The sequence below is a fragment of the Palaemon carinicauda genome, chromosome 30, assembly GCF_036898095.1.
Source record: "Palaemon carinicauda isolate YSFRI2023 chromosome 30, ASM3689809v2, whole genome shotgun sequence".
Taxonomy (NCBI): Eukaryota; Metazoa; Arthropoda; class Malacostraca; order Decapoda; family Palaemonidae; genus Palaemon; species Palaemon carinicauda.
Window position 1 is genome coordinate 70,264,948 of NC_090754.1, and position 143,063 is coordinate 70,408,010.

The following is a 143,063-nucleotide window of genomic DNA, read 5'->3' on the forward strand; positions in this document are numbered from 1 at the left end:
AAAAAGTGAAACTGGTTTATTTTTCGTTTTAGTCAGTGTGAAAAACATATGCTTGACCTTCCTTGGAATCTCTGAACACAGATTGAGCAATAACGACAATGCCAAGGCTGGTTTTATGTCCGACAGCTGCTTCAAAAGGACTGGGTTGAAATTCACTTTTACTCCGAGAAAGGACCACATACCTGACTTTCAAAAAACCTTCCTTGGAACCCCATGAACTTAGAAATACCAATGCCAACAAATTTATCTCAGGCTTTTCATCCGCCAGCAATCCGTGAATTGATTAAAGGTTCATATTTATTTTTATTCAGAGTTAAGAGCACAAGGGTGGAATAAAACCTTCCCTCGAGTCTTATGAACTCAGAATGACCAATGCCACCAACTCTTAAGTACATCAGAGGTTCCCTATCGTTTTTTATATTTTTTTTTTATAAACAAGGCTGAAAATTGTGATAAAAAACTTTCTCATTATCTTAGTTTATTTTATAACCATTTCATTTCACAATTGTATTTAAAATATAACACATAATAGCTAGTTATGATTTTAGAAAAATAACTATTTTTTTTTTTTTACTGGAAAAAAAAAGAAGAAAACGTCCATTTTCATTTAATTGTATGGCTAAACATTATTTGTTGGTTTTGTTGGCCGTGGTGGTGTCATAAAATACAAAAATGATGTCACTTATATCAGTGCCCATTACTAATGGCTATGATGAAGGCTTATATCGGTCATTGCTGCTTCTGCGTCCAATGTCGCCATTATCGTTCCTCTTCGTCTTGCTGTTTATCTTGAAATCTCCTTCTCTGACTGCCTGTGTCGGAAGCGTGGCTGCCTTCCCTTATTTTTTCTTTTTCTTTTTCTTTCTTGTACATGATCCAAATCTTATTTTCTCGTTCGTGACTGAAGGACACAACACTCCACCCGTTCTCCGTCAGGAGCCTCAAGAGGTTTTGGGGCTCTACTGTTAGGCTGCAGGATTCAGATCTGGAAGGGAAATTGACAGAATAAAGAGGTTAAGATGGATACATTAATTTCCTAAAACAGCTTAGAATTAAATGTTACTGCTAAGTTAGTTTATTTTGTGCTTATAGACTGCCATGCAATTGATATTACATTCACACCGAAATACCTCTTGTATAACCCCAAAGTAAACTAGTGCAAGTAAAAATCAGATAAAATATCCAAACAAAATGTTGTTCACCTTCAACTCTGCAAGAAAGAGAGAGATACATGACCTTATAATGAATTAATTTTATATAAAGTTTCACTAACCAAAACTTGTCATTGAAAGCGATGTTAACCATTTTAGACAGATTCTATAAGTGTCACAGTAAGAAAAACGTGATAATAGTTATTTTTTATCAAAGCGCTTTGATATTAGATGTAAATTATTGACCATATATTTCAGAGAAGCAGGTGGGAGTAGCTGAGTCTTTTCTTAGTATCATTATTGAAATTTTAAGCCATAGATTGCAAAGACAGTTGTTGATGGGCACCATAGTATGACACTAGATGTGTCATAGTTGGTGTTCCCTAGGCTAGTGTTCTCGGCTCCTTATTTTCCATATAAAATAAACATTATATGTGGTTTAGCTTTAAAAACATACTTGTCGCATATACAGATGCTAATATATTAATTGGAGTTGCTGAATCCATCAAAAGAGATCTGCCTAAAATCAGTACTTAGTGCAAATTATGGGGAAGAAGTATGATTGAAAGTAGATCAAGAACAGTGCCTCCTCAATATCCTGATCTTTTCAATAGCATTATCTCTTTAATTTATGCAACTCATGTAAAATTCTAGATTTTTCAATGTAAATTTACGTTTTAGAAACATATTCGGCGTGTTTCTTCGTAAATTGCACAAAAATAGCATATTGAGAAAGTCATTTTTGATTTTGGTGATCAATCAATCCGAGCAAATGTTTTAAAAGTTCATTCTACCATATTTTGAATATTATTGTTCTGTCTGGTCTTGAGCTGCTGGATCTTTATTTTAATTTGTTGGACAGAAACTTGTGGTCTATTAAATTTCGTATCCCTGACCAGAATATTAATCTCTAACAGTTAGTTCTTAGTGCATATAGCATAAAATTTAGCATAATTCTGACCATTCTTTGCATTCAGGTCTTTCCAGACTTACCAACTATTACGTAATACTAGGCATGCAGTTTACAGTCGTGCCTTCTAAATCATGAGCCTCAATACTACATGGTATTCTTGAAACTTTCAATCCAGCTGTGGCCAGATTATGGAAAGATCTTCCAAATCAGTTGATGAAATTGGTGGAACTTCAGTCCAACTTCTTGCTTTTACTTTTCTGTTGAAAAGGTTGACATGAGGTGTATTTATTTATTTATTTGTTTGTATGTATGTGTGTCTGTGATTCGCATGACTCAGAAACTATTTGACCGAATCTCGTGAAATTTGGTGGGATGATTGGCCATGATCCAAGGACAATTTGATTAGATTTTGGGAGTGATTGGGTCAAAAGCCAAAGCTAAGGTCAAGAAAAGGTAAAAACTGTCTTTTTGTCATATCGTGGCCATTTTTTATCTGGTTTGCATGAAACTAGTGCCAAAATGTTCATTATTCAATTGCCTATCTTGTGATATACAGCATTATATAGTGATGTTTTATTCATGTTTTTATGTTTGTTACCCACTGTTTGTTTGATGGTGATTCGCTTAACTCAAAATCTATTTGAACGAATCTCATGAAATTTTATGGGATGATTGGCCATGATCCAAGGACAATTTGATTAGATTTTGGAAGTGATTGGGTCAAAGGTGGAGATCACGAACAGGTCAAAAACGTCTTATTGATATATCGTGGTAATTTTAACAACAGGATATAGGCGAAGGTATGCGCTCTACCTAGTCCCCATTTTATTTTATCCATTTAACGTTGTTACTTATTTTGATATATTTTGTAGTCTTATATATTTTTCATTTATAGTATATTCGTTACTTCTACATTTCCTTTCCAGGCACTGTTGCTTTCTCTTTTGGAGGCCTTGGGCTTGTAGCATTTTACTTCTCCTTATGAGGGTTGTAGCTTGGCTAGTAATAATAATGATACCAGTGATACTGTTAAAGTTTTATTTTTTCAGTACATTACTAAACTCAAATTTAGGTTATTACTGAGTTTTATCCTTTGTCCGGTTTGGTAGTCTTACTCTGCTTGATACAATACTCTCTCTCTCTCTCTCTCTCTCTCTCTCTCTCTCTCTCTCTCTCTCTCTCTCTCTCTCTCTCTCTCTCTCTCTCTCTCTCTCTCAATGGGTGTAATATTTCTTTTATGAAAAAGACCAATGAGACTTTGTCTCCTACGTTTATCTTACGTCCGAGATAGAGTTAGTGACATTTAATGGAGAAATTTATTGTAATTATTCCTCTCGTTGTAATGTAGCCTTTGTACTATCAGTGAACTGTTGTACTTATACTAATCAGTATAATTGATGAAGGTTTTTTCTTAGTACATCTCCTACCTCAAATGAAATACCTCCTGTAAATATTTTTGTTCTGGGATGAACATTATTTTTCAGACATTGCTGTTTATTTATTTATTTATTTATTTATTTATTTATTTATTTATTTATTTATTTATTTTTCATATGAAAACCACTCTGCAGTAAAGTGAAATTTTCGCTACGAAAGCAGGTTCATCTCGTTCAATTGAAGTTTGGTATTATTATTATTATTATTATTATTATTATTATTATTATTATTATTATTATTATTATTATTATTACTTGCTAAGCTACAACCCTAGTTGGAAAAGCAGGATGCAATACGCCCAGGGGTTCCAACAGGGAAAATAGCTCAGTGAGGAAAGGGAACAAGGAAAAATAAAATATTTTAAGAAGAGCAACAATATTAAAATAGATATTCACTTTTTAAACTATAAAAACTTCAACAAAACAAGAGGAAGAGAAATAAGATATAAGATAAAACAGTGTGCCCCGAGTGTACCTTCAAGCAAGAGAACTCTAACCCAAGATAGTGGAAGACCATGGTACAGAGGCTATGGCACTACCCAAGATAAGAAAACAATGGTTAGATTTTGGAGTGTACTGAAATTTTAGTTGGCTTCTTACCCGCATTCTAAGGTTGGAGTGTGTGTCAGTTGCTCTTCACTAAAGGCAAAGTGTTCTGCAATGCATCTTCCCAGTCCGGGACTTCTCTCTTCTTCCCATCCAGCTGTCGTCAGATTGTTCTGTGGATGTGTGGTTGAGAAAAATGTTTGCACATAAAACTTAATTTTGTTAGCAGCATTCAAAATGTGATGATAATATGGAGTCTCATATATTTAAAAAAGATATTGAAGTTAATATTTGATTATTGCCTAACTCCTTTTTCCCTTTGAAATTAAGATTAATAGTCCCTTTTAGCATAAAACTCTAATGAATAACTATTATCTGTTTGTGTGGGGTTACGTACTAAGAAAATGCCACAACATTTGCATTTAGTGGTGAAAGTTGTTCAAACTGACAATCCTCGGTTTGATGACGTTGAATGATTACTGAACCATAAGTTGCAGAGGCCACATGAGAATTACAGTTTGAATGTGAGCCGTGAGGACCCTAACTTCTGTACACGTTCATCATCATGACCGAGTACTAACCATACATACCTCGTTGGTGTAGATGTTTTTTTTCCTTGAACAAGTAACAGAAAAACGATGATGTCCATTTGAGAAGGAAATTGGAACTTATTACATTAAACACAAAGTAGAAAAGAAGTCCTGGTGTAGAGGAGGCTCTTCAAAATGTCAAAAGGATTTAGGTAAAAAATTATATTGAAGAGTGAAACAAAGTGAATTGAAGAAACCATTCGCAGAATTAAGTTCGAATCTTATGATGTTTCTTCTCAGAGAAATGTCATCAAGAAAACTTGCAGTTTTTTCTCTTGTACATTGGCTGGCTTTTGACGGACAAAAGATGTGAGCGTTATAGATCTGCCGTTAACAGATTTCAATTGTTTTGATGAAATTAGGAAAGATGTTTTACGTTAATCTGGTAACCTACCTCCTTAGCTAATTGTAATTACCTGGCAATCCACATCATTAATCGATTTTTTATTATCCGGGAAACCCCATCATTAGTTAACTGGGTAAAAATTAAGGATATCCGCCTCATTTAAAGTGGTCATATACAGTCTCTTCTGTTCATTGGCACTCAGAGTTGTATGCAATGTATTGGTTGACGTTAGGGATTGTTACTTTATTTTTATTGATGGAGGTTTTTGGTATCTGCTATGAATTTGTTTTGATTTTGATTTATTGAATTAGAGCCATATGGCCCAGCGCTGGGGCTGGGTACCCCATTCTGCGCAGAGGTGATAATGGGGGAGAGGGAAACTGCTGTAGCACTTTCAAGAATAAGTCCAGAGGTTGGAGAGCTAAATGTAAGAAAGGAAGCTGTGATATCTTATAGTACCTAGGTCGTTAATGTATTTTAAAGGCATGTGTAGACTTTTATCAACAAATTTTACTCAACCATTATAAAAACAGGCATACACCTCAAAGCCATACTTCCCAGATTTATTGTCTTCGCCAAAATGCGAAAGTTATGTATTCACCGCTCTCGTTTATTTATTTGTTTGTAGGCATCTTTACCCAAAATCTACTGTAACGACTTTCACCAAACTTTGTAGACATGTTGAGTATGACCCAAGGATGAATCTGTAACATTTTGGATGAAGTACGTCAACGTACAATTATGCAGCGGTACTTTGAATATAATCGCCATGTTAAGTAAATGGTAAATATTTTGGTAGTTTATATCTTGTTTGTGAACAACACTACGCAAAAACTAAGGAACCAATTTTAACGAAACGTGATGGACAAGTGGTATATGACCAAAGGACAAATCCATTGGATTTTGAAGAAAATTAATCAAAGTACAAATACACCATGGAGTTGAGAGCAAACTAAGACTGTTTGGCTTGGCGAAGGTATGCTCTCTACAAGATTGCCCCTTTGTAATTTGTCATACTTTTACTTTAAATTTCGCTTGTATTTTGTCTCAAACCAAGGGCGGTGTCCTTATCTACGAGGTAATTGTGAGTAGGCGTCAACGGATAAGATAGCATTATTTGAATGTTTTGTTAAATGCTGTTTTTACAGCGAATGAATTTAAAGAATATTTATTAGTTTGAGCAGAATATTTATATTTTTATTCTTATTCATCGGTGGCTATGTCTGGTCGCTTACTTACTGGAGATATTTTTGCAAGGAAGAGAATAAATAATATATTGGAACATTGAAAGCTTAGATGTCAGTGATCCTCTTAGTTAAGATACAAGATTGCGTAGTCAATCAACCAGTGTACTGTTCTTTTCATGGGAAGAATTCCTTTTTCTCTCAGGCATCCTCGTTATACCCGTCAAGACACCTCTTCCCGCATTTACTTTTGTGGCATCATTCGTCTTCACATTTCCTAACCTGTATCCTTTTTAATAATGCCAAGCTTTGGAACTCATGTCCTGTTTTTTGCAGTTTTTTAACTCATGACCTCTTAGCTTTTATTAGGGTTGTGGTGGCCGATGTGGTAACGTCCCTGACTGGTGAACGCCAGACTGGGGTTCGAGTCCCCCTCAAATTCGTTAGTTTCTTTGGTCGCTGCAACCTCACCATCCTTGTGAGATAAGGAAGGGGGGTTTTGAGGAGCCTATATGCCTATCTGCCGAGTTATTAGTAGCTATTACCTGGCCCTCCTTGGTCTTACCATGGGTGGAAAGGGGCTAAGTCTCAAAGACATTGCCCTGCTCGATAGGGCAATGTCACTGTCCCTTGCCCCTGCCATTCATGAGCGGCCTTTAAACCTTTAAATTGCTTCTTCCACGGTTAAGTCCCACTTTTATTTCCTTTCCTTTCTCTTGTTTTCACCATATCCTTGGCTAGACAAGGACAGTACATTGCCTTGGATTTTGCACTTAAAAAAAAAAAAAAAAAGCTGTTAAATAACTCTAACTTGTCAGACAGTCCTATCATGAAACCATTTAGTTAAAATCAATCGTAACGAGATAGATTACCTCAGCATGATGTATGATGTTCATGTAAGGCATAACAAATCTAAACAACACACAAAAAGGCAAGAGAAACTTAATCACAGCACCAGACAGTGAGCTCTTCTACTCCAGTAACATGAATAACTGGCGTCATTTGTGACACAATCTTTGTCCCTCATGATTATCGTTGGTTTCATGCTGATAACTCTTGAGCAACAAAGCCCTTATTGCAATTGTGTATAAGGAATAAGTTTTATTATATAGATTATGATCCCTCCATTCTAATCCGTATTATTATTATTATTATTATTATTATTATTATTATTATTATTATTATTATTATTATTATTATTATTATTATTATTATTATTCAAATACTTTAAATATCCAACAATATACCTTAGTGTTTGTTTCTCTGTATTTGCTTAATTAAGGTGTAATCAATTAGTAAGGCGTCTTGGTAATTAAGATTTCTTCTTGGTAGTGAAATTTATTCGAGTTACTTTCTGTAATGACATATTAAGGTAAGCAGCTCTTACAGGAGGACACTCCAAAATCAAACCAATGTTCTTTAGTCTTTGGTAGTGCCGTAGCCTCTGTACCATGGTCTACTGTCTTGGGTTAGAGTTCTTTTTCTTGAGGGTACACTCGAGTGTGCTATTCTATCCTATTTCTTTTCTTCGTTTTTTTGTTAAAGTTTTTGTAGTTTAAATAGGAAATGTGTATTTTAATGTTGTTATTGTTCTTGAAATATTTTACTTTTCCTTGTTTCCTTTCCTCACTGGGCTCTTTTCCCTGTTGGAGCCCTAGGGCTTATATACCATCATGCTTTTCCAACTAGGGTTGTAGCTTAGCAAGTAATGAGAAGAAGAAGAAGAAGAAGAAGAAGAAGAAGAAGAAGAAGAAGAAGAAGAAGAAGAAGAAGAAGAAGAAGAAGAAGAAGAAGAAGAAGACATATTTCTACGTTCTGGTATTGAGTTATGAAACTTATTTTCTTAATCTATGTAAGAAAAGACTTCAGTACAGAAAATATTAAGTTTAAGCTCCAGTAACCTTACAGTATAGAAATAGTGTACATAATTCACTCTTGATTTATGAATATACTTATGTACCCAATATAAGTACATATAAAGTTCTCTAGCTCGTCTTAATAAAACATCGTAAACTTAGTAAATAATGAATTGCTGTACTCTGCACCTTGGTAAACTTTTAAATTTATGAAACTGGATAAGTTTTTTTAGCCAAATGAAATCATTATTTTCCCAGTGTCCTCTTATATCCTCGTATAAAGAATGTCAGAGTAGGTATCTATGTAGACTTTCCTGTTGAATTTCATGCATATCATCTGTGGCTCATTATGTGAATTTTTGGTTCTTTTTCATTATGCATATGACTAAATAATGTAACTTTTATTAGTTATGGAAATAAAATTTTATTGGCATTTTTTAAGAGAAAAGGGAATGGTGGTGTTATCATTCTATGAAAAGTTGCATATAAAACTTTCATAAGAAGAATATTTCAGATGTTGGAAACTGTTACGAATTTCCATCTGTTTCTTTAACAGTACCAGAAGAATTGTATTAAGCAATGTTTATTTCTATCTTGTGGCAGAGTGTTCTGGAATTGTTATGAATTTTATATATTGCACATCAGCTCTGCCACCTTTATCTCTTCAGGGGCATTAACTAGACACAAGTTGTGATTGTCAAATTTACTCTTTTCAAAACTATTATATATTTATTTCTCTATATTTTAATGCTTGAATTAGGTGATGTGTTAATATACAGTCTATGTGGTCTGATTGGTAACGTCTCTGTCTGGCGTTTGCCAGATGGGGGATTGAGTCCCTCTCAGACTCGTTAGTGCCTTTAGTGTCTGTAACCTTACCATCCTTGTGAGCTAAGATTGGGGGTTTTTGGGGAACCTATAGGTCTATCTGCTGAGTCATCAGCAGCCATTGCTTGGCCATCCCTGGTCCTACCTTTGGTGGAAAGGGGGCTGGGGCACTGATCATATGTGTATATGGTCAGTCTCTAAGGCATTGTTCTGCTTGATAGGTCAATGTCACTGTCCCTTGCCTCTGCCATTCATGAGCAACCTTTAAAAGGAAAATTGAGAGTTCATCTGCAATTTTTTATTATTGTCTCATAAACAATAATTAGTGTATTTCAATTTTGTATGAAATGAATTTCTTTTGTCACACTATGTACGAGTATGTAAAGCCATTGACCACTATCACTTTAGATAATATATTGTGACAAATTGGCACCTGTGAAAATTTATTTTAACGCTTTATCTTTTCTATTCTTATTTATGCTTTCCATGATTTATTTCATCTACCCATTTCTTATTTTCCAATTTATCGTTCAATGCTCGCGGTATCATGTAGGCAAGATTTCCACGATGCTGCCTTTGATGTTTGATGGTTCCTGTATCCTTAAGCATAGCATCATAGGATGAATTACGTATTCTCTAATCCTGAATGTAAATTATACATCAGAACTTATATCTATTTTATTTACATCTCTTTGCTTGATTCAAAGTCTTTTTCATTTTCACGCAACTATTGTACTGTATATCCCAGAGAGTTAGGTTTTATGTACTGGTATAATCTCTTGGAGCCTCAAGATAACTCCTTGTATTTTTTATAGACACCAGTCAAGACCTCTGCTTCTACAGATAGATTAATCCTGATTTTTCGATTCGACATGGCGCCTCAAGTTTTTCTGATTTGTATCCGCCTTCAGCTGTGTTAATTATGCTTGACAGGTAAGAAATTTGCTCGTTTAAAACAGCTCATTTGATCTACAGTGGCAGTTCCAAAGAGAGCGATCCTCACTCCCTTGCTCCCCTTTACTTTAGCATCACTTAAGTGTTATGAGGCTGATCAAGTAGCATTAACCCTTGTATCCTGTCCCGAATGACCTTCTAATTAATATCCTTGGGCATTCTTCGGACTGAAGAGCCTCTAAACCAGTGGAATGGCAGCACGAAGGGGGGCTTCTCAACTGACGCCCTCAATGAGAAATAAGATCACAAGTCACTGGAACAGAGGCCAAACTACAACATAATGCCCGGAAATCTTGTCCTCCAGATCTTGACTGACTGACTGGCTGATTGAAAGTTTTCTGGCATCCTCCAGATCTTGAGAAGACTCTAGTAATAACTTGTACTCTGGAAGACATCTGTACACGTGAGTTGACCAAGGTGCCTTATGTGACCACATTTCTCCCCTAAGCTAAATGAATGTCTAGGTTTTTTTTTTATTAAGATATACTAATGTTTTATCTGGCTATGAACATTCTGTTCTGACATGCGTGCGGAGGTTTCTTTAGCCTTAATGGCTTTATTTGTTGGTGAAAGGCTATTCCAGTCATTTATAATTTTACTGTTTTTGACTAACCTTTTTATGCTATATAGCCTGTGCCTGGGCATAAGAAGCCATTCACGTCCATGGGCATATGGGGTGAAAACTTAGCAGTTGCTGTGTAAGTAAAAGTTAGTAGAGGATGTTCACCAAGATGGAAGAAAGGAAGTAGCAACAGAGGTGAAGAAGAATGATGTGAAGCAAGTAAGAGAGGAGGCTTAAAGAGAGAATTTATGAAGAGGAGATACAAAGCAGAAGTGCCTGCACTTGAACTTGGGTAAGACTCAATGCAGAGAATGATAGTGGAACTCCAATGGGCCAAGCAAGCATCACTCACAAGCCAGTTAGACACGTTCCTTTAAAGATTTGAGAGATTTGCTGAAAGCTATTGTTGGTCTAGAGCCAAGTGAACCTTTTGTCTTTGTCCATTACTGACAAGTAATGGTTATCAAACTTTTTCTTGCAAGCCAACGTATGTGGCTTTTGAAGTATAACAACCTAAAGGGAGCAATGCATACGAGATGACTGAAAAGGGTTTTGATTTAAAATTCTGTCAGACCAAACCAGAACATTGTTAGACTCCATGCTAATTTATGCCAAGAATACAATGATAAGTATATGAATGGATATATTGTTATTTCAGAATACATCTACAGCAAAAATATCGGGTATGTAACCAAATGCTCGTGAGGGAACTATTTGAGTTAACTTATTTGACTGAGATGGCACTACACCTCAAAGAACGAGTACCAAAGGACATTGTTGAGATGGTTAACCTTGCCAAGTTATATCTCAAAGCTCAAGGGATATGCTTCATGGAATGTCAGAAACCGATGAAGAATTCTATCAGAGGTAACCAGGAACCCAGGATAACAAGATGGTGAATAGAATGCAAACTGACAAAATTGGTGGTAGAAACTTGTAATGCCACAAACAAAAAGCAGCTAGTGCCAAGGCAGGAGAAGAACCAAGGGATTGAATTGTTAGGGTATCTATATATCCAAGTTGGAAGACTAATTTGAAGCAAAAGTTGTCAGTTGGAACTGAACTACCTGTTATATTGGAAATATGCATGTTTGAAGTGGAGAAGAAAAATCATGTTAATATACCAGTTAGAAATAAAATAAGACTTTTTATTGATGGGCAAGTTTAACAATAAGTATTAAGTCGCCAAATTAGCGACGATATACCTTACTATTAAGACCCAATTTATGTTCTTACATACATACATATACTGTACCAAGGCACTTCCCCCAATTTTGGGGGATAGCCGACATCAAACAAATGAAACAGAAAAGGGGACCTCTCCTCTCTACGTTCCTCCCAGCCTGAAAAGGGACTCGACCGAGTTCGGCTAGTACTGCTAGGGTGTCACAGCCCACCCTCCCACATTATCCACCACAGATGAAGCTTCATAATGCTGAATCCTCTACCGCTGCTGCCTCCGCAGTCTTCCAAGGCACCGGAGGAAGCAGCAGAGCCTACCGGAACTGCGTCACAATCGCTCGCCATTCATTCCTATTTCTAGCACGCTCTCTTGCCTCTCTCACATCTATCCTCCTATCACCCAGAGCTTCCTTCACTCCATCTATCCACTCAAACCTTGACCTTCGTCTTGTACTTCTCCCATCAACTCTTGCATTCATCACCTTCTTTAGCAGACAGCCAATTTCCATTCTCTCAACATGGCCAAACCACCTCAACACATTCATATCCACTCTAGCTGCTAACTCATTTCTTACACCTGTTCTCACCCTCACTACTTCGTTCCTAACCCTATCTACTCGAGATACACCAGCCATACTCCTTAGACATTTCATCTCAACACATTCAATTTCTGTCTCTCCGTCACTTTCATTTCCCACAACTCCGATCCATACATCACAGTTGGTACAATCACTTTCTCATACAGAACTCTCTTTACATTCATGCCCAACCCCCTATTTTTTACTACTCCCTTAACTGCCCCCAACACTTTGCATCCTTCATTCACTCTCTGACGTACATCTGCTTCCACTGTACCATTTGCTGCAACAACAGACCCCAAGTACTTAAACTGATCCACCTCCTCAAGTAACTCTCCATTCAACATAACATTCAACCTCGCACCACCCTCCCTTCTCGTACATCTCATTAACTTTCAACTTCCTTTTCTCACACACCCTTCAAAATTCTGTCGCTAATCGGCCAAGCTTCTCTTCCGCGTCTGCAACCAGTACAATATCATCCGCAAACAACAACAGATTTACCTCCCATTCATGATCATTCTTATCTACCAGTTTCAATCCTTGTCCAAGCACTCGAGCATTCACCTCTCTCACCACTCCATCAACATAAAAGTTAAACAACCACGGCGACATCACACATCCCTGTCTCAGCCCCACTCTCACTGGAAACCAATCGCTCACTTCATTTCCTATACTAACACATGCTTTACTACCTTTGTAGAAACTTTTCACTGCTTGCAACAACCTTCCACCAACTCCATATAACCTCATCACATTCCTCATTGCTTCCCTATATCAACTCTATCATACGCTTTCTCCAGATCCATAAACGCAACATACACCTCCTTACCTTTTGCTAAATATTTCTCGCATATCTGCCTAACTGTAAAAATCTGATTCATACAACCCCTATCTCTTCTAAAACCACCCTGTACTTCTAAGATTGCATTCGCTGTTTTATCCTTAATCATATTAATCAGTACTCTACCATACACTTTTCCCACCACACTCAACAAACTAATACCCCTTGAATTACAACACTCATGCACATCTCCCTTACCCTTATATAGTGGTACAATACATGCACAAACCCAATCTACTGGTACCATTGACAACACAAAACACATATTAAACAATCTCACCAACCATTCAAGTGCAGTCACACCCCCTTCCTTCAACATCCTAGCTCTCACACCATCCATACCAGATGCTTTTCCTACTCTCGTTTCATCTAGTGCTCTCCTCACTTCCTCTCTTGTAATATCTCATTCTCATCTCCCATCACCGGCACCTCAACACCTGTTCTTATAATTAGAAATTTTATTGGAATATTCCAAGTGCAAAAGATCTAAAACAAGTGGCTAAAATTCAAGTGGAAACAATAAAAAAAGACTGTTGGTACAGAAGACAAAAAGAACAAGAAGATAACCAGGATATTTGTCTTGATTATTTTCTCGGGGTGAAGATGCTCTTATATTGTGATAGATTGGTGACAGTGACTAAACTGAAAGTGACAGTGTTTTGACATAGTGACTAGAACTGCATCATGGTTCAAGTATATTCATTATGGCAATACCTAAAAGATTAAAGCATGTTGAATTATATAGGGAAATATGCATAGAGGGGAAAAAATTAATAGATATGGTTAATGAACAGTAAGAAAGCCCGTTAAGAATGCCAGAAATCAAGAGAGACAGAAAAACTAAGAACTTACGAAGAGAAGATGCTAGCAGATGAACGTGCTAATGATCTTGAAGTATTAAATTGGTACTAGAGCACTGTGTAAACATTTAAGCATCACTCATACCCCTATAACTATTGAAAGCTGAACACTTTCATCCAAAGGTTTGAGAAGTTTGCAAAGAGCCAAGGTTGGCTTAGAGATAAGTGGGCCTTTACTGACTGGAAAAGGTCTATAAGCCTATTCTTACATACCATCAGATGAAGATTTGAAGTATAACAGCCTATAGAGACTATTTTTGAAGAGATGCAAGGTGACTGAAGAAGGTTCTAGCAAGGAATTGCATAAAACCAAGCCAGAACATTGTGAGACTTCATAACAATTTGTGGCAAGAATATTTGAAAACATGAATTTATGTTGCTGGATGCAGCAAAGAGTTTGGCGATTTAGCCAACATGCCCATAAATAAAATGTTTGTCAATACTGTACAGTACTTTTTTGAGAAAGAAGTAATACTTTTTTCTCAAATTCATGAGATTTTGGCCATGTGGCCATGCATTGGATATGAGGAGGCTATTCAGTACCAAGGTATAATGCAGGAGGGATGGTCCTCCGATTACAGTATGAATTGAAAATTAAGAGATGTACAAGAAGATCAAAGAGTGGAGATGGGAACTAAGATAATGTAGATGACTAAAATTTTGGAGCAATTAGTTACCAAAGGGGATACTGCAAAGACCTTTTACCAATGCCTATAGTGCACCACATGAGGGGCATTATTAGCACTTCCCTATTTGAAGTTCATAACAGTATATGGATAGAAATATACTCATGTCCTTCAGTCTTTTAATGACTGAGGGGCATAAATGAAAAGTTGGACTGCATATGAAATCGGGCATAGAATGCAAAACTCCATAAAGTATAGCTGTAATCATAATTTGGATGATTAGGATTAAAATTCATAAATAATTAAACAAATTATAATAGTGTCAATACATTTTACAGAAATCTTAAAAGGGAAATGAAAGCTCTATAAGAAAATAAAAATATATTTTACACACTGCATACAACTGTTGGCATAAAAATGTTAGCTTACTGAGATTAATTTTATATTTTGATTTTACAAAAACAATTGGAATAGAAAAATTATTCCAATTCAAAAACTAATAGTTGCAAGACAGGAAACCATGGTAATTTTGTTCATGTCATTTGTGATTGGCATGTTACAAAGAAACCTTTTGGATAGGTTATAAGATAATTTGCTCTACCTATAATCTATATCACATCACTCAAATCATAAAACCTTAAATTGGTAATACAATTAATTCCTTATACTATATTTAAAGCAAGGTTTGTAAATATCAAACCCGATTTTTCAATATTAAACTTACCCGATAATCATGTAGCTGTCAACTCTGTTGCCCGACAGAACTCTATGGAGGGATACGCCAGCTATCACAATACTAGAAGGGGGTGTTCTTACCAGCGCCACCTGTGGCCAGGTACTCAAGTACTTCTTGTTGACACCTCCTCAATTATTCCTCTGTCGTGCTTCTGACAAGACGTTCTGGGATACGCTTATGTTCTTGGAGTATTTCCACGACTTTGGTGAAGTATTTCTCTTTGATTTCGGCTGTCGCTTTACTGGAAACTTCTATTTTAGCTTAGTTAGCTTTTGGAATTAATTTGATTAATTTTGGTGACGAAGAGAGTATGAACTCTCGTTCACCTTTCAATGGCCGACCCTTCCCTTAGACGGAAGTGTTGGTGTCTAAGAGAGTATAGACTCTCTTTCTTAATTTTGCTTAACAAAAGTTATAGATTTATTTTATATCTCTCCACCTCTTATAGGCCTCTTCGATTAACTTCCTTTTATTATAAACTTATTAAAATTAATTTTTATATTTGTTTATATTCGACCTTCCTAATAGTAGGCGGTCTTTTCTTGGTACCGAAGTTAATTATCGTGAGCCCGTCATTTCGGTTTTACCTGTTAACATATTATGCTATTTTAAGGTCTTTGAAAGAATTTCTTTGATAGTCTCGTACTTTTTCAAAGTTGAACTAACGTTTTGTTTGTCTCGGCAGTTGTTGACGTTCAGAACGTTTCAACTTGCACTCTATCGTTACGATAGAGAAAGAATGTTCACGGTTTCACATTGCAGTAAGAGTAACCGTGTCTAGCGTTTTGTTCATTCTTTCTTAACTTAATGGTTTTGATCCTAATAAGGAACTTTTCTTTTTGGGAAATATTTCAGTTTTTTCCTTTAACAATAATATGTTTTAACGATATATATGATTGGGCTCTTCTCTCAGGTTCTAAGTCAAGAGAGAGAGAGAGAGAGAGATAGAGACGGAGGGAGAAAGAGGATAAACGTTTCCCTCAAGCCTGCCAGGCGTACGAGTAACGTCGTTATCGTTTTGCTCTTATCCCTAGTCTCTTTAGGGGAAGAAACTAAACGTTTCTAGAGTGATCTAGTGTTTAGTCTCTTTCCAGCCACTGAATTTTCTTTCATTAGATTTTTCTGTTACATTGTAATTCTGTTTTCGCAATTACTAACTTTTGAGAAGGATAGAATTGCGTGTTTCAGGTACAAACCACTTAAAGTTTCGAGTTCAGTGAAATAAGTGCAAACAGAAATCAAAGTGATAAGTGATTAGTGCAAAGTATGTCAGTGTTATGCTTGAGGGTACTTTTGTGCGCGCCAGTCGTTCTCCCAGTCCGGGACCTCTTGCAAGCTCCCAAGCCCAGGGGAGAAGCAATGTCGAAGGGCAAAAGGGTTCGGCAGGCCTTGATCGGCGCACAGAAGTATCCTCGGTGGTTGTGGGCGTGTCTTACCGAGACCGTCACTCCCACCCGCAGACGATTGAGCCCTTATTTTGCTCGTCTGCAGAAGAGATTTAGAGGAGAAAATAAAGGCAGAGTTACGCTGGTCTCAGGTCTCAAGACCTCTTAAACGTAAAGTCCAGACCTATGCCAGACGTACGAAGTAAAGTTCAACAACCCGCATGCAGTCATTGGGTTAGCTCTGACTCTCCTCAGTCATCAGTTTGTCGGGCTGAGAGTGCGCCTACACTCCCCCCCCCTATGCTCGCTCCGCCTGATCGCAGTTCCACCTGCCAGGCGTACGATGTTGTGGACTCTACTACAGTCCATGCAAGCACAGCTTTCGGACCTGATGCGTGAGTGTCGTGCTGAGAGTGTTGCACCTCCTCCTCCTCCTGCACCGGTGGTGCACCAACCGCCTGCACCCGTTCAGCCTGTGCTGCACCCGCCTGCACCGGTGGTGCACCAACCGGCTGCACCCGTTCAGCCTGTGCTGCACCCGCCTGCACTCGCTGCACCCAGTCGCAACACCATCTGCCAGGCGTACGATGTTGTGGACTCTACTACAGTCCATGCAAGCACAGCTTTCGGACCTGTTGCGTGAGTGTCGGGCTGAGAGTGTTGCACCTCCACCTGCACCCTTTCAGCCTGTGCTCAACCCGCCTGCACTCGCTGCACCCAGTCGCAGCACCATCTGCCAGGCGTACGATGTTGTGGACTCTACTACAGTCCATGCAAGCACAGCTTTCGGACCTGTTGTGTGAGTGTCGGGCTGAGAGTGTTGCACCTCCCCTGCACCCGTTCAGCCTGTGCTCAACCCGCCTGCACTCGCTGCACCCAGTCGCAGCACCATCTGCCAGGCGTACGATGTTGAACCTCTTTCTGTGTTTGCTGTTCCCAGTGTTGTTCAGCCTCAGCCTTCTTTAAGGCAACCTTCGGTTTGGGATCAGGAGGATTACCCCACTCTTCCTCCTCCTCCCCTGGCTGCTCCACCGGTGGTGCAACTCTCGGTGGAGGTACAACCTCTTCCACCTGTGAGTCAGTCTCCTCAGCTGCTGCACCGAGCTCAACCCGTGCACCCTGATCCTGCGCCTCAGACACCTCTGCTTGCGGGAACTTTACCTTGTTCTGCGCAACCTCGGTCTCTTCACGCTCCACTCATACCACAGGAACAGGAACTTTCTGCACCTTCCACTGTTGTTGTTCCAGCTCGTTCTGACTCTGCTGTTCAGCATACCTTACCTCCATTTTCAAACCATGGCAAAAATATGAATCATGAGTTATGAATGTAAGGTAAACATTATGTTGATTTTTTAAACCCCATGCAAGCATGCATAAAGCACTCTAGCACTGGTCATGGAATTTCTGAGGAATGTTAAACGCCATGCACACGCTCTGCTTTCCTTACAGCAGGCTCTGCTTACAGCAGGCTCTGCTTACAGCAGGCTCTGCTTACTACATGCTCAGCATTCAGCATGCTCTGCATTCAGCATGCTCTGCATACAACACATGCTCTACATACAGCATGCTCTGCATACAGCATACTCTGCATTCATCATGCTCTGCATACCTTACCGCATGCTTCTCAACATATCTTGGGTTGTTGCCAACTCACTAGACTGTCAAGCAGTTTCATAACGTTGCCTTCTAGTCTGCTGCTTTTGCACCAGTGAACCCTCACTCAGAGAACTTAGCTTTTCTAGGATAAGGTCCCTGTAGATGAGAAAGTTCTTTTCTCCCTCCTTCTGATATTCCCTTGAGGACTCTGTCATTTGGAGGGAGCCTTTAGCTGCATAACCTCTTATGGACTTTTATTTAAGCATAACATGCTTACAGGGAAGGTAATGGTTCCACTTCAGCCGCTAATCCCGTCTGTTACCACACCTGCTCCCATAGACCTTGAGCTGTGTTGCATGACATGCAGTCCAAGCTTAGTCCTTGTTAGAGGATTTTTGTTTACGAAGTCAATGTGTCACGGGGAAGACGTTCAACAACCAACAGAAGGGACTTGTTGTGACGCAGTGCGGCAACCTCAGCAACCCGTTAAGGAGTTGTCTGTACGACCCAGATAGTCTAGACAGATTCGGGTTGTCACTGTACTTCCTCGCTTGCCCATGATTGTCAGTTTACAGACTGTGCAGCAGTATCATGATCTTGTGTCCGGCTCCGTCAGACGACTGGCTTTTAAGAGCTCCCACAAGTCGTCGCTGTCTGGAGATTTTCAAATGGACTATGGATCTGACCAAGGAACTGGGCCTCCTGGTCAATTTTGAGGAGTCTCAGCTCGTTCCATCCCAGACCATTGTTTCCTTGGGTATGGATCTTCAGAGTCGAGCTTTTCGGACTTGTCCGTCGGCCCCAAGGATCTTCCAAGCCCTAGAATGCATCCAGAGCATGCTGAGAAGGAACCGATGCTTAGTCAGGCAGGGGATGAGTCTAACAGGGACACTTTCATCGCTGGCCCTGTTCATCGAGTTAGGGAGACTCCACCTCCGCTCCCTTCAGTATCATCTAGCTGCTCACTGGATAAAGGACATGACGCTAGAGACGGGCTCAGTTCCTGTTTCCGAAGAGATGAGGTCTACTCTAACGTGGTGGAAGAACAGCATTCTTCTCAAGGAAGGTCTACCTTTGGCTGTTCAGACCCCCGACCACCGTCTCTTCTCGGACGCATCGGACACGGGCTGGGGTGCGACACTGGACGGACAGGAATGCTCGGGAACATGGAATCAGGAGCAAAGGACACTTCACATCTATTGCAAGGAGTTGTTGGCAGTTCATCTGGCCTTGATAAACTTCAAGTCCCTCCAGCTTAACAAGGTGGTGGAGGTGAACTCCGACTACACCACAGCCTTGGCTTACATCTCCAAGCAGAGAGGGACTCATTCGAGGAAGTTGTTCAAGATCGCAAGGGACCTCCTCATTTGGTCAAAAATCGAAAGCTCACGCTGGTAACGAGGCTCATTCAGGGCGATATGAATGTCATGGCAGATCGCCTCAGCCGTAAGGGTCAGGTCTTCCCCACAGAGTGGACCCTTCACAAGAATGTTTGCAGCAGACTTTGGGCCCTGTGGGGTCTGCCAACCATAGTTCTATTCGCTACCTCGATGACCAAGAAGCTCCTCTTGTATTGTTCTCCGATTCCAGACCCAGCAGCAGTTCGCGTGGATGCCTTTCTGCTGGATTGGTCCCATCTCAACCTGTATGCATTCCCGCCGTTCAAGATTGTCAACAGGGTACTTCAGAAGTTCGCCTCTCACAAAGGGACACGGTTGAAGTTGGTTGCTCCCCTCTGACCCGCGAGAGAAGGGTTCACCGAGGTACTGCAATGGCTGGTCGACGTTCCCAGGACTCTTCCTCCTAGAGTGGACCTTCTGCGTCAACCTCACGTAAAGAAGGTACACCCAAACCTCCACGCTCTTCGTCTGACTGCCTTCAGACTATCGAAAGTCTCTCAAGAACTAGAGGCTTTTCGAAGGAGGCAGCCAGAACGATTGCCAGAGCAAGGACGACATCCACTCTCAGAGTCTATCAGTCTTAATGGGAAGTCTTCCGAAGCTGGTGCAAGGCCAATGCAGTTTTCCTCAACCAGTACCACTGTAACCCAGATTGCTGACTTCCTGTTACATCTAAGGAACGTAAAATCCCTATCAGCTCCTACGATCAAGGGTTACAGAAGTATGTTGGCAGCGGTTTTCCGCCACAGAGGCTTGGATCTTTCCTCCAACAAAGATCTACAGGACCTCCTTAGGTCTTTTGAGACCTCAAAGGAACGTCGGTTGTCCACTCCAGGCTGGAATCTAGACGTGGTCCTAAGGTTCCTAATGTCATCAGGATTTGAACCGTTCCAATCAGCCTCTTTTAAGGACCTCACATTAGAAACTCTTTTCCTCGTGTGCTTAGCAACAGGTAAAAGAGTAAGTGAGATCCACGCCTTCAGCAGGAACATAGGTTTCACATCTGAAACGGCTACATGTTCCTTGCGGCTCGGTTTTTTTGGCTAAAACGAGCTTCCTTCCCGTCCTTGCCCTAAGTCGTTCGAGATCCCAAGCCTGTCCATCATGGTGGGGAACGAACTAGAGAGAGTACTTTGCCCTGTTAGAGCTCTTAAGTACTATTTAAGAAGGTCAAAACCATTACGAGGACAATCAGAAGCCTTATGGTGTGCTATCAAGAAGCCTTCTCTACCAATGTCTAAGAACTCAGTTTCTTACTACATCAGGCTTCTGATTAGAGAAGCAAATTCTCATCTGAAGGAAGAAGACCTTGCTTTGCTGAAGGTAAGGACACATGAAGTGAGAGCTGTGGCTACTTCAGTGGCCTTCAAACAGAACCGTTCTCTGCAGAGTGTTATGGATGCAACCTATTGGAGAAGCAAGTCAGTGTTCGCATCATTCTATCTCAAAGATGTCCAGTCTCTTTACGAGTACTGCTACACCCTGGGTCCATTCGTAGCAACGAATGCAGTAGTAGGCGAGGGCTCAGCCACTACATTCCCATAATTCCATAACTTTTTAACCTTTCTCTTGAATACTTTTTATGGGTTGTTCGGTCGGCTAAGAAGCCTTCCACATCCTTGTTGATTTGGCGGGTGGTCAATTCTTTCTTGAGAAGCGCCGAGGTTAAAGGTTGTGATGAGGTCCTTTAGTATGGGTTGCAGCCCTGTATACTTTAGCACCTTTGGGTTGATTCAGCCTCCAAGAGGAACGCTGCGCTCAGTAAGGAAGACGAACTTAAAAAAGAGACAGAGTAACGGTTCAATTCGACTTCCTTACCAGGTACTTATTATTTCATTGTTATTTGAGATAACTGTTATATGAAATATGGGATACTTAGCTATCCTTTAATCTTGTACACTGGTTTTCACCCACCCCCCTGGGTGTGAATCAGCTACATGATTATCGGGTAAGTTTAATATTGAAAAATGTTATTTTCATTAGTAAAATAAATTTTTGAATATACTTACCCGATAATCATGATTTAATTGACCCTCCCTTCCTCCCCATAGAGAACCAGTGGGACCGAGGAATAATTGAGGAGGTGTCAACAAGAAGTACTTGAGTACCTGGCCACAGGTGGCGCTGGTAAGAACACCCCCTTCTAGTATTGTGATAGCTGGCGTATCCCTCCATAGAGTTCTGTCGGGCAACAGAGTTGACAGCTACATGATTATCGGGTAAGTATATTCAAAAATTTATTTTACTAATGAAAATAACATTTTATTAATAATCACATTGACAGTCACATCACTCAAATAACAAAACCTTATATCAATGATACAATTAATTCCTTTTACTGTATCCAAAACGAGATTTATAAATTTCAAACATGATTCTCTGTTAATAATCACCTTGACAGCAATCGTCTGAAAACAGTATCATTGGAGTTTTTGAAGTATACATTGTTTTTTTTTCTTTACTTGAGGAATTTAGTCCAAGCTTATTTTTTTTAAGAAATCTATTATTTGTATTATAATTAGAATTTAAAAACATATCATATTTCTCCCTGCAAATTTGATTGTCTTAATAACATACATTTCTATAATTTTTCATCATAATGATTTTAATTGAGCCTTATTTCTAGACAAATAATACAGCACTATTTAGGTCTTTAGTGCCTAAAATACTTGTAGTCATTCCTACAAACTTCAAATTACTTGGCATGCATCTCATTCCAACAGGCAGTAACTTTGTGGCATATACATATCCCTCATTGTGAAACATATTTTTGAAATTTTAACATCACTTTATTGCTGAGCTTCATTAATGAATAGATATTTCCTTTAACTGGTGATTGCGCCAACCATGACATTCAGATTGCCAAAGTATAGTTTACCTTATGTAATTATATTGTTTTATAAAATAACAAATGGATTTTGAGATGACAGTTTGCTACAACATAAGAAAAAAATCACAGCACAGTATCAATGATATTTATCCAAACTTAATGTCATCCTTACAGTAAGAATACATCTATCCTATTTAAATGCTTTTGAAAACTACTGATTGTCTTACTAAATGAGGTCCTATTATTATATGGGTACACTAATATTTTGATTTCTTACATCCAAAATTGGCAGAATTTCTTTACATTCAAAATATTTAGCAGTAAAATTTCACTTACATCTTAAAAGTTAAACTGTAAAGCTCCTGATAACAGGCTAGTAAGAACTGGTAAAATTGTAAGATAGGTGATCCTCAGTCTTCCTGAAACACAGTTTACAACTACAACAGCATCAGTTTTACTTCTTCATATCTGTAATGTTTTTTAGGAGTGAAAGTTTACAACTACAACAGCATCAGTTTTACTTCTTCATATCTGTAATGTTTTTTAGGAGTGAAAGTTTCTAAATTCAGATTGTGCACCTAATATTCTTCATAATGTATAGCATTTTACACTTTACGTACACATTCCTTACTTGCAGTGTTCAATGTAAATGAGGTACTGTAAGTTAATTAAATTTCAAAATCTAACTTCACAAATAATAGTACCTAAGATATATAGTTACTTCTACCTGTGTTTTAGTTAGAAAAAATATATTCTATGACAAAAACCACTTAAGAAGTACAACTATACAGTATCCATAATAAGACATAACAAACCAACACACACAGACACTATATATATATATATATATATATATATATATATATATATATATATATATATATATATATATATATATATATATATATATATATATATATATATATATATATATATATACTGTATATATATATATATATATATATATATATATATATATATATATATATATATATATATATATATATATATATATATATATGTATGTATATATACAGTACTGTATATATACATACATACATACATACATGAGAGAGAGAGAGAGAGAGAGAGAGAGAGAGAGAGAGAGAGAGAGAGAGAGAGAGAGAGAGAGAGAGAGAGAGAGAGTTCGTGTGTAAATCCACCATTATCACATTAAATATTGAGGCACTATAGTAAATATAATATCAAATATTCAATACCAAGTAGACAGCTATAATTACATAAAATACAAATTCAAACTAAAAATTGACAGGGAAACAACATGAGGATATAAAACAATTAAGATAGGTTCACACATTGAGATTTTGTCCTACTATTTGCTGAAATTTCGTAAGCCAATTTGGGTGAGTTGTTCTCAAGCGACTCATGTTTTCCACGGCTGCTATTTTGTCGTGTGGTTGTTTATGAGTGAATAATAGTGATGGATGTAGAGACTGATAGAAATCTAGAACTATTTGCAAGATGATAAGTTTGTTCACAAACTTGAAGATGAATACAACTACCAGATGGTTTTCTATTGCATATCAGTAGTGTATTTTGTATAAAGATCAATTTCAAAATGTTGAATTTATGAAATGAATATGAAAGTAACACACTTTTTATCAAAGTTGAACAATAGACAATCATTTGTTTCAAACTAATTTGCAGCTAAAAAATCCAACAGGATGGGTTTCTAATACGTCTACAATAAATGCTGATATATAGTATCATAAAAAATGATATTTTTGGGCTCAAGCCATGGCGTCCTGATGGAAGGTTCCTTTTTGGTAGCTTCCTTGGGTATAAAACTACTAAGATATTCCCAGAGAATTTAACCACAGGTTATCACAGAATTCTAACTTCTGGAGCGAGTATCCCAAAGGTTTCCCTTTAAGACATCGTATATCAACAGGGGACGCATGTCTGAACGCGCCACATAGCTATCTTCACCCCGAACAGAGTTAATGCTTCGGTGTGTAAGGGTTGAGAATAGCTGGGAGCCGCTCCACAGCCAATCTCACTCGTGGCTATTACTGATACTCGAGACGTAAACAAACGGGCGCCATTGCTCAAATGACGTCACGCCCGTCTTCATCCTTTGTTTAGTAGCTGCCCTACTTAGACGGATTTTCCCTGTGCTTCATTTATCGATTTGCATCTACGTTATGTCGCTACCTTCGGCCTCGCCTTCTTCTGGAAAGTTGAGTACAAGGTTCCAGTATTGTTTAGTTAAGCTCTGACCGTAAAGTAAATATTACTTTCCGAGATAATTGCTGTTTTGTGGCAGAGCTGTGCCTCTACCGGACCCGCCATTTTATGGCGTCGTTGTTGTTATGCATGCCTTATTTAGTTAGCCACAACAACGCTTCCGGCCTTATTTACTAATCGAATACATTAGTTTATTTAGTCTTCATAGCTAGGAACTTTTATATCGTGTTTCGACGCTTTTTATCGGTCATTGATTGACCTCATACCAGTCGGCTACTATAGCCCCCAGGCCAGAGAGCCTGCATATAAGTGTTCATGCATGATTTATTAGTGATCCTAGGCTAAGTTATGAAGATAGTGGCATTATTTTACAATACTTTTGACCGTGATGCAAATGTTTTTCGCCTTCAGGGACCATATAGGGGATAGGTTAGTTAGTGACTCTTTCTAACCTAACCTACTTGTAGGACCCCTATATGCTTCCTTCATCCCCTGCCTTGGCATTCCCTCTAATTAGCCTTGATTCCTTTTCTGAGTAAAGGGATCAAATGTCTAATAGAGTATATATCGCCTCTCAGTCCTCCCTAAGGGAATGAACCCCCCTTAGGGTTGCGTCCGAGAGTGAGGTTAGGCTAGCCCTACCTCTATGGCTAGGATTGTCTATGACTTTCCTGCGATAGCGATATGTCTTCTTCCTTTCCTAGTTCAGGACTTTTAGCCCTGCTCTAGGTTGGGTTAGGAAGGTTTCTCTGTTCCATGCTGAAACTGTACTCATGCACCGTTTTAGCCGATCTGCCTTATCTTAGGTTAGGGAGTGTCCTCCCTTTCCCTAGTGGCCGCTCTGGTACAGAAACCCTTCCTTGGAAGACTTCTCTCTTCTCCCTTCCCCACCTATCTCTTGTATAGCCTAGCCTATGCTTAGGTTAGTCTATACCCATCTGTCCCCTGTCCTACAACTCCTCCTTAGGGTGGAGTAGTAGGGCTACCCGAGCTTCCATGTGCAGTCCGCTCTGGTACATATACCTTCATAGTGTCCTATGGGGTTAGTTTCTAGATTTGTTCTGCATATGGGAGTCTCCCCCCTTTTGGGTGTCCCCTAGCCCTCCCTTGGGCTACCTAGCTCCCGGTCCTCAGTGACCCCTGCTCCTGGATGTTAGAGCCTGCCTCTATCATGGGTACACCCTCTCAGGGGAGGGGGGGATGTCCGGAGTCCATGACTGAACTTCCTGCATCCCTTCCCTCCCCCCTGTCTCTCTCACTATCCGGGTGCTGGTCTCTTGCCGCCTCTACTGTCGGCAATACCTGCCTCCTACCTTGGTGACTCTCCCTACCCTTGCCGCCAGCCCCCTGTGTGCCGGGGGACTGCCGACTGCCGCCGGCTCCTACCGGTGGCTCTCCTTCCTCCTAGCTTGTCGTCCGCTCGCCGGTCGGCCGCCGGAGTGCCGGCATCTACTGCCGGCAATCCGGTTCCGCTTTAACCATCCTTATCCCAGTCACCAAACCGGCATCCTCCGACTGCCGGAGCCGCCGCTCCCCTGCCGGCGTGCCGCCGTTGTACCGGCGGCCGCCACCCTGGTATATAATTGACTTTAAACATTGTCTGTCCTAATGCCAGAAACTCTGCTGGAGCGAACTCCGGCATGCCGGCGGCTTGCCGGAAACCCCCGGAGGCGTCAAGAATACTTGCACCCCCTTCTTCTAGCTATCATATGACACTGATAGCCCTATACCGCAAACAGATAGGCTGTTTCCACTATTAAGATCAATACCTTGGTACTGTTCTGTTAGTGATCATGCTGTCTCTTTGCATTCTTCTAAATTCCAGCACGCTGCGTGCATCTTAGCACGGCTGGTTGCCGGAAGCAGTTACCTTAAAAGGAGGCCTTCTAGCCCCTAGCTTGGGACCGAATGATCTCGGTCCCAATCTTACCCTTGGGTTTTTTCCACGGAATTCCATTGCCCTATGGAACTCTAAGGAACTCTATCCGGTGCCTTCGGTCGCTCGGATTATCCAAGGACAAAGCTTACGGTAACCAGCCGGGCGAGATGCATGGAGTATGTTCTCCTTTACTATTTCAATCTCTATGCATCACACCCTTCATTAAGTTAAAATTAATAATTAATATTAACTTAGTTTAAGAGCCATTCTTATGACTCCCCCATACTCATTTTCTCTTTCTTCCACAGGAGGAGCAGATGAAGTGTGACTTCGCCTTCTGCGCTGTGAAACGCCCGCAGTTTTACGGGCATACGGCTTGCAGGACTCACGCCCCTTGTGCCGACAAGAAAGGGGATCTGAAGTTTTGGAATCCACTGAACTGTACGGTCTGTCAGGCTCACCTAGTTGAAGCCTTCCATAACCCTCCCTCAGCGGAGGTCAGAGACATTTCTCGTGAAAAGCTACGCAAGTGGGTGCGTGGCTTCCAGAAAAATGCCACCGGACCTTACCTGGCCACCGAAGAATTGAGGTCACTTTTGTTCCCTAAGGCCTCCCCTGATTCAGTGATACCCAAAGACGTGATTCCCACTGTCCAAATTACAGTGGAACCTGATGTTGTCATGGCTCAGTCCATGCACGAGTGCCGCTTGGATTCCGAAGATGACGAACAGATATCGGATGTCTCGGAAGACACGGAGAAAACGCTTATGGCTCAAGGAGCCGAAGATGAAGAAGACAAGGTGGAATACGCCGAGTCGGAGCAAGAGGTCGCTCCTCCTTCCATCCCCGCTCCTACTCCTACACCGTCGGAAATGTCTATTCCGTCTACCTCCTCGACCCCGGATCCCTCTTCTTCCACTCAAGAAATGATCCGACTGATTAGAGCCGTCATGGACGACAGGTTGAAGGAGAACCAGGAGTTCATCAGGTCCATGATGGGATCCAGAGAACCGAAGAGGATTTCGGTTAAGGATCTCCCCGCTTGCTCACATGCCAACCCGTGGAGGTATGCTGAGCATATGGTTATCGCGACCGGCAGGATCTTCGTCAGTGATAAGATCGGCACGGTCCCTTTGGAAGACGTGGAGTTCTTCCCAAACTTTGAGGCCTACCCGGACTGTTACGTCCGTCTGCGTTCCGAACCTGCCTCGAAGGAAGAGACCGAACCTAAGGAAGAGATAGTGTTCGATCTCGCAAAGGCCCAGGCTATGCTAGCCACCGCATTCAAGAGTAGAGGCTTTACCTGCTCTAAGCTACCGGCCCTGAGCAAGAAGCACCCTACTTATGTCGCACCTGAAAGTGCGGTTCTTCCATTCCTGGAAAAGGCCTTAACTGCGTGCCTTAAAGCTGCGGATGAAGGGAAAGCCTGCCCTGCACTGGAGGAGTGCAGACCCTTCTCCATAGTTACTCCCCCTGACGCTCGACACTGGAAGGATGTCCAGCATACTTTCGTCGTGGGAAGGCTAGATCCTGACGTCGCCGGACGTCAGTTTAATGAAGACCTCCCTAAGCTCAACGATCACCTCCTTCGTCGGGAACAAGATACGAAGGAGAGGCTCGCAGCATCCCTATCTCATCAAGTCCAACTCGAAGTTATGGCCTGTGACACCAGAGTACCAGACCACTACATGGTACTCTCCAAATCCCACTTGATGACCGTGATGAAGGACTTGTACCACTTCATAAAGGCTCGGAGAGCCTGTCGTGAATTCGTGTTTGCAGGTGCCACCGTGAAACACGAACCCCGGAGGCTGATTTCCTCCAACATCTGGGGTAAACACCTCTTTCCTTCTGACCTTGTGAAGGAAATCACCGACAGAGCCGCCACGGAGAATAGGAACCTTCTCCACAAGTGGGGCATGTCCAGGAAAAGGAAACCCTCTCAGGACGACGGACCTCAACCTAAGAGGAAATCCCAAAAACAGAAACCCCAGCAACGTCAACAAAGACGTCAGTTTCCGGGACCCGCTACCTCCCAAGTGGTTGCCCAACCACAACAGACCTTTCAATTGGTCCCCCAACCGGTGTTGTCACAGTCACCGGTCTTCACCCCTGCTTTCGAGCAACAGTCAACTACCTTTCGTGCCAAAGGTAGAGGCTCATACAGAGGTGCAAGCAAAAACGCCTCTCGCCGTCCCTCCAGAGGCAGAGGAGGAAAGGGAGCTAGCGGCCGAGGCAGCAAGCCCTCGGGACACCAGAAGCAATGAAGTGCTTCCGGTGGGAGGAAGACTCCGCCAATTCCAGGATCGTTGGACCTTCGATCCCTGGGCACACAGCATCGTCAAGAAGGGTCTAGGCTGGAGTTGGACTCAACCACCCCCAATCTTCCAGCAATTCTTCCAACAATCAACCCCTCTTCTGGAAGAATATGTCCTAGATCTCTTGAACAAGAAGGTGATAAGGAAGGTAAAGTCCACCAGGTTCCAAGGGAGACTGTTTTGTGTCCCCAAGAAAGACTCAGACAAACTCAGAGTCATTCTGGACTTATCCCCCCTCAACAAGTTCATAGCGAACGACAAGTTCAAGATGCTGACTCTTCAACAGATAAGGACCCTTCTGCCTCGAGGTTCCTACACGGTCTCCATAGACCTGGCGGATGCCTACTGGCACGTTCCAATGAACCATCACGCTTCCTCCTACCTAGGATTTCGACTCCAAAGGAAAAGCTACGCCTTCCGGGCCATGCCCTTCGGCCTCAACGTGGCCCCTCGGATCTTCACAAAACTGGCGGATGCCATAGTACAACAACTCCGCCTACGAAACGTCCAGGTGATGGCCTACCTCGACGACTGGCTAGTCTGGGCTCCATCGCCCGAAGATTGTGCAAAATCTTGCAACGAAGTCACCCAGTACCTAGAACACCTGGGATTCAAGATCAACGAGAAAAAATCTCGCCTCTCTCCAGCTCAGAAGTTCCAGTGGTTGGGAATCCACTGGAACCTTCAGTCACACCGCCTTTCCATCCCCCAGAAGAAAAGGAAGGAAATAGCAGGGTCTGTCAAGCGACTGCTGAAATCCAAACGCATTTCAAGACGCCAGCAGGAACGAGTTCTAGGCTCTCTACAGTTCGCCTCAGTGACAAACCCAGTGCTTCGCGCACAGCTAAAGGATGCCGCGGGAGTCTGGAGACGTTCGGCATCCATCGCTCGAAGAGACCTCAAGAGACGGCTTCCAAACAGACTGCGACTTCTCCTAAAGCCGTGGTCAGAAGAAAAGGCCCTGAAAAGGTCCATTCCTCTCCAACACCCTCCTCCATCACTCAACATCCATACGGATGCTTCGCTGGAGGGTTGGGGAGGTCACTCCCACCAAAAACAGGCTCAAGGCACCTGGTCTCCCCTGTTCAAGACGTTCCACATAAACATCTTGGAGGCCATGGCGGTCCTTCTAACCCTAAAGAAGTTATCCCCGCCGCCCTCGATCCACATCCGTCTAACCCTAGACAACTCGGTGGTAGTTCGTTGTCTCAATCGCCAAGGCTCAAGATCGCCCCAGATAAATCAGGTGCTTCTCCCAATCTTCCGTCTGGCAGAGAAGAAGAAGTGGCACCTGTCTGCAGTTCACCTACAAGGATTCCGCAACGTGACAGCGGATGCTCTATCTCGGACAAACCCGATAGAGTCGGAATGGTCTCTAGACGCAAGATCGTTCTCCTTCATCTCTCACCAAGTCCCAGAACTTCAGATAGATCTCTTTGCAACGAGCGACAACAATCAACTTCCTCGGTATGTGGCCCCGTACGAGGACCCCAAAGCAGAAGCAGTGGATGCCATGTCACTGGACTGGAACAGATGGTCCAAGATCTACCTGTTCCCCCCCACCAACCTTCTGTTGAAAGTCCTCTCCAAACTGAGAACCTTCAAAGGGACAGCGGCCCTAGTGGCTCCCAAGTGGCCTCGGAGCAACTGGTACCCCCTGGTCCTGGAGCTGCAGCCCAAGCTGATCCCTCTCCCGGGCCCAGTTCTCTCTCAACAAGTACAGAAGTCGACTGTCTTCGCTTCATCATCGAAAATCAAGGACCTTCATCTCATGATTTTCTCTCCCTAGCCGCAAAGAAGAGGTTTGGGATCTCGAAGAAAAGTCTGGACTTCCTAGAGGAATACAAGACCGAATCCACAAGACGGCAATATGAATCATCCTGGAGGAAATGGGTCTCCTTTGTCAAGACAAAAAATCCTAAAGAAATCACGATTGATTTCTGCATGTCCTTCTTTATTCACCTTCATGGACAGGGATTAGCAGCCAATACGATATCAACCTGCAAATCGGCCTTGACTAGACCAATTCTATATGCTTTCCAAATTGATCTGTCCAGCGACATCTTCAACAAACTACCGAAAGCATGTGCTCGCCTACGCCCAGCACCCCCACCGAAACCGATCTCCTGGTCACTAGACAAGGTACTCCATTTCACCTCCAACTTGGACAATGATTCATGCCCTCTCAAGGATCTGACTCAGAAAGTTATATTTCTCTTTGCTCTCGCTTCAGGAGCTCGAGTCAGCGAAATAGTGGCATTATCAAGAGAAGAGGGACACATCCTGTTTACCGATACAGGAGAAGTTACCCTCTCCCCTGATCCGACGTTTCTCGCCAAAAATGAATTACCCACCAAAAGATGGGGCCCTTGGAGAATATGCCCCCTGAAGGAGGATGCCTCTCTATGTCCAGTAGAGAGCCTCAAGGTCTATCTTCGCAGAACTTCAAACTTTGGTGGAGGCCAACTCTTCAAAGGAGAAACATCGGGCAGCGACCTGTCACTGAAACAATTAAGAGCGAAAATCACCTACTTCATTCGCAGAGCGGATCCGAACAGTACACCCGCTGGTCATGATCCTAGAAAAGTGGCATCATCTCTGAATTTCTTTCAGAGCATGGACTTTGGAAGCCTTAAAAACTTCACGGGCTGGAAGTCCTCGCGAGTTTTCTTTAAACATTATGCGAAACAAGTGCACGAAGTCAAACATTTTGTGGTAGCCGCAGGTAGTGTTATGAAACCTGCACCTAACTCTGCGTAGAACAGTGAGTTACTTGGGACTCTAACTCTTCGGGTGCCTATGTTGACCCTCGAGCGATTCATAGTGATGTCGAAAACACTTAGTGCTTTTATAACTGTTCTTATCCCAGGTGAAATGTCATAGTTGTCACACAAGTGCCGCATGCCCTGAGCATGATGTGTTTTTTTAATCAAAGACTTGCGTTCCTCGAGAACGAGTGCCTACTAATAAACTTGAAATTCCTTTTCAGATTCAAGAGCAAGTCTTTATTACTATGTACATTATAATTACTGTAAATGAACTTTACTTATTACTGTAAATTATTTAATTTCTGCATTTGTGAAATAAAATTTCTATTTTATTACCTGTGCGTCTCAATCAGCTCCTACTTACTATGAAATACATGCCTGTCATAGTTTTATTATCCCCCCTTTTCCTTATGGTTATGAAGAAATTAAGATGCTAACTCTTAATTTATATTCACTCTGATTATGTAAGGTTCCAACACGAATACTTACTTTTGATACCCGGGAGATGAACCATCACTCTCAATACACAGTGCCCAACCACCACTGGTCTAATTTTCAGAATGTTCCTATACAAATACCAAACATTCGGCTTCATCTCCAAGTTCTTCAAGTTCTTCTATCAGGATGAATAGCCCTTCAATACCACTTTGACGTCGGCATAGCCCATGGGAACTTCACTGCCAAGGGGGGCAGGATGCTTCTTCCCTATGGTCCTTTATCAAAGATTACTATGCTGTTTTGTCAATGCCTTGGCACTTACTATTAGGGGAAAATCTACCACGATACATTGATTCTCTGGTATTCTTCCATCAGGACGCCATGGCTTGAGCCCAAAAAACGGATTTTGAGCGAAGCGAAAAATCTATTTTTGGGTGAGATAGCCATGGCGTCCTGATGGACCCTCCCTGCTCTTCGTCCAGTTTTAGATCCCACCCTGTTCTACTGTATCATGGTGATGGGCAAGCAACTGGCTTCAGGATGAAGACGGGCGTGACGTCATTTGAGCAATGGCGCCCGTTTGTTTATGTCTCGAGTATCAGTAGTAGCCACGAGTGAGATTGGCTGTGGAGCGGCTCCCAGCTATTCTCAACCCTTACACACCGAAGCATTAACTCTGTTCGGGGTGAAGATAGCTATGTGGCGCGTTCAGACATGCGTCCCCTGTTGATATACGATGTCTTAAAGGGAAACCTTTGGGATACTCGCTCCAGAAGTTAGAATTCTGTGATAACCTGTGGTTAAATTCTCTGGGAATATCTTAGTAGTTTTATACCCAAGGAAGCTACCAAAAAGGAACCTTCCATCAGGACGCCATGGCTATCTCACCCAAAAATAGATTTTTCGCTTCGCTCAAAATCCGTTTTTAATTATAAAATAAATTTTTGAATATACTTACCCGGTGAATATATAATAGCTGCAACTCTGTTGCTCGACAGACACATACAGTAAAAACTCGCCAGCGATCGCTATACAGGTTGCGGGTGTGCCCACCAGTGCCAACTGTCGGCCAGATACCACTCTCGATGTAAACAAAGACTCAATTTCTTCTCATCCCACTGCGTCTCTATTGGGGAGGAAGGGAGGGTCGTTTAATTTATATATTCACCGGGTAAGTATATTCAAAATTTTATTTTATAATTAAAATATCATTTTTAAATATTTAACTTAGCCGGTGAATATATAATAGCTGATTCACACCCAAGGCGGTGGGTAGAGACCAGTTAAATATGTTTACATTGTATAAGCTAAGAGTTTTTATTTCATTTTGGCAGTTATCAATATAACAAAAACAAAATAAATAGGTACCTGGTAAGGAAGTCGACTTAGACGATTACTCTGCCTTGTAAGTACTTCTTCCTTACGGAGCCCAGCGATCCTCTTAGGATGCTGACAGACCCCCAGGAGCTGAAGTATCAAGGGCTGCAACCCATACAACAGGACCTCATCAAACCCCTAATCTGGGCGCTCTCAAGAAATGACTTTGACCACCCGCCAAATCAACCAGGATGCGAAAGGCTTCTTAGCCTTCCGGACAACCCATAAAAACAACATTAAAACATTTCAAGAGACAGATTAAAAGGATATGGAATTAGGGAATTGTAGTGGTTGAGCCCTCACCCACTACTGCACTCGCTGCTACGAATGGTCCCAGTGTGTAGCAGTCCTCGTAAAGAGACTGGACATCTTTCAAGTAAAATGACGCGAACACTGACTTGCTTCTCCAATAGGTTGCGTCCATTATACTTTGCAGAGATCTATTTTGCTTAAAGGCCACGGAATTTGCTACAGCTCTAACCTCGTGCGTCTTAACCTTAAGCAAAGATCGGTCTTCCTCACTCAGGTGTGAATGAGCTTCTCGTATTAACAATCTGATAAAGTATGACAAAGCATTCTTTGACATAGGCAAGGATGGTTTCTTAACCGAACACCATAAAGCTTCAGATTGGCCTCGTAAAGGTTTAGTACGAGCTAAGTAGAACTTAAGAGCTCTAACAGGGCATAAGACTCTTTCTAGTTCATTGCCTACGATCTCCGATAAGCGGGGAATATCGAAAGATTTAGGCCAAGGACGAGAAGGTAGCTCATTTTTGGCTAGAAAACCAAGTTGCAGAGAACAAGTAGCTTTTTCTGACGAAAATCCGATGTTCTTGCTGAAGGCATGAATCTCACTGACTCTTTTAGCCGAGGCTAAGCATACCAGAAAAAGAGTCTTAAGAGTCAGATCTTTCAGGGAGGCTGACTGTAAAGGCTCAAACCTGTCTGACATGAGGAATCTTAGGACCACGTCTAAATTCCACCCAGGAGTAGCCAAACGACGCTCCTTAGTGGTCTCGAAAGACTTAAGGAGGTCTTGCAGATCTTTATTGTTGGAAAGATCTAAGCCTCTATGCCGGAAGACCGATGCCAACATGCTTCTGTAGCCCTTGATAGTGGGAGCTGAAAGGGATCGTCCTTTTCTCAGGTATAAGAGAAAATCAGCTATTTGGGCTACAGAGGTACTGGTCGAGGATACAGAAACTGACTTGCACCAGTCTCGGAAGACTTCCCACTTCGATTGGTAGACTCTAATGGTAGACGCTCTCCTTGCTCTAGCAATCGCACTGGCTGCCTCCTTCGAAAAGCCTCTAGCTCTCGAGAGTCTTTCGATAGTCTGAAGGCAGTCAGATGAAGAGCGTGGAGGCTTTGGTGTACCTTCTTTACGTGTGGCTGACGTAGAAGGTCTACTCTTAGAGGAAGACTTCTGGGAACGTCTACTAACCATCGAAGTACCTCGGTGAACCATTCTCTCGCGGGCCAGAGGGGAGCAACTAACGTCAACCTTGTCCCTTTGTGAGAGGCGAACTTCTGCAGTACCTTGTTGACAATCTTGAATGGTGGGAATGCGTAAAGATCCAGATGTGACCAATCTAGGAGGAAGGCATCTATATGTATTGCTGCTGGGTCCGGGACTGGAGAGCAATAGATTGGAAGCCTCTTGGTCAGCGAGGTTGCAAAGAGATCTATGGTGGGTTGACCCCAAGTCGCCCAAAGTCTCTTGCACACATCCTTGTGGAGGGTCCATTCGGTTGGAATTACTTGACCTTTCTGACTGAGACAATCTGCTAGGACGTTCAAGTCGCCCTGGATGAACCTCGTTACTAGGGAGATGCCTCGATCTTTTGACCAGATGAGCAGGTCCCTTGCGATCTCGTACAACGTCAGTGAGTGGGTACCTCCCTGTTTGGAAATGTACGCCAAGGCCGTGGTGTTGTCCGAGTTTACTTCCACCACTTTGCCTCGAAGGAGATACTCGAAGCTTATCAAGGCCAGATGAACCGCCAAAAGCTCCTTGCTGTTGATATGCATGCTCCTCTGACTCGAGTTCCACAGACCTGAGCATTCCCGATCGTCCAGCGTCGCGCCCCAGCCCAAGTCCGATGCGTCCGAGAAGAGAACGTGGTTGGGTATCTGAACTGCCAGGGGAAGACCCTCTCGTAGGCTGATATTGTCCTTCCACCAAGTCAGACAAGACTTTATCTTTTCGGAAATCGGGATCGAGACCGCCTCTAGCGTCTTGTCCTTTTTCCAGTGAAAAGCCAGATGGAATTGAAGAGGACGGAGGTGTAGCCTTCCTAGTGAGACAAATTGCTCCAGGGATGACAGCGTCCCTACCAGACTCATCCACAGCCTGACTGAGCAGCGTTCTTTCTTCAGCATCTTCTGGATGGAGAGCAGGGCTTGATCTATTCTGGGGGCCGACGGAAAAGCCCGAAAAGCTTGACTGTGAATCTCCATCCCTAAATACAGAATAGTTTGGGATGGGACCAGCTGCAACTTTTCCAAATTGACTAGGAGTCCCAATTCCTTGATCAGATCTAGAGTCCAATTGAGATCCTTCAGACAGCGACGACTGGAAGAGGCTCTGAGAAGCCAGTCGTCCAAATAAAGGGAGGCTCGGATGTCCGATAAGTGGAGGAATTTCGCCACATTCCTCATCAGCCTCGTAAACACGAGAGGAGCTGTGCTTAGGCCAAAGCACAGGGCCCGAAACTGGTAAACCACATCGAAGACGAATCTCAGAAAGGGTTGGGAGTCTGAGTGAATGGGGATGTGGAAGTAGGCGTCCCTTAGGTCTAGAGAGACCATCCAGTCTTCCTTTCTGACCGCTGCTAAGACTGACTTTGTGGTCTCCATGGAAAACTTCGTCTTTGTGACAAAGACATTCAGAGCACTGACGTCTAGCACTGGTCTCCAACCTCCTGTCTTCTTTGATACTAGGAAGAGACGGTTGTAAAACCCCGGTGATTGAAGGTCCGAGACTTTGACCACCGCTCCCTTCTCTAGCAAAAGAGACACTTCCAGTTTCAGGGCTTGTCTCTTTTCTTCCTCTCTGTACCTGGGAGAGAGATCGATGGGGGACGTCGCTAGAGGGGGTTTGCGTACAAAAGGGATTTTGTACCCCTCTCTGAGCAACCTCACAGATTGTTGATCTGCGCCTCTCTTCTCCTAGGCTTGCCAGAAGTTCTTGAGTCTGGCTCCTACTGCTGTCTGAAGTTGCGGGCAGTCAGACTCTGCCCTTAGAGGACTTGGATCCTTTCCTCTTCCCTCGCTTCCCTTCGGCACGAGCACCTCCCCTGCTGGAGGCTCTGCCACGAAAGGGCGGGATAAACCGAGACGCTGGAGTGTCTATCCTAGGTCTAGCAGACAATGTAGGCAAAGGGGGAGCTTTGCGAGCCGAGGACGCAACTAGATCGTGGGTGTCCTTCTGTACTAAAGACAAGGCAATTTCCTTAACCAAGACTTCAGGAAACAGGCACTTGGACAAGGGCGCAAAGAGTAGCTCAGATCTTTGGCAAGGCGTCACTCCAGCAGACAGGAAAGAACAAAGAGACTCTCGTTTCTTCAGGACTCCGGACGTGAATGAAGCGGCAAGTTCGTTGGACCCATCACGGACGGCCTTGTCCATGCAGGACATAATGAGTAAGGAAACATCCTTATCAGCAGAAGAGATTTTCCTACTCAGGGCTCCTAAACACCAGTCTAGGAAGTTAAAGACTTCGAACGCCCTAAATATACCTTTAAGAAGGTGGTCCAGGTCCGATGGTGACCAACAAATCTTCGAGCGTCTCATGGCAAGGCGGCGGGGAGAGTCTACAAGACTTGAGAAGTCGCCCTGGGCAGAGGCAGGAACTCCCAAGCCGAGAACTTCTCCCGTGGCATACCAGACGCTCGATCTAGATGAGAGTTTAGATGGGGGGAAGGCAAATGCTGTCTTCCCTAAACTCTTCTTGGTCTCTAACCAATTGCCCAACAGCCGCAAAGCTCTCTTGGATGAGCGAGAGAGAACGAGTTTAGTAAAGGCAGGCACGGTAGCAGGAACGCCTAAGACAAACTCCGACGGCGGCGAACGAGGAGCCACAGAAACAAAGTGGTCAGGGAACAACTCCTTAAACACAGCCATGACTTTTCTAAAGTCCAAGGATGGTTGAGCTGCCTTAGGCTCATCAAGTTCTGAAGGTTGATCCTCATGTGGTTCAGCAACGTCCTCATCTGACAGTTCCTCATCCGATAACTGATGAGAAAACGGCAAAGGAGTGGGCAACGTTTGACTCGCCGAGTCCGGTCGCACTGGTGCATGCGTGACGGAGCCGGACGCAGCGTCATAGAACTGCTGAACAGTCTGGGAACTGTCAACAACCATAGGTGCGCGAGGACGCACAGCGTCCACCCGAGACTGTTTAGACCGTCTGGGTTGTGCAGTCAACACCATACCGGGTTGCGGAGGTTGACGCACCGCGTCAAAACAAGTCACCTCTGATGGTTGATGAACGTCCTGAACATCAACAACCACCTCCGTGCGTTGCCTAACGTCAACGTGCGGCTGGAAACCCACACTGGGTCGCATCGGTGGAGGTACTACCCCAACTGGTTGACGTGAGAAAGCTACCTCAACGTCAACAGGACGCACAACAGACCGCTTGGATGGTTGTTGGCCAGAAGGTTCAGCGGCAACCTTCTCCGCATTGAAGTCCTCCATCAAGGACGCAAGCTTGGACTGCATGTCCTGCAGTAACACCCATTTAGGGTCTACGGAAGCAGGTGCGGTAACAGACGGGGTGAGCGAGCGACTGAGACGGCACAACTTTGCCTCTCTTAGGCGGCGAGCAGTCATCCGATAACGGCAACGGGTCCGAACTGTCCCAGTGGCTACAACCGGGACGTTGGACTTGTCCTGAAGGGACCGACTTACGTTTCAAAGGTCTGGAGACCTTGGTCCAAGGTTTCTTACGAGAAACACCTTCGGACGACGAGGTAAAAATGGGCTCTCTCGTCTTACGTTGGTAGGGGCGATCTTGGAGAGATACGCCTGATACCATAGAGGGAACGTCTGTTCGCTGATCAAGGCCTCTCGAACCCATGAGTCGTACGACATTGCTTCTCCCCTGGGCTTGGGAGCTTGCAAGAGGTCCCAGACTAGGAGGACGACAGGCACGAACAGACGAACCCTCTAGCGCAACACTGTTCACAACACTTTGAGAAACACTAGGCACTTTAACACTTTCCGCCGTGGCACTTTGGCACTTTAGTTCCTTTACGTCCGCCATGAGTTGATTTCGGTCACTTGCTAAGGCCTCAACTCTCTCCCCCAAGGCATGGATAGCACGCATCATGTCTTGCATCGACGGTTCCTGAGTGCTAGGAGGGGGGTTAGGAACAACCACTACAGGGGAAGGAATAGGTTCAGGGGCATGTGGAGAGGAAAAATCTACCGACCTAGAAGAACTTCTCCTTACCCTATCTCTCTCTAGTCTGCGTGTATATTTCTCAAATTCGATAAAATCGAATTCCGAAAGGCCCACGCATTCCTCACACCGATCTTCCAATTGACAGGTTTTACCCCGACAATTGGAACAAACAGTGTGAGGGTCGAGAGAAGCCTTTGGAAGACGCCTATGACAGTCCCTAGCATTACATTTTCTGAACTTGGGAACTTGTGAAAGGTCAGCCATTTTGAATTAGTCAAGGGGAAATTCCAAAAAACGATCTAAGTCATCAACAATTAATCCGATCCAAAAAAGAGTTCAAGGATTTATTTGAAGAAAAAACACCTGTACTGCGAAAGCTCAAACCAAATTAAAGTACTTCACCAATTATGATGGGAAAAACTCCAGGTTCAACAGCGAGTAAAGTACGTCTTGTCGACACGTCGACAGAGAAGAAATTGAGTCTTTGTTTACATCGAGAGTGGTATCTGGCCGACAGTTGGCGCTGGTGGGCACACCCGCAACCTGTATAGCGATCGCTGGCGAGTTTTTACTGTATGTGTCTGTCGAGCAACAGAGTTGCAGCTATTATATATTCACCGGCTAAGTTAAATATTTAAAATTGCCAACCACGCAGATTAATTCCTAGTGAACCTACATTAAGTGACATACATACCACTGTGCACTTATATTTCCTTTAAAACTAATTATTCAGAGACACTTCAGTGCCTTAAATGTGATAACTACAAAATTTAAAGACTTGTGTTCTCATACTTAAACACCTTAACAGTTCTTTCATTTTTATATCCTACAAAAATATTAGATTTAAATAGAAATGCGGCACCAAACAGCACTTAATTATTCTATGGTATATACTAATAATTTTGGACACTTTTTAGAATAATAAACATATTTCCAAGCTCTTAGAGTGATTAGAAATACTGTACGTAATAAAATCGTAGAATAAGTACCAATCAAGAAAGTTATTTAGTCGAGTTAGCCCAATGTACTTTTGGGCGAAGAGTTTTTCGTGTCCATGTAAATGGCTAGATAAGCAAATATCCAGGCTTATTTCACCTAGTAAGTCTTTAGAAACTGGATAAAAAGCAAAAAAATTAATCAAAACACAGCCATTTTGTTAATAAACAAAGTAAGCATTAAATTTAGGTTTATATGGATGATAAGTTTCAAGCAGTTCACTTTTATAACTTCATAAAAAAAAAGTCAGGAACTAGATGAGCTGTGTAAAATTCTCTAAGTTTATGAATCAGCATTAGAAAGTTTCACAAAAAAATCATCCCATATAATTCAAAATTTTGTTTTAAATGCATGATACAAGTCAAAACAGTAAATGGCAATCAGTAAAAAGCTTAATAAGATAATTATGTTGGTCATTGATTTTCATTAAAAATACTTGTCTAGTGCTATCATTGCTATAATCTAAATAAGAACATACGTCAATTCCTCATTGACATTTTTCTCCTTATATATGTGTATTGTCATCAAGGCATTTTAACAGTTTTTGTTTGAAAGTATTTCTTTGATAAATTTCTGTTAGAGATTTCTCATTCAATGCCAGTTGGAATTAGTGGATAAAAATAATTACTCATCTAGCAACTTGAATCTAAAGTTTAGATTTGAGCAATTGTTTAAAGCATGAAAAAAAAAACAAAGTATACAATAACCAATACCCAAGTTATCATATAAGATATCTAAGCAGTTTCCCTCGCAACAGTAAATAGCACAAACTGACGAGAATACATCTGAGAATTAGGAGACAAAGCAAAAATCAAAATCAGTCTAAAACACAAAATTGAAATTATACATACATACATACATATACCAAAGGCACTTCCCCCAATTTTGGGGGGTAGCCGACAACAACAAGAAACAAAACAAAAAGGGGACCTCTACTCTCTACGTTCCTCCAGCCTAACCAGGGACTCAGCCGAGTTCAGCTGGTACTGCTAGGGTGCCACAGCCCAACCTCCCACATTTCCACCACAGATGAAGCTTCATACTGCTGAGTCCCCTACTGCTGCTACCTCCGCGGTCATCTAAGGCACCGGAGGAAGCAGCAGGGCCTACCGGAACTGCGTCACAATCGCTCGCCATTCATTCCTATTTCTAGCACGCTCTCTTGCCTCTCTCACATCTATCCTCCTATCACCCAGAGCTTTCTTCACACCATCCATCCACCCAAACCTTGGCCTTCCTCTTGTACTTCTCCCATCAACTCTTGCATTCATCACCTTCTTTAGCAGACAGCCATTTTCCATTCTCTCAACATGGCCAAACCACCTCAACACATTCATATCCACTCTATCCGCTAACTCATTTCTTACACCCGTTCTCACCCTCACCACTTCGTTCCTAACCCTATCTACTCGAGATACACCAGCCATACTCCTCAGACACTTCATCTCAAACACATTCAATTTCTGTCTCTCCATCACTTTCATTCCCCACAACTCCGATCCATACATCACAGTTGGTACAATCACTTTCTCATATAGAACTCTCTTTACATTAATGCCCAATCCTCTATTTTTTACTACTCCCTTAACTGCCCCCAACACTTTGCAACCTTCATTCACTCTCTGACGTACATCTGCTTCCACTCCACCATTTGCTGCAACAACAGACCCCAAGTACTTAAACTGATCCACCTCCTCAAGTAACTCTCCATTCAACATGACATTCAACCTTGCACCACCTTCCCTTCTCGTACATCTCATAACCTTACTCTTACCCACATTAACTCTCAACTTCCTTCTCTCACACACCCTTCCAAATTCTGTCACTAGTCGGTCAAGCTTCTCTTCTGTGTCTGCTACCAGTACAGTATCATCCGCAAACAACAACTGATTTACCTCCCATTCATGATCATTCTCGCCTAACAGTTTTAATCCTCGTCCAAGCACTCTAGCATTCACCTCTCTCACCACTCCATCAACATACAAGTTAAACAACCAGGGCGACATCACACATCCCTGTCTCAGCCCCACTCTCACCGGAAACCAATCGCTCACCTCCTTTCCTATTCTAACACATGCTTTACTACCTGTGTAGAAACTTTTCACTGCTTGCAACAACCTTCCACCAACTCCATATAACCTCATCACATTCCACATTGCTTCCCTATCAACTCTATCATATGCTTTCTCCAGATCCATAAACGCAACATACACCTCCTTACCTTTTGCTAAATATTTCTCGCATATCTGCCTAACTGTAAAAATCTGATTCATACAACCCCTACCTCTTCTAAAACCACCCTGTACTTCCAAGATTGCATTCTCTGTTTTATCCTTAATCCTATTAATCAGTATTCTACCATACACTTTTCCAACTACACTCAACAAACTAATACCTCTTGAATTACAACACTCATGCACATCTCCCTTACCCTTATATAGTGGTACAATACATGCACAGACCCAATCTACTGGTACCATTGACAACACAAAACACACATTAAACAATCTCACCAACCATTCAAGTACAGTCACACCCCCTTCCTTCAACATCTCAGCTTTCACACCATCCATACCCGATGCTTTTCCTACTCTCGTTTCATCTAGTGCTCTCCTCACTTCCTCTATTGTAATCTCTCTCTCATTCTCATCTCCCATCACTGGCACCTCAACACCTGGAACCGCAATTATATCTGCCTCCCTATCATCCTCAACATTCAGCAAACTTTCAAAATATTCCGCCCACCTTTTCCTTGCCTCCTCTCCTTTTAACAACCTTCCATTTCCATCTTTCACTGTCTCTTCAATTCTTGCGCCGGCCTTCCTTACTCTCTTCACTTCTTTCCAAAACTTCTTATTCTCTTCATATGACTGACCCAGTCCCTGACCCCACCTCAGGTCAGCTGCCCTCTTTGCCTCACGTACCTTGCGCTTTACTTCCACCTTTTGCTCTCTATATTTTTCATACTTCTCTATACTATTACTCTGCAGCCATTCTTCAAAAGCCCTCTTTTTCTCTTCCACTTTTACCTTCACTCCTTCATTCCACCATTCACTGCCCTTCCTCATGCTGCCTCCAACAACCTTCTTGCCACATACATCACTTGCAATCCCAACAAAATTTTCTTTTGCTAACTTCCACTCCTCCTCTAAATTACCAGTTTCTCTTACTCTCACCTCGTCATATGCCATTTTCAACCTTTCCTGATATTTACTTTTTACCCCCGGTTTTATTAGCTCTTCAACCCTCACTAGCTCCCTTTTACATCCACCTACTCTATTCCCCCACTCTTTTGCTACAACTAATTTTCCTTCCACCAAAAAATGATCAGACATACCGTTAGCCATACCCCTAAACACGTGCACGTCTTTCAATCTTCCAAACATTATATACACTGAAAACCATGTGAGAAAGTGCAAACAGAATATTTATGATTGTAAAAGTTATTTAGAAGAAAAATATAATTTTCCAGAAATGGCTAATTCATCCTTATCATAAGGAACCGATCTGGACAATGAATAACCTTAACAGAATTTTTTTATTTCCACAGTTGCCTTTGAGGTAACAGGACATTTGAATATTGCATTCTAAATTTCAGTAACAAAACCCAGATTCTAGCCTTGTCAAAAAGTTCTTGACACACTTGATGAGATCTGAACTTGATTTTTAGACTGAAACTTATAAATTGGGTAACTTTTAAATTGTATAAAGCAATTAGTTTCACCTATAAAAATTAGCAAAACCAATTTTGGAAACCAGTTGAGTAACCAAAGATAAACATTACTTCATTATAATTAAGTACACTATGAATGGGTTTTTAGAAAACAGTTAAGTGAGATCATTACCTAAAAGAATTTTGCTTAAATAGGTTTGGGTCGAAAAGTTTATTCCTAACAAAAAGAATTTAATTGAATGCAATGTAGTTATCACAATTTAATATAATTATTTCATCAAAAAATATATTCTAATACAAATACATTAATCATATATAGCCCAAAACAATGTTGCAATGCCTCTAGGCAAGCCAAATCTGAAGTCCTATAGGCTATAAAAGCAGAATAGCTAAGAACAGCTGTTCATGCCTGTATGTCATGGACCACTGGTAGGTGTTAGCTATCTACCTTCCTACATCATGTAGAAAGAATGTGACCCAGCTTGAATGAGGGGAAGGAATATGGGCATTCAGTATATGATTGATAGGTTGGTATGATGAAAAAAGAAATTTTGTATAAAAACCTAATTTGTTCATGACAAAGACTAGTAATTCTTTTAAACACCCCAGTTTTTGCAAGGGTTGGATGGATTCAGTGGAGCATATTTTGGAATGAACAGATAAAAAATCAAGATTCAACAGAATTGTCTTAGGGTGTTGTAAAATGCTGAACAGCAAAGAGATTACAGCAGATCAGTTAGCGAGACGCAAATATTCATAACTCTGAAAGACTGCATATCAAGAGAATGAATGGGGTATGAGCAGGGGAAATGATAAGGAAGCATATCCAAGGAAACAAACCAATCCCCTGGCCTCGGTATCACCATTCCAAGACATGGACTCTTCTAAAAGATCTAGCAGTAACGATTTTTAATCACACCAGTTACGATGCCTGGAAACTCCCCCGGACCTCCCTTAAGGGCTAGTCCTGGCAGGATTCGAAGTAACAGGTAAAGGAAGCTGGTATGATTTTGCTCTCTGAGGAACAACATAATCATTCTAAGCTGAACAGCCCTTGGATACAAAAGAACTTGTGGAGCCTTTTATCTGGCAATTGAAATGTTGGGGTCAGCCCTCAGACAATTGGGTACTTTTGAGATACCTGCTATCCATCATGAGCATGACATTAGGAATGATTTTATAATGACAGTAGCAAGGGAAGCTCAAGTATCCTTTTAAACCACATTTCAGCTGTAGATGCATCTTCCTGTGATGGTGCAACACAATAGAATTTGTACATTAACAAGCCCCATCCACAATTTAAGCAAAGGAAATGTCTCTCTACAAGACCTTGTCTGACAGTGTAAGCTGCCAATTATACAAAGTGAGTTAACATGATTCAAAATAATGAAAGCATGTACGCAGAGTCACAGCATCAGGAGCAGTGACACCACAAAATTTAGGTACTAATGGTACAACAGCAGCAGGAGGCATCATTAGGGCATCCATCACTACAATAGGTAAAGTGGAGGAAGTTGGTGCAGCAGGCCAAAAGGCATACACTGATTATGCAATAATGACCTGAAAAAGGGGACTGGACATTTTGGCTAAAATCAAAGGGCAAATTTGATATCATCAACTCTTGCATAAAAGCAGTAAAAGCTGGTTATAGGGGAAGCAGATGCAGTACTGGAAGAGTAAGCAGCGACCAGTTACAGGAGTAACAAGGGAGTGATCCAGTCATTGAGAGAAATAGGCAAAACATGAGTTGAGTTGTAGTCAGTGGCACATTACCAGTGGATGGGCTTCTTCACGTTAATGAAAGGGCCTGGATCCAGAAGCCAACTTGGATTTCAAAGCAGACCAGACCAAATATCTTCGGTTGAAAGCTCATCATTCCTTGCCCACTTTAACCATGTAGTGGTGACTCCTCACAGTTGCACTATTTAGTAAAAGGTGAGAACGTTGGATAGCAGTATAGAGGAAAGGAAGATGGAACAGAGATGTAGTAGAAGGCTGTAAAGTGAGTACAGCTAGGGCTGTCAGGGATGCTGTAAAGACCCTCAAGCAATGATAAAGTTGTCTGCACGAGGTGCATTAATATCTACCCCATAGATCAGATTAAAGACTATTTCAAGGGGGGGGGAGTACTAGGACCAAAGAGAAAAATACTAAATGTAATAGGAAAAGTAATATTCCGGGCACTATTTGGAATCGTACAACTGTATTTTGATTAAACCTACCAGTAGCGTTTAAGTAAACAATGATACGTAAATGTTCAAACACAGTGTAAATATAGACTTTGGTTCCTATATTCATTAGCTAACATTGCATGTACATTTTAGATTAGATGTTTTATATCATTTTATTCAGTATTTTATAGTACAGCACCTTTTCATAATTGTCTAAACTTGTTCTTATCTCCGTCGCTGTTAGTGTTCCAGTAGCTGTCCTTCCCACTACTGCTATCTTTGCCTAATGCACCTAATATATTTCCTTCTATTAAATTGCAGTTAGTTGATGTTAGTATTTTCATGATATATATTAGGAGTCAATTGGATTCATTGGCATTGCTCTGGGCTTGATTTCTCCCTCTTTAGTTCCTTTATTTCTGAACAAAAAGGATTAAAAGTGACTTGTTTATTCAGTATAGATATAATGTGTAGTATACATATTTGTCTGTTTAATCATAATTATTGTTGTAAAATATAAATTTTAGTAATTCCATAATACGATATTTAGTAAAAAGAAAAATATTTGGTATGTATGTATTTTCAAAAATCAACAAACTTTTACCCGAATAATTAAGAAAACCATCATATTTTGAAGGGATACTGCAGGAAAGAAGTAAGGAATCTTTTTTTTTTTCCTTCTTTTTTTCTCCTCTTTAGTCCTAGACAGGTCAATTTGAATTGAACCATAAAATAAGGACAATTTAATTTTGTATGCATTCAAGCTACAGTACGAGAATATGTTCAGATATTAAATTATTAATAAACACTACTGTATGATGTGAAGATTTGTAACATCAGTTAAGTTAGGCAGGGGCTGTGGAATTAATATCTTGTGACCATTATCAATAGGATAAATGATAATGTATAAGTGAATAACCCTTAAAGTATATTTCCAATATTTGTTTTTTTACTGTATTTTGAATTTACACATGTGTTTTGTCAATGTACAACCATGATCTAAGTGGAGATAGCCTCTCTGCTTTCTAACATTTTTTTTTTTTTAATTATTATTATACAGGGAGGAACACTAGCATGAAACATTCTCCCCTATGACTGGACCCTCCTCCTTTCCATACCTACAGTATTATGAAAAAGATATTGAAGGAAAGGTAGGGCTATTCAAATTAAGCTTTGCATGAGATATATGATAACCTTCTTCTACCCATCGGCTTTCCTAAGCCACAGGTTTCAACCACTGTACTATGTAATTGGAGAAAGAGTGTAGTCTAGTTATGGCCTCCTTCCATCCCCTTCAATCCATTGAAGGGTTGACTTTCTACTTGATATATAGGGATGGGGGTTAACCACCTAAGCTTTTTGTTTTCAATTGATTTCATCTTAATCACGTCACTTTTTCCTATACAGACTTGAGTGCTAGTGGGGTCCTTTGGGGATGCGGGAAGGTTAGCTCCCTTTCTTAGGATACTAATAAATTAAATGTTCTTAGTTATAAATTTTATATTACAAGTGAGTTAAATCGATGAGTAATTGTAGCCAAGTGGTTACAGTAACCCTAAGCAGTGCCATGAATAGTGTCGCTATCTTATTGCCTGTTTTTCATCTTGGAACAGGCCCCTCCCTCTAAGTAGTATATTCTGAGTCAGGGGACAATCTAGACCCTGAAGAGGTGGTCTTATCCCAGGTGCCCTCAGAGGAGACTTCGGTCTTCCCTTTGAAACATCTTTTGAGCGTTTCCCCTGGGTTTGGCCAGCTTGTTAGGTAAGCTTAAACCTATTTACTCCAGAAGTCTATTTTTCTGATCTTATTAGCCTCAGGAGCAAGTCAGTGAGGTGGCAACAGTACGTAGGGAACAGGAGTTTATCACCATCACTCCTGCCCCATCTTACTCTGACTCTAGTTATCCTATTTTTGGCCAAGAATGAAAAGCCTTTTATAAGGCGTGATCCTCTTTATATCATAGCTTTACAGTCTCAGGACGGTAACCTTTGTTCAGTGTCTCCCTGCAAATATATCTGAAGGGATGCACATATTAAGAAGGTAGTCTTTTTCTATGTACCCAGACTAAGATGTTCCTTTCTACTGGGGCTATCTGTATTCTAGTAACATCCCTTATCAAAAAAGGTGATTCTCTCCATCCCTAAAAACTCTGATGAGAGAAAAATTGCTTCCTCATTGGTATTTTTGGTTAATATGTAATTTCATACCATCAAGAGCTTTGAGAAAAATTGCTTCCTCTTTGGCATTCTTTACTAATATGCAATTTCATAACATACAGATCTTTACGGGTTGGTCAAGACATAGAGTATTTATAAGACACTACCAGAAACAAATTCAAGTAGTGCAAGATGCATGTGTGGTACTCGGCTCATTTGTGGCACTTACAAGGGGAAATCTAGTTGAAGGAGGGTCCATCAACCAGGTCCCTTAGCTGATGCACCATGACAGGCATTTAGCTCCTTCGCCGGGTTTTCTCTTAGCAGGTGAGCATCTGATATGAAAGTCTTTCTTCTCACTTACACATACGTAATTGGATGTTTGCTTGGTTGTAGATAAAGTGCCCTTTATGGTACATGAATCTAATTTAGTGTTGCTCTGATATTACTCCTTGGGGAACACAGCACCCTAACTCTTCAAGCAAGAGTTTTTGATTTAGGGAAAACCTTTTTTTGGAGTGGTGTGGTCATCCCCAAGACCCCCTTCCTCCCTAGACTTGTGTAGGGAAGGGTGATATACTAGTTTTGCTCTAAATAAAATGGTATTGTTTCCATTATTAGTATTGGTTCCAAGTGTCAAATGAATTACAGCATTGAAGGTGTTGTGATTGGTTCAGTAGAGCTTAAACCTATGGGTCTCCTTAATAAACACAGAGTCCATGCTTTGCATATTGAAACACTGGCCCTAGAGCAGGAAGAAAATATTTCTTTGGCATTTTATGTCCGACTGAATTTCCTGTTCTAGCCTTTAACAGTTAAGTACTTGGGGATCATGTAGCACCTCCCAAAAAATAAGTTTTTTTTTTTCCAAATTTCAAACTCTTATTACGATAATCCTCAAATCAGAGGCTCAATATCTTATCATAAATTTGAAACTTATTTTCAGACTTATGGTTTCTTTGTTAAACATTTTGGTCTGTTTTCTTTTTATCTTACTGCAAAAATTCATCATAAACTGTGCAAAGCCCATCCTCCCAAAGTCAAAAGGGTAAGAGATGAATCATTGTATCCTGTAAATATCTTCTCTTATATCATTTACATTATTTATGCATCATACAATGTTTGTAAAAAATATAAATTTTTAAGAAATTTTAAGAGAAATCATAGCCTATGTAAATGTTAGATGTAAAAACACTGGGATCCCTGATATCAAATTCTTTGATTTGGAAATTTTTTCCAGTCCATAAATATCAAAGGAAAAACGAAGAGTCAAAACTTGTATAACTAATGTGATAGTTCAAGGTACATCTCTAAACTTTAGAAGTAACAATGAAATGGAAATGCGTCATTCCTGAAAACAAATACACACGTTTTGTGAATAAGCGTACAGTACACTGGAACCCATGAAGGATATTGATTTGGTCATTAGCATTCAGAAAACAATCAATAAGCAATTATAGGGTAATTAAAACCTTCACAAATGCAGTTAATCAAGTTAGAAACCCACATGTAGACTGTAACTCTTTGAATCCCATATGGCATAATCTATGTTTAGGGATTTTTATGCCCTTGACCCCTATATAACTTAATTTACATCCACAAATTTTCAGGAAGTTTCTGTCATTAGTCATTTATGCCTATAAAAAAAGTTCCTTAAGGAAGTTTATTCAGCTAAGGTAAAAAATATTTAAAATACATAACACTAATAGGTTTTGCGATGAGTTCAGTAATACATGCCAAAAATAAAGGGCTTAGAGCTCAGATGAACTTTTTATTACATGCAAGTTATTTTGATGCGACAGGCACTTGCTATGCTGGCAAATCTTTGTGCATGAGAGATCTTTAACTCTTCTCTTAGCAGAATCTGTATCACAAACATATACAGTAGCACATTGGGTTGAGTAACTTGGAATACAAGCATACAAATTTAAATTTTGTCACAAGTATTGCATCGTCCTGCAAGCAAAAATTTTGCACCGTATGGGCATTTTTTGGGGGACTATTAATGTATGAACGAGACTATCCCTAGATGTTCAAAATTTCTCAGGTGTAATGAAATGCAATCTACAAGTCTCAAATTATTATGCTTTCAATATTTGATATGAATCAAGATATTGTACAGTGTTTCTATGAATAATATACTTTTTACAGTATTCACTTTTGTGTGCGAGCAATCAGTATTTAAACTAAGTATATGTCTAAAGAAATTTGGGCATGCGTTCCAGGTAATTTTTTTTTATCATTATTTTCTTATTGAGGAGGGGACAGAAAAAATCCATTAGATATTTTTTTTTTAAAAGGTAAATGGTCGAAAGCTTTTGAAAAAGGAAAATTAATAGCGAGTGTTAGGTTACGGTAATTATGATTTGAGGTTCAGAAAAGATGTGCCTGTACAGGTAGGTTATACTGTATATAGTATTATACCAGCTGAAAATGTATAATGCAGCCTATCTGGTGATCACGCCGGCAAACGGGATTATTACATTCACAATGGTTGTTACATAGAGCAATAAAGCTCCACAAACAGGGTGGCCACAATCCAGGTATCCATCCCAAAGCACGTAAGTGGAATATCATGCGAGCAAGAGAAATAACCACTTCTCGTGAGACCAGGAGGGAGTGTTGCCATATACAGTACAGTAGTAAGTTTTTCATCTAATTTCCATACCAGTTGAATTTTTTTACAGTACACAGTGCTATTTCTATTTATCATTATGAATTATTAACTTTTATTCATTTCGGATGTTAGGGGGTTTATAATTTGTTGCCTAAATAACCTTACAAACTTCTAAAAGTGAGGGTACAGTATATTCATTTTCCAGGGCATGTGGAATGGATCCTGTAAATTGCCTTTATTTCTTATGGAAATTTTTTTTAATTTTTTGGTTACCAAGTTTACTCCTGGAATAGATTAAATTAAACTCGTAAACCGAGGTACCACTGGAACACTTTTTCATCTACTGTAATATCCATGCCATTTTAAAGAAAAGGCAAGGGCAGGAAAATGCAAGTTGAAGTGTCAGTTATTTCTATTTTCATTGTGAATTATTAATTTCTGGGTCGACCTGTGGCGGCCGGTGAAAAGAGTCCTTCTTATATATCTTTTCTGATAAAACCTTCCAATTATACCAGAGAAAGATAAAAGCATGGAATGCTGAGGTTACAACCCTCGCGCGAGCACCTTTTGGGTGTCGTGTATAAAGCAAAGGCGCGTGAAAACCACTATTCACAGGTTGTCTTCCATTTAGTTAATTCCTTCGTCAAAGGGATGGGCCGATACAAAGGCCCCAGCCAACCACCAGCGCCACACCACCCACGCCACGACGCGAGCGCCATCTGAACAACATCCTTCTTTTTGGACTGATAGAATAGTGTGTAATTTGTGGTGCTCTCGATCTTTTTTAACATTCATGGATTTATTTCGTCATGTCCGAAGCATTCCATGCTTTTATCTTTCTCTGGTATAATTGGAAGGTTTTATCAGAAAAGATATATAAGAAGGACTCTTTTCACTGGGTGCCACAGGTCTCTCCCCAGAAATAGGTTTTTCCTTCGTCAAAATCCCTTTTTTATACATTTTTGATGATATTGAGATACTGTATAAATTGCTCAATAATTACCATTACAAAACCTTTAAAATCGAGTGTACCGTGCATGTATATTTATGGATGTGTGGAATACACCGTGAATTTCCTTTATATGGGAAATATTGTTTTATGAAACAAGCATTTTAGGATATGAGATAGCTCACAGAATGAATTAAACTCGTAACCCAAGGTACTACCGTAGAGCACATGACAAATCAAGTGAATAATGCACCACAGCTGCATAAAACTTGCCACTAATAGAGCACTGAGCTGGTATTCTAGTGGTATAAAGTTGAATTCATGCTTGTAGCTTACTCTATTGCCCTGGTGTAGATTGGTACCAATGTTTTTCTTTTTTTTTTTTTTACCTATTAACCATTTTCAAATATTGAAATAAAAGGGTAGCCTTAGCTTTCAATACCCAAGTGTTTACAATAGTAAACAAGGAAGGGTTTAAGTTTGCAGCTTCTGCATGCATTGCGTTTAAGCTATGCCACAGCTGCCTTATTTTTTAAGCTTCATGACCATAATATATAGGAGATATGGCAGTCTATGGTAAAAATAAATGCTTGCTTCATTCAAATTGAAGATTTAAAGCATGTATGGATAATTTTCAGTTATATATTTCATCCACTTACAAAATATTTTTGTTGATTTTTCTTTTGGTCTTCAAAACAAGCTTGTAAGATTTTTTAAACCTTTAAATAATCATCCAGATATCAGTTTTCTATTTCAGGAATTGCTGTATTTTATATTATACTGTATGTAGACTTAAAGCATGTTGCTTTTTATGCAAAGTACCATCTTTGTATTTACAATTGATGTCTCAAACCCCAGTTCATTCACTAATCTGTATAATTATTACTTGAAAGTGTGTTTGAAACTGATTGCATCATATTTGGGAGATGGAATTTTCTTCCCTTTAAATGTACAATTTGTGCACAGCAATTTCACTTGCGTGCCCTTAGCAATATCCTTTCTAATAAAATAAAACTCGTGAATTTTCCTCGTCACACTTACTAAGTGGGATGCTGTTTGTTATTGATACAGTGTAATATACAGTATTAAGTTCCACTCAAGTCATCTACTGGAATTAAATTGCTTTCACACTTGCATTTAGAATTCAGTCAAGTATCAAAATTAGTACAAATTTAAATTCACTTAAAATGGCTAGAGTGACCATAAACACGTAATTGAATTGTAATTACACAGTATTTCTATAGATACTAATGAAGACGAGTATTTTTATAAAGCATGAAAATGAGTATTTTCCCAGATGTAATCTCTAAAAATATCAAGCTACTCAATATATAAATATATCTGAAAGGTAAAATATTCAATATTTTTACCTAAATTTGACTAAACTACTTCAAAGAAACACGAGCCCTCTTTAATCTCTCACCAAATCAATTCGTTAATAAATATACCCAATTAATTCTCATGTACTCCATTTTATCTTTGATGCACCTTTTAAAGTAATTTGGTGACTAATTGCACATTCTACATTTGGCAAACTTTGTCAATTTAAAAACAATAAAAAAAATCATAATTATGCATTAGCTTTTTTGTTGCTAGCTGAGAAGCCAATGGTAACTCTATAACTTTGAAGTTACCAGCTGAAATTGATGCCTTTAAGCATAATGCACAAGCTAAATTCAGACATTCCAATAACTGTATAAGAGTACAGTATTTTCATATAAATTATTGAAGAAAAAAAAAAAGAAACATTTTATCAGTTTTTGTTTGTAATCAACTCTACCAGTCCCTATTCGCCACCACTGTACGGTACACAACACTGACCTGAATCAATAAAAAAGCTATTACTATAACATCATCTATGAGGCCCAGAAGCCCCAAAAAGGCCTCGGGAATTAAATCAACAGGCATAATAGCATACAAGATCCCTGTAACAAGACAAACTATAACACGGAACCTTGACATTATTTCTACGCCCCTCCAGGTGAATAACTCCGCCCAGATATGACGTAAAATTGTTGGAAGATCTTGAAGTTGGCCATAAAGCTGTAAATAAAGAATTTGAGAATCAATATATCAAGTTTAAAAATTTTTAAAATATTAACAATTTTCATTACATGAAATTCATTTAAAAAAAATAAAATGTGTACAATGTATTTCCAGTTGCATCAGCCTGTTCTAATGAATAAAAATAATATATTACAAATGATTTAGCTGATACAGTATAATCCTTCTTAAACCTTCGGTACTTGAAATGTGGCAACAAACGCTTCTAATAATCATGAATCAAAGAATTCAAGAGTAATACCATACCAATAAAACTTGGAGAAGTTATTATAGCCGGTTGAATTGTCTGTTCGGAGAATCGAAGTGTGTGCTAATTAAATTTAAGCATCAAATCAGATAACAGCATGCACGTTGTGAGCTTTATTTGATTAAAATTAAGCAACAACTTCTTCAAAGAAATTTAAATAAAGTTTGAAATGGAATAAACAATACTATAAGGGGCAGGATTTGAGCTTCCGAAAAACCACAGAACACCAGGCTGTATAGAAACAGGCATTCCAGACTGAAGCCTTGGTGGGTGGTGGTAATAACCAAAAGAGCTCTTCAGGTATTCCTTGATATGGATGTACGGCTTGGAAATTTATGATTAACAGCTTCATATGTGCAATCATACAAATGAATGATGCTCAGCGACAAATATTTATAATAGAAAATTAAGTGATGTGACCTGTGTTCTTAGTCAGTTATCTAGTTTATCTGTATACTGTACTGACTTCCCCATAGAAGGCTTCTGCTTAAAGTATGCCTTGCGCATCATACTTTAAAACATGTTAAAAGATCCTGCAGCCATAGCTACACTACTATCTGCCTTTACTTTATGGTACTCCCAGTTGGTTTCTTTGCACAAAGTTGTATAATTTACTGTATTTTACCTTTCTCAGATACTCCGATTTCATATAACCCTGATAGGTTTAAAGTTGTTCAATTACACTGGATCCTCTACAGCATAAACTAATTTAACTTAGGGGTCATTCATTTAATTTTCAATGAGTTCTGTACACAAATTATTTTAACAAACATGGAACGAGACTTCAGTAATAGAAAATGAGGATTTTCTTCCCAGTAGTATATCTTGTACTATAGGAATTTTAAAAATATCTTGTGGTAGAAGTAACATTAATACAAACTAACTTCTTAGATCTATGAAAATAATTTCAAAGTTAATGAAACTCACAGATCTTGGATGATCAGAGTACATGCGATTGTACTGTTTGATATCTGTTAGAAGACGTTCTCTTTCTTGAATTTCTGGTAATTCTGCTGTATTTGTTTCACTTTCTGTGAAGCATGGAAGCATTAAATTTACCTGCAAAAAAGTCAATATGTTATAAATTTTCTATTACATTATTAGATGGTTCTAGTTGTAGTACCATTGATTAATTAAAAAGAAAAAAAATCACTAAAAAATTACTCAATTTCAAAATTCTAGCTTACTTTCCTTTATTCATAGATACATGTGAAGCTGTTCTATGATAACATTAAGGCCAAAATTCAAAATTTTGTACCTTCCCAGATGCATTACACTTAAAACTACAGTAGGTACATTACCTCTTGTCGGCAAAATGGACAGGCCATAGGTGAAGTGGCGGGGTTATATCTCCAGTTCTGAATAAGACAGTTGGCTGAAAGTAAATGTAACTTTAGTTTGTCATATGTCAAATTTTGTAATGTGAAGCACGTCCCCCAATTTTAGGGGGTAGCCGACATCAAACAAATGGGACTAGAGTGTGGGGAGCAGTCACTCTCCCCCCAGCTCCACCTCTTTGCTGATGTCTCACAGGATTGTAAATACAGGAGAAGGGGTTCCCAGCCCCCTTGTCCCATCCCTTTTAGTCGCCTCTCACGACACGCAGGGATAACGTTGGCGCTATTCTAATTGTTTTTATGCCCTGCGGCCACAGGGGGCATAAAAGAATAATTAAAGTAAAAGCTACCAAGACAGTTTTTGACAATTTCAGATACCCAGAGGCAATATCTTCATTAGATATACTATTCATTATTAAATATAAGTCAAGTAAGGAAAACTGCACACATATACAGTAGTAACAGTTCTACTGTAATTCATACACAATTTAAAAAGATGTTGGCAATAATAATCAAATAATGTAAACGAGCAAAAATATTTCAAGAAAATAATTGACTGTGAAGAAAAATGAGATCTGAAGAAAGCTAGCTGATATAATGGCATAGCAATTTTTTTAAGGGAATTTTTTTGTTAAGCAACAATGAAATCAGGTTTTTTATTTTGAAATTCCTACACCTTTGTATAACATTCTTAAATATTTACACAAAGTGTTTTATCCAATTTATTCTTGGTCATAGAATGCAAGGGTAATTTCTAACCCTGATTAAAAAATCCTGAACCAGTGATGAATGTAAGATATTGCAATAAATGATGTTACAAATTTTTTTTTTTTTTTTAAATAAACCCTGTTAATGTATGGTGACTCATTTCTATCTGGAAAATTCTACAAATTAAACAATGTAGCATACCACAGCAAGTCAATTAGTGTGCTTGGATAGTTAAGAGAAGGTTTGATTATTAGAATTGCCAGCCATCAATGAAATGCTGACGAACAAGAACTTGAGTGAGAATGGAAACCGAAAGATCTTGGCTTAAGATATATCATGTCAAAAGTCTCCCAAATTATAGAAAACTTTACAAGAAAAACTACAGGTACTTTTTGTAGAATAATTGAATGAAATTAAGGCAATTACTGTTATACCAGATTAATAACATAACATATGAACATTGAGAAAAAAAATCTTTTAAAGTTCAAAATGTAATGATAAAACTCTTTTTAAGACATAAATTGTATAGCAGTAATGAGCAGAAAGAAATATGTTATTTTTATTAGTAAAATAAATTTTTGAATATACTTACCCGATAATCATGTAGCTGTCAACTCCGTTGCCCGACAGAATTCTATGGAGGGATACGCCAGCTATCACAATACTAGAAGGGGGTGTACTTACCAGCGCCACCTGTGGCCAGGTACTCAAGTACTTCTTGTTGACACCTCCTCAATTATTCCTCGGTCCACTGGTTCTCTCTGGGGAGGAAGGGAGGGTCGATTAAATCATGATTATCGGGTAAGTATATTCAAAAATTTATTTTACTAATAAAAATAACATTTTTCAATATTAAACTTACCCGATAATCATGTAGCTGATTCACACCCAGGGAGGTGGGTGAAAACCAGTGTACAAGATTAAAGGATAGCTAAGTATCCCATATTTCATATAACAGTTATCTCAAATAACAATGAAATAATAAGTACCTGGTAAGGAAGTCGAATAGAACCGTTACTCTGCCTCTTTATTTAAAGTTCGTCTTCCTTACTGAGCGCAGCGTTCCTCTTGGAGGCTGAATCAACCCAAAGGTGCCAAAGTACACGGGGTTGCAACCCCTACTAAAGGACCTCTACCAAACCTTTAACCCAGGCGCTTCTCAAGAATGAATAGACCACCCGCCAAATCCAAGGATGCGGAAGGCTTCTTAGCCTACCGTAACAACCATAAAAACAACAATAAAAGTATTCAAGAGAAAGGTTAAAAAAGGTTATGGGATTAAGGGAATGTAGTGGCTGAGCCCTCACCTACTACTGCACTCGCTGCTACGAATGGTCCCAGGGTGTAGCAGTTCTCGTAAAGAGACTGGACATCTTTCAGATAAAATGATGCAAACACTGACTTGCTCCTCCAATAGGTTGCATCCATTATGCTCTGCAGAGAACGGTTTTTATTAAAGGCCATCGAAGTAGCTACGGCTCTTACTTCGTGGGTCCTTACCTTCAGCAATGCAAGGTCTTCCTCCTTTAAGTGAGAATGTGCTTCTCTGATCAGAAGCCTTATATAATACGAAAGCCCATTCTTGGACATGGGTCTCGAAGGTTTCTTGATGGCACACCATAAGGCTTCTGACTGTCCTCGAATAGGTTTAGACCTCTTAAGATAATATTTGAGAGCTCTGACAGGGCAAAGAACTCTCTCTAGTTCGTTACCTACCATGTTGGAGAGGCTAGGTATTTCGAACGATCTAGGCCAAGGACGTGAAGGAAGCTCGTTCTTTGCTAGGAATCCAAGCTGAAAAGAACATGTTGCAGATTCGGTTGTGAAACCAATGTTCTTGCTGAAGGCATGAACCTCACTGACTCTCTTAGCTGTTGCAAGGCAAACGAGAAAAAGAGTCTTGAGGGTAAGGTCCTTGAAGGAAGCTGACTGGAGAGGTTCGAACCTAGATGACATAAGAAACCTTAAGACTACGTCTAGATTCCAGCCTGGAGTGGAAAGACGACGTTCTTTAGACGTCTCAAAAGACTTAAGAATGTCTTGAAGGTCCTTGTTGGAAGACAGGTCCTAACCTCTGTGGCGGAGAACTGAAGCCAACATACTCCTATATCCTTTAATCGTAGGTGCTGAAAGGGATCTCTCATTCCTAAGATGTAGAAGGAAGTCAGCTATTTGGGTCACAGAGGTATTGGTAGAGGATATTGAATTGGCTCTACACCAGCTTCGGAAGACCTCCCACTTAGACTGGTAGACTCTACGAGTGGAAACCCTTCTTGCTCTGGCAATCGCACTGGCTGCCTCCTTCGAAAAGCCTCTAGCTCTAGCGAATCTTTCGACAGTCTGAAGGCAGTCAGCCGAAGAGCGTGGAGGTTTGGGTGCAACCTGTCTACGTGAGGTTGACGTAGAAGGTCCACTCTTAGAGGTAGAGTCCTGGGGAAGTCGACTAGCCATTGAAGTACCTCTGTGAACCATTCTCTTGCAGGCCAAAGGGGAGCAACCAGCGTCAGCCGTGTCCCTTCGTGCGAGACGAATTTCTGCAGAACTTTGTTTATTATCTTGAACGGTGGGAATGCGTACAGGTCGAGATGGGACCAGTTCAGTAGAAAAGCATCCACATGAACTGCTGCAGGGTCTGGAACAGGGGAACAATACAGCGGAAGTCTCTTGGTTATGGAGGTGGCAAACAGATCTATGGTAGGTTGACCCCACAAGGTCCAAAGTCTGTTGCACACACTCTTGTGGAGGGTCCATTCCGTGGGAATGACCTGATTCCTTCTGCTTAGGCGATCTGCTGAGACGTTCATATCGCCCTGAATGAACCTCGTGACCAGAGTGAGGTTTAGACCTCTTGACCAAATGAGGAGGTCCCTTGCGATCTCGTATAGGCTCCTCGAATGGGTCCCTCCTTGCTTGGAGATGTAAGCCAAGGCTGTGGTATTGTCTGAGTTCACCTCCACCACTTTGCCTAGCAGGAGGGACTTGAAGTTCAACAGGGCTAGATGAACTGCTAGCAGCTCCTTGCAGTTGATGTGGAGTAATCCTTGTTCCTCGTTCCACGTTCCCGAGCATTCCCGTCCGTCCAAGGTTGCACCCCAGCCCGAGTCCGATGCATCTGAGAAGAGATGAAGATTGGGGGTCTGAATGGCCAACGATAGACCCTCCTTGAGAAGGAGGTTGTGCTTCCACCACAGGAGAGTGGTCTTCATCTCTTGGTTGATAGGGATAGAGACTGCTTCGAGAGTCGAACCCTTGTCCCAATAAGCTGCAAGATGGAATTGAAGAGGGCGGAGGTGGAGTCTCCCTAGCTCGACAAACAGGGCCAGTGATGAGAGGGTCCCTGTGAGACTCATCCACTGTCTCACTGAGCAACTGCTCCTCTTCAGCATGCTCATGATGCACTCTAGGGCCTGGCTTATCCTGGAGGCCGATGGAAAAGCCCGAAAATCCTGACTCTGAATCTCCATTCCCAGGTACACAATGGATTGGGAGGGAATGAGTTGAGACTTCTCTATATTGACTAATAGACCTAGGTCTCTGATTAAGTCTAAAGTCCAATTGAGATTCTCCAGACAACGACGACTCGTGGAGGCTCTCAACAGCCAGTCGTCTAGGTAGAGGGAGGCTCTGATGTTCGACAAGTGTAGGAATTTTGCTACATTCCTCATTAGATGAGTAAAGACCATAGGAGCTGTGCTTAGGCCAAAACACAGGGCTTGGAATTGATAGACAACCTTTCCGAAAACGAATCTCAGGAAAGGTTGGGAGTCTGGATGAATAGGAACGTGAAAGTATGCATCTTTCAAGTCCAACGAGACCATCCAGTCCTCCTGTCTGACCGCTGCTAAGACCGACTTGGTCGTCTCCATCGTGAACGTCTGCTTGGTGACATACTCGTTGAGAGCGCTGACGTCCAGCACCGGTCTCCAACCTCCTGTCTTCTTGGCCACAAGATAGAGACGGTTGTAGAAGCCCGGGGATTGATGGTCCCGGACTATAACCACTGCCTTCTTCTGCACAAGTAGCGACACCTCCTGGTGCAATGCTAGCCTCTTGTCCTCTTCTTTGTAGTTGGGAGAGAGGTTGATGGGCGATGTGGTCAGAGGTGGTTTGAGGCAGAATGGAATCCTGTAACCGTTCCTCAGCCAACTGACAGACTGGGCGTCTGCACCTCTCTTCTCCCAGGCTCGCCAGAAGATCTTGAGTCTGGCTCCTACTGTTGTCTGGAGATGCGGAGAGTCAGTTTTTTCCTTTAGATGTCCTGGATCCTTTCCTAGACTTGCTCCTGTGAGAGTCTGGACGGGAGCTTCCTCGGCTGGGGGCTCTACCACGAAAGGGCGGTATGAACCTCGTAGCAGGGGTATCAGCCACTGGGGAGCGATAAGTCTTGGGGACTGAAGTAGCAACCTTAGACTTACGAGCCGATGAGGCTACAAGATCGTGTGTATCCTTTTGTATCAGGGCAGCAGACAAGTCCTTAACCAGCTCTTCGGGAAAGAGGAACTTCGAGAGCGGAGCAAAAAGGAGTTGTGACCGTTGGCAAGGTGTAATGCTGGCGGAAAGGAAGGTACACAGTTGTTCCCTTTTCTTCAACACCCCTGATACAAACATCGACGCTAGCTCACCCGATCCATCTCTAATGGCCTTATCCATGCAGGACATTAATAGCATGGCAGAATCTTTGTCCGCAGGAGAGGTTTTCTTGCTGAGGGCCCCCAGGCACCAGTCGAGAAAGTTGAACATTTCAAATGCTCTAAACATCCCTTTCAGTAAGTGATCTAGGTCTGAGAAGGTCCAACAAACCTTAGAGCGCCTCATAGCAGTTCTCCGAGGCGAGTCTACCAGACTTGAGAAGTCAGCCTGGGCAGAGGCAGGTACTCCCAAGCCTGGTGCTTCCCCTGTGGCATACCAAACGCTCGCTTTCGAAGTGAGCTTCGTTGGAGGGAACATGAAGGAAGTCTTGCCAAGGTGTTGCTTAGACTGCAGCCATTCCCCTAAGATCCTTAAAGCCCTCTTAGAGGATCTAGCTAGGACTAGCTTAGTATAGGTGGACTTAGCTTGTTGTACGCCCAGCGAAAACTCAGATGGTGGAGAGCGGGGAATAGCAGAGACAAAGTGGTCTGGGTAAACCTCCCTAAGTAGAGCCAAGACCTTACGAAAATCAATAGACTGTGGAGAAAGCTTGGATTCATCCACATCTGATGAGGGATCCAGGTGTGCCTCCTCATCATCCGACACCTCATCACCAGAGTGTAGCGAAGAGATCGGACAAGAATGCTGAACCGCAGAGTCAGAACGAGTAGGAACAATAACAGTGGTTTCCTCTTCAAGTAACTGTTGAGGGAAAACCTGAGGCTCAGACTGCAAAGGCTGAACAACAGACGAAGCAGAAGGAAGGCGCATGGGTGGAGGAGGCTGACTCCTAGCATGAGAGGTTGAACCCAAGGATTGCGCTTGCTGAGCGGTGGACGGAGGCGGAGTAGCAAGTTCCTGTTCCTGTGGTATGAGCGGAGCATGATGAGGTTGAGGCTGCGCATAACAAGGTAAAGTTCTCGCAAGCTGAGGCTCCTGAGGCGCAAGTCCAGGGTGTAGAGGAGCTTGCCTTGAGGAGGGTTGAGCTCGCTGCAGCGAGAGCTGAGGAGACTGACTCATGGACGGGAGAGGTTGTTGTACCTCAACCGAGAGTTGCACCACTGGTGGAGCAGCAAGGGGAGGCGGAGGAAGAGTGGAATAATCCTCCTGATCCCAAAGTAAAGGTTGCCTTAAAGAAGGCTGAGGCTGAACACCACTGGGAACAGCGAACTCAGAATGTGGCTCAACATCGTACGCCTGGCAGATGGTGCTGCGACCAGGCGGAGCGAGCGCAGGCGGGGCGAGCGCAGGCGGAGCGAGAGCAGGCGGAGGGAGTGTAGGCGGAGGCGGAGGTGCAACACTCTCAGCCCGACACTCGCGCATCAAGTCCGAAAGCTGTGCTTGCATGGACTGAAGAAGAGTCCACTTGGGATGGGCAGAAACGACAGTAGACTGAGGTAAAGCCTTAACAGTCGAGCTCTGTTGTGGCAGAACCTTACTCCTCTTGGGCGGAGTACAGTCGACAGATGACTGAGGCGAGTCAGAGCTGAGCCAATGACTGCAACCTGGCTGAGCACTCGCGGACTGGACTCTACGTTTAAGCGGTCTCGAGACCTGAGACCAACGTTTCTTCCCTGACAGTTGATCAGCGGACGAGATAAAGACGGGCTCAATCGTCTGCAGGTGGGAGTGACGGTCTTTGGAAGACACGCCCGCAACCACCGAGGATAATTCTGTGCGCCTAACAAGGCCTGCCGAACCCTTATGCCCTTCGACATTGCTTCTCCCCTGGGCTTGGGAGCTTGCAAGAGGTCCCGGACTGGGAGGACGACTGGCTCGCACAGAAAAATCCTCACGCACCACACTGGCACTAACACTAGCACTTGGCACTGCACTGACACTAGCACTCGTCACAGCACTGGCACTAACTCCACCCACTGCACTCTTGACCTTAAGTTCTTTAACTTCGGCCATCAGAGACTTATGGTCACTTACCACTGACTCTACTTTATCGCCTAAAGCCTGAATAGCACGCAAAACAACAGACATATCAGGCGGAGGGCAAACAGTAGGTTCGGGGGTAGCCACTACAGGGGTAGGAAAAGGTAGGGATCATGAGGTGAGGAAAACAGTGAAGAGTGAGAAGAACTCCTCCTAACTCTACCTCTCTCTAACTTAGTTGAATATTTCAAAAGACGGACAAATTCCAATTCCGAAAGTCCGGCGCATTCCTCACATCGATTTTCTAACTGACAGGGCCTGTCCCTACAGTCAGAACAAGCGGTGTGAGGATCTACCGAGGCCTTCGGAATACGCCTATTGCAAGACCTACATCGTCTATGGGAGGGGGCTTGCGAAATGTCAGACATCTTGAATCCAAAGAGTTAGCCAAAGGGGGTTCCAAAAACAAGCAAAAAATCGTTAACCGTTAATCAGGACTATATAAAAGCTATCTAGCTAATATAAGAAGGTTTCCAGTAAAGCGACAGCCGTTAATCTGAGAGAATACTTCACCAATTAGCCGTGAATAAACTCGAAGACCATAAGCGTATCCCAGAACGTCTTGCCGGAAGCACGACAGAGGAATAATTGAGGAGGTGTCAACAAGAAGTACTTGAGTACCTGGCCACAGGTGGCGCTGGTAAGTACACCCCCTTCTAGTATTGTGATAGCTGGCGTATCCCTCCATAGAATTCTGTCGGGCAACGGAGTTGACAGCTACATGATTATCGGGTAAGTTTAATATTGAAAAAATAAAGCTTCATGGCAAAATACATCAACCTAATCTTCATCATCCCCAGTATGACCAGGAAGAGAAAAGGACAAAACAATGTTCAGGGAAAAGACATCTGATCCATTAAGAAGAAGCATGTGACCTCATCCTGTTCTTTTGAATACTGAGCGTTCGCTGTCAGATCTGAACAGAAGTTCATATTCTATTGTCATATGAAGTGCCTTACAATCTTATGAACCCTTTGGTATTACTGAAATACAAATATTAAGATGTCTTAAATTTTTATCTAATTAGCAAAGGTTATTCATTCATAAAGGGTAAAGTTAAACCCCCGGATTAATGAGCAAAATCAGTGTGAGATATTTGTTGTATTATTACAGTGAGAAAAAACTAGTCCCTAACTCCAAGATGGGTGACTATAAACCATGTGGCACCACACCTACTTTATTGGGAATGTTACATTATTTTGGTCTCCCCTGCTAAGTCATGTTAGTACATTATACTGGTTAGTCACTCAACAGGGTGCTTGGCAGCCCTGATACTGATGTCCACTGGCAGATACTCATGCTTTTTGATGGTCATCTCCTATTGTGGTCTTAAGAGCTAGTACACTTACCTGTTTACCATAATTTATCATGGTAAACAGGCCTCTTCATCTTTGCAACTGTCATTTTAGAGAAGGCTTTCAAACTAATATCAACCTGTCCCACTGATTGGGAATTGACTCTAGTGGCAATAGCTGGGAATGCTTTAAAGGGAATATCAATGCTCACCACTAAAAAGCCAAGTGACTCGCATTTTGTATATGGAATAGGTCAATGAGGTTTTTGGACCCGATATAAAAAAAGTACTTTATGGGGAACCTCCCACTGCAGGCTTTGTTACTCATGAACAATGCTCCTGTCCTTCCTGCTGCCCAACACCACTCCAATGTTCTATCGCATGGATCAGCAGGTGATCTCTAATATCAAGAAGCTTTATACAAAAAAAGTTTCAGCAATGCTTCAAGGACACCAAAGAGACCAACCTCATTTTTCGAGAGTTTTGGAAAGGACATTTCCACATCGTCAACTGCCTCAAAATAATTGAAAAAGCCTGGGAATGGATCACCAACAGAACCCTCAATTCTGCTTGAAGGTAACTGTAGCCTGAATGCATTGCTGAATGCAATTAGGAGAGATTCAAACTCATACGGGAGGCAGTTGACAATGAAATTGTGTTCTTAGGAAAAATAACGTGTTTGGTGGACTAGGAAGACATTAACGATCTTCTTGAAAAAGATACCAAGCTGCTGTTGGAATTATATATGGGGCAACAGCAAGAGGTTGTTGGGATATTTTAACGAAGGAGGAAGAGAAACAAGCCTCTTGCTTCAAGTTAAATTAGGGAGATGTTAAAAATGAGAAATCTGGCAAAATTTTGTAGAAATACATCACACACACAAGGCTTCGGGAGGGCAAGCAGCAAATCTATTTACCGATAATACAATGTCACATTTTCATGTAATTATAAAAAAAAGGCAAAGGCAGTCATCTCTAGATAGGTGCCTTGTTAAAAGTGAATGCAAGAGTGTAAAAATAAATGACTGCGTCAAAAAGTGAAAATTAAGTAATTCAAGAAAGAGAACTCCCAACATTTAACCAGAATTAACCATTAAGGGAGATACTCATTCCAAACAGTAATCACCACCACCACCACTTCCTCCTCCTCCTCCTCCTCCTCCTCATCCTGCCAGCACTCTCCTCAAAGGTGAAGTGCGAGTTAATTTGTCAAAATTCCTATTTATATATTGTAATTATTAATTTATATTTTAATGTTAGTGGTTATAAAATTGTTCAATAATTAGCATTACAAACCTTTAAAAATGAGTGCAGGCTACATGTGTATTTATAGATGTGTGGATTACATTCGCGTGAATTTCCTTTACTTCTTATGGAAAAAACCGTTTTCGCTTAAAAAAAATGCATTTAGTTTGTGAGCTCGCTCCCAGAATGAAATAAACTCTTAACCTGAGTTACCTCTGTATGAAGCATCATCAACCAGTTAGTTGTCACTGACTGCTAGATGGTACAATGATTCCCAAAGGAGTTACTTTGCAAGGAGAAAAATGGAATGTTTTTTATTTTGCCGTAGGCGTCGACATTTAAACAGGTTCAAGACAGAAGCACTATAAACATCAGTGAAGTTTCATAGAAATGAAAAGAAATACTACTGACCACATAAAGATTGAATTTAGGAAGCAGAACAGAAGCTGGTGAAACAAATTATAAAAACCTGGATATTTGAAAGTTTGCAAAAGTAATAACTTCTTACCACAGAGATATCTGGGAAGAACATAAAGTACAAGTTTAAAGACAGTTCTTTACCTATACCTAGACCTCTAGTTTGCCCAAGTAGATTTATATATAGCAAGGGTTTGCATTAAAGCATGCACTTTCATCATAAAGGTTAATGATGAATATTTAAAGAATGGTCTCCTTTTAATTTCAAAATATATTAGAAAATTGCTTTAAAATTCTTCCTACTTGCATTCACCAAGTCCTGTATTCTGGCACTCCTCATACAACCACTTACCACAAAATATGTGTCCACAGTTTGTTTCTACTGCAAACCTCGCTGGGTCTATACATATTGGGCAGTCGTTTCGTGCAGATGGTCTTCTTACTCGAACCATGTTTTCTTCTTGAGGGAGAGAAGAAAAGTATAGATAACATCAGATTAGAATAAAAAAAATTAAATCTGCAATAACAAAATTGGCAATAAAAGTAATGTGGTTCAATAACAAAATATAAAAATTTCAATTCATCTTACAGATCAAAGGGAATAGAAGGAAATTAACATAGAGAGAGGCATAGCTGTCGACTTAAATTAGGCCTTACGCAGTGCCCAGAAAAGTAAATATATAAATGTTAAAATATGAATACTGAAAATAAAGAGCATCATGTCCGGAGGGGAGAAAAGGACACTTTGACGAAGGTTGGAGTCTTGCACCCAGCAAAATAAATCCTTCCTGTACTCAGGTCCTATCGGGATGGGTTTCCCCAGAGGATCCCTGCTTTGGGACCAGCTGTTCTTCAATTGGCACTAAGTGATTTAACGCAGAGGCGACCATTGGGGACTAAACATCCCAGGAAAGCTATGTGCCCCAATAGTAGCTGCCATTGACCTCTGCAACAGAAAAGGAAAAGCCACTTCTTGGAACCTTTCAATTCTGCTCTGAGATGATAAGATCTTTCCCATTCGAGTATTGATATGCATTCCCAGTACAGAATATTAGATCCTGTTTGGGTTGCAGAGATGACTTCTCGAGATTTATCAAGATCCCTAAATCATGGCAAAACTCGAGAAGGATGTCTCAAGGTAGGAGAAGGGTCTCCACCGAGTCCGCCAGAACCAGTCAATACTCCAGATAGTGCAGGAGATGGATGCTGTTGGAGTGGGACCAGCCTGAAACTAGAGTGAACAATTGAGGTGTTGTTGACAGGCAGAAGCGTAGCACTCTGAATTGGTATATCCTGTAGAGCAGATGGAATCTCAGGTACTTCATTAAGGAGGGATGGACTGGGATCTGGAAGTACATGTCTGTTAAGTCCACGGTCACATGAAGTTTCCATGTCTGATCACATGTCAGACTGTGGCTGCAGTCTCTATCTTGAACGGGGTTAGAAGCATAAACTCGTTCAGGGCTGAGAGGTCTATGACTGGTCTCCAGCCTCCAGATGCCTTTTATTCAAGAAAGAGTGAACTGAAGCAGCCTGGGGATCTGTCCACGACCTCCTGGAGAGCATTCTCTAACATTAAGACTTCTGCCAAAAGGGCGATGTCTTTCGCCAATCTCTTGCTGACGAATCAGGGGAGGGCGAGAACTGGTGAAAGGTACGACATACCCTTCCCAAAGGACACTTAGTCCAAGGTTCAGCTCCTTGGTTCTCCCAATGCTGCCACCCGAGGTGCTGGTATTCCCCCACTGGGAGTATCGCAGGGGGTATGCCCTTCCTAGTGGAAGCGTTGTCCTCGTTTGGTGGCTCTGCCTCCCCTTCCTTTGTGGCATTTCACTTGGGTGGGAATGACTCTTGGCCATCAGGAAACCGCTTAAGAGCTTGCCGTGGAGCTGTTTGAACCTTAGGCACAAGAGATACTGAAGAGGAGGGGCAAGATAAATTGGCCCTGAGGAAAGGCAGTCCTGGCTGGCTTTCCTCCATTTCTGTGCTACCGCCTCAACAGGGAACAAGGAAGGAGAGGAGTTGCGCTGAAGCAGGACCTCCCTTGTCGGCTCCTGTTTCATAAATCTAGAGACGATAGAGACTCGGTAATTTTAGGACCCAATTGGCCCAATGACTGGCAGCATTGTGTGCCAGAAACTTGACAGTCTTGGCTCTGGACATAATAATGTCATTGAAAACTTCTTCCTCTTGGGCCTGGATAGATCTTCATTGTCAGCCAGGTAGCCAACTGTATCTGACCAATGGTTCATTCATGAAGAGGCCTGAAGGGTTGCCATCGTAACCCTTTCCAATACAACCATGTTGCCCAAAGCAAAGGTAATTGGCTGCAAAGCCAACTTGTCCGGGGATGCACCTGTGGCTCAAGCCGATAACACTGGATCTACTGGCAGGGGAGTATGGATATCCGTCAGGATATCGTAATACTGTACTTCAACTGCCTGACAAACGGAGGAGGAAGTATTTTTGAGGTGCTGCCTGTGAAGTAACCAAAAGGTAAGGTGAGGTCCTGAACCAGTGAGAGGGGTTTTGACCCACAGAAGTCACTCGAAATTCCAGTGCTCATTAGTTTGATAAGGGGGAGGATATAGGACATGGAGAAAAATTAATTTTTGTTTTTAAAGTAAAAATATGCTTTTTATGAGATACTAGCAATGCAATCTATAAGTAATATTCATAAAAACAATGTAATTTAAGAAATATAGAAATTACCTTCCGTAGTTGGAGTTTTAGAAAGATGTCTTGCTAAAATAAATCTGCAATAACAAAAAATACTGTTTAGTCACAATGGGTACACTATTAATGAAGCAACTTCATAGATACACAATAACATTTATTTACAATTATAAAGTTAGTCACCCACATACTGTGCGTATTTTTAACACTTTAACTGTTTACATCTGAAAATTTAGGTACAATGTAGTATTTATATGAAGGAAATAAATTCAATTTTGTAAAAATTAATTCAACCAGTCAGCTATTAACAATCATAAGATTTAGGTAACTGAAATAACTGCCAATGTGAAAAATCTGCAAATATATACACTTCCATGTCAACAGCACTACTAGACTGCCTATTTCTCCATGCTGTATAATAAAAGAATAAACCCTATGTCTCTCTTTAGATACCTTATAATTAGCCCAAAACATGAAAACATGTCAAAAATTACACGATACAAACAGTAGATACGTAACAATCTTTGTATGATAATCAATAGTGAAACAATAAACTAACCATTTATTGTGCAAACTACTAACAGGAGTAAAACTAAGAGTCGCCCTCCTTTTTTAACCTGGCTATATCGAACTTCTGCCAATATCCATCTAGGACAAGGTTAGTCCACATGTTATGTTGGATATATCCAACATAAGAATAAAAAAATCATTATCAAAAACTATGAAAGTATTTTTTATTTAAAAAAATGTGTCTCCCAATTAATCTAATTTTTTTTTTTTTTAAAGATACAAAACAAGAAATCCAACAATCAACAACAGGGCTTGTTGACCCAGATTATTATTATTCATTGCCTATAATCTACAATGGACACTATCATTTGCAACCTCTAAATAAGCAATTCTATGCACAAAAAAGTGCCTTTTACATATGCATTATTCATAGGTTATACTTTACAGAATGCTTGTCTGGACAGTAATAAGCATTCTCTGCAGCATTCCTTCAATTGCTAGGTACTTTTCATAACTTTCTTCTCTTTACTTACATACAGTAGTATGTATCTTTGAAATCACAAAGTATTTAATATTTTTTCTAACTATACAAACTTGAGTCCTCTAATAGGAGTATGCTTTCAGCATAGCTGGAACTCATCTGTTAAAATTTATAAATAGATGTCAATAGTACTGGCGGGTGGCAAGGAGGGCCCTCTAGATGCTTTTGGGGGGTTTCCAGATGATATTAAAAAAGTAATTATAATAATAATAAAAAAAAAATTTCAATCCACCAACTTCTGAAGTGTTAATTAATATTTAAAAATTTTCCGACACTTCCCATTATAGTGTAAAATATACTTTTAATAGCATGAATGTGTTACCTACATTTCCTAGAAACATTGTCCAACCCCCCCAAAAAAAAAAAAAGCAGGGCCAAGTGTCTCACTAACTGGGATTATAATAAACTTAGGCCTGTTTAATTATTAATTTTTCTCTGTGGAATATGGATATTATTAACTAATCACTACTACTGTCAGTCAAATTTACAAAAAAAGATTGAGGTGTACCTAAGGACAAAACGCATGTTGCCATATTTCCAACTTTGTAGTATAGTTTCTCATACCATTAAATTCTTGTAATCTTTGGGAATTGACAATCTATTAAAAGATTATCTCCCTCAGAAGGCCAGAGCCAAATGTTTTTTTTTTTTTTTTCTTATGTCTCTTACAACAGTGATTTAATTATTTTCCTTGGCAAATCAATATGCTCTCCATTTTTTATTGTTATTAGTTTGATTTAACATTTCCTTAATATAATGACTATTTCCCCATCTTATAAATTTTATATTTCATTTTTATATCCTTCCTTTATTTTGTTTTTCTTATTTGCATCCCTTCCCAGTTGGGTTGCAGCTTGGTGTGGCGCTCAAGCACGTGGGCGAGTCTTATCAGTACCTGTCCGCAGGGGATACTTTGTGACGAAAGCCGATTAATGAACGTCCATCACTGACCTGAGAAACTATATCAGAAAAGTGACAATGTTTGTACCACTGAATAATGATACAAAACTATAACAAATGAAAACTGAGTTTTTATATAATTGACATTGAATATTTAAAGTACTGTAATTGCATTGATTATAACCATCAAATGGCATCCTTTTCTCTTTATTTTAGAAATACAAAATCGGAAATATGGCATTGTGTGTTTTTGTCCACAGGTACAACTATATCTTCGTAAATTTGACAGACTGTAGTAGAGCCCCACAGCAAGGCCAAGCCCTAAATACTGGCCATTGTCATTTAACCTCAATAAATATTATACTTAATTTTAACAGTTGCCATGTAATAAATTAATACACAAATCATACAGTTCTTCCAATACCTATTTATACATCTCTACCAAAATTGGTTTAGGGTTCACTCGCTAAATAGGTTGAGAACCACTGACTTAAGGTACCCTGGTTTGTATACAGTAGTAGGAAAAATACAAATTACTTAAAAAATTTGTTATTTGTTCTTATAAGGATACAAACCCTCATCCTTTAATAGAAGACTTATTCTTAGGAGGAAGAGGAAGTTGCTATAACCAACTGGCTGGTTTACTTTCCCAAGAAATGTTGAAGCACTTTGGTTCTGTATAAGAGCAAAAGTGGTAACCCCTGTCAATCTTATAACATCCTGAACATAAAGATGGGGCAGATTTTAGACTAGGTCATTACCATGGATTCTTATACAAGGAAGAACCTATATCCATGTGGAAGTTATTTTGTTTAAAAGTATGGTCATATGAGAACATTGGTACATACATTTCTCCATCCTTCCCCTTGTTTGGGAGGACAGGGATGATACTTCTAAACAAAATTATTGCCAGGAAAAGTTGCTCAGTCAAGTGGCTCACCTTCATCCATCGTCCGGTACAGCAAATAAGCTAGTGACGTGCATCCTAAGGAAGGGGAAGAAACAAGGGTAAAAGGTCAGTTGGTTTTACCTATCATTTTGGATTTACGTCACAACTATTATCTTGTCTCATGGGGACAAGAAGCCCTTACCACTAGTTTACAGATAAAAGTGTCCAGGAACCTTTAAGTACTGTGTGTCCTTATGTTATGAGCAGCAAAGGTCGTCTGTTGCTAACAAATTATTGTCAACGCAAAAGGCAGCTCTGATAGGTTTCTTCCTGAGAGCTTGGATAGAACTGATATTCTGGTTTCATGTCATCAAATCTAGGGTTGTACTATCATCCCCTTGTGGGAATGAGTGTCCGATTATTGCACGCAGCTAGAGTAAATTCAGAGTTTTGGAATCTTTCCTTATTCCTTCTTTACTGAAGAAAGTCATATTGTTCCCCTGCCCCAGAACAGAAAAGCAAATCATTACGGTTCCTACTAGTTGCTTTTGTAGGTAAGAGAAGGATTGAAGTCATGCCTGGCTGGACTGTAGGTTCTAGCCACAAACTCCCGAAGTCAGGCAATGGAGATCTTGTATCCTTCAAAATGAGTACACACACAGAAAAAAGATATGCTAGATATGCTACAGTATTTCCTACTCTCTTTGCCGAGGCTACCATGGACTCGAGCGGGACCATTTAAGAGACATGAGAGCTCATGAAACACACCTTGAGCTCTTTTGGAGGTCAAGACTGTCAACCTTCTTCTCTTAAAGAGTCCTGCTGATGCTTGTGGCGAGTTCAGGTCTGAATCAAAGTTGAAAACTTGGATCGGGAACCAAGCTGTATCTTTACCTCAGAAAGTGGGGAGCTTCTCCAACAAAGGAAGAGACAAACAACTGATCTGGGAACCATTCACGTGTGGGAGCAATCAGTCCCTTTGAACCCAGATGTCTTTAACCAAATATTGAAAAATTAGCAAAACGGGGAAAAAAGGGGGCATCAAAGCTTAAGGTATTAAGTTTCTCAGTGATGTTGAAAGGCACTTTCAAAATTTGCTGATCATCTGAGTCTGATAGAATCCCAAAAGTTTCCTGTACTACTCCAAAGTGAGTAGGTAAAGCAGTGGTAAGAACCAAAGCCTTTCCACTATGAAACAATGTAGGGATAACATAAAACCCCTGAGCAGCGACTCAAGTCGATTGAGCATGTTCAAACAGTGCTCTTGTCTGAAAGAATCTTGCACAGATCTGTTGAATGTTCTACTCCCCAGAGTACATTCCTCAAGATATTATCTTGACATTGTTTGTAGATGATCTCTCTATATTATTTGTTGGAGCTATAGTGTCAATGGTTGAGAGAAAATTACAACTCACAATTGACCAAATAATTCAATGGGGAGATATGAATAAATTTAAGTTTTCAACAAGCAAAACTGTTTACTTTCCCAAGAAATGTTGAAGCACTTTGGTTCTGTATAAGAGCAAAAGTGGTAACCCCTGTCAATCTTATAACATCCTGAACATAAAGATGGGGCAGATTTTAGGCTAGGTCATTACCATGGATTCTTATACAAGGAAGAACCTATATCCATGTGGAAGTTATTTTGTTTAAAAGTATGGTCATATGAGAACATTGGTACATACATTTCTCCATCCTTCCCCTTGTTTGGGAGGACGGGGATGATACTTCTAAACAAAATTATTGCCAGGAAAAGTTGCTCAGTCAAGTGGCTCACCTTCATCCATCGTCCGGTACAGCAAATAAGCTAGTGACGTGCATCCTAAGGAAGGGGAAGAAACAAGGGTAAAAGGTCAGTTGGTTTTACCTATCATTTTGGATTTACGTCACAACTAATATCTTGGACAAGATGCTTCTTGTCTCATGGGGACAAGAAGCCCTTATCACTAGTTTACAGATAAAAGTGTCCAGGAACCTTTAAGTACTGTGTGTCCTTATGTTATGAGCAGCAAAGGTCGTCTGTTGCTAACAAATTATTGTCAACGCAGAAGGCAGCTCTGATAGGTTTCTTCCTGAGAGCTTGGATAGATCTGATATTCTGGTTTCATGTCATCAAATCTAGGGTTGTACTATCATCCCCTTGTGGGAATGAATGTCCGATTATTGCACGCAGCTAGAGTAAATTCAGTGTTTTGGAATCTTTCCTTATTCCTTCTTTACTGAAGAAAGTCATATTGTTCCCCTGCCCCAGAACAGAAAAGCAAATCATTACGGTTCCTACTAGTTGCTTTTGTAGGTAAGAGAAGGATTGAAGTCATGCCTGGCTGGACTGTAGGTTCTAGCCACAAACTCCCGAAGTCAGGCAATGGAGATCTTGTATCCTTCAAAATGAGTACACACACAGAAAAAAGATATGCTAGATATGCTACAGTATTTCCTACTCTCTTTGCCGAGGCTACCATGGACTCGAGCGGGACCATTTAAGAGACATGAGAGCTCATGAAACACACCTTGAGCTCTTTTGGAGGTCAAGACTGTCAACCTTCTTCTCTTAAAGAGTCCTGCTGATGCTTGTGGCGAGTTCAGGTCTGAATCAAAGTTGAAAACTTGGATCGGGAACCAAGCTGTATCTTTACCTCAGAAAGTGGGGAGCTTCTCCAACAAAGGAAGAGACAAACAACTGATCTGGGAACCATTCACGTGTGGGAGCAATCAGTCCCTTTGAACCCAGATGTCTTCAACCAAATATTGAAAAATTAGCAAAACGGGGAAAAAAAGGGGCATCAAAGCTTAAGGTATTAAGTTTCTCAGTGATGTTGAAAGGCACTTTCAAAATTTGCTGATCATCTGAGTCTGATAAAATCCCAAAAGTTTCCTGTTCTACTCCAAAGTGAGTAGGTAAAGCAGTGGTAAGAACCAAAGCCTTTCCACTATGAAACAATGTAGGGATAACATAAAACCCCTGAGCAGCGACTCAAGTCGATTGAGCATGTTCAAACAGTGCTCTTGTCTGAAAGAATCTTGCACAGATCTGTTGAATGTTCTACTCCCCAGAGTACATTCCTCAAGATATTCTCTTGACATTGTTTGTAGATGATCTCTCCATATTATTTGTTGGAGCTATAGTGTCAATGGTTGAGAGAAAATTACAACTCACAATTGACCAAATAATTCAATGGGGAGATATGAATAAATTTAAGTTTTCAACAAGCAAAACTGTTGATGTCCATTTCTGTTCTATTCAGGGAGTGCATCTAGACCCGGATATATACATCAAAGGTTAAGGGATCTCCTGTGTAAGTGAAGTTATTTTTTTAGGATGGACATTTGATTGCAGGCGTACATGGATTCCTCACTTGAAAGCTTTAAAAGAAAAGTGTCTTGAGGTCCTGAATCTTTTAAAAGTTATACAAGATCTTAATTTATTAAAAAATTAGTTATGGGTGTGAAATCCTCAACTACCCAAAGTCGACTAAAGATTTTAGATTCTATACACCAGTATGATTGGCCACAGGTGCCTTTAGAACTTCGCCTATCCAAAGCCTACTTGTTGATGCTCGAGTTACTTTTAGACCTTTACCAAAAGTCTTCTATTGTTCGATTTTGGTTTTGGTTGCAAACACTTCCAAATTCTTTAGCCTATCAGACTGCTAGCCTTGTAAGGCACTCAACATACTTTGAGTTGCACCCAAAATCTCCTCAACCTTATGGTTTTTGGGTGAAATAATTCTTAATCAGTCTTGATATGATTAGAAGTATGGTGCTTCCCTTTAAGATATCATCAACCCCTCCATGGAAATTACCAGATATATTTTTTAAATATTTTATTGGTATTAAAAACAATATGACTGACTTAGGAGCGAGGTCTCTTTATATGGAATATGTTGCAGAACATGGGGAATTGAATTTTATAAATACTGGTGGCTCAAAATTTGGTGCTGGTATTGGATTTGGAGTATATAATGATGCTTTTAATTGTAGAGGTGCACTTCCTCTTAACAGCTTCCATATTTACTGCCAACCTATGTGGCATACAAACCACTATTGAGAAAATAGTGTTGGAGGAGGAGGGTAATTTTACAATTTTAGTGATGCAAGGAGTGTCCTTAAAGCTTTAGAAATTTTTATTGCCAGTAATCCTTTAATTTTAAAAACTTTAGAATGGCTTTTTATAATTGGACTGAGGGGTATAACAGTTCAATTTAGCTGGGTTCCAGCTCACATAGGTGTGTCTGGAAAGGAGAAAGCAGATTTACTGACAAAGAATGCTGCAGCTGAGTTGCTACCAAGAAAGTATCCTATTTTCTGTGATGATTGTTTACCCAGCATTAATTTAATTTCTAATAATTGGCAACAGCATTGGGATAGTTTAGTTGAAAATAAGATGAGAGAAATAACAAATTTTATATCCCCTTGGAGGTATAGTATGATGCCCCGGAAGTGGGAGACTAATCTTTGTCGTCTCTGCATCGGTCACACTCACATGACACATGAGTTTCTGCTAATTGGCCAACACCAACCATATTGGGACGTCTTGTTTGATATCCCTGACAGTGAGGCATTTGTTGACTGAATGCCCCACTTATAGCATGGAAAGAAATAGATATCTGTTTGAGGCTCGAGGTGAGGATGGTTGGTTCATCCTTGCCAAGATTCTTGGACATTATGTATTGTACAATGCTAGAGGCATTTTTAGATTTATTTCAGAAGCAGGTCTACTGAAAGCTATTCAACTTTTATAATGACATCTATGGTTTTAATTGAATATTCTTTTACATGTATTCTTTATTAATAATAAATGATATAGGTGCCAATGACCTTCGATGTCAGGATGCCAGAAAACCTCAAATCAATCAATTAAGGGTTTGGGAACAGGAGCTTTTTGTATCCACGAATGGAAGAGTTGTTAATCATCATCACTACCAAGTACAGCTCTTTGGGAAGCATGCAAAGCAGTAGCACCACAAGCATTCCCAGTAAGATGAAAGACAAGTCCATTCCTTCTGTAAATCACATACTCTAGAGTCTAGACAGAAAGAAATGCAGGTAGGTTTCCTGTATCCCTGATAACCAACCCATCTGAGGGAAAAGGGAATCTTCTTTCCCACAGCTATCCCTACATTAAGGGGTCGATTGTCTGATGCACCCTCTCTACCAAAGGTATCCTCATCCATCAAGCTTTTTCTCCATATCATCCTTCACCCCCTTCTAATTCTGTGCCTCCTTCTTGATTTTTTCCCTCTCACAGGTTTCTCCAAAGTCCTCCTCACTCCCTCCCCACCATTCATCCTCTTGAGGGAAAGGGGAATACTGGTTGTTAATCAGTAAAGCTTCAGGGACTACTGTATTGAAATTATTACTTTGGAGGTGGCCGAGAGGAGTTAGCCTTCTCATTAATGAAGGAAGTCTTGGAAGGCGTTGTCAATGGTGATCTGGAAGGTGTATACGGACAATATCATTAACTCACTTGCTACAATCGTTTGATGGGGAGCCCCTGTAGCTATCATGCTAAGATACAGTATTCTCAGGTATTCCATCTCTATTTAAAAGTCATAATGAACTTCCTCCAATATATTTCAATCCACTGAGTCAAAAGAAAAGAAGTTTCTCAATGCTGATCAGCGTCAATGACCTTCAATGTCAGGATGCCAGAGAACTTCAAATCAATCAGTCAATCTCAATGCTGAAGCAATTCCTCTGTAGGAGGGTTGAAAGGGGACAATTACCGAAACCAATTGGTAGAGTGCAGATTGAAAGTTCAGATAAAAGAAAGTGGACATTTGCATAAACATTTGAGGAGTGGTAGGCACTTTTCTTAAGGACACTGCAAAAATATCCTTCTGTAGGATAGAGAAAATGGATCTGAGGTTACATGTTGTTGAGGTACACATGTGGATGGAGAGGTCTTCATTCTTATGCCGGACTGTGGATGGAGAGGTCTTCATTCTCATGTCGGACTGTGGATGGAGAGGTCTTCATTCTCATGTCGGACTGTGGATGGAGAGGTCTTCATTCTCATGTCGGACTGTGGATGGAGAGGCCTTCATTCTTGTGCCAGACTGTGGATGGAGATGTCTTCAATCTTGTGCCAGACTGTGGATGGAGAGGTCTTCATTCTTATGCCAGACTGTGGATGGAGAGGCCTTCATTCTTGTGTCGGACTGTAGATGGAGAGGTCTTCATTCTTATGTCAGACTGTAGATAGAGAAGTCTTCATTCTTATGCCGGACTGTGGATGGAGAGGCCTTCATTCTTATGCCGGACTGTGGATGGAGAGGTCTTCATTCTTATGCCAGACTGTGGATGGAGAGGTTTTCATTCTTGTGCCAGACTGTTTGTTACTAGCATCTAGGGAACCAAGCAAGGAGACATACGACCAGTCTCCAGTTCCCCATTGGCTATTCCATTCATAAGAGTCTACTGTAGGAGTCTGTTAAAACTTCTATGAAACCCTTGTGATGCTTAAGTTCCTGCCATTAGGGGGGGGAGGGGGGGGGGGGTTTGGCAGATCACAGGGGATATCAGCAAGACAGATCTTGAATGTTACAGGTGTTGCTCAACATTCTGACTGACATATCCCTGCTTACGATAACTGCATAAAGTCCCTGAATTCTGCCATCCTTTACCTTACCCTACCCTACCCATCTACCTGGAAGGCCAGGTTGAAGGTGAAACTACAGAACAATATCACAGTCTTTCGAGGGGAAGGAAGAACCTGGAGTAACAGATTGCATCTGTAAGTCGTAGGAGACTTCTTCAGTGCCTGCTCAGGGCACGGTGAGGATCTCTGGATAGTTATCCTTGAAGGGTCTTGACCCTTAGTGGTAACTGATCAATGGATGCAACCTGTTCAAGTCTTCTTCCACTATGACCTCATAATGTCTACTCCCTTCGTGGGAACTGGGGTATAGCCAATCCGTTCCATAAGGGATGTACCCGCTTCTTGTTTCCTCTGTATGGTCATGTATGGTGAAACTGGAGGCAAGCGTATTCTCTCGCCTTTGGATTTTGAATGGCCCGTGAGGCAGCTGAATGGTGTCAAAATGGCTTTGTTCTTTGTGTTTAACCAAATCAAGTCCGTTGTACTTGAGGGTCGTCATGGCAGTAGCTTCCATGGCAGTGGACCTATCAGGACATCGTGTTTTTTTTGTTGAGTCTCCATCAGGGTCCCTACCATCAGCATGGACTCTGCTGGTTTGATTGATGGGGGAGGATGTCTGAAAAGCCCAGGAATCATGATCCTACTAATTGCTAAAGTTAAAGGAATTCCATTACAGTACTTGGAGGAAATCAAAATTGCCATACTAAACTGCTCTAAAGGTAGTCATCTCTGGAGCCTTTTTCCTGAAGAAAATTCCCAAAAGAACTTGGTTGGAGAGGACCCTTGCCGACAATCGCACGCTCTCGTGATGTGGCACCTCAGTACTTGTTCATGTGTTGAGATCACATTTAAGGAGTCACATGTTCTAACCCTTCAAGCTTGGCTGAGATGGAAGATCTTAATGTCTGGGAAACTTAGTCATGGATCGTTTGTTCTCAGCATGTGGGAAGATCTACCTTAAGGTGCAGCAGTGACGAACGGAGAGATCTCACACGCTAGTCTCTCTGAAGCATCTCGTGAATGTTCCAAGGCAGGAGAGGGACGAGGGTGGCTGCCAATTTCCTGAACAGCAATGCTTGTGGTCAGTCTTGTACAAAACTGAATACTGGTAGGCGTATAAGCTTCTAAACCTTGTACCGAGAATCCTTCCCAGGGGTTAGGTTTGGGAAGAGGACTGTTTCTCCCAAGAAACCTTGCAGAGGAATCAGTCAACGTCTCGAGAGACTGCCTGAATAGTCGTCCTGTGGTTTGGCGATTCTTTCCTCCTCTTTAGGGGTAGGGAACAAGTAACAGGAACAGGTCGACTCGTTCCCTGATGATGATTACTTAAAGCAATCATAAGTTCCGATCATTGTTCCACATTGCACGGCTGCAGACCATGCTAACTGATCGTAATATTCCCAATCATGGTAACTGAGCATCGTCAGGTTCCAAATCACGGTAACTGATCTTAAGTTTCTCGATCGCTGAAGACCACCAATCCCATGGGAAACGTAAATCTTGGAAAACCTCAGCACTCTCGAAGAAAAAATCTCAAATACCGTACAAGCGATGCGAAGGGTTATAAGTTCTTCTTCCACCATATCGTGTAATGGAAGAACAGGAATGAAGCATATGCCACAATTTCTGTGACCCAAATTCACTGAAGAATAAATGAGAAGTGGCCAATTGCATAGCTTCCAGAAAGCACAGTGAACACCTGAAGAAAGGATTTCCAATATGTAACCTCTTGCCACGCGTATGAGGCGAGGACATACTAAATGTCCAACTTAATCAGGTGGTGAGGGGCCTTTTCTCCTGAACGAGAGATCGGTCTTGTATGAGAGAATGCTAGAAACAGGTGTGTAAGCATTTGTATCACAAACTGCTCAGCACTGTGTATGATCTTGGCATGTACCACTTCTCTTGGTACAAACTGTGCCGTACTGTATTATTGTTATGTACTGTACTTAGGAATTGTTGGAGACCGGCAGCTACGTTCATTGAATCTTTTTATGAAGGCATTGCATTTGGTAATTAATCAACTACTGTTGCAAAACAGCATGTACCGATGTCTGTTCCCGAAATAACAACTCTTGGTACGCATCTTTCCCCTCTCTCTCCTGAAAGCAAGAGAGATCTACTGTTTAAGGAAAGAGAGATAGGTGAGTCCCTTATTTCTACCAGCAGTGCACGCACCCGTTCTTGTGAGATACTTTACGTATATTCCCGCCTTGCTAAAAGCGCAGGCAAACATAGGGCTATCAAGTTTCTAGTCTTACTAGAAGACGAATGAGCGCTCTCAAAAGAATCTTAAGTGAAAATTGAGGGCTTGCTGCTATAGAAGAGCAAGCGTGAACATGTGAGGGCTCGTTCCTTTAGGAGTATACATGAGCAGATGAGGGTGCTCCCACAAGAAAGCCCTCTGGGGTGTGCAAACAGTTGAGGACACTGAAGATCATCTATCCTTCCTCCAGTAGGAGTGTGCGCAAGCAAGTACAGTTAAGGGCACACAAGCATATACTATCGCCCTAGTGGGCACATGGGCATGAACAGGTAATAGCACATTCCTGAGAGCATTGGAATATTCGTGGGCTCGCTTCTGTAGATAGACGTCAATGACCTTATGTCAGGATGCCAGAAGACCTCAATTCAATCAATAAATCGCTCCTGTAGGAGGATGGTAGTTGCATTTGTGGAGTAAGTTACTCCTACCATTTCTCTTCTCACGAGAAAGAGTGTTATCTGTGTGCACATAAACTAGGGCATGCACAGGTGAGGGCACGTGCGCAAAATTAACACTGAACCTCCTGCGCAGAGAGAAACAGTAGGAGTCACGCGAATGCAACTCATATCTATCAGTCTTTAGGACTTGTTTGTCCATACAGTATAGGGGGGAAAAAAGGAGTAACCCTTCCCTCACGACCAGTAGTGCATGGTGAGATGAAGGAGCACTCTCAGGTGTTCTCTGCATTGTCTCTCAGGGTCGCTTTATTCTTCGTCTTTGGTGAAAGGAGACACCGAAATCCTGTGGCAGACCAGAGAAATTGTAGGAGTCATGTATACACAAAGAGGGGCAGAAGTGGAGGATGATCTTGAATTTGCCTTCCAGTGCAACAGCAACAATACTCCCAGGAAAGAGATCCTAGGAATTCTATGGAGAGACAGCACCACTAGGAGATATCTAGCGTCTTTCCTGACATAGGAAGACGGTGGCATTCCTTCCCACTCGCGAGGGAATAAATAGCAACTGGAATGCTATAAACAGGAAGAAGAAAGTACATACTGTATCTGCAGGTTACACTGTGGTCAGCCAGCTACCATTATTAGGAAAACTGCAAGAAATTTGTTCTTTGTTAACATTCTTAGCACACAATGACCTGTGCCAACAATTATCGGGGGGAAAAAAAAAAAAACCAACTTAATGCTGCCGAGAATACGTCTGTAGTTTCTGGTGGTTCAAAACAAATTTGCTACTCAATGTGCTTGCTTAAGGAAGGGTCTTCCCTACCACCCAACAGTAACTAATGACACTTCGTCATAAATTCTAATAGCCTAGTTCCAGCTATGCTAAAAGCAGATTCCTATTAAAGGATGAGGGTTTGTATTCGTGTTGGAAAAATACAATGTTATTATTTCTCAAAATGCTATTCCATAGTCTCATCTCACTACAGTACTTTATAGTCATTTTGCAAGAGTATTGAATTGTTTATGCTTGAAAATATATTAGATTTAAAAAAAATAAAATTGTATACAGTAATAAATAATCCCATCCCATATGCTTTATGGGTATGAACACAGTATGACCTATATGAGCCTTCATAGTACTCAGCTAAAGTTCTGAAGACAATTGAACATTGTTCATCAGTTTATCACCCTATACATAGAACATGCAGGAATACACACTCAAGAAGAAAGAATATGATTATCTGCCAAATATCAGAATTCCAGAAGATAACTTAAATTTTATCCAGTAGAAACAGCTCAGGCCAAGAAATAAAAAGTAATTTCAAGTAATTCTCCCTTTATAAAATAATATGGAAATTATAAAACAATTTAGATTCACAACTCACCATATATAATTTAGGCATTCCATTTCTTCTCTTAATCAAGTGAAATCATTAGACTATATGATAGATATGACCACTTATCAGATAAGAATGATTACAAACATGAGAGCCATACTGTATATAAATTACAACTACACACTTCAGTTTCTTAGCTAGTAATATGATCTACTGTAGTTCTCAACTGAAAGCTATCACATTAAAGAACATCATACTCACCCTGCTATTATGGCAAAAATGATGGCTGTGGGAGTCCCCAAAAAGAGCAGCAAACTCGCTACCCAACTTTCACTCCCAACATCAGCTGCTTCCATCTAGATTTTATTATCACAAAACTTATGAATACTGAATAGTTAGGTGTTGCCCTTAACACTCATTTGAAGAAGGAATAGCAAGGAGGAAGGGAAGAGGCCACCCTGAAACATTTAGTTTGGTGAATGGAAAATAGCAATGCAGGATAGTGGGGAAATGAAATCTTCTAACTACTGACACTCAAAACAAGCACCATCAATTATTTACATATATTGTACAAGTATTTGTACCATATTACAATCACTATCACCACCATGCTAAGACAGAAAATCTTGAGTACGGCATGGAGATAGCATACACCAAATCACATACTGTACTACAAGGTTGCATACAAAATCACATAAAGATGTGCAAGAACCAAACATGCATTAGAATTAACATTTAGAGTACAATCTAAACTATCTGATGTCTTTATGAAGTGGTAATGATAATCAATACAACTTTTTTAGGTATTTTCCCTTTATTATCGTTTGTCTAATTTTAAAGAAAATCTGTAATAATGGTGACATTTTTAATATTGCCACTAGTCAGATGACTTTGCTTATGAAAAAAAGATAATGGAACCCTTAGATCTGAATTCTAGCTAATAGATAATGTCTCTTGACAGCACCACAGTACTAGAATGACAAAGCAAACTACATCAAGACATTTCCAAATTGAAAAGGCATGAATTTGTCACCCAAGAAAAATTACCATTCTTAACCACAATCATTGTCATCATATAGAACATAATGTGTACTGTATTTCCTTTATTTACACTTTCTTCTTCACTTCTTTCCAGGACAGTTTATCACTGATTCTTTTATGTCACAGCGGGCAGAACTCTTTCTTGTTAATTTTCCTGTGTTGTAATTTCATCATTTCATACAACCCTAATTTCAAAATAGTATCTGTGGAGCTGTGAACCTGCATGCAAAGGATAACAAAAGAGCAGGTGACACATTCAAAGACGCTCATGATAATAATGCCAATGGTCATGTCTAGGGAACAAAGAAGTAGTAGCCTTATAATAGATTTGAAGCAAGTCTAAGTTGCATTTAAAAACTACAAGACAATAAACTAAACTCTCTCAAATTGATAAAGAATATTTCAAGAATAGACACTCCATGTACAAGGAGAAAAAGCTGTACAGTATACAGTTCCTAAACATTACCTGCATTTAGATCCTCCTGAAGCTAACTTTTTATTCATTTATTACTAAAAGGTTCAAATTCTCAGATTCTTAATCACTGTAGTACAGTAATAAAAGATTAAGAGATGTGAAGAAGTTTAATTTAGGAAGCATTACAACAAACCATGTTATGTTAGCTACGCCACTTACTAAATAAGATTTACACATACAGTAACAGCATTATACAGTACAAGATTAGGTGAGACTTGGATCAAGTTTCTGAAGAGAATTTTCTGAAAGTAGATTCACTCAGCATAGGAATTGGTAAAACAAAGAGGGGATATGAACATCACTTAGTGATACCCTAGATTCATACTGCCTTTCAAGTACAGGGTATGCATGATAATGGCTTCCAATTGTGTGGGGAGGGAATACCTTCACCGACAATAAATTAAATCTTGTTGAAAGAATGCAAAAATTTAGTCCTCTCTAAATTTAACACATGTAGGGCACCTTTAGACATCACCTTTAACTTCTATAAATCCTGTCAAATAGAGCACCTTTAGACATGATCTTGACTTCTATAAATCCCGTCTAATATGAAAAGGTCCCTTTGCATTTACACTTGGAAAGCTCTCATTCCAGAGTACCCTTGCATTTCAGATATTTCTTTTGTCATAAATAATACAGCAGATTTGCATTGGATGTATGAATTTGGGCCATAAGGCCCAGAACTGGGACCTGAGAGGCTTTCAACAACAATGAGCAATCGGGGAAAAACCCATTCCACTATGAAGTAAAAGTTTAAGGGTGGCCATCAATATGTAAAATGGGAGGAGGGAACGGAAGTACAGTATAGTTGAAGGCCAAAAAGCAAGTGTGGCTAGGGGACCAAAAGGATGCTGCAAAGATCCTTAGTAATGCATACAATGCACAGCTTCAGGTGCACTAATGACATAACCTTCCTATGGGGGCTATGTATACAGCAGATTTAGTTCAAACTAAAGTACTGATATTTGGTCTCAATTTCTGAAGGCTATATAAGTATTTTGAGAGAACAAACCCATAAGGATTTTGAGAGAAATCTTATCCTATTTTGAATAATATGCAATGTAAAATTTTTATTCATGTATCATACCCTTTCTGCACCTGTGTTTCTTTATGCCACCCAAGAAAAGAAATGGCTTATTTTTGCTGGAGATTACAATAATAATATTATAGCTCTGCATTGATGAATTATTACCTTATTTCAACAATAAAGGTAGAACAGAAGGGTTTCCGGGGGTATCAAAGAAGCATTTTTTCCCTACACGAGACGACCATCTTATACCTCATTTAGTGCAGCCTTCAGAGAACTGACAGTTTACTTGTGAACCTAAGTTCTGGAGAGAAGAGGCGAGGCCTTTCAGACCCACTGGTTTTGCTATGACACACCCCTGGCTCCTCCCCCAGACAGCCGTAAGCGGGCACAAACCACGCCCATCGGGGCAGAGCAACCAGAGACATGTGAGTTGACAGGAACCAAACCGCCATATTTGAAGTTGCAAGTTGCTATGAAGTATATCTGTACTTACCATTCCATTTTCCTGTTGTGAGATATATTTGAGATTGCAAATTACTACAAGTAGTAACTCAAAGTTCCAATTTGTGAATTTTAACATTTTCCATTCCTCTTTATATTCTAAGATAATATAATGTGACAGTAGTTCACCTCCCCTTTCCAAGATATTCCTATCATGTTACCTAAAAGTTGCATCTCCTCTAAATGCAAGGAAAAAAGTCTAAGTATATCCTAAAGAAATTTATGAATAATTAAAAAATTTTATGGTTGGCCTTCAGAAACATGTAAGCTGTTGACTTTGTATGTAATTACTTTACAAATCCTTTATTTCCTCCAGAATGGTCTCCTCGGTTAGGGGGTAGGGTCGGAGGGTGAACTAGACCCTGGGTCTGAAAGGCCTCGCCTCTTCTCTCCAGAACTTAGGTTCACAAGTAAACTGTCAGTTCTAGAGAGAGAGGCTTCAGCCTTTCAGACCCACTGGTTTTGCTCACCCGATACTTCAGGGGGCATGAAGATGCAGTCCTGCAACGATTGCATCGAAAGCTCCCTGTAGACCGAGGAGAGCATAAAATGACCCAAATACAGAGTTGCTTTTCCAATACATTCTAGTTTTTATCTCTTGCAGCATAACTCCATTATACATCATACTTGAAGCTGCTTGACCTCTGATAGAGTGGAAATTGGTGGTGTTTTCTGGCATTGGGATCAGGTCTGAAAATACAGTCCCTGAATAGCTGCCTCATCTTTGGAAGGGACATGATCTTGAAGTTTTCATCCAGCCAAATATGGTCTTCCGTATCTATGTTCCTTTCTGCACAGATTTTATTTGTGTACTCCAGATAAAAGTTTAATTGTCTAACTGGACAAATTTTTGGCTTGGTAGGGTGACACCTAAAGCTGAATTCAATAGGAGTGTAATTGTTTCTCTGATTCTTGGCCATGAAGGAAGGGTGGTTCCTTAACACAATGGTTTCTGGCGTGAAAGTGCTCCTAGAGATACATAGATGATTAAATTGGTTAGCTCTCAATGGGCAAGCCAAAGCTACGAGGAATAAGGTCTTCTGAATCATGAGCTGCATAGAATCATCTCTTGTAGTGTTGAGGAAGGAAACCACTTTATCAAGATCCCAGCCTGGAAATTGATGAGAATTGCTGGGTCTTCTTCTATTTACTTTGCTAGACAATATTTGGGAAAGTATCCCTTCAAAACCAGTCCAAGAGCAGCTCGGTATCCTTTTAGTGTTGTTTGCTTGGCCCTTGTCTATTAATTCGTTGAAATAGAGTAGCACTGATAAAAGAGGGAACTTGTTGTTACTTCCATATCTATTGTGTATGAACTCTTTAAAGCTACTGAAGAGATTTTGGTACTTGGCCATGGAGCTATCTCGTAAATTGGAAGTAATTTTGTTGCATATCTCTGGAGGAAATATGGAAGGTAGTTGATCTTTTATATTCTGAAGGCGATCAAATTTAAGTGGTGTTGTGCTAAGGGTAAGGTACAGTCCATATGAAGTATCTGGCAGCCTTCTGCTTTGACTTTGTACTTCCGGTATTCCTTGGAGAATGTCTTGACTAGGGGAATCCATGGTTCCGTTTCCGGGGAAACAGTGCAGAAGAGCATGTTATTACATTCGTTATATATCTTAAAAGCACTTTATGCAGTAAGAAGCCTGGGGGGAAAGCATAAAGAGGAGAAGAACCTTCCTAGCTAATGTGAAGAGCATTATTACTGATTGCTTTTGTGTTGGGTATGGAAGAACAAAATCTTTTACATTTAGAATTAAAGCCATTGGTGAAAAGGTCTATTTCAGGAGAGAAATTCATATCTGTGCAAATTAAATTGAATAGATTATCGTCAAGAGTGGCTTCTGGATATATGGAACCAAAGTCTCTCGATAGGGAATCAGCCATCACATTGCTTTTCCCTTTAATCCATTTAGTTTGAATGTCTATGTTTTATTTTCCTTTGATGTTTAGTAACACTGGCCTCCTGGTCCGATTTGTTCCTAATGCTACCATGTTTTTTGACCCAGAAGTTTGTTACTTGTGAATCTATGTGAATTAGTACTACTTTGTTTCTTAGTTTGTCTCTGAAGTGTTTTATACAGTAAATGCATGCAAGTAATTCTCTAATGTTAAAGTGCAGAGTATTCTCATTTTGTAGCCATGTATTATTAGTTGAGAGTATGCCATGTTTTCCTACTATTGCTCCACCCCAGCCAAAGTTGGATGCATCTGTGAATAGTTCTAGATCTACTTGATTATTAGGAATGTTTATATCACTATACAGTACATGTTAGTCTGTTTCCATTCTTCTAGAAAGGATTTGAATGGAGGAGGAATGATTCTATATCCTTTAGCAAAATATCTATGAAATCTGTGAAGATATTCAAGATAGTATCTACCATAAAAGGTGTAGTAGGAACAGAAGTTAAGTGATCCTATCAATCTTTGATATAATTTGAGGTCAGATCTGTTCAAGTTGGATACTGTATTGGCAAGCCTGATACATTTATCAGTTTTTCAACATTGGTCTCATTGTTTTGTTCTCCAAGTTATAATGAACTCCCAGGAACTATCTTTTGCACTGGATGAATAACAGACTTTTTAATAGATATTTGCCAACCCAGCTCCGTGAGCACTTCAATGACTATTTGGATGTGAGGCTCGCATTTGTGAAAGTAATCTGCCAATATGAGTATATCATCTAAGTAGTTAAAGATGAGTATATTATATTTCTTCCTAATGTATTTAACTACTGTGTACATTAGTTTGGAAAAGATGTAGGGAGTTGTCTTTAACAAGAAGGGAACAACCGTCCATTTGAATTTACGCTTTCCTAATTTGAACGTTAAGAATCTTTGAGCACTTGAATGAAGAGGGACGTGCCAATAAGCGTCCTTTAAATCAAGTCTACATGTCCAGTTGTTTTAAATGCAAATAAGGGAATATATTTTTAGGTTTCAGCATAGAGAAAGAAGGTTTTTTTATCATAGTATTAAGGCATTTCATATCGAAGATTAGTTGAATGTTCCCATCGGGTTTAAGCTTGTAAAAATGTTATTTTCATTAGTAAAATAAATTTTTGAATATACTTACCCGATGATCATGTAGCTGTCAACTCCGTTGCCCGACAGAAATCTACGGTCGGGATACGCCAGCGATCGCTATCCAGGTGGGGGTGTACACAACAGCGCCATCTGTGGTCAGGTACTCAAGTACTTCTTGTCAACAAGACCTCAATTTTCTCCTCGGTCCACTGGTTCTCTATGGGGAGGAAGGGCGGGTCCTTTAAATCATGATCATCGGGTAAGTATATTCAAAAATTTATTTTACTAATGAAAATAACATTTTTCAATATTAATCTTACCCGATGATCATGTAGCTGATTCACACCCAGGGTGGTGGGTGGAGACCAGCATACATGTTAACAAAGAAGCTAAGTATCCCGTATTTCATTTTATTAGTTATTCAAAATAACAATATAAAATAAATAAGTACCTGGTAAGGAAGTCGACTTGAACCATTACTCTGCCTTTATTAAGTACGTCTTCCTTACTGAGCGTAGCGGTCCTCTTAGGATGCTGAACGATTCTTAGGTGCTGAAGTATAAAGGGCTGCAACCCATACTAAAGGACCTCATCACAACCTCTAACCTAGGCGCTTCTCAAGAAAGAATTGACCACCCGCCAAATCAACCAGGATGCGGAAGGCTTCTTAGCCGACCGTACAACCCAAAAACAACAATAAAAAGTATTCAAGAGAAAGGTTAAAAAGGTTATGGGATTATGGGAATGTAGTGGCTGAGCCCTCACCTACTACTGCACTCGCTGCTACGAATGGTCCCAGGGTGTAGCAGTTCTCGTAAAGAGACTGGACATCTTTGAGATAGAATGATGCGAACACTGACTTGCTTCTCCAATAGGTTGCATCCATAACACTCTGCAGAGAACGGTTCTGTTTGAAGGCCACTGAAGTAGCCACAGCTCTCACTTCATGTGTCCTTACCTTCAGCAAAGCAAGGTCTTCTTCCTTCATATGAGAATGAGCTTCTCTAATCAGAAGCCTGATGTAGTAAGAAACTGCGTTCTTAGACATTGGTAGCGAAGGCTTCTTAACAGCACACCATAAAGCTTCTGATTGTCCTCGTAAGGGTTTTGACCTTTTTAGATAGTACCTAAGAGCTCTGACTGGGCAAAGTACTCTCTCCAGTTCGTTACCCACCAAGTTGGACAGGCTAGGGATCTCGAACGATTTAGGCCAAGGACGTGAAGGAAGCTCGTTTTTAGCCAAAAAACCGAGCTGCAAGGAACATGTAGCCGTTTCCGATGTGAAACCTATGTTCCTGCTGAAGGCGTGGATCTCACTTACTCTTTTAGCTGTTGCTAGGCATACGAGGAAAAGAGTTTTTAATGTGAGGTCCTTAAAAGAGGCTGATTGGAGCGGTTCAAATCTAGATGACATCAGGAACCTTAGGACCACGTCTAGATTCCAGCCTGGGGTGGACAACCGACGTTCCTTTGAGGTCTCAAAAGACCTAAGGAGGTCCTGTAGATCTTTGTTGGTGGAAAGATCCAAGCCTCTGTGGCGGAAAACCGCTGCCAACATACTTCTGTAACCCTTGATCGAAGGAGCTGATAGGGATCTATCGTTCCTTAGATGTAACAGGAAGTTAGCAATCTGGGTTACAGTGGTACTGGTTGAGGAAACTGCATTGGCCTTGCACCAGCTTTGGAAGACTTCCCATTTAGATTGATAGACTCTGAGAGTGGATGTCCTCCTTGCTCTGGCAATCGCTCTGGCTGCCTCCTTCGAAAAGCCTCTAGCTCTTGAGAGTCTTTCGATAGTCTGAAGGCAGTCAGACGAAGAGCGTGGAGGTTTGGGTGTACCTTCTTTACGTGAGGTTGACGCAGAAGGTCCACTCTTAGAGGGAGAGTCCTGGGAACGTCGACCAGCCATTGCAGTACCTCTGTGAACCATTCTCTCGAGGGCCAGAGGGGAGCAACCAACGTCAGCCGTGTCCCTCTGTGAGAGGCGAACTTCTGAAGTACCCTGTTGACAATCTTGAACGGCGGGAATGCATACAGGTCGAGATGGGACCAATCCAGCAGAAAGGCATCCACGTGAACTGCTGCTGGGTCTGGAATCGGAGAACAATACAATGGGAGCCTCTTGGTCATCGAGGTAGCGAACAGATCTATGGTTGGCTGACCCCACAGGGTCCAAAGTCTGCTGCAAACATTCTTGTGAAGGGTCCACTCTGTGGGGATGACCTGACCCTTCCGGCTGAGGCGATCTGCCATGACATTCATATCGCCCTGAATGAACCTCGTTACCAGCGTGAGCCTTCGATCTTTTGACCAAATGAGGAGGTCCCTTGCGATCTCGAACAACTTCCTCGAATGAGTCCCCCCCTGCTTGGAGATGTAAGCCAAGGCTGTGGTGTTGTCGGAGTTCACCTCCACCACCTTGTTTAGCTGGAGGGACTTGAAGTTTATTAAGGCCAGATGAACCGCCAACAACTCCTTGCAATTGATGTGAGGTGTCCTTTGCTCCTGATTCCATGTTCCCGAGCATTCCTGTCCGTCCAATGTCGCACCCCAGCCCGAGTCTGATGCGTCCGAGAAGAGACGGTGGTCGGGGGTCTGAACAGCTAACGAAAGACCTTCCTTGAGAAGAATGCTGTTCTTCCACCACGTTAGAGTAGACCTCATCTCTTCGGAAACAGGAACTGAGACCGTCTCTAGGTGGAGTCTCCCTAACTCGATGAACAGGGCCAGCGATGAAAGTGTCCCTGTTAGACTCATCCACTGCCTGACTGAGCATCGGTTCCTTCTCAGCATGCTCAGGATGCACTCTAGGGCTTGGTTGATCCTTGGGGCCGACGGAAAAGCCCGAAAAGCTCGACTCTGAATCTCCATACCCAGGTAAACAATGGTCTGGGATGGGACGAGCTGGGACTTCTCTAAATTGACCAGGAGGCCCAGTTCCTTGGTCAGATCCATAGTCCATCTGAGATTCTCCAGACAGCGACGACTTGTGGGAGCTCTTAAAAGCCAGTCGTCTAAATAGAGGGAGGCTCTGATGTCTGCCAAGTGAAGGAATTTCGCAATATTCCTCATCAGTCTCGTAAACACAAGAGGTGCCGTGCTTAGGCCAAAGCACAGGGCTTGGAACTGGTACACAACCTTTCCAAAGACGAATCTTAGGAAAGGTTGGGAGTCTGGATGGATGGGGACGTGAAAGTATGCGTCTTTCAGGTCTAACGAGACCATCCAGTCCTCCTGCCTGACCGCTGCTAGGACCGACTTCGTCGTCTCCATCGTGAACGTCTGCTTGGTGACATAAGCATTGAGAGCACTGACGTCCAGCACCGGTCTCCAACCTCCTGTCTTCTTGGCTACCAGGAAGAGACGGTTGTAAAAGCCCGGGGATTGATGATCCCGGACTATGACCACTGCTTCCTTTTGTAGCAAGAGCGACACCTCTTGTTGCAACGCTAGCCTCTTGTCCTTCTCCTTGTAGTTGGGAGAGAGGTTGATGGGAGATGTAGCTAGAGGGGGATTGAGGCAGAACGGAATTCTGTATCCCTCCCTTAGCCACTTCACAGACTGAGCGTCTGCACCTCTGCTCTCCCAAGCTTGCCAGAAGGTCTTGAGTCTGGCTCCTACTGCTGTCTGGAGAGGAAGGCAGTCAAAACTTGCCTTTTGCGGACTTGGAACCCTTCTTGGACTTGCCACGGTGACTGTCTGCACGGGTACCTCCTCTGCTGGAGGTTCTGCCACGAAAGGGCGGGATGAACCTAGAAGCAGGTGTATCAACTGCTAAAGGGCGGAAGGGTCTAGGCACGGAAGGTAAGGTTTTAGCCTTACGTGCAGAAGAAGCCATGAGGTCATGCGTATCCTTCTGGATAAGAGAGGCAGCCATCCCCTTAATCAACTCCTCCGGAAACAGACACTTGGAGAGAGGAGCAAACAGCAACTCTGACTTCTGGCAAGGAGTGATACCAGCAGATAAGAAGGAGCACAGATGTTCTCTCTTCTTGAGGACCCCTGATACATATGAAGCCGCAAGTTCACCAGACCCATCCCGTATTGCCTTGTCCATGCTGGACATGATCAGCATGGCCGAGTCCTTGTCAGAAGGGGAAGTCTTCCTGCTTAAGGCTCCCAAACACCAATCGAGGAAGTTGAATATCTCGAAGGCACGAAAGACTCCCTTCAACATATGATCAAGATCGGAAAAGGACCAGCAGATCTTCGAACGTCTCATAGCCAACCTGCGGGGAGAGTCAACCAGACTTGAGAAGTCGGCCTGGGCAGAGGCAGGAACCCCCAAGCCAGGTTCCTCTCCCGTGGCATACCAGACGCTCGACTTAGAAGCCAGCTTGGGAGGAGGAAACACAAAAGAGGTCCTTCCCAGTTGCTTCTTGGAATGCAACCAGTCCCCCATAACCCTCAAAGCTCTCCTTGATGATCTGGCGAGAACAAGCTTGGTGAAGGCAGGCGCAGCAGACTGCATGCCCAGAGCAAACTCGGAGGGAGGAGAACGAGGGGTTGCAGACACAAAGTGTTCAGGATACAATTCTCTGAACAAAGCAAGGACTTTGCGAAAATCTAAGGAGGGTGGCGAAGACTTGTGTCCTTCAACATCAGAGTGAGGATCATCCAGATGAGCAGCTTCATCCTCCGATACATCCTCATCCGAAAGTTGAGTTGTGAGTGGCAAAGGCAGAGCAGCAAGCTGAACGGCTGAATCCTGCAGAACGGGTGCATGCGTACCTGCGGATCCATCATCATGCCTCTGCTGGACAGACTGTGAGCTGGCAACAACAAAAGCAGAGGGCCGGTGTGTGGGAGGGTCTGCGGTGGGCTGAGGAGCATGTGGTATGGTATGCAGAGCATGTTGTAAGGCATGCGGCTCATGCTGCATGGTATGCGGCTCATGCTGCATGGTATGCGGCTCATGCTGCATGGTATGCGGAGCATGCTGTAAGGTCTGCAGAGCATGCTGCATGGGCTGAGGAGAATGCCGCATAGTGCTGGAACCCGGCAACTCCTGATGCGGCAGCTCACGCATGTTAGCAGATGGTGCAGCAAGAACATGCGTCTGGCAGTGAGGACTGCGCATCGGTGGAGGAGCTCTCACAGGTGGGGTGTGGGAGCAGGCAGCCGCAGTATCTGCTGAGCGCACAACCTCTGCGGGTTGTAGGTTAACAGGAGAGGTGTTAACCTTCTCGGCATGATACTCCTGCATAAAAGCCGCAAGCTGAGACTGCATAGTCTGCAGCATGGACCACTTAGGGTCAACTGTGGTTGGAGCAACAACAGACGGTGCAGAGGCCTGTTGAGGGATCACTCTACCTCTCTTGGGAGGTGTGCAGTCATCAGATGACTGCGGCGAGTCCGAACTGACCCAGTGGCTACACCTGGGCCGTTGGACTAGCTCGGAAGGGACCTTACGTTTGAGCGGTCGTGAGACCTTGGTCCACCGTTTCCTCCTGGAAACCTCTTCCACAGACGAGGAATGTAAGGGCTCATTCGTCTGGGAGTGGAAGGGACGATCCTTAGCAGATGCGTCCGCAACCACTGAGGATACATCCGTGTGCCGATCAAGGCCTGCCGAACCCTTTGGTCCTTCGACATTGCTTCTCCCCTGGGCTTGGGAGCTTGCAAGAGGTCCCGGACTGGGAGGACGACTGGCACGCACAGATGTACCCTCATGCGCAACACTGACACTGACACTATGCACAGCACTAGCACTAACACTTCCCACTGCACTCTTCGCTTTCAGCTCTCTGACATCTGCCAAGAGCTGATTGCGGTCACTAACCAACGACTCCACCTTATCACCGAGAGCCTGAATGGCACGCAACATATCAGCCATTGCAGGCTGAGCACTCGTAGCAGGTTCGGGAGTCACCACCACAGGGGAAGGAAAAGGTTGAGGGGCATGGGGAGAGGAAAAATCCACAGAGCGAGAAGAACTCCTCCTATCTCTCTCCTTCTCTAACCTACGTGTATATCTGAGGAATTCATTAAAATCGAATTCCGAAAGCCCAGCACATTCCCCACATCGATCTTTCAATTGACAGGATTTTCCCCTACAATTGGAACATACGGTGTGAGGATCTATAGAGGCCTTCGGAAGACGCCTATTACAAGTCCTAACACTACACTGCCTGTATTTAGGAACTTGGGAATGGTCAGACATCTTGAATTTAGAGGTAGTCAAGGGGGAATTCCAAAGTAAAGCAAAGATCGTTAACCAATGAATCAAATTAATTCCAAAAGCTTGCTAAGCTATGGATAAAGCTTCCTGAACAGCGAAGGCTAAATTTCAGAGCAAATACATCACCAAAACGTGAACAAAAGACTCCAAAATCAACAGCGTATCCATGTAGGTCTTGCCGGCGGCACGACAGAGGAAAAATTGAGGTCTTGTTGACAAGAAGTACTTGAGTACCTGACCACAGATGGCGCTGTTGTGTACACCCCCACCTGGATAGCGATCGCTGGCGTATCCCGACCGTAGATTTCTGTCGGGCAACGGAGTTGACAGCTACATGATCATCGGGTAAGATTAATATTGAAAAATTATATTTTAATTATAAAATAAATTTTTGAATATACTTACCCGGTGAATATATATAGCAGCAACAGAGTTGCAGCTATATATATTCACCGGCTAAGTTAAATATTTAAAATATGTGGTTAGAGTAGTAGAAATAATTTCTGTTAATTTGTTCTATTACCCCTAGGTCTAGTAATCTGTTACATTCTCTCTCTAGTATTATTCTCTTGCTAGAAGAATAATATCTATCAACCCCTAATCTTTTCAAAGTCTTTTGAGCCTTATTTTTATTGATAAATGGGAGTCTCACACCCTTACTGATCAAGTTGCATGCAAAAGAAGAATTTGGGAGTTTTTGCCAATTTTTTAATTTATTTGTCAATGACCTACCTATCCCACTTACTGGAGGGGTGTGAGAGGTTTCCTTGGAGCTAGAGGCTTCTGTAGGGAAATTTAACTCTTCCAATATCATTGAATTGTTAGTGGGTACATTTGCCATATTTTTATCTTTACTGTGTAGCTCCAGGTTATTTTCCTCTTGGTCTGAGCAGGGCTCGATGGTATTAAGAATTAGAGCATAATTAGTTTTGTTTCTTATCTTTGACATCTGAATTAATTGCTGTCTGTCCCCCTATACTCCTTCCCCCTCTTCGGCCACCTCTCTTGATACCTCGCCTGTAGGGATTGAACCTATTCCTGAACCCAAAGCTTCCCCCTGAATCTTCTGTAAAAGTTAAATTTCCCTCAGGGTTAGCCCTGATGCTTGCCAAAGTTGAACCTTCCACCTCTAGAGATAATGTCCCCTCCTCTAGGAAGGGGACCGCCTCGAAAGCACGAAGCAATAGCTTTCCTTTGATCATCTGATAAGACCCATATATCATTAGTTTCAGCTTTAATTATAGCATCTCTGGTATCTAAATTGAGGTTCCTGGGTAAAGTTCTACTTCTGAATGAGCGGATTAAACTTTTAATTAGATCAATGTGTTTCCTGAAAGGCCCAATTATCACTTTAGTAATGAAATCAATATCATTAATCCTAGAGGGGTAAGCTAATTGCGCCAGAGCTGCATGCCCTTGAAAAGAAGATATAGCCATTTTAATGTTTTCAATATCAAAGTGAAATTTCTTCTTGAAATCTTCATTAAACAACCTGCCACTTGGCCAAAAGTTCAACTTTGGCAAATTTATCAATTTGAAAAGGTCTGCAAGTTCTTTATTATGATTACAAACAAAGAATTGATCATGAGAGTTCTTGTCTCCTTCACTTAATGTTAATGCAATTAGGGAGTCATTTAATTGTATTTTCCCATCTCTATGAATGGAGGGCACAGCATTAAAATTGTTAGATATATAAGTAGGAATAGGTTTGTTAAAAGTAAGCGGGTTAAATTCTTCATAGTCACTACTATCTTCATTATAAGTTGTAAATAATTCTTCATTTGCATTCTCAGGTAAATCTACTTTACGGCGAGGGCGCTTAGGAGGAGTATTGTCATTCCTTTTTGCAGTCGAACCACTAATGCAACAGGAGTGAAAACCTAGACTCATATTTGATAATAAAAGTTTAATTGATGTCTATAATATGGCTCATGAATTTACAAATCAGGTTGAACAGCAGAAGACCTAGAAGGCTGAAGCCAGGCAATCGGGTTCTAGGCTCAAATGGCCTTCATCAGTTAATTCAGGCCAATCGGAATCCTCTCACTAATATTCTATGCCTAAATTTATATAGCCTCTACAGTAATCATCTTATATTATTTATATAGCCTACCTGTCAGAAATTCATCTTAAGACGCAATTCCTTATGGTAAGGGGTAAACCATTATATCGAAAGGAAACGAGTGTGATATGAAATTCAACCCATTAGCTGAGGTAGGCGCAATTATACCGCCTTTGACAGGAACCCCTCCAGTTAAATGTCGACGATAGGATCTCGGTGGGATAGGCGGAAGGGAGCGGCTAATAGGTAGCCTAGATTGACGTAGTATGTTAAACTCAAAGTTAGAAAAAGTTAGGCTAGTTAGGCTACTCGGCTCTTTGGAACGTAAGGCAACCCTAGTTAACACCTCACCTTACCACATTAATTACCTTTGGCATATAAGTATCCCGCCCTTATAATGTTTAGGCTCACTTTATACATAGTTTAGGATTATATGATAATGTACTTCGGTCTCGAAATTTATCTACTTTCAAACTTTTACGATTATAACTACCGCACGGTCCGTTCTGGCTCATTGTTTACCTTTTACTGCCATGCTTGTGACGTCATCAGTCTATATCCGCTGCTATCCAAGACGTTTTAATATAAAAACAGAATATTAAACCTTACCCTTTCTCCACTAGTTTCAATAATGTTTGATTCTGTAATAATAACAATTGAAGAATTTCACTGTTGGAAGGTTCCTGGCTGGTTTCTTCCGTTTTGGGACATCTCTTCTTTTTGGGTTGTGCCGGTGGCATATTGTCATCATCACTAGTTTCACTAAGATTATGCACATTTTCTGATACTACGACTTTTTTGGACATTTTAATTGGTTGATTAAGTCGTCCCTCGTAACAATAATTAGGGGAGGGTTGTAGTAATGGTGAGGTGTAACAGGTATTGCCTGTGTCCTGTCAAATTCAAATATGGCGGTTTGGTTCCTGTCAACTCGCATGTCTCTGGTTGCTCTGCTCCGATGGGCGTGGTTTTTGCTCGCTTATGGCTGTCTGGGGGAGGAGCCAGGGGTGTGTCATAGCAAAACCAGTGGGTCTGAAAGGCTGAAGCCTCTCTCTCTAGAATCGGTCAACTCATCTTTCCCTCCTTCAATATGGTTTGGGCTGGAGTAGGTGTGAAGTTATACAAACATCCAAGAGTCTATTCAACCTCTCAATGCATAGACTGTGTCCTGTATGACTATCCATACCTTCCTGTGTATTTTATCAAGAAATTCACATGGTCAGGTCACTGTAATACAATATTTACTTTTCTTTTTAGAAAATGTTCTTTGGAGTGATGTTTGCTTAAGGGGACCGTCCGGGTTGGTATTTTGGCATACCAACTTGAAAAATTCAAAAATCGTTTTATTGTCTCTCTGTATAGAGAAACATATCGTACATGCTCTCCAGAAGTTTCAACCCATTATTTTTACAAATAACGAAGATATAGAGGTTTTTAAATGATGACGTCATCCCTACTGTGTCGTCTGCATAACTTAGTTTGACAAAATCGTCTTTGTGTGTAATTTTGCATATATATAGCGATTTTTCACTTATATTTCGTTCTATCGTACGTCTGGCAGAAATGGAAGGCATTTGTAGAGTGTAGATGAACGAAGTATACTACAATAACAGAAGCCAAAGTTGCCAAAGATGTATAGAAGTTATAATCTATGCCTATGTTTACTTGAAGTTCGTATGTACATTGTGTTTCCACAACGCCTTCGGGAACATTATAGCAAGGCCAATGTTACCTAAGGTTGTAGAAAGAACAAATAGTCAATAATTTTTCCAAACAATGAAAATAGCGGTCTTTAAATGATGACGTCACCTTATGGCGTCGTCTGCATGACTGAGTTAGACAGGTGCGCAGTTTCTCTCTCTCTCTCTCTCTCTCTCCTCTCTCGAATTATTTACCACTGCCATTTATACAAATACTTTTATTCTCTCTCTCTCTCTCTCTCTCTCCTCTCTCTCTCTCTCTCTCTCTCGAATTATTTAAAACTACCATTTATACAAATACTATAATAACAATGTTCAACTCTCTCTCTCTCTCTCTCTCTCTCTCTCTCTCTCTCTCTCATGTTTCGAAATCTCGTACCTCTGGCAGAAATGAAAGACATTGGTAGAGGGTTAGGTGAATGAAAACTACCACCTACGAACACATCACAAAGTCTCCAAAGACATGTAGAAATTATAATGCATGTGTTTATTTACTTGAAGTTTGTATGTTGATTGTGCTTTCACAACGTCCTCTGGAATTTTATAGCAATGCCAATGTTACATAAGGTGATAGAAAGAACAAAAAGTAAGTGGAGAACAAGAAAACAGAAGCCAAAGATGCCAAAGATGTATAAAAGTTATAATGTATGCGTTTGTTTACTTGAAGTTCGTATGTACATTGTGTTTCCACAACGCCCTCGGGAACATTATAGCAAGGCCAATGTTACCTAAGGTTGTAGAAAGAACAAATAGTCAATAATTTTTACAAACAATGAAAATAGCGGTCTTTAAATGATGACGTCATCCTTGACAGATGCGTAGATCTCTCTCTCTCTCTCTCTCTCTCTCTCTCTCTCTCGAATTATATACCCCCTGCTATTTATACAAATACTTGTATTCTCTCTCTCTCTCTCTCTCTCTCTCTCTCTCTCTGTACATCCTTTTATTAGATAATAGAATGAATCTCTTTTTTCATTTGTTCGTATATCCTTGCAAAAATTCTTATTCTCTCTCTCTCTCTCTCTCTCTCTCTCTCTCTATCATCATATTTTATAATAGGATGAATCTCTTTTTCATTTGTACGTATACCCTTGTAAAAAGTACTTCTCTCTCTCTCTCTCTCTCTCTCCTCTCTCTCTGTACATCCTTTTATTAGATAATAGAATGAATCTCTTTTTCATTTGTTCGTATACCCTTGTAAAATATACTTATTTTTTTTTCTCTCTCTCTCTCTCTCTCCTCTCTCTCTCTCTCACGAATTATATACCCCTGCTATTTATACAAATACTTGTATTCTCTCTCTCTCTCTCTCTCTCTCTCTCTCTCAATTGTTATAAACTCCCATTTATACAAATACTATAATAACAATGTTCAACTCTCTCTCTCTCTCTCTCTCTCTCTCTCTCTCTCTCTCTCATGTTTCGAAATCTCGTACCTCTGGCAGAAATGAAAGGCATTGGTAGAGGGTAGGTGAATGAAAACTACCTGCTACGAAAAAATCACAAAGTTTCCAAAGACATAGAAATTATAATGCATGTGTTTATTTACTTGAAGTTCGTATGTTGATTGTGCTTTCACAACGTCCTCTGGAATTTTATAGCAATGCCAATGTTACATAAGGTGATAGAAAGAACAAAAAGTAAGTGGAGAACAAGAAAAAAGAACAAGAAAGAGGGAAACATGGATAAGAGTACAATGCTGAAACCTGCTAACTAAAACACTGGCAACAATTAGAGATCGCTGGCAACTCATAACATAGGAATAGTAAACTGAGGGTTCAAATACCTCCTTTAGGGTGCATTTATGTAGGAATGAACAATAAAAGTTATCATAATAATATTATCTTGATTTCTTTTAGAAAAGAAGCGAAAGCTTGCTGCAAATCTTTGGGAGCTCATAACTCAAAAACATACTTATTCCCACTTAGGTACATTTTTCTCACTTATTTGTTGTTCGATATTAAAGAAAAAGATATCGTTGAAAAGAAGAATAAAAATTCCACAATTCTGTCAGACAAAATTTTGATTTTCGTTTTACATTTTTTTTCATGATTATTTTCCGTCTAGACGAGGAAAAAAAAATAAAAATTCATTAAAAAAAAAACAGAAAGGAAAATCAAAATTCTGTCTGACAGAATTGTTCGGTTGTTAGAGTAGTTTTTGTGGTATAAGTTTCAATACAATTGGTATTATAGTAGTGGGGAAAAATGTACCTAAATATTTTTTTTAAATCATGATTTTTGCTCATAAATCCAAAAGTTTTTGATCAAATGACTTGAAATTTTTATATGATGAAGGTATTATATGTGTCTAAAACATATATAGAAATTGTGTAATTTGGATCATTAGGAAAAAAAATGGCGGACATGGCGGACGGTCCCCTTAACTCAATCCTAAAATCTGTACTCTTTGGTGTAGATGTAACAGCTCCTCCTTTACTTAAACCAGATGGCTCTGTAACTCACTGTCCAAAGGAAAAGGCAATTCTATTGGCTGATGTGTTTGACAGTTAGCAGAGTAATGAGAAACTCGGTGGAACTTTCGAAGTTCAAACTTGCAATGAGTGTTTTTATGTTGAACAGACTGCCATGAGTCTGCCTTCATAGTTTATATATGATATCATATTTTTATATATGACATATACAGTACTGTATAGTTTAAAGTTACTGATCTTGAAATATTATAATCTATATTCATTACTTTATCAATAGAATCCCTGAAATATAAAGAAATGGCAGTGTTAAACTGTATTGCAATCACCGATAAATTAGTAAAATATTAATAAACAGGTATTCGATATCTAACCCTTAAAGTAAGATGGATTTTTTTATTCAGTTTATTTTATACACATTTACATTTTATAATCATTGTTAATAAAAAAAGAAAATTATAATGCAGAGGCAAAATATTGCACTATAATTAGATAACTAACTTTAAAATGATTCATGCAGAGAGAGAGAGAGAGAAACAGAACATAGAAATAAGAGAAGCGTATAAGCTTCTAAAGCTATGAGATGATGTCATGTCATGCAATTTGTCAATCCTTGAGATTTTAGAGGCTGAAACTGACATCTGTTGAAATTTTTGGTTAACAACACTCACTTGCGTACACTGACATTTCATAATGTGTACTTCAATGAAGTACAATCATACAACTTCTCAATGATGAAGTGATTAGGATTATATTACAGAAATCAATTTACATTGAGCAATAAAAGAATATTTCAATACTCTTATGTGGTCACAGTGATTTACCATAATTGAACTTAGGGTCACCTCAGGATCTTAAAAGGGTTAAATTAGGAATGAAATTATACCCAATCTTTATACATTAATATAAAAACATGCAAAAATCCAATCGAAGATAATAAAAATGTCATAGATGAGTCATTCTTTACATGTAAAGCTGCTAAAAATCTAATCCATATTGATAGACTACAGATTATTTGAATGTAATTTTCAAATTTCTATATCCTTTATCATTATAAAATATACATATTCACTAATAAAACCTATTTTCAGGTCTTAATATGACAAATTCGTAGATAATTTGTATTTTTCCTAACCATACAAACCTTAGCTATTTAATTAGGGTATTACTTTCGGCGTAGCTGAAATGACGAGCCATTAGAATTTTAACGAGGTTTTACTACCCCCTCGCTAGTTAGCGAGGAGGTAGGGGAGGGGTAGCTAGCTACCCTTCCCCCCCTCACACACCGGTGGCTAGCTCACTTTGCTTAGAGGTAGGACTTCCCGGGGGACAGGGCTGGCGGGCAAGTTTGATTAAATAGCTAAGGTTTGTATGGTTAGGAAAAATACAAATTATCTACGAATTTGTCATTTGTTCCGTAACCGAAATACAAACCCCGCTATTTAATTAGGGTGACAACCCTTAGGAAGGGTGGTAAGTCCCAGCCGTTACTGGCTTTTGTCTTTGCCCGGGGACTCATTATCTGAGTGTGTCAGCACTCAATAATAAAGAGTCCAAGCACCTCGCTCGCACCTTGCTATGCAAGGGCTGCGGCCTATATAAGCTGTGTGTGAAGGATTATGTGTGACTCGTCCTAGGAAGTTGACCTGAAGATCTTTAGATGGAAAACTTTATGCTAGGACTTTCCCAATACCACCTCGTCAGGGTATGGGGACGTGACAGTATTAACTTAATACTAGGAACACATTGAAACATGTTTTACCTGCAGTGGTTTGAGGTCAGCTGTGCAGAGAACCCAGGATGCTGGTTTCCCCAAGAGAAGGGTGGATGAAGAAAAGAATATGGGCCAGACATAACTTTTCTTTCATGCAGACTAAACCAGGTAAAAATGCCCTCAACCCTCTGCTACTTGTCCATAAAGGAGCCAGAGGTTTAAACCAGCTGTTGTGCAGCCACCACAGAGCCGATAGAGAACTTATCGAGCCTCCTGTGGGTCACGTCTTGCAGGTAGTGGGCTGTGAAGGTCGTCTAACGCTTTCACATTCCTGCTTGCAGAACCTGCGTCACTGAGAAGTTCTTCTTGAAGGCCAGGGGCGTAGCTACGCCCCGGACATGATGCGCTCTAAGGCGACATGACGGAGGAGGGTCAAGATTCAGGGACAGATGGATCGCCCTACAAATCCATGCCGAGATGGTATTCTTGGTGACCCTCCTCTTTGTTCTCCCAGTGCTCACAAACAAAGCTTGCACTTGGGGACAAATGCAGCCGTTCTTTGAGATATAACCTCAGACTCCCTACTGGACACAGTAGGGGAAGGTCTGGGTCATCTGTTACAGAACGAAGACTCGAAATCCGGAAAGATTCGAATCGAGGATCCGGTACTCCCGGATTCTGTGTCTTAGCCACAAATTCAGAGATGAATATGAACATTACCTCCCCTCATACCCTTGTATGGGCGATGTCAACGAGAGACCATGAAGTTCACTGACTTTCTTGGCCGAGGCCAATGCTAGTAGGAACACCGCCTTTCAAGTTAGGTGGCGATATGAAGCCTGGCGAAATGGTTCGTAAGGAGGTCTCTTAAGAGGCCTGAGAACTCGAACTATATTCCATAGAGGCAGTCTCACTTCCGACTGAGGGAAGGTAAGATCATATCTTCGTCTGAGTAGGGAAAGTTCCAGCGAGGGAAAAATATCCACTCCTTTGAGCCTGAAGGCTAGACTTAAGGCTGAACGATAGCCTTTCATTGCCGAGACTGAAAGGCGCATTCTTCCCGCAAATATACAAAGAACTCCGCTATTGCTGGAATAGTGGCACTCAGCCTGTGACGTCCTCCACTCAAGGGCGAGCCCATGAGGGAACGGTCTTCAATGCTCAGGAGTAAGTAAATACTCAAGAGCCGCTTCCCGCTCAGAGGACGACACTCAACCTCGTCATCGTGGTTGAACTCGTTCCGAGTTTTTGGACTTAAACTCGTCAATCACACTATAGAATTGATCCTATGTAGTATGATCATATCGAGTGGAGAGATACCCCTTCACGACTTCAACCACAGAAACTCGCCACTTTGCCTGGTAGACCCCTGCGGATGATCAACGCAGGTGTCCAGACATCCCGATCGCAACTCGTTGCGACAATCCTCTCTTAGCGAGGAGATGCTGGATAGACTCCAGGCTTGAAGTCGAAGCGAAGCTACGGCTTTATGAAAGATGTTGGCATGTGGTTGTTTGAGTAGCTTGTGTCGTATAGGGAGTTCTCTCGGAAGTTCCGTTAGGAATTGCGGAAGGTCCAGAAACCATTCCGCGTGATGAGCCATAAAAGGGTCATCGAGAGATTGACCGACCTTCTGGTCTTGTTGAGCATCCTTCTCGTCAGACAGAACGGGAGAAAAGCGTACACGTCGGTGCTGTCTCACCGTTGTTAAAAAGCATCTTGCCAGAGTGCCTTGGGATCTGGGACTGGGGGGCAATACAGTGGAAGCTTGAAGGTCAGCGCTGTAGCAAATCGATCCACAGTCGGGTAACCCCACAAAGTCAGGACTTTGCTGGCTACTGGATGATCCGAGGACCACCCGGTACTGTACTCATTATCTGAGAAGCTCTGCTTCTGCCGTCGGCGAGTACATTCCCTTTGTCTGGAATGAAGCGAGCCGATAGAGGAAACGAGTGGACTTAGGGCTATCTCAGTATCTCTACTGAGAGATGGGATAGCTGCTTTAAAAAAGTACCTCCTTGCTTGTTGATGTAAGCCACTACTGTGGTGAAGTAGCTCATCACACCACAGAGTGATCCGCTAGGTCCTTGTTGGAACTGTTGAAGAGCCAGGAAGACGTCCTTCATCTCTAGCAGATTTATATGGAGGCACTTTTCCGATCCTGACCACAGGCCTAAGGTCCTGTGGTACAGAATGTGGCCCCCCCCCCCCCCCCCACCCTTTCCTTTGAGGTGTCCGAAAATAGGATCCAACCGTTGGCAGGAACGAGAAGATCCATTTTCCTTCGTAGGTTCTCGCCTGTCACCCACCACTGGCGATTCGTCCGTTCCGCAGGATCCATAGGGATCATGGTGTCCGGGGAATCGCAGCCTTGATTCCACTAGGACCTGAGTCGCCCCTGGAGAGACCTCATCCTGAGGCGACCGTAGAGAGCTAGATGAGCCAAGGGTGAAAGTTGACTGAGGAGACGTAACCACGATTGGGTTGGAAACTCTTCTCGTCTGAGGAAAGGGCTTGCGACTCTTCTCAGCCTTGCTATCCTGTCGTCTGATAGAAAGGCGTTATGGAGATTGATGTCTATAATCATGCCTAGTTGAACCAGTCATTGATTGGGCAGCAGAGCGGACTTCTCGAGACTTACCACGATCCTTAGATCCTGACAAAGTCGCAGAAGTTCGTCTCGGTGTCAAAGAGGGAATGACTCCGAGTCTGCTAGGATCAGGCAGTCATCCAGATAATGGATGAGACGGAAGCCGATCCTGAGTGCCCATGATGAAATTAGGGTGAACCGTCCGGTGAAACCCTGTGGTGCTGTGGATGAACCGAAACATTGCACCTTGAACTGGTACTCCTTGTAGTCTATGCTGAATCCTAAGTACTTCCTTGAAGACGGATGGACTAGGATCTGGAAGTACACGGCCTTCAGGTCCAGAATACACAAGAAGTCTTGCGGTTTACTGTCAGACTGATTGTGTCTGCGGTCCCCATGCTGACCGAAGTATACTTTAATCTGGATCTCTGCTCACAGAGATCGCCCCCTTGCTGATCCCATGGCAGGGGTATTAAATGACACCAGATTCGTCCTCACGGGAGGTAGAGATATTGTGAACAGGACGCGATATCCTTGACTGATTACGGAAATCGTGCAGGAAACGGCCCTGAGTTGTTGCAACCTGTCTGCGCAACCTTGTAGGTATCCCGCCACTGGCAGACATGCAGGGAAACTGCCAATCCTAGCATTTGTGACCTCGGTTGCTCCTTCTAGGATTCTTCCCTCTCCTAGGGATCTTCTTGCCTTTCTTGTCCTTGACTGGAAAGGGCTTAGACCCCACTGTCTTAGCTTCCTTTGATTTGGCAGGACGTGGCTGCTGAGGTGCTGGTTTATAGGGCTTGAATATCAAAGCCCTATATAGGAGAGTCTCGATGACTTCCTACACCTCTCCGCCGCCTGCTTCACGTCCTTAGGCTCAAACAGGTTCGTTCCCATAACGAAAGAATGTCTGAGCCTGAAAATTTGGTGCTAGAGGACTCCCGGTATTTCTTGGAGTCCTCAACTCCCTCCCGGGAGGGATGCAGGACTCCAACCACGACGGAGGCAGGCTCCTCTCCACCTTTATTCGAGAAAACAACTTTATCGCGCGAGGTGGGGTTTCCCTCAGTGGTATGATTGGGGAATGTCTCACCTCCTGTGACTCTCCTGAGGTCGAGAAAACTTCGTCCGAAGGTGAGGGAGGAAAGTCTGAGGGGGGAGAATCCCTGCCTCGAAGATTTACAAGGAGACAGCTACGTCTATGGAGAAGTTACCTCGTCGGAAGTCCTCTTTATCTCTTTGGGGAAGTGGTTGCAGCCAAGGATTTGTGGCTCCACTCAGAGAGACCAGCTCGAAAGCCTGTGCTACTGCTCTGATTAGAGTCCCAAACCAGGCTGCCGGCCGACGGTTGCGCTGTCAGACACTCCCTCTGGAGAGGAAGTCTCCTGTAAACAGATAAGGACGGTGTGTCCTTGGTCCTTTCTGGAACCTTCCCCCCTACCGGCAATTGGGGGGGGGGGGGGAATGTGGCAATGGCGCCCTTACCGCGCGTTGTCTGGCAGCCTCGCGCGGGGGAGGGTATAGGCGACTGCGCTAGGGAGCGCGCTGGCGCTCGCGCGATGGGAAATACCCAGGGGTCGTGCGCGAGAGATCGTTGAAAACGCTCGCGCGCGCGGGCGAGAGTTCATAGGGTGTGCAGGAATCAGATTGACGTGCAGGATCAGAATGAAGATCCCGGGCGGATCAGAATGTTGGCGCGTGCGGCTATCAGCGCGCGCGCGTACGAGACTGTTGGCGCTTGAGCGTGAAAGAAGTTCGACGGCGCTTGAAGATCGTCGGCGCTTGCGCGCGTGAGAAGATCGTCGGCGCTTGCGCGCGTGAGAAGATCGTCGGCGCTTGCGCGCGTGAGAAGATCGTCGGCGCTTGCGCGCGTGAGAAGATCGTCGGCGCGTGAAACCATCGGAGCCTGCGCGCGGATGATCGTCGGCACTTACACGCGTAGGAAGATAGTCAGCGCTAGCGCGTGAAAGAAGATCGTCTGCCAAGAAGATCGTTGACGCTTGAAGATCGTCAGCGCTCGCGCGCGAAAGATCATCGGCGCTAGCGCGCGTAAGAAGATCGTCAGCGCTTGCACACGCAAGAAGATCATCAGCGCTTGAGCGCGAAAGAAGATTGTCGGCGCTTGCGCGCGTACGAAGATCGTTGGCGCTTGCGCGCGTATGAAGATCGTCGGCGAACACGTGCGCGCTAGGATGAAGGGTCAGCTGACAGGACGATCAGGAACTGGGACGATCAACACTGGAAGTTCTGCTTGATACTCCAAGGAAGAGTCTCTATGAGAGACCTCTCCTGCGAACGGGAGAGGTGCCCTTCGTAGAAGAGACTAGGAGACACTCGCAGGCTGAAGTACTGGTGAGCGCCTGTGCGCTAACTCAGGAACAGTCCCTGGAACAGGATTTCTCTGGATGGTAATCTCAGGAACAGTAGGCGAGCGCGCAGGAAAACGTTGGCGCGCAGGGGATACCTGGTGCTCAAGGGACTTACTCACAATGTGAGAAAGCCCCTTTTTCCCCGAAGGGACCGGTGCCCGTTGGATAACGGGGTGCGTGGGCGCCCACAGCGTCAGCAGCCAGGAACGGAGTCGGCAGGTCAACAGGTCTAGGAGATGGCGAACAATTCTGCGGAGAGGTCCCAAACAGCAAGCTGGTCTAAACGGGAACAATCCTCCGAAGAGGAGTCTCTATGATTGGCCTCTCTCGCGAACGAGAGAGGTGAACACTTCGTAGAAGGGACTTGAAGACACTGGTGATGGCGCCCCTTAGGGACGTTGGATCAGCAAGCTGACCTATAAGGAGCAATCCTCCGAAGAGTAGTCCTTATGAGTAGCCTCTTGAGCATAGCTGCAGGTGCGACCGCTCAGCCCCAAGAGCATAGCCACCTGAAGTTTTCATGCGCCCGGCCTTGCAACCGCTAAGCTCCTTGAGCATGGTTACAAGTGTGTTCGCTCAGCACCAAGAGCATAACCGCCTGAGGACCAGGAAAACCCATCCAGGAATTATTAAGGTATGAGAAATTCCCCCTCTACAGGAGGAAGCTCTCACACCTGGGAAGGGAACCTCCCTCGGAGGGGAAGTTACCTACCCCTTAGCGTTCTAAGATGAACTGAAGAGCTGACAGTTGTCACGGGAGAACTTCCAAAAGAAGGGATCACGCTCATGACGATGTCCTAGAGAGACGGCAGCAACAGCCGACTTACCAGGCACAAACAGGACAGCTCTGCTTCGTTGGCACACTTTAGGCAAATGAAGAAAAACTGCATTGTTAACTGGGAAAATAAAATAAATAATTAGTTAACAGAAATTCCCCCGGGAGGAACTCCGAAGAGAAACCCCGAGGGAATAGCAAAACATAAATAAGAATTAAAAATTAAGTATGCGCCCTCCTCCCCCACTGACATTCATGGGAGAAGGGGGAGGGCGGAGAACTGTAACAAAAACAGAATTATAACAGAATTATAATTATGTAATTCATCTAAGAATGTTCACAAATAGTAAGAACCACTGACCCCTGAAGGGAAGTGTTCTCCACAGAATGCTAACAAGTTAAAAATACAATTAGATTTCATTAAAAATAATTGAGACAAATAAACGGAATAGCAACCCAACCCGCCACGGGAAAGAAGCTTCCGTAATAGTACGTAGTAGTAGTAAAGGGTGAACGACCTCAAGTAGAGAGAGAGAGACCGTAGTCAATCTAAACTTCCACATTCCCTTTGCTGAGAATCCAAGTTCCCCGTAGGAAAGGAGGAACAGCGAAGAAAATAGATGAATGAAGAAAGTCCAGCGATGACGATTCCCCATGGCGGCCGAATTATCGTTGTGGTTGTCGTACACTACACACACAGCACAAACACTGAAAAGAAAACTTTCTACATTCCTATACACAAATATATACTGTACATAAACATGTTATTTTGATTATAAAATAAATTTTTGAATATACTTACCCGGTGATTATATAGCTGCAACTCTGTTGCTCGACAGACAACTCTACGGAAAAACTCGCCAGCGATCGCTACACAGGTTGCGGGTGTGCCCAACAGCGCCATCTGTCGACCTGATACCCAACTCTCAATGTAAACAAAGACTCAATTTTCTCCCCGTCCCACTGCGTCTCTATTGGGGAGGAAGGGAGGGTCATTTAATTTATAATCACCGGGTAAGTATATTCAAAAATTTATTTTATAATCAAAATAACATTTTTCAATATTTAACTTAGCCGGTGATTATATAGCTGATTCACACCCAGGATGGTGGGTAGAGACCAGTAATATATGTTTACACTTTTATGAGCTAAGAGTTTTTTATTTCATTTTAGAAGTTATCAAAATAACAAAAACAAAATAAATAGGTACCTGGTAAGGAAGTCGACTTGAACAATTACTCTGCCTTTTAAGTACGTCTTCCTTACGGAGCCTCGCGATCCTCTTAGGATGCTGATCGACCCCTAGGATCTGAAGTATCAAGGGTTGCAACCCATACAACAGGACCTCATCAAACCCCTAATCTAGGCGCTCTCAAGAAATGACTTTGACCACCCGCCAAATCAACCAGGATGCGAAAGGCTTCTTAGCCTTCCGGACAACCCATAAAAAAACAACATTTCAAGAGACAGATTAAAAGGATAAGGAATTAGGGAATTGTAGTGGTTGAGCCCTCACCCACTACTGCACTCGCTGCTACGAATGGTCCCAGTGTGTAGCAGTTCTTGTAAAGAGACTGGACATCTTTCAAGTAAAATGACGCGAACACTGACTTGCTTCTCCAATAGGTTGCGTCCATTATACTTTGCAGAGATATATTTTGCTTAAAGGCCACGGAAGTTGTTACAGCTCTAACTTCGTGCGTCTTCACCTTAAGCAAAGTTCGGTCTTCCTCACTCAGATGTGAATGAGCTTCTCGTATTAACAATCTGATAAAGTCTGACCAAGCATTCTTTGACATAGGCAAGGATGGTTTCTTAACTGAACACCATAAAGCTTCAGATTGGCCTTGTAAAGGTTTAGTACGCTTTAAATAGAACTTAAGAGCTCTAACAGGGCATAAGACTCTTTCTAGTTCATTGCCTACGATCTCCGATAAGCTGGGGATATCGAAAGATTTAGGCCAAGGCCGAGAAGGCAGCTCATTTTTGGCTAGAAAACCAAGTTGTAGCGAACAAGTGGCTTTTTCTGACGAAAATCCGATGTTCTTGCTGAAGGCATGAATCTCACTGACTCTTTTAGCCGAGGCTAAGCATACCAGGAAGAGTCTTAAGAGTGAGATCTTTCAGGGAGGCTGATTGTAACGGCTCCAACCTGTCTGACATGAAGAATCTTAGTACCACGTCTAAATTCCATCCAGGGGTAGCCAAACGACGCTCCTTGGTGGTCTCAAAAGACTTAAGGAGGTCTTGCAGATCTTTATGTTTGGAAAGATCTAAGCCTCTATGCCGGAAGACCGATGCCAACATGCTTCTGTAGCCTTTGATAGTGGGAGCTGAAAGGGATCGTCCTTTTCTCAGGTATAAGAGAAAAACAGCTATTTGAGCTACAGAGGTACTGGTCGAGGATACAGAAACTGACTTGCACCAGTCTCGGAAGACTTCCCACTTCGATTGGTAGACTCTAATGGAAGACGCTCTCCTTGCTCTAGCAATCACACTGGCTGCTTCCTTCGAAAAGCCTCTAGCTCTCGAGAGTCTTTCGATAGTCTGAAGGCAGTCAGACGAAGAGCGTGGAGGCTTTGGAGTACAGTGAACCCTCGTTTATCGCGGTAGATAGGTTCCAGACGCGGGCGCGATAGGTGAAAATCCGCGAAGTAGTGACATCATATTTACCTATTTATTTAACATGTAAAATCGGACTTTTAAAACCTTCCCTTGTACGTAGTACTGTTAACAAACCACCCTTTAATGTACAGAACACTTAATGCATGTACTACAGCACCCTAAACTAAAACAGGCACAAATTTTAAAGGCGATTTTATATCATGCGTTTCCTAAACACCTAAAAAGCACGATAAAAAATGGCAACCAATGTTTTGTTTACGTTCATCTCTGATCATAATGAAGAAACAAACTCATTTAGTGTACACATATATGTATAGGTTAGTTTTTGCATCGATTATATTGATTATACAGTACTGTATGTTGATTTTTTTTATTACCAATGTTTTAGTTTACGTATTTTTCTTAGGACTTCCAAATGAAATCTTTTTCTTTATGACGCCGCCTGAAACGACGGCGTGTACGCTCAGTAAACAACCACGCTCAGAACAAACAAGGCATTTAACGCGCATGATGATAGTGATAAATAATGATACAGTACATACAGTATTTACAGTAAAAGCATTTACAAAATATGTTACCTTACAAATATAAATTATACAGTATTGTACGTAGCAAAGCAGGAAAACAATTTACGAGAGAGAGAGAGAGAGAGAGAGAGAGAGAGAGAGAGAGATTGTTTTACGTACGTAAATGTAAATTTTAAACAAAAAAAATATGATAGGTTACAACATGTAGACTTTTAAAACCTTCCCTTTAACTTAATGCATACAGTACGTACATTACTAAACTATAAAACAGGCAGTAAGAATATTAAAGTAAAAAATAAAGATTGTTACTGTACTCACCACGAAAGAAGTTGAAGAAAAACTTGAATGGTGATGGCGATGAATTTGCTGCACAGTAGAAATGATGATGATGAAGCTGATGATGTGTTCTACTGTGCAATCAATGATAGTATTTTACGTCTCTTCAGACGGAGGTGTCTTTTCCTGGGACACCTCTTCAACTTCTTCCTGGGAAACTTCTTCAATTTCTTCCGAAGGCGTACTAGCAGGAGGAACTGGCTCTTTTTTGCGAGGCTGGAAGAACATTGTGATCGGAAGTTGTTGCCGCTGCTTCTTTTTTCGATCCAAGAGCATCCTGTAGGGAGTCATGATGTCATCGACCTTGTTGGAGAATTGCATCGAGCGAACCATATCCTCGTCCCACTCTTGTAACATTTCTTTCGCCTCCTTGATATGGTTGCAGAACTTGGCAAGCCGTTCTAATGTTAAGCCCGTTTCTTCGACATTTTCTTGGGTCTCTTCCTGGGTATCACTCTCTTCCTCACTTGCCGATTTCGTCAGGTCTTCGAGGTCTGCGTCAGTTAGGGGCTGGGAATGGCAGTCCAACAACTCGTCGACGTCTTCAGTCGTCATGTCGCCAAACCCGTCACCTCCAATTATGGCAGCCAACTGCACAGATTTCCGTATTGCAGAGTGTTGGATTTCCGACGGAGTAAATCCCTTGTCGTCGTAAACAATATCGGGCCACAACTTCTTCCAGCTCGCATTCACGGTTGCAGGTTTCATCTCTTGAAGTGCCTTCTGAATATTCTGCAGGCACGTAGCTATGGTGTACTGCCGCCAGTACGCCTTCAAGTTGAAATTTTCATCCTCGTCATCTTGGGCAGCATCCACACACGCAACGAGGTCCGCCAAGGTATTCTTCGTGTAGAGGGCCTTGAACGCCCTGATAACCCCCTGGTCCATCGGTTGAATTAATGACGTGGTGTTGGGTGGCAGGAACTCAACCTGAATGCCCTCATGCGACAGGTCAGTTGCGTGTCCACCAGCGTTATCCATAAGGAGAAGGATCTTGAATGGCAAGCCCTTCTCTACGAGATATTTGCTGACTTGCGGGATAAAACACTGGTGGAACCAGTTGGAGGTCAGCATCTTCGTAATCCATGCTTTTTGATTATGCATCCAGTACACGGGAAGGAGATTCTTATTTTTATTTTTCAAAGCGCGAGGATTTTTCGACTTATAAATAAGCCCCGGCTTTAACAAAAATCCAGCAGCATTGCCACACATCACGAGGGTAACGCGATCCTTGAATGCCTTAAAGCCAGAGGCTTTGGCTTCCTCTTTGAACAGGAAAGTTCGCGACGGCATTCTCTTCCAAAACAAGCCAGTCTCATCCATATTAAAGACTTGTTCCGGCTTGTATCCACCTTCGGCGATAATATTCTTGAACGTCTGGTTCACGTAAGTTTCAGCAGCGGCAGTGTCAGCGGACGCAGACTCCCCATGCAGGGAAACGCTTTTCAGGGCGAAGCGTTTCTGAAACTTCGCGAACCATCCTTTGCTTGCGGAAAAACGTTTCTGAGGCTGGGAATCAGTGGATGTCCCTGGTTGAGGATCATCTGCATCATCATCATCTTCAGCATGGTTGCCGTCGTCGTCTTTAGGTTCCTTTGCAGCAAAATTCTCATATAAACTCAAAGCCTTTGTTTGGATGGTGTTCGTATCCAACGCTATGTTCTTCTTCCGGCAGTCGGCAATCCACACAGCTAAAGCACCTTCCATGCGTACGATCGTTTTATTACGCGTTGTAACGACTCGCTTCGCTGATCTGCTAAAGGTGATTGCAGCCGTCTTTCTAATGTTCGCCTCGTCCTTTTTGATATAGCGAACGGTGGATTCGTTGATGCCAAAATGGCGGCCGGCGGCCGCGTAACTTCTACCATCTTTTAACATGTCGAGAAGCGTAACCTTCTCAGCTATCGTCATCATCCTTCGGTGGCGTTTAGGCTCACTACCAGCCTTAAGAGAAGCAGAACGCTTGGGAGCCATTACAGTAGGATTTACGTACAGTACTGTAACAAAAAGTTCAACTTAAAAAGGTCGCACACAGCACAGATTAAACTTCACAAACTTAAGAACGTCTACTCAGCGATACGCGGTAAGAGAAAGTGAACGATCCAGCCCCGCGAGAACTTTGATGCTGCGGGTAGAAGATGCGGGCAAAACACCAATCACAGGCTAGATAACAAAACTTGAGTTCTGATTCGTCATCTATCAGCGCTTGAACCAATCACAACCCGTCTTACAGTACTATGATGCGTTGGTTACTCATAGAAGATGCCCCGCGCATACTGAACGTACGTAGATTAAGTACAATACCGTAATAATAATAAATAATGATAATAATACTGTACAGTAATAATAATAATAATAATGATAATAATAATAACAATAATAATTTTATTAACAACAACAACAATAATAATAATAACAATAATAAAAATTTACGTACGCTATTTTACGCCTCTCTCTCTCTCTCTCTCTCTCTCTCTCTCTCTCTCTCTCTCTCTCTCTCTCTCTCTCTCTCTCTCTCTCTCTCTCTCTCTCTCGTACGCTTATTCGAAATGTGATTTTTGCAACAAAGAATATTATTGGATGCAGTACTGTACTACGTACGTATACATACAAAAGATTCATGGAAAAGAAGCACATCCATTACAGTACACACCATTCTAATATGGTACGACTGCATCTGATTTGCGTTTCATGTTCGATTTAATTTTACTACGTACTGAATTATCGTATGATCACATTCTCTTTTCGTGTTTTATTTCTTTCTGTGCTGAATTATATATCATATGTAATGCAATGAACAATCAGTAAGAGCAGATATTACTAATTACAGTATTAATGGAATTACAGGTAACAAAATATCGTATTTGGGGGTCTTCAGATTTCGCGGTATTTTCGAATTTTCCGGAAAATCCACGATATGTATATATATATGGGTTATGGAAAAACCCCGCGAAGTGGTGAATCCGCGATTGTCGAACCGCGAAGTAGCGAGGGTTCACTGTACCTTCTTTACGTGTGGCTGACGTAGAAGGTCTACCCTTAGAGGAAGACTACTGGGAACGTCTACTAACCATCGAAGTATCTCGGTGAACCATTCTCTTGCGGGCCAGAGGGAAGCAACTAACGTCAACCTTGTCCCTTCGTGAGAGGCGAACTTCTGCAGTACCTTGTTGACAATCTTGAACGGTGGGAATGCGTAGAGATCCAGATGTGACCAATCTAGGAGGAAAGCATCTATATGTATTGCTGCTGGGTCCGGGACTGGAGAGCAATAGATTGGAAGCCTCTTGGTCAGCGAGGTTGCAAAGAGATCTATGGATGGTTTTACCCCAAGTGGCCCAAAGTCTCTTGCACACATCCTTGTGGAGGGTCCATTCGGTTGGAATTACTTGCCCTTTCCGACTGAGACAATCTGCTATGACGTTCAAGTCGCCTTGGATGAACCTCGTTACTAGGGAGATGTCTTGACCTTTTGACCAGATGAGCAGGTCCCTTGCGATCTCGTACAACGTCAGTGAGTGGGTACCTCCTTGTTTGGAGATGTACGCCAAGGCCGTGGTGATGTCCGAGTTAACTTCCACCACTTTGCCTTGAAGGAGAGACTTGAAGCTTTTCAAGGCCAGATGTACTGCCAACAGCTCCTTGCAGTTGATATGCATGCTCCTCTGACTCAAGTTCCACAGTCCTGAGCATTCCCGACCGTCTAGTGTCGCGCCCCAGCCCACGTCCGATGCGTCCGAGAAGAGAACGTGGTTGGGAGTCTGAACAGCCAGGGGAAGACCCTCTCTTAGGTTGATATTGTCCTTCCACCAAGTCAGACAAGACTTTATCTTTTCGGAAACCGGGATCGAGACCGCTTCTAGCGTCTTGTCCTTTTTCCAGTGAAAAGCTAGATGGTATTGAAGAGGACGGAGGTGTAGTCTTCCTAGTGACACAAATTGTTCCACGGATGACAGCGTCCCTACCAGACTCATCCACAGCCTGACTAAGCAGCGTTCCTTCTTCAGCATCTTCTGGATGGATAGCAGGGCTTGATCTATTCTGGGGGCTGATCGTCTTGTTGTTCAGCAACGTCCTCATCAGAGGGTTCCTCATCCGAAAACTGACGAGGAAACGGCAACGGAGTGGGCAACGTCTGGCTCGCTGAGTCCGGTCGCACTGGTGCATGCGTGACGGAGCCGGACGCAACATCATGGAACTGCTGCACAGTCTGTGAACTGTCAACAACCATGAGTGCGCGAGGAAGCACTGGAAAGTTAATCAAAGAGGCCTAATAAGGGCGGAGAGATATAAAATATATATAGGAAAATCTATAACGTGATAAGATAATTACTAAAAGCCTAAACACACTTCCGTCTAAGGGAAGGGTCGGCCATTTAAAAGTGAAAGAAAGTCCATACTCTCTTTGTCACCATAATTAAATCTATCCAAAACGAGTTCAAGATTTAAGATGAAGATAAAACACCTGCATAGCGAAAGCTCAAAACTAGAATATAGTACTTCACCAAATAGATGTGAAAAACTCCAGTTTAGCAACAGCGAGTAAAGTACGTCTTGTCGACACCTCGACAGAGAGAAAATTGAGTCTTTGTTTACATTGAGAGCTGGGTATCTGGTCGACAGATGGCGCTGTTGGGCACACCCGCAACCTGTGTAGCGATCGCTGGCGAGTTTTTCCGTAGAGTTGCCTGTCGAGCAACAGAGTTGCAGCTATATAATCACCGGCTAAGTTAAATATTGAAAAATAAAGAATGTTTATATATATATTACAAGTATAAGAAAAAGTAAATAAAAGACAAAAGCATTAATGGCTGTCAAAGCGAGGGTGGGAGCAGACACGTCTGCTCATCACCCGAGCCAAAAGTAAAGTGAGCTAGTCACTGGTGTGTGAGGGGGGGAGGGGTAGCTAGTTAGCGAGGGGGTAGTAAACCCTCGTTAAAATTCTAATGGCTCGTCATTTCAGCTACGCCGAAAGTAATACCCTAATTAAATACCACACGAACATCAATGTTAATAATGTTGAACAGTAGTATCGAAACTGATAAAACAGACATCTCAATTAAGTTAAACTGTACTGTATTTCTAGTTTCATTGATACATTACTGTATACATTTTGTAATAAAAATATATCTGTAAAGCTGTAGTGTATCTAAATACTGCCTTGATACTTTATTCAATACTGTATCAGAACTACAGTATATACCCAGTTGTTAAGCTGATCTGTAAATATTTCTGGGATTAATTGTACTGTATCAGTACAGTATTGATGTTATAATGAAAATAGATTACATGAAAGTTTAGTAGTCTCTTCAAAAGACATTTCCGTAACTTCAAACCAATTACAGCACTGTGCTGGGTATCCTACTTAGGAACATTTTTCTCCACTTATAGGTTACTATAGACTAGGCTGGCCACAGTAACCATTTAAAACATTTGGTATTTCAGAGAAGACATGGAACCTAAATATCCTGCATAAAATTTACCCAATGTAATTGGTCTTCTAATTTTTAAAAAGATATAGCTTTAATGCTAAAAGATATCTCATAAACCCCTGACAAATACCGAAACTTTCTTCAAACATGTTTCCACTTTCAGCCATTTTGACCTAATGCTATGACTTCAGCGAGATACTGTATCTACATATCTGGATTTTAGTCATCTGTTGAAATAATTTTTTTACAATTAGGTTAATTACTGTATTTAAATACTTACCAAGTTCATTTCTGTTCCTTCCAGATGCAGTCACCTAATCTTGAAGAAACTACAGTCAGCCCTCCTTATTCGCAGGGTTAGGTAACAGAGACAAGCGCAAAAGCAAGAATCCACGAATAGGGTGGGTTAACTCCTAACCTACTAACTCACTGTCCATTGCTTATGTGCTTCAACCTCTGCTTGGGTTTGAGATTTGACTTCTGTTTACCACAATCCCCAGATTACAGCAAAATGCGAGAATCCAATTTTGGTTCTGAAACAACTGCCTCTCCAAGGAAGCCAGGATTAACCAATCGTCAGGATATATCAACAGAGGTATCCCTCGCAAATGGGCCCAATCGGCTACTAAGATAAACACCTGAGTGAACACCTGGGGAGAAATACGCAGTCCAAAGAAGAGTCTCGAACTGGTACACCCTACCGTAGAGGGAGAAGTGGAGATACAGTACTTTCTAGAGGATGATAAACAGTCACTTGAAAGTACATGTCCTTCAAGTCTACCTAAAGCTTGAAGTGTCCATCTCTGATCGAAGACAGCGCAGACCGTTCTGTTTCTATCCTGACCTTTATTTAACGAACGAGCTTGTTTAGCGATGAGATGCTGATGAGCAGTCTCCAAGCCCCAGTCAACTTCTCCACTAGGAAGTGTTGAGACTTGTCTCAAACAACCCTGTTTGCATTCTTCTCAAGCACAATGTCCACCTCTGCCCACAATGTCAGAGTTTTCAGTGATGTTGGATGATCCACCAAGAACTCCATCAGAAACTCAGATAGGCAGGCTGGCAGTCCTGCAAGTAACTGTCCTAAAGGACAATCATTACCCAAGACTTGGCCCTGTGTCTCTGCCAAGTGGTGAGTTGGGCATTCCCCTACTCTCGGTAGTGGGAGAGGCGGAATGCCGGTATCAACGTTTCCCTCTTCCTTCCCTCCTGCCAGTGCCACTCATAAAAGAAGGTTGTGGTGCTCGAAAAGCTGTGGACACACATGCTTTTTTCAGGATGAGGTTGTTACCGTTACTGACCGGGTTCTTGGAGGGGGACACTACCCTTCCTTAATCCTGGTCCTGTAGACTTGACTGCACCCGAAGGTTTGGCTGTGGCTCTCTTGAAAGAGACAGTGAGATGGATCAGGGAGTCCTGGAAAGCAGTCCTCCAAGATTCCACCGCCAACTGCACACAACTCCCAGGCTCGTTAGCGCTTGAATCGTACCGCAAGGTATTGGGAAATTGCTTCTAGCCTTTCACCTTTGGCACAATGATACAGGATTGTTAGAGCCTGAATCACATTGTTAGGAAGTGAGAGATCACTAGTACAAGCAAACCCTCTCAAGTGAAATAAAACTTTCACCCTTGTGCTGCAATCCAGGGTTGCTGAGAGCTTGGATCTCTTGCAAGCCTGGTCGTGACGCGCTGAGAGATTGCTTGTTTCAAGCAAACCTCTAACTGATATACGTTGTGAGGAGTTGAGAGATAAATTGTTTGAAGCAAACCTCTCAGCTGAAAAATAACTTTAACCTTTGGCGCCAAGATCCAAGTTTGCTGGAGCTTAAATTGTGTCGCAAGGAGTGAGAGATGGCTTGCTATAAGCAAAATGCTAAGGTGAAAGAAAGCTTTCACCTTGGGGGCCCCAATCCAGGCTCACTAGACCTTGAATCATGGTGCAAGCTTGACTCGCAAGGGGTTAAGAGATTGCTTGCATTAAGCAATAACTCTCAAGTGAACGGAAAAACTTAAACTTTTTGTGCCACGAGCAAGGCTTGCTGGAGCTTGAATTGCATCGCAAGAAGGTGAGAGATTGCTTGTATTGACCAAACTCTCAGGTGAAAGGCAGCTTTAACTTTTGACACCAACAACTACTGAGGCAGCCTCCAGGTTCCCTAGTAACTCCAAAGAGGCGTAGCACACTCATTGATAAGAAGAATGCTTCCGAGTTGCCTGGTTAGATAAACTACCAGGATAGGTCTGTAAGTCATGCTAGCAACCTCATAGGGCCGGCGGGCTCAGAGGGAGAAAAAGGTAAGCATATCTCTCAAGTGAAAGACTAACTTACACTCAAGTGTCCTAAGGCACCAAGAGGTAGCTTAAAAAGCCAACCTTCCAAACTGCTTTTTGCTGCCTGCTTCCAATAAATAAGGCTGAAACATTGGCTCAACAGCACTTGCTAAGACTCAAGTTGATCACGTGTGTCCGCCGATAGATCGCCAACACAGACGGAACAGACTTTCTCCCCAAAGGATTTCTAATCCTAAGACTTCAGAGAAGTCTAACTCCAAGGCAGTAAAGATAAGCCTCAGACTACAGTTGCTCAAACCTTTACGTAACAACCTAAAGAGTTAATGACATCCTGAGTCAAATTAAGTTTCCATCTTAAGGAAAAAATCCCCGACGCAAGTGTCAATGAGAAAAAATATCAAAATCATTTGCCATAGCCAGCGAATGTGGAAAGAGATGTCTGTCTCCAACCACGAGCAAGATCAAAATAAAAAAGATACGAGTAAGGTTGGGGACTACTTCTTTCCACTACCACTGGTAACAATCGGAATATTTGTTGACGTAACAAAGTTTTATAGCCGTTTGCCAGCTTGCTCTAACATCTATATCCAGAATAGAGAGCAAAGAGTTTGTATTCTTGTCAGAAAAACTGTATTTTGCAAATTATAGAAGTTTTAAAATCCTAAAAGTTACGGAAAAAAAACACATTTTAAAAGAGAATAACATAAAGTCACAATCTAACCCAAGGTTCCCTCCTAACATTGGAAATCAAAGTCTGAACTACAACACCACTTGTCAAGAATTTTAGGAACTGTTCTCAAGAGTTTCCCATATCACTATTATTATTATTATTACATGCTAAGCTATAACCCTAGTTGGAAAAGCAGAATGCTAAATGCCCAATAGTCCGATATAGATAACCGAGTATCAATAAGTTATTTTCAACAAAAGTATCCAGGTTATTAATAGTCCCCAAAGGTAAAATTATAGAACAGCATAATAAATGGTTTGTAGAAAGTGAGCATTTTTCTAATGAATTTTGCTGTTTTGAAAATTTTTTATAATTCAGGTGGAATTCCATAGGTTTTGGGCTATGATGGGCCGTCTACCATAACTGAAAGGTATGGCTTTGCGCTAGGAAATCGTAATCATTTATGTTCAAAACATCATAAAATATACCGTGTACCAGTCAAATTGTATGATATTTAAACTAACTATTTAAAACTTTGTTTCTGCCAGTCATCATCATAAAAAACAGCAATTGTAATAAAAAACCAATTACCACAATAAAATCCAAGTAATAGTAATGAAATACAGTCAAAACACTGGAGTATTTGTTTGCCAGGACTTTGACACATAGAAAACATGATTTTCCATCCCATTTTCTATGGAGTCATTCATAGAAATGTTTATCGTATTACAAATACATCCTTGATAAATTGAGCTAATGATTTATTGGTTTACTCTGCCGTATGCTTTCTTTGCTCGCGATTTAACAATATCTCATTGATTCTATGTTCTGGCAAGCGGAACATATTTCGCAATGCATGTTACCCCTCTGGCCTAATATTTCTATGTTAATTTTCAAATATACAAACTAAACGAAGGACTAAATACACACTTAACAATGGGGCGAGTTGTAGCTTTGCTTTCCAGCCTCTGTTCAAACCAGGACTTGGCTTCCATTTCCCATTATAGGACTGATTATATCACACTATTCTACCCTAACCTTTCATTATTATGACAAATAAATTAAGAGTAAAACAAATAACCAAGAGGTTTAGAATATAAAACATCGGGTCCTTTATTCTGTTCGAACGAGTAACTTACGACATATCACCAATGAGTGTGATTGATTGAAAGTTTTCTGGCATCCTGACCCAATGGGTGTGAGCTAAACCCCACCCCTAACTAAATAGCGGTAGGTGGTTATACCTCGCTAAAATTTTTATGGCTAGTTTCTAGCTTTGCCAAAAGTATTCCATATTCTCTATAAGGAGCGAAAGGTTTTATATTAAGTGTCGGAACAAAGGGATTGTTTTATTAAAATCCATAATAGTGTATTTGCAAAGATCTATTCTACTATGGGAGTTAAAATGCCATAACTAATATTGCACTGTTCTATAATTAAACCCCCGATTTGATGTTATTGGTTCCAAGATCATGGGCATGAAGAGATCTATTAGATTGTCACTTCCAAAGTCATAACTAATATTGTATTTTTTTTTTATATATATATAAAACTAGACATTATCGATGGCATTACAATAATTTTAATTTTGCAATTACATGTGAACCATACATGTAAACATAGGCTATGTTGTTTGTATTTACAGTACTTGCAATTCCAGTTAAATATTGACTTTGGCTACATGTTATCAGTTTAATTTTTGCAATCATTCAAGCTATTGGGGTGTATGTATGATAGTGGCCATCTGTAAGCATTATTATGGCTAACTTAGAATATGGCAGTGTAAGGAGGGTCGCATGGGGGCCTTAGGGGGGGGGGGGGGCATTAGGTAAGTAGGTAAGGTTAGGGGGGAAAGTTTAGTTTAGTTGATGACCATTTTTAAATCCACACGGGAAGAACTGGCCGATGATGTGCAAAGGCTCCAATGTATTTAAATGACATCAGGTTACTCCTCATTTACCATATTTTTCTGGGTCCATTCTATAGTAAGCCCTTAAGCTCTCTTTCCTGTTACTTGGGCTACTTACCATTGCATTGAGCCAATTCGGTGTTGGCAGGGATTTATACTTCTCAAAAGTGATACACATACCACGAATTAATTAAATTTGCAATTTTATTTAACACAGCCGTAGTTTGATCACATTATATTAGACTAACTAATCTATAATAGGCCACTGAGCTTACATAGCATAACACCTGTTTTAAAATGAAAGTTCGTGGTGTATGAGAAAGAAAAATGGAACTTAAATTCTAAATAATTCAGTTTCACTTACGAGTAAGAAGTGTCAAGACAGCTTTGCCACAGAAAGTAAATGAAAGGTTGAGATTATGATATAAAAATAACACTAAGGCTACCACCACTGTCTACCTTCAGCTTATTTGCATTTGGAAGAAAATAGGAAGTTGAGCATCTTATTTATTTTTCGAATAAAACTTAACACATACGTTGATAGCATGTTATAAATTGATATTTTATTTTTTTAATTTTTCTAGTTATTATTTTTTTTGCAGTTTATTTACCTTTCTCATATTTCAAACAAATCCTTCCTTAAAATATCATACTAATGTCTCATTTTAATATGCCGCGTGTTTTAAACCCCAAACTTATGAATAGGTGCTCAAGAAATAGAAAATAATGTTGATGCTGAAGTGACTGTAATTCATGGTTAATAACATAACAGAATCCTGGTAGGATTAATACTACGGGATAATATGAATCAATAGTAAAAATAAAAGACAGTAGGGGCTTCTGAAAATGACGACACCTGTGGGACGGATGACGTGAGGACTGAGGGGTGACTCAGACTCAGTGCCACATGAAAATAATTCAGATTTAGCAGGTAGATTATTTTCATGTTCAGTAATAAAATACGTTTCTATATCTTATTGTATACTTATCGTAGCTTTATCAGTTTGTATACAGAAGTGTAAAGTATTCCTTCCACCATTTGAGTTCATGAGAAAGTATAGGTGGCACCACTGTTTTTGTTTATGTTCTAGGAACTGTCGAAAATATGAATGAAATCTTTTCTCAAAGGTAAGCTTTATTTGGGGGTGTTTTATTACCTCTTAACATATATTCTCATGATGAAAATAAAGTTTAAGAAGAAAATAGAATGTGTTTAATGGCTTTAAGCATGACTTTAAGATTATGTAAGCCGTATTCTTCTTTCGACCTTATTAGTTCCATTAGCAGGGTCGGCCGCTAGAGTTAATATTCTCTGTATTTCCATTGCTTCCATCATCCTCCCCACTCCCCAGTCCCTCCTCACTATATCTATCCATGATCCATCTGATCCGCTGACGTCTCACACTCCTCCCCATCACTGTTATTATTATTATTATTATTATTATTATTATTATTATTATTATTATTATTATTATTACTTGCAAAGTACAACCCTAGTTGAAAAAGCAGGATGCTATAAGCCCAGGGGCCCCAACAGGGAAAATAGCCCAGTGAGCAAAGGAAACAAGGAGAAATAAAATATATTAAGAACAGTAACAACATAGATCAATATATCCTATATAAACTATACAAATTTCAACAAAACAAGAGGAAGAGAAATTAGATATAACAGTGTGCCCGAGTGTACCCTCAAGCAAAAGAACTCTAACCCAAAGACAGCGGAAGACCATGGTACAGAGGCTATGGCACTACCCAATACTAGAGAACAATGGTTTGATTTTGGAGTGTCCTTCTTCTAGAAGAGCTGCTTACCATAGCTAAAGACTCTCTTCTACCCTTACCAAGAGGAAAGTGGCCACTGAACAATTACAGTGCAGTAGTTAACCCCTTGGGTGAAGGGAAAATTGTTTGGTAATCTCAGTGTTGTCAGGTGTATGAGGATAGAGGAGAATCAGTAAAGAATAGGCCAGACTATTCGGTGTATGTGTAGGCAAAGGGAAAGAACCGTAACCAGAGAGAAGGATCCAATGTAGTACTGTCTGCCCAGTCAAAGGACCCCATAACTTTCTAGCGGTAGTATCTCAACGGGCGGCTGGTGGCCTAGCCAACCTGCTACCTATGTTCTTACTTCTTGGCTCTCTTAATTTGTTCTGTCTCCTCTCATTTTATTATATGACCACAGTATCCCAGAGGAGCTTATGTGGCCTTATCCATTACAGTACATATATCACACATTCTTATATCTTTACTCTCGCTCCTTTCCAGGAGTGACATTCCATCAATCAATCTCTCCATACTCATCTTGGTTCTTTCCAACAGTCCCTCCAATTTACTCATAAGTCACCAAGTTTTTGCCATATTTGACAGTACGGGCCTAAGAACTGTTTTTAATCAAGTTTCATTTTAAGTCTTAATGGCATTTTCTTGAATAAAAACAACTTATTTCTTTCCATTTTCGCCATGCATTTTTTTTCTTACTGTCTCGCTGCTTTCTCTGTACCTCCCTCCCTATTATTGATCCCAAGTAGTTAAACTCATTGTCCTGTTTTAGTGCTGTACCATCTTCCACTTGAATATTTACTTCTCCATACCCTTCTTTGCTACTAATAATTAGGTCTGCATTTCCAATGTTCACCTTCAGTCCTTTCCTTTCTATGGCTCCTTTCCAGGCTAAAAACCTTTCTTGCAGTTCTTCTGTCTGCTATAATGAAATCAGGTCCCCCAATTCTTTGCTGTTCCTTAATTTTGATGACTAAGTGTCTATAACAACGAGGAACACCAGGGCACCAGTCACCCGTTGAAATACTACCGCTAGAGAGTTAATGGGTCCTTTGAGTGGCCAGACATTACTATAGTACTATATTGGATCCCTCTCTATGGTTATGGCTCATTTTCCTTTGCCTACACATACACAGAATAGTCTGAACTATTCTTTCCACATTCTCCTCTGTCCTCTTACACCGGACAATACAGATTATCAAACAATTATTCTGTAATTGTTCAGTGGATAGTTTCCCCTTGGTAAGGGTAGAAGAGACTTTAGCTATGGTAAGCAGCTCTTCTAGGAGATGGGCATTCTATAATCAAACCATTGTTCTCTAGTCTTGGGTAGTACCATAGCCTTTGTATCATGGTCTTCCACTGTCTTGGAGTAGAGTACTCTAGCTTGAGGGTACACTTGGGCACAATATTTCATCTTATTTCTCTTCTCTTTTTTTTTTTTTTAAGTTTTATAGTTCATATATGAAACCGTTATTTTAATATTGTTACTGTTGTTAAAATATTTTATTTTAAGTGTTCATTACTTCTCTCTCAGTTTATTTATTTCCTTATTTCCATTCCTCACTGGGTTATTTTTCCCTGTTGGAACCCTTGGGCCTGTAACATCCTTGTTTTTCCAACAATATTTGTAGCTTAGCTAATAATAATAATAATAATAATAATATTAATAATGATGGTGATGATAATTAATAATAATAATAATAATAACGTGAATGGACTTATGATAGATCCATAACAGTGGCCAACTTCCACAGGGAATGCTTCAGTCTCCCCATTTTTTTTTTTTTTAAATCTACAGTGGTTCTTGTCCTCTCACATTATGCTCACTAACTTTACCAACTTCTCCAGTACTCCTCTCTTTCTCAAACACCAATAGACTAACCCTCTTGGTACCCTATCATATGCCTTTTCAGGATCCACAAAAGTTACGTAGACTTTCCTGTTTCCTTTTAGATACTTACCATGAACTTGTTTTATTATAAAAATAACATCCATTGTGCTCTCGTTTCATGAAACCAAACTGTTGCTCAGGTATATTTATCAACTCTTTTGACCTTCTTTCTACTATTCTTTCTAGTATCTTGAATACAGGATAAAAAATCTCTATTCCTGGGTAGTTTCCACGGTAGGCAGACAGAATGCCCAAAAACAAGATGCATACAGACAAAATGCCTACTGCTCAGAATGCCTAATGGATGAAATGTTTAACAGCCTCAATGCCTAATGGACATAAGACCTAATGGACAAAATCTTAATTATTCGAAATCGTCTGAATGATCAAAACCCATATATTTACCCAATATACGTTCTAATTAAAAAAAAAAAAAAAAAAAAAAAAAAAAAAAAAAAAAATTGCCCTTCTTTTCTTCCCAGAATAATTTTCTCATATTTTTGTAAGGAACCTCCAGTCCAAAATGGAAATTATCTTTATTAAAAAAGGAAGGCACTTCATAGATGAAGGGTTTGCATACATTATGAACAGGAGGAAAGGGGGACGCATATGTTGAAGGAGTGAAAAACGGCCTTCGTACAGTGCCTGTAAAATTACTTGTAATGATCAAATTGAAAAGAACTCTAACAATCATTCACATCCTATAGATGAAGCACTTATGAAGTTCCATCTTCCGTAATTTTATAGGTAGTAGGTTGGCCTGGGCACCAGCCGCCCGTTGAGATACTACCGCTAGAGAGTTATGGGGTCCTTTGACTGGCCAGACAGTACTACATGGGACCCTTCTCTCTGGTTACAGTTCTTTCCCTTTGCCTACACAGACACCGAATAGTGTGGCCTATCCTTTACAGATTCTCCTCTGTCCTCATACACCTGACAACACTGTGATTACTAGACAATTCTTCTTCACCCAAGGGGTTAACTACTGCACTGTAATTGTTCAGTGGCTACTTTCCTCTTGGTAAGGGTAGAAGAGACTCTTTAGCTATGGTAAGCAGCTCTTCTAGGAGAAGGACACTCCAAAATCAAACCATTGTTCTCTATTCCTGGGTAGTGCCTTAGCCTCTGTACCATGGTCTTACACTGCTTTGGGTTAGAGTTCTCTTGCTTGAGGGTACACTTGGGCACACTTTTCTATCTAGTTTCTCTTCCTCTTGTTCTGTTAAAGTTTTTATATTTTAAATAGGAAATATTTATTTTAATATTGTTACTATTCCTAAAATGTTCTATTTTTCCTTATCTCCTTATTTCCTTATTTCCTTTCCTCACTGGGCTATTTTCCCTGTTGGGGCCCCTGGGCTTATAGCATCCTGCTTTTCCAACTAGGGTTGTAGCTTAGCATTTAATAATAATAATAATAATAATAATTCATCACTCTACAAATGATTTGCCATTAAATATATGCGGAATTTTGCCCGTGAAAAACTAGCACGCAGTGTAGGACGTACTCAATGTGCGTGGAAGTGTCAGTGAAGGCAACAGTAACTACAAGAGGCGATCGTTTTTATGGTACGAATCAGAGTGTGGAGATTTACACAACTAGAAGGAATTTGTAAGTCTTAGAATGTAAAAGCAAGTGGTTATGTGATAACTGTGTAGCATACAGTTATTAGTGTTCCTCAAAGAGGAGAGCCTCAGCCCTATGCCCGTAATTTAGTCAAGTGGCGAGTAATTTAGCTACTAAACGTGTCTGAACACCAAACAGTTTAGTCGATCCAAAGTGTTCTATTTTTACGGTCAAGTAGTAACTCCGCGCACTCGTCATTCGTCCACTAAACCAGTGAGAACACGTGTTGAATTTAGTAATTTTGTGGAGTTCATGAGTTGTAGGTTGCTGCAGAAATGACACTTCGATGGAATGAAGAGACAACACTAAAATTTATTTCAAAATATTCACAACATGAGAGCTTGTGGAATGTTAATGTCCACAGTATAAAAAAAATAAACAAATCAAGCAAAGTGCCTACGCTGATTTGGTGAGGAGATAAAAGCGAAAATGAAGAACATCAGCAATTTTCCATTTTTATGCCTCCGTAATCATGTTAGTAATTTTTTTCCCAGTTGTGATAAGGTTAAAATTGGTTAAAAACGGCTACATGTTTTGCTTTATCCATGTAATTACATTATTATTCTATATTTGTATGTTTTCTTCTCAGACCAACCTACTCACAAGAAATGAGAAAAATCAAGGAATCCAAAAAATCTGGTGCCGGGACGGACTCGGTTTACATTCCATCGGTGAAATGGTTCACTATATAAGATGAATGCCCAGGGAACATGAATGCAATAATAATGGAAAGTGAAAGCAATGTGGTAAATACATATATTTAATTATGTCTGAATTATAGTATTTCCTTACAATTCTTAATATATCATTCTTGCCTGCCAAGGAACAGAGCCATCTTCCACAAAGTAATTGGCATATCATTTCGTTGAATTTGTGATTGCACTTTCATCAACAGAAAGTTAAAACATTCTTGACTCATTCTGAATATTGAGTAGTATTCTATAGGATCTTCTACTTCTAATTCCTTGAGAAGTGAATTAGTAGCTCCTAGTTGATTTCTTCTCGGAATCCAGTTTCGTTCCCATAATCTTTTTCTTTTTGACACTTATTTCTTCCTCCACTTCCTCTGAAATAGCTATTGCAATATCTTTTATTAGCCTTTTAGCTTTGTTGCATTGCCTGTTCATCTTGCGATGCCTTACACACTAATGTACTCTACTTGACTGGTTGTGCAAACGAAATTCATCAGTTTAGTAGGAAAGTTGTAACTAAACTACTCGCCACTTGACTAAATTACTGGCATAGTGTGAACCAGGTTTTACTGTTGATTTATAGTAAGTTAGGAAATGTTTTCCGAGTGCTTCCATCAATAGTTGTTTCTTTCAGTTCAGCCAGTGTCTGGCATTAAATACACAAACTTGGTCTGCTACACTGATACACGAATGATTACAATGCTATCTTAATCAAGTAAATACAAACCTTAGATTTTGATCACCTTGAGGATGTGACAAACCTTTTCATAAACATTTTAGAATTAATTTTGCCCTGAAACAGACGAAATATTGAGTGATTTTTTATTTTAAAATTACTTTGGAATCGTTCAGCGAGATCGACAAAGACGCCGGACCTTTGATATTCTAATGTGGAATATGTACGACAGGATTGTATTTGATTTGCCAAGAAGTACTTACTCTAGAAGGATGGAACCAGGCCTTTAGTAAGAGAGTTTTGATAACTGCCCAACGCTCTCTAAACTTGTGAAAAAATGAAAGATGAACGAGTAAGTACAGAATTGATTCTCGCAGTTGGCCTTAGGTACAAATATTAGAAAATAATCAATAAGAAATATAGTAGAATAACTGGACGAATTAAAAAAATGTATGCAACTTACAATAAAGATGGAGGTCTGTCTTATCTAAGGATAATTGCACATAACTTTTAACCATTTCTTTATCTTCGCTATACTGTATATGTGTTGCGACCCATCTCAGAATCTGCACCGTGTTGGAATATTCTCACTTGGCGCTGCGCAATGTGAAGATTCCCAGATCGCGCGACCAAGTTGGAATCGTATTTTGGTTGCTGTGGAGTGAAACAGATTCACGTAAATACACCGACTGACTCATTTACCTTATATGGCAATAGGTGTGTTAACAGTATTAGGTTCTGTGGGGTGATCTCCTCGTCGTATATGCAGTGATCAGGCCATTGTGTAAAGTCAGGTCATTATGTGTGTTTCATTTGTTTCCCAAGGCGTGTTAGTTATTGTAGTATGGAATTGCCACCCCTATCTGTCACTGTGTTTAGGCCACTTAAAATTGTTGAATGTCAGCCTCTAATTCACAAACAATGGGGAGGGTGTTGTAGTTAATTAACTAATATTTTTTATGCATTTGATATTTTTTAAACAGTGTCTATGTTAATTTTATAATGATTCAAAGCACCTTTAACACACTATCAATTGTCATAAATTACAAATATTTTTTTGTTGCAATTATAACCACATCTTGATGTTGGGAAGTCAAGAAAGGATAGGGGATATGGTACTTAAATGCACAATGAACAAAAGCCAACACAGAAAAACAACCTGGATTATTTATCATTAATAATTTATTAGATTGTCTTATAAATCAATACAAATCTTTAACGTTGGCACTTCTGTCACTATGTCAAACAAATTGCTCATGAAGATGATAAACACGATCATCGTAGCCATATTAATGCCTAAACCATAAGCCAGGAGACAGTTAATCCATGAGATTGTTAAAAATGCTTTTAATATGTTACCAGAATCCATCAATTTCCATCGTTTTATTTTAACATTGATCATTGAAATTAGTAATAACAACAAACTTACAATGAAAGGCACTTTTGTATAATAGCAAATCAAAGCAATGCCTGGGTTCAACAATCCTTGCATAGTTCCTCTAACCAGAAAATACTTATATATCATGCACAATCTAAATTGAAATTCTTATCCACAGGCAAAAACATAAAGAAATAACCAATTGACTTGTTGTGTCAAATCAAAGTTGAACTAAAGCGTCAATTATGAATTGATTTATGTGATAACTAACACCTCCCACATATCCAAATGGCTGGAACTGACTCCAGGTTGATGCATGCAGTATGATACCACAGCACACTGACTGACAAGCACTTGACGTCAATGTCGTCTGCTTGTGCTTTTATATAGGCGTCAACACCTGCGGGAACCCAACACTGCATTCCAACTTTGCCGCACAAAGTAAGAATTCTAACATCGCGCAACCCGATTCGGAATCGGCGCAGATTCCAACATAGCGCGGAACATCAATAAAACCAGAACTATCACTTCTTAGATTTTCATTATTTGTCTTAAGTGAACGATCACTTTTGGGCATTCGGGGACACACTCTAGAGCTAGCATTATGAGCACCTCCACAATTGCAGCACTTTGGTTCAATTTTTTCCTTTTCTTTGATTTTGTCACCACACACCTTCGACTCGTGCGACTTACCACAAAATCGACAGCGATGGTCATTCAGGCACTTCCAGGCCATATGACCCCACCTGCAACACTTATAACACATGACAGGGTTATCAGTGAACACTGCAACACGTTTATAACCAAGGCACTTGATAAATACTCTCTCTATTGGCGGACCCTTGATAAGTGCAATTAATTGTGGCTTAGGGACAGACTCGCCGTCAACTTTAACTACTCTACGCTTTGCCCATATAAATAGGTCGTCAACTAAAACATCTTCTGGGTCCAAGTAAGTAGGGTAGTCAAAAATAATTACCTTTGTACAGTCACTCATATAAATTGATGGATGTCCGGGTGTTTGAGAGAGATTTCCATTTCACCCCTTTCTGCTGTAGTAATTGTTAACTTTTAAGTAATTGTTAACTTTTAAGTAATTGTTAACTTTTATGAGTATGTTATTGATCCGTTTTTTTTTTCCACGTAGATATATATTACTGAGGTTCTGTTCTTTCCTTCTCTTCTGCCCTGTTGTTTTTCTCTCGCCTTTCTACTTGTAGTCAGAGTGAATTAGATGGGATGGTGGATCAGTCCAGAAATAATTACCAACAAGAATTTTGTAGCATACCATAAAAAACCTCCCTCTGGATCTTAATTTCATTTTTCCAAAGACCCATTAAAAATGCTAAGATGTATGATTTTTTCCTTTTTCAAAATTGGATTAAATGGGCACTGCTAGTCTTCTGTTATTAAGCTTGACTCTCTGAAAAAGGATTGTTCATTAAACTATTCCATTGGAAGCCTAATTTGATTTGCACAGGCTCACATTGTTAGCAGTTGTCTGTGTCATTTAGACCATTAAGCCAAATGCTAGGATCATTGAGGGTCATTCCACACTACTTACACCCACCCTAGAAATAATTATTGATATCCTGAAATTCAATTATCTAACACCACGATCGAAATCAATGGGACTTGAACCCGGTTGTGCCAAGCAGTACACAGAAATTAAATCCCATTGTTAGTAATATTGATAGTAATGGCGAAGGACTTTGCGGGTATGGTGAAATGATGTATTTTTGGGGATTAATTTAATAAACTAAACATGTCAGAGTCAAGCTCTTGGGAGGAATATATTGTATAGGCTGAGGATTGGCCATAGTCGGCCAAAGCACAAAATCTTTTCGTTTTTTTCTTCTTTTGAGCGATATTCATGCACAGTTTAAAAGTACTTCAAGTTTTGCTTATTATAATTTTTACTTCTTTGCTTGCTTTATCATTCAGTTGAATTTATAGCTATTATTATTATTATTATTATTATTATTATTATTATTATTATTATTATTATTATTATTATTATTATTATTATTATTATTATTATTATTGCAGTTGTTGTCAATTACTTATCTTTTCAAAGTATTTGGTATCAATTTTCACTAACAGATTTCAGTTATGTTTAATTAATGATAATTTTTATTCATCCTCTTTTTTTTTCAAATACTTTGGTAATCATTATTTGATGCTTCTACTGATAGTGGAGAAGATATCAGAAAATTTTCCGGAGAATCTTCCATTTCCGGAACCAGACACCAAAATTAGCACACAGACTCGTCGGGGATTGCTCTTTTTAATAAAAAGTATGCTATTGAATTTACAGAAATATTGCATTTCGCAACAAGATGGCAAAGACTTGCCTTATCTGAATGCTCTTGATGTCAAATCATACATTTTTTTTTACTGCGTAGAGTCCGAATTTAGAAATATGTACTTACCCATTGACTTCCTCATTGCAGTAGAGCAATGTCAACGCTCAATCAGGACATGCTGGATGGCACCACTGTTGTGAACCTCAGTATGGGGCTCAGTATCAGCCGAATGATTATTTAGTGTGCCTAAATCATTATTTTAGCGTCCCAGATGCTGTCTAATAAGCCTTGGACCAATTAGCAACCATATATTACCGGTTGTACCAGCGCAGGAGAGCCGAGCTAAGATTAACAGGTCTATAGCCCTTTGCTTGTAGTGTCTTGGTTGCTGAACAGACTGCAAAGGACTTGAACGATACTGTATGAACGACCAAGCTAGATGTAAGTCATTTATATTTATTCTCGAACCTAGTCGTATCTCATACCTTATTCTAAATGATTGATATCAAGGTGGTAAAAGGATAAATCGTCGGCTTCGATTCACGGATAAAGATAATTACCATAGTATGATACCTTGAATGCCATTCACCAAGATGGCAAGTAACAGACCCAGGGCTGTAAATTCCAGACTGACTGAAGCAATTGTTGTTCTTGCCAGAAGAAGAAGAGTGAAGAGCTCAAATCACCATGTGCATAACAACCACAAAAACATGATGGCTACACTATGTGACTAATATTTCCCTCTTCCATGCAATAAATGAGATGCTTTTTGTTCTGGGTCCATCACTGTCATCAAGGCAGGCGGGAGTGCAATGGGCATGACTGAAGACCTATCAGTACTGAGATGGTGGATGGTAGCTGGTCCTGAAGTCAGACACTTGGGTACACAGTATGAGGCAAGAAGTGGGATCAAGGGGGTTCTAAACACACCATCCAGCATGACAAAACAGAACGAGCACAGTGTTCCTTGAGAAAATATAAAAGCTCTCACAAGGCATGCAAGATGTGAGCAATCTTCTCCAGGCTGAGAGTTGAGACCTGCTTTCACTTGATGCAAAGAACATTGCTCACTGAAGTTTTTTCAGAGCTGGTTAGCGCACACTTTGAGAAAGGAAATGTCAATTTCCAGGAGTTTATTAAGAGACGGGGAAGAAAAGAAGAATCCACCATCTATGAACAAATCAAAAGGAACAGGGTTGACTTTTTACTACAGGTATCAGTATCTGTTGACTCTTCAAAGCAAACAAACGTCTGTTCTCCAAGCTGTTCATATCATGCCAGGGCAGAGAGTATGACTTGAAGGAGTTCTTCCGTCATGAAAACCAATCACAGACTTCTTCCCTCCAATGATAGCAGTAAGCTCCACACATGTCAAAAATCCCACCTCATTACTATTCTTGAGAGCCAAGTTACAACCCTGGTGTAGCATTAGTGGGTGATTGGCCCTCATGAAGTTCAAAAACTTTTGAAGAGTAAGCAATGCTCGATGTACTTCTTACAATACAAGCACACTCTACCAAATACAAGAGAGCAGACATTGTTTTTTATTTCTACTGGCCATTTAGTATGAAAGCTGAAAATAGATCAAAGCGAGGATGTGGGGTGAGACTCAGGGTGACAAGGAAAGGAAAAATTCCCTTAAACTTGTGCTAGACTAAGAAAAGATAATTTGGACAAAGCTTCCACCCATTGCAGAGAGTTGCCGGAAGCAGACTAATTGTAGGTGCAAGTCGGAATGCTGCAGTCGACGAGAATGCTACTGTTTTGGTCTGACCTACACAGCACTGTGCGGCTACAGATACGAGGTTTTAGACTACTATTTCAGGCAGCAAGATGAATAATATGTGGCAATTAAGTATAGTCTTACTGCCTATATGTACAGTATACAGCTACACAACCGAAGAAGGAAACAAAGAGTTAACTCATTTTTATAACCCAGCGTTCATTTTCATAATCGTTTCCCGTTCGCAATAGTAGACAAGCAATCATTAGCGAATGCTTATCATCTTGGGAGTCTGTGCGTGAGGAAAATATTTGTAATAGATTGCTTGACATTATTCCCAGGAGGATAAACAACTATATATATATATATATATATATATATATATATATATATATATATATATATATATATATATATATATATAGATATAGATATATATATATATATAGATATAGATATATATTTATGTATATATATATATATTATATATATAAATATATACACACACATTATATATATATATATATATATATATATATATATATATATATATATATATATATATATATATATATATATATATATATATATATATATATATATATAGTTTGCCTAAGTATATTATACCAAGAAAATAATGACGTCTTTTAAAAGATGAAATTGTCTTTATTCTAATTGTCTTACTGGAATTTGCGTGTTTTTTTATTCACATAGGCCTATGTATTACAAAGAATTATACATATGTTTTAATGAATTGTTGCTGTCTACTATTTACTTAAACAATAATATTTGTATTATCAGTCTTAATCATTGTCTAATACCTGGTTCATTAATGTCTTTAGAAAGTTTCGTCTTTTGAGATTTACTTATCATTTAGTTAGCCCCGACTTGTGAAGGTTTGAATGCTCAGTTTGCCCCTCGCCTTACTGTTATATGTTACTTGAAGTTGGCACTTCTGATTTTATAATTCTTATTAAGCTTATAGGCCTAAAAATAAAATGATGAAGAGACTGTGGAGAAATTTCACAAATAGCAACTTTATGCCCAGATAGACACCTTTATTAAGTTATAAGATTTGATGCAAATACTTATTGTTGCCATCTGACATATAGCCATGCCCTAGTATGTTATAAAGCCAAGACTACAGAGCCATATTATTATTATTATTAATATTATTATTATTATTATTATTATTATTATTATTCAAGATAGGTTTCTATTGTAGAATCTGCACATTACAGCTTTGGGTTAATATGTCTGACCCTATTATAGACTTCCATTCGTGAAGTAAAATTAAATAATAGAGGTAGAATTAATTATAGTTTTATTTATTTATCATTATTTCTTCTCCCTGAATAAACCCCACGAGAGATTGGACCTACAGTATATAGGCAGCTTTGACTATATATAACCTGAAATTTGGCTTATAATGATTTATTGCAAGTTTCGAAACCACGACCCCAACTAACTTTTGCTTTATACACAAAACGACACAAGCAAAATAAAATAATAACTTTGAATTCATAACCCAAATGCATAAATTGTTATTATCAGACAACAGGACTAAGCTTGAATTATTTTCCCTCTTGACGCCCTCTTTCCCACTCAGATCCAGGAAATCACGGTATTTAGTGGGATTCGGGCTACATTACCGTATTTATTTTTTGTTCTGAAATATTCTAGCACGATTTCTTTAACGATCCAATATTTTTCAATGATATGTTTTTTCATAGCAGTTGACCACCGTTGTTTCATACATACACATATCTCCTAAGTGAAATATAAGGTTTATTACTAAGTGGCAACCTACGAACAACGCTTGCCCAATGCAAAAATAAATAATTATGAGAGAGAGAGAGAGAGAGAGAGAGAGAGAGAGAGAGAGAGAGAGAGAGAGAGAGAGGGGGGGGGGGGGAAGAGGAGAATTCAACACCAGACCAAAGAAAGCCTGTTGCTGTTTTGCTGGATAACCGGGGGACGTCATAGACAGGATACTCTCTATCCTGCCTGTTTCGGAACCCCAAACCGAGAGGTAATCCTGAATCGGAAGACACCTAAGAGGAAGGATCCTCAACGGAGTCGATTTCTTAGGGCTTGACCCGACCCAGGACTCTCGGAAAACCCGAGTCTCTTTACTTCAGGTTATCCAGGACGATACAGACATCACTGCCATTACTTACCGGAAAATATTCTCCATTTAAGAAGACTCAAACATTTTATGTAAAGTTTATAGATTTGTTGATAAATTCATAATTTTTTTATAAAGTTTGATAATAAAGAATTTAGTTGCCTTTCATAATAATCATCATTATAGCTATTAATGAATTTTGAATATGCTGCATATCAAGTGAGGATAGAAAAGCAAAAGCACCACCTCTAGAGCCTCCTCAACCATCATGGCACCGATGATCCTCCAGTATCAAACAAAATTTTTACTTAACCAAGATCTGTAGACCTTACTAAGACCTTGGCTTTATCAATGAGTTACGAAAAAAAAACCTGAAAAAAGAAAATCACTATGAAGAGATAGCGTTTCCTTCGTGGTGTCAAAGTCCCAGACGGATGAGATGCCATTTATCTTTTAGTCTGTCACAATAATCATATCTCCTAAAGGCAGATTATCTTAATTTACATTTGCTGCATAGTAAGTTTTCATTTAGGTGAAGGCATACTAATTTTTAAAAGAAATACCATTAGAACATCCGAGTAAAGAGAGAAAACGGAGTCATGGCTTCTACAATACATTAATATGTTTTAAACATTGCATTGTAGGCATATCTGACATTATAGCTTCTGCATCTACATGTTTTCAACGTTGAATTGTAGGCCTATATGACATTACAGCTCTACATCTACATGTTTTAAGTGTTGCATTGTAGGCATATCTGACTTACTTTTACTTTTACTTTTAGGGGTTTATTTCTCGCCCTCCATCAAACACTAAAGGTCTGTTCAGGCGGGCCTTGGTGTGTGAAAAAATAATTTCTTTCCAGCTTCTGCATTTACATGTTTTCAACGTTGCATAGTACGCCTATATGACATCACAGCTTCTGCAGCTATAGAGCCTTGCATTGTAGGCCTACCTGACATTACCGGCACATCGTTGCTTTTGTGCAGTATTCTAAAATCAAGCATTTATATTCCTCTTGTGTTTCTTCAGTAGCAGTAAATATGATCTATTTCAGTGTACAAACGATTACGCAATTTCCCAGAAATTTAGACAACTTCAGATTCCAAGAGAAAAAAATAATTAAGAGAAACATTTTGATGAGTTACTTTTCATGAATTAAACTGACCAGTTTTAATATTTTAATATTTTAAAGAGTTTGAACTAAAATTCATTATATATATGGTCATCATCTTTTCCTAGGCCTATTGACCCTAACGGCCCCGGTTACATTTCGCCAGCCGTCTCTATCTTGAGCTTTTAAATCAATACTTCTCCATTCATCATCTCCTACTTCATATATCACATGCTGTAAAATTGAAGTTTCCAAAGAATTTTATCAAACATGGTCTACTGATTTTGTTTAGACCTTAGACAGTCATAATTACGAACAAACAATAGTTATAGTGAAATCTTGGAAACTATTTGTGACTGTTCGATTGAAATTCTAGGCTGGATATTCAGGTTAAGGAATGGAAATGTTTATAGGCCTAATAAATACGGAGTATTGAATTTGAGGGTGAAAAGTCTTTTATCTTTAAAGCACATCTCAGTGACACAGTGTTCAGACTAAACTTCCGACCCCTGAAAGGTCGACTTGATATTGTTCTTGTAAATAATATGTTTTAATCGTTTAAGACTTCTTGTAACACACCAGAGAACCCGCTGCTTCCTAATAAGCTATTGCTGAGCCATAATTGAAAACAAGGTTCTTAACAGCTATACTCTCATTGCAAAGCATCGACTCTAGAAGAGTTTAGCAATTCAAGTAACTGTCTGCATCTTTCAACCTCATTATTCCCATTGTATAACAGGGTCGGCCTCTCGACTCTACTCTTCGAATCTATTTATTTGATTCTCCTCTTTTGTACAATTCATTAAAACAAAATTTTAATCAATGATTTTATAAGTAAACTATTTTTTTGAAATCATATTTAAATAGGAATAGTGTTATCCAGTTTTGTCCTTTAAAAGTTAATAAAGAGATTCATATTGTGCTGACTCGAAAATTAAGTAAAGGGAAAATGTGCTTTATCCAGAGAGGGATCTGACAGTACCCAATAACTTTCGCAATAGTATCAATGGGTGCCTACCAATGGCCATCAAAATACTGATCTATTTGCTAGAAGAATATTCAAAATTCATAAATAGCTATAATGATGATTATTATGAAAGGCAACTAAATTCTTAATTATCAAACTTTATAAAAAAATATAAATTTATCAACAAATCTGTAAACTTTACATCAAATGTTTGAGTCTTCTTAAATGGAGAATATTTTCCGACAAGTAATGGCAGTGATGTCTGTATCGTCCTGGATAACCTGAAGTAAAGAGACTCGGGTTTTCCGAGAGTCCTGGGTCGGGTCAAGCCCTAAGAAATCGACTCCGTTGAGGATCCTTCCTCTTAGGTGTCTTCCGATCCGATTCAGGACTACCTCTCGGTTTGGGGTTCCGAGACAGGCAGGATCGAAAGAGAGTATCCTGCCACTGACGTCCCCCGGTTATCCAGCAAAACAGCAAGAGGCTTTTTTTGGTCTGGTGCTGAATTCTCCTCTTCTCTCTCTCTCTCTCTCTCTCTCTCTCTCTCTCTCTCTCTCTCTCTCTCTCTCTCTCTCTCTCATTAGAAACCCTTTCTTATCCTTTTCCTTCTTCTCTTCCTCTACTAATAAAGGGCACGAGGTCGGGGGGGGGGGGGATTCCCGTCTACAGTATGCAGCCAGACTGTTGCTATTTATTTATTATTGCATTGGACAGCGTTGAACATAACTTGTCACTTAGTAATAAATCTTATATTTCACTTTGTAAACATGTGTATGAATGCACAAAGTTGCTCAACTGTTATGAAAAATTTTATTATTGAAAAAAATATTAGATAGTTAAAACAATTGTGCTACAATAATTTTTCAGAAAAAAAGTAATACATTAATGAAACACGAATCCCTCTGAACACCTTGATTCCGTGAGACTATTCCTGGAACTGTGTCTGTAGATAGTCGGAGTGGGAAAGAGGGCTTCAAGAGGGAAAATAATCTAAGCTTAGTCCTGTTGTCTAATAATAATAACCATCTATGCATTTGGGTTATCAATTCAAAGTTATTACTTGATTTTGCTTATGTCGTTTTGTGTATGAAGCAAAAGGTAGTTAGGGTCGTGGTTCGAAACTTGCAATAAATTATTTCAAGCCAAAGCTTAGGTAACAGTCAACGCTGCCTATATAGGTCTAATCTCTTGAGGAGTATATTAAGGGAGAAGTAATAATGATAAATGAATAAGTAAATAAGCGAAGTGGTGTGTTATCTTCGGTACCAGAAATATAATTAAATCTACCTATATTATCCAACTTTAATTTACGAAGGGAAAGCTATAATGGGGTCAGACATATTCCCCCACACCTATAATGGGCAGATTCTACAATAGCAACGTATCTCGAATAACAACAACAATAATAATAATAATAATTAATGATGATAATAATAATAATAATAATAATAATATGGCTCTGTCGTCTTGTCTTTAACACATACTAGGGTATGGCTATATGTCTGGTAGCAACAATAAATATTTGCATCAAATCTTGTCATTTATGAAAGGTGTCTATCTGGGCATAAAGTTACGATTTATGAAATTTCTCCAGTCTCTTCTTCATTTTAATTCTAGGCCTATAGGCTTCATAAGAATTATAAAATCAGAAGTGTCAACTTCAAGTCCCATATAACAATAAGGCAAAGAGGGGCAAACAGCATTTAAACCTTCACAAGTTGGGTCTAACTAAATCTTCAATAAATCTCAAAAGACGAAAATGTCTAAAGATATTAAAGAACCAGGTAATAAATAATTTTATTTTCCAAATGACGCCATTATTTTCTATGTATAATATACTTTGGCAAACTATATATATATATATATATATATATATATATATATATATATATATATATATATATGTGTGTGTGTGTGTGTGTGTGTGTGTGTGTGTGTGTGTAGGTAGTAGGTTGGCCAGGGCACCATCCGCCCGTTGAGATACTACCGCTAGAAAGTTATGGAGTCCTTTGACTGGCCAGACAGTACTATATTGGATCCTTCTCTCTGGTTACGGTTTACTTTCCCTTTGCCCACACAGACACCGAATAGATTCTCCCCTGACTTCATACACCTGACAACACTGAGATTACCAAATAATTCTTCTTCAGCCAAGGGGTTAAATACTGCACTGTAATTGTTCAGTGGCTACTTTCCTCTTGGTAGGGGTAGAAGAGACTCTTGAGCTATGGTAAGCAGCTTTTCTAGGAGAAGGACACTCCAAAATCAAACCATTGTTCTCTAGTCTTGGGTAGTGCCATAGCCTCTGTACCATGGTCTTCCACTGTCTTGGGTTAGAGTTCTCTTGCTTGAGGGTACACTCGGGCACACTGTTCTATCTAGTTTCTCTTCCTCTTGTTTTGTTAAAGTTTTTATAGCTTATATAGGAAATGGGTAAGTACATATTTCTAAATTCGGATTCTACGCAGTAAAAAAAAAATGTATGATTTGACATCAAGAGCATTCAGATAAGGCAAGTCTTTGCCATCTTATTGCGAAATGCAATATTTCTGTAAATTCAATAGCATCCTTTTTTTATTAAAAAGAGCAATCCCCGACGAGTCTGTGTGCTAATTTTGGTGTCTGGTTCCGGAAATGGAAGATTCTCCGGAAAATTTTCTGATATCTTCTCCACTATCAGTAGAAGCATCAAATAATGATTACCAAAGTATTTGAAAAAAAAAGAGGATAAGTAGAAATTATCATTAATTAAACATAACTAAAATCTGTTGGTGAAAATTGATACCAAATACTTTGAAAAGATAAGTAATTGACAACAACTGCAATAATAATAATAATAATAATAATAATAATAATAATAATAATAATAATAATAATAATAATAGCTATAAATTCAACTGAATGATAAAGCAAGCAAAGAAGTAAAAACTATAATAAGCAAAACGAAGTACTTTTAAACTGTGCATGAATATCGCTCAAAAGAAGAAAAAAACGAAAAGATTTTGTGCTTTGGCCGACTATGGCCAATCCTCAGCCTATACAATACATTCCTCCCAAGAGCTTGACTCTGACATGTTTAGTTTATTAAATTAATCCCCGAAAATACATCATTTCACAATGCCCGCAAAGTCCTTTGCCATTACTATCAATATTACTAACAATGGGATTTAATTTCTGTGTACTGCTTGGCACAACCGGGTTCAAGTCCCATTGATTTCGATCGTGGTGTTAGATAATTGAATTTCAGGATATAAAAAATTATTTCTAGGGTAGGCGTAAGTAGTGTGGAATGACAATAAAGATCCTAGCATTTGGCATAATGGTCTAAATGACAAAGACAACTGCTAACAATGTGAGCCTGTGCAAATCAAATTAGGCTTCCAATGGAATAGTTTAATGAACAATCCTTTATCAGAGAGTCAAGCTTTATAACAGAAGACTAGGAGTGCCCATTTAATCCAATTTTGAAAGGGGGAAAAATCATACATCTTAGCATTTTTTTGAATGAGTCTTTGGAGAAAAAAATAAGATCCAGAGGGAGGTTTTTTATGGTAGCCTATGCTACCAAATTCTCCATCCACTGTCATGAAATACTTCTTGTTGCTAATTATTTCTGGACTGATCCACCATACCATTTAATTCACCCTGACTACAAGTAGAAAGGCGAGAGAAAAACAACAGGGCAGAAGAGAAGGAAAGAACAAAACCTCTGTAATATATATCTACGTGGAAAAAAAAAAAAACAGATCAATAACATACTCGTAAAAGTTAACAATTACTTCAGCAGAGTTAGGTAGTTCAATATTTGACTGGTCTCGCACTCCCAGACACCTGTCGTCCAGAAAGGGGTGAAAAGGAAATCTCTCTCAAACACCCGGACATCCATCAATTTATATGAGTGACTGTACGTCAGAAAGTGAATGAAGGATGCAAAGTGTTGGGGGCAGTTAAGGGAGTAGTAAAAAATAGAGGGTTGGGCATGAATGTAAAGAGAGTTCTGTATAAGAAAGTGATTGTACCAACTGTGATGTATGGATCGGAGTTGTGGGGAATGAAAGTAACGGAGAGACAGAAATTGAATGTGTTTGAGATGAAGTGTCTAAGGAGTATGGCTGGTGTATCTCGAGTAGATAGGGTGAGGAATGAAGTAGTGAGGGTGAGAATGGGTGTAAGAAATGAGTTAGCAGGTAGAGTGGATATGAATGTGGTGTGGTGGTTTAGCCATGTTGAGAGAATGGAAAATGGCTGTCTGCTAAAGAAGGTGATGAATGCAAGAGTTGATGGGAGAAGTGTAAGAGGAAGGCCAATGTTTGGGTGGATGGATGGAGTGAAGGAAGCTCTGGGTGATAGTAGGATAGATGTGAGAGGCAAGAGAGCGTGCTAGAAATAGGAATGAATGGCGAGCGATTGTGACGCAGTTCTGGTAGGCCCTGCTGCTTCCTCCGGTGCCTTGGATGACCACGGAGGTAGCAGCAGTAGGGGATTCAGCATTATGAAGCTCCATCCGTGGTGGATAATGTAGGAGGGTGGGCTGTGCTACCCTAGCAGTACCAGCTGAACTTGGTTGAGTCCCTTGTCAGGCTGGGAGGAGCGTAGAGAGGAAATGTCCCCTTTTTTGTCGCATTTGTATGATGTCGGCTACCCCTCAAAATTGGGGGGAGTGCCTTGGTATATATATATATATATATATATATATATATATATATATATATATATATATATATATATATATATATATATATATATATATATATATAAATATATATATATATATATATATATATATATATATATATATATATATATATATATATATATATATATATAGTACAATTTTGGTGTTTCGGACATCAGAAACTCTTAGATGATAGCAAGAGCAAAAATGCAAGAAAAATTAGCATGGGTCTTGAAGTGAAGTTTAATCGAAACCTATAGATTTTTCCACCACAAATTGTAATTCTAGCATTCTGTTGATATCGTCGGTGTATATAGGCCTACTATTGTATAATTTAGACTTTTAACTTCTTGTTTAACTCGAGCGAAAATCTTATAAAGTTACTAGCATCAACTATATCGTCTTTATTGAAGAATTGGTTTAATCGAAGAAAATAAGAAAGATTATTTGTAATAATGAGAGAATGATGAGCTGTTTAGAATTATTTATTTGTTTAGATTTGAGAAGGAAAGTCTTCATACGTGTTCTATATAATTACATTCACATGCCTCTGTAAGGCTTTCAAACGGAAAAAAAAAATCATTTAAAAACTACATGAAATCGGATCATGTACGTAATAATATTTGGCTTGCCACTAATACCGACAAAAAAAAGAAAAAAAAAATTACACGAACCAAAGAGACAAGAAACTTCTTGATAGTTTCAGCAATTCATATATCAAAGATTTAATTTGTCTAGCCTAACCTTGACAGGAAAATTTATATCTTGAAGGAATTTCGTCCGGCAGAGCCATTCTACTTATAGGCCTACATAAATTAAATCCTTGCTCAATTCAGTGCTAATAAGCTTCGTGTTGCTTCAAATAACAGTGAATAAATAAATAAAAACAGCAAAGTTTACATTCCTTCACTTTATTCAGTGACATTTATTTTAATGTTGTTACCCTCAAAGTATTTTATTTTTCCTTTGTTTCCTCTGCTCACTGGGCTATTTTCCTTGTTGGAGCCCCTGGGCTTATAACATCTTGCTTTTCCAACTAGGGTTCTAGCT

General features: G+C 40.7%; 1 protein-coding gene and 1 non-coding gene across 3 annotated transcripts; both read right to left on the reverse strand.

The window, feature by feature from the left end:
• Nucleotides 1-49,796: 49,796 nt before the first annotated feature.
• On the reverse strand, nucleotides 49,797-121,535 carry LOC137623258 (E3 ubiquitin-protein ligase RNF170-like). 2 transcript variants are annotated; one of them, XM_068354013.1, is made up of 7 exons: nucleotides 121,419-121,535; nucleotides 81,628-81,824; nucleotides 67,958-68,001; nucleotides 65,598-65,702; nucleotides 54,977-55,050; nucleotides 54,603-54,734; nucleotides 49,797-53,407 (listed from the first exon to the last, which is right to left on the reverse strand). In XM_068354013.1, the coding sequence occupies exons 2-7, from the start codon at nucleotides 81,720-81,722 to the stop codon at nucleotides 53,141-53,143; spliced, it is 717 nt and encodes a 238-aa protein (XP_068210114.1). In that variant the 5' UTR covers nucleotides 81,723-81,824; nucleotides 121,419-121,535; the 3' UTR covers nucleotides 49,797-53,140. The 2 variants fall into 2 exon arrangements, with proteins under 2 accessions (XP_068210114.1, XP_068210113.1); XM_068354012.1 differs by having other exon boundaries at nucleotides 65,598-65,705.
• LOC137623907 (small nucleolar RNA U3) lies at nucleotides 102,629-102,832 on the reverse strand. Its single transcript, XR_011040669.1, has one exon. It is a non-coding gene; the product is annotated as a small nucleolar RNA U3 (small nucleolar RNA).
• Nucleotides 121,536-143,063: the final 21,528 nt, after the last annotated feature.

Excerpts from the sequence above, each read along its gene's own strand:
- LOC137623258 (XM_068354012.1), bottom strand. The coding sequence starts at position 81,722 with ATGGAAGCAGCTGATGTTGGGAGTGAAAGTTGGGTAGCGAGTTTGCTG. Across the intron at positions 65,706-67,957 it reads TAAAACTCCAACTACGGAAG|AAGAAAACATGGTTCGAGTA; the intron begins GTAATTTCTATA and ends CTCTCCCTCAAG. Across the intron at positions 53,408-54,602 it reads ACTCTGATCATCCAAGATCT|CTTTATGGCCAACTTCAAGA; the intron begins GTGAGTTTCATT and ends CTTTATTTACAG.